Genomic DNA, 144,179 nt, shown 5'->3' with positions numbered 1-144,179 from the left:
ATCCTTTAAAAATAATACAGATTTGTATTTGTTGACACAGGAACAATTTTGTGTGATAAAGAGCAAGCTGTAAAGTGGTATATATAGTACAACTTCATTTTTCTTAATGCGCACATTGCTTGCATGTTTGTATGTAGATACATTTGTGCATAATATAGCTTTCCCTTCATATACATGACTGATACATGTTGGGGAAGAATTTATATCAAGTTACCAGTGGTCATAAATCTCTGAGTAGTAAGGATTTTTATTCCATGATCACATATTATTATATAATACAAGATTTTTAAAAAATAAATTAAAAATAAATTATCTGGATACAAAATATATTCTAAGGCTAATCTTGTCTATTAGGAATTTTAACATTAAAAAATTAGCAATATCAAAAAAAACCCAAAAAGTTTAGCAATACCAATTTTACGATACTTCTCCAGCATTTTATGCACAAAAGATTCCACACGTCATTTCTATTTTTCATACGAGTTCAATAGAATATTTGTTTCACTCCAATTAAACCAACCCATAAATTAACTTGTTAGGTGTAATAATAATTATATAGGAACTGTATTTTCTGAAGATGCAAACTAAAGAGTTGAGAAATGAAAAGTCATCATGTTTCTAATTCATTTTAAAATCATTCACAAAACGCCCCCCATACATATAAAAAAAGTAAATTTGACCAAGTGTTAACAACTGTTCAAGTATGTGATGAGCATATGGCATTGTTTTTGACAAAACATCCAAAAGTCCATTTACGGTAAAGTAATAGATCATTTCAGAAATTCGTGTACATTAGAAAACATGAACTTTTTATGCCATCAACTCTTTCATTTCTAAGGGAATGATGAGGATAATAAAGACTTTCTAGACACTGAAACAGAGTTTTCCTAAGTCCCTGATGAATCTTTCAAGACTTTTTCATTTGTATCGGATCTCTGTTCTCCTAAGTATGACTAGAAGAGCACTGTGCCACCACTCAAGCATCGCGTGTCTTACCGCTGCAGGATATGTGACAGGCATTCACTGCTCTGGGCGTTTTGCCATCATTACACCAGTAGCGGCTATTGATCTGAAATATCCCATAATCAGTGCTTTTGCTTCCGGGATTGTAGTTCGTAGCCCTTGTATTATAATTACTTTCCCATTTGGCCAAACACACCCCTGAAAAAAAACATTTTTTTAGTAAGAAACATCAGCACCACATGATGTATTTCACATAACCATAATCAGTTCTATTTGCTATTCAATTTTATTAATCATTTACCTTATAAATATAAAGGTGTATTTTCCTTGCAAAACCATGTATATGTGTACATATATATATGTTAAGATTTTATTTTTTTTAAGTAATCTCTACACCCAACATGCACTTGAACATACAACCCTGAGATCAAGAGTTGCATAATTCCACTGCCTGAGTCAGCCAGGCGCCCCCAAGTATACTTTAACACTTTTGTTAGTAAATCATTTTACAATACTAACGAACAAGATAACATACGTTTAAAATATTAAAATTCCTGTTTCTTCCATTGCAACTACCCTTCCCCTTAGGCAAGATTTATTCTACAAAGGAAAAATCAACAGAGCTGTTGAGTGGATTTTATTTATTTAAAAAAAAATTTTTTTTTTATTATTTATTTATGGTAGTCATATATATAGAGAGAGGCAGAGACAAGGCAGAGATAAAGGCAGAGGGAGAAGCAGGCTCCATGCACCGGGAGCCCGACGTGGGATTCGATCCGGGGTCTCCAGGATCGCGCCCTGGGCCAAAGGCAGGCGCCAAACCGCTGCGCCACCCAGGGATCCCTTGAGTGGATTTTATAAGTAACTTTTACTCAGACATTATCTTGAATTGTGGAAGACCGTGAAAAATAGTTAATCAACTATGGTGAGCAGGAGTAATAAAACAGTATTACAAGCTGCATTTCAGGGATCCTTATATAAACAATAATTGAGGGGAAATAAGTTCCTACTGCCCCTGCACTGAGAGTTCAACATAGGGTTTTAAAACTTTGCTGTTAAAAATCCCATGTCATGGCAGGGAAATTTAAAAAGAGAAAAATATTCATTGCTCTATGCTGATTACTCTCAGAACCAAGTTCCAAACAGGAAGTGCCTGGAGTCAAGTACCAAGGACTTGACACTCCAGGTTCTCAGATAGATGGTTCAGTCAGCCTAGGTGTGCCATTGAGTCTGAGGAGGCAACTGGCAAATTCAGCAGCACCAGAAGAGTGCAATGGGTGCTGGTTTACTTAGGATGGCATAGAATTTTGCTTTCCATGATATCTGATTCTAAGGAAACAAGTTGATATTTTTAACCATTATAAGTATACAGACCCTCAAAGAAATATAAGAAATCCATTCATTCAAAGCCTCTTTAATATTGTTCATCCTCTATCTGTACCTGTCGAACCATCTGGAAGTAAGAAGAAGACTTAACTTACAGTTTGCCAGGCTGACGCCCTTATAGCCAGCCAGCCCAAGATTTTTCAGAGTTCTGGCCAGCTCACACCTTTCAAAGATCTTGCCCTGGACGGTGATGGAAAGGAGGAGGAGCCCAAGGAAAAGGAGAGTCTTCATGTTGACTAGGAAGCCAGACCGCTAGGCTGACCTGGGAGAGCTGTCCTCAGTATTTAACATCTTTCAACTTCCTTCTTCTCCTACTGGTTTGGGGGCTCCACCCTTTGAGAGATGTGAAAAACAGGAACTGTTTATGGGTTCACTGACTTTAAAAGCTCTTTTTAAAAATATATATTTGAAAAGAGATATTCTGCTTTCCTAAGAATTAACCTACAGGAAAATGATGCAATGGCATTGTTTAAAGACCTGGCTCAGGAAGAATTGGGAAGTAGGATTGTTTCCAAACCAGGAACTGCCTCCTATTTTATATTGAATTTGAGCAACTATAAAGAAAAAAAAAAAAAAACCCTGAATGAACATTTTACACAATGAAAAAGAGCTCTAATTTTTTATTTCGCATTCACTATGTGGTCTTCATCTTTTTTCACTTAAAATTATTTTCTTTCTTTTTCTTTTTAAGGTTTTATTTATTTATTCATGAGAGACACACAGAGAGAGAGAGAGAGAGAGGGGCAGAGATGCGGGCAGACAGAGAAGCAGGGTCCATGCAGGGAGCCCGACGCAGGACTCGATCCTGGAACCCCGAGATCACAACCTGAGCCAAAGGCAGATGCTCAACCATTGAGTCCCTAAAACTATTTTCTATACACTTTCCCCAAAAGCATATGACATGTTACCCGTCATTTTAATGGGCCTATAGCATGATTCCATATTGCTCAGCCATATTCCCACTCTAAATTTTTTGTTGCTATTACACATTTTCTTGCTTTATAAATCAATATTTTACCATTATAAATAAGCCTCATGTGAACAATGTTTGTAACTTTTTGAGAATGCCTTATTTCACATTTTGATCTTAGAACATAAGGGGTCATTATAAAGGAGAGAATTTTATAATCAAACCTAAAGAAGAGGAACAGAATATACGTCACCTGAAAATCTTCTTGGCATAAGGATTATTTTGAACTGAAAGTAACTAAGAAGCAGGTCTAAGAAAGCTCTCTGCCCTTCCCCTATATGCCTGAAAACAGAACTTAAATTTGTACAGGAATTAATCACTGACTACCCTACATGCTTATCAGCCTTAAGACAGCACCAGAGGACCCCATGTAACAAATTTCACTGATTAGCTATTATCTTCTGGTAACTACTAAGTATTTATCTTCCCACAGTTTGCTGCCCTTGGAAGCCTAAAGCTCTTTCCTGCAGTCTTGTCACTCTTCTAAAAATGTATTGTTCTTTGGTTAAGATGCTATGTAAGCCCAAATTCTTGCCACGTCTTTGAATTACTCATCCTTGCGTTTCTCTCAAATACATATGAGATATCCATGTTAACTAAACTTACTTGTCATCTGTCTCTAGTTACAGAGCCCCCTCTGAAACCCTAAAATAGTAGAAGGAAAATAATTTTTTCTCCTCCTGTACAGTTTCTGGTGATGAGGGTGGGAGAGGAGAAGGCTAGAACACTTTCCCTGGAGACTGCATTTGACATATGGGGTAACCAATAACAGACCCGCAGCAGGTAAAAGTTCTGACCCCATCCGTGTCCCAGTCAAGAGAGGAGTATAAAACTTTCCACTTGTCCCTCCGTTTCCAAATCCATAATGTCAGAAGAATAACATTTGTGAAAAATAGATCTTGAATCATGACTCTTGTGACTTTAGTTCGGGCTACCCACACACAAGTTATTGATTCTTCGCCTCCCAGAAGTAGTCATGTTTTCCTTTGTCTGACTTCTGTATTGTTTATCATTAAATATGAAAATCATAAGATGAAACTCTTCTTTGGTCTTGTTTCAGGAACTGAGAACTTGACTTTGTAAGTAGTGAGAATATTCTCTGGTCTTTGCCACTTGAGGCGGGGGTTGGGGGGACAGGGATGCAGGTTGTCAGGCTTGCAGCAGGCAGTGGGCCAGTGGGCTAGGGGCGCTGTCTCTATTTTCCTTTCCTTGTTTGTGCTGGAAAAATTCCCATTCCGGTATCACCCTTCTGGTAACAACACAGCTTAGTGGATCTGTGAATTAAAGTGTCTCACTTTGTGGGAGATTAGAACCTCCTTTACCACCTGTGACAATGAAGGTCTTTGCTTTCTTACGCTATCTTTGGAGGGCTGCATCTTGGGAGGGCTGTATCGTTTGCACTCTCTCCATGTCCATGGTTAAGCCACAAAAAGTCTTATTGGTTTGGGGTCACGAGTGAAGTAGGTATACCTTGGAAGATTTGAACTTTTACATCTAAAAGGATTTTCAAGATATGCTCACCCTAAATAAATATCCTATCAGTACCTACAGGAAGATCAGATAAGGAAGGAAGGAAGGAAAGAAGGAAGGAAGGAAGGCAGGAAGAAAGAAAGAAAGAAAGAAAGAAAGAAAGAAAGAAAGAAAGAAAGGAAGGAAGGAAGGAAGGAAGGAAGGAAGGAATGGATCCCTGGGTGGCTCAGCGGTTTAGCCCATGCCTTCCGCCCAGAGCATGATCCTGGAGTCCTGGGATGGAGTCCCACAATGGGCTCCCTGCATGGAGCCTGCTTCTCCCTCTGCCTGTGTCTCTGCCTCTTTCTCTCAGTCTGTGCCTCTCATGAATAAATAAATAAAATCTAAAAAAAAAGAAAGAAAGAAAGAGCAAGGAAAGGAAAAGAAAGGATCAGATACAGATGAAAGCCTTCATTAGAATGAGGAGGAAAAACCCACACACTTCTTTAACTTGTTTAGGAGGCAGAGGTCAGACTCAGAAAACTGCAAATGGCCCTCAAGCAGGTGTGAAACATAAAAATACTGATATCCAGGAAATCGCTTTGACAAAAGCACAGATAATGCACAAGAAGCCTTGATTTATTCTCCCTCACTCTGTAAGCAGATCCACGAGGTCTAGGCTTTCCCGTATTTCTGGCCTCCACTGCAGGAAAAAAAAAATTCATCAGACTGTCCTATCCTTAATAAAAAAAGAAAAACTTCATAGTAATTATCCTTGGTTTTTGATAACAAATATACCCCTGAGTTTCTTCTTAGATAAACCCTATATTCTTTCTCAGTCCCTTGGAAATATTAATCTTACTATGTCTTTAAAATATAAGTATCCAAGGGGAAAATTGGCTGAAGCAACTCCCGAGCCTGGGAAAAAAATAGATTTCTAAAAAACAAACTGCTACTTGATATTTCTATAGACTCCTTGCCCAAAATTTAGTCCATTGCCTCCATAAGATTATATACTAAAGATAAAAATCTTAAAAATTTTATCCACAAATATTGCTAAAAGGTTTAGCTATCTAAGTGGGTAAACTTGCTCCATTCATCAGAAATACCATTTAGAGCTATTTTTTTTAATAAGACAGTGAGTTTTGTATTATTGTAATTGATATGTGGCTAAAATTTAAACAAAAGCAACAGATCACTGTTTGCATCTGCCTGGATGTTTATGTGTGGCAATGTATTTATGTTAATGTGCGATATTTTTCTCCCTCTGGATGGTAGTCCTCAAAACTAACTTGTGGAAGAGCTCTATTAATTGGCTTAAAGAAAAATATAAGCACTTATCTAGATTAATACTAGTCAAATTAGTGTAAGTCATCTCTACTAGATATTTGAGAGTATAAAATTCTAAATTCAACCTAAGAACAAAACATACAATAAAAATGATTTGCTTAATATATGTCAACATGGTAGAAAAAGCCATATATGTGTAACTTTTTAGGTTCTTTGAGAAACTGAAGATATTTGGGTCTGTTAATAACATGTTCTTTTGGGGCACCTGGGTTGGGGACTCAGGGGTTGAGCATCTGCCTTTGGCTTAGGTTGTGACCTTGGGGTCCTGGGTTCCCTGCAGGGAGCTTGCTTCTCCCTCTGCCTGTGTCTCTGCCTCTCTCTGTGTGTCTCTCATGAATAAATAAAATCTAAAAAAATAATAATAATGTGTTCTTTTTGCAACATCAAAAAAATGAGCTATGAAAATGCACGTGCAGCGGTGTTTAGGTTGGAGCCCGAGGAGGAGGCATTTCAGGCCATTCATATCCCTGGTCTTTGGGGCCTGGGAAGTCTGGTTTGTAAATTAACAGACTGAAAGAGTGATGGCGCCACTAGGATGAAGCTCGTAAGACTTTTGATGAAATTGAGTCACGAAACTGTAACCACTGAATTAAAGAATGGAACACAGGTTCATGGAACGATAGCAGGTGTAGATGTCAGCATGAATACAGTCTTAAAGCTGTGAAAAAGACTTTGAAGAACAGAGACTTGATACAGCTGGAAACACTGAGTATTTCAGAAAATAACATTCAATATTTCATTTTACCAGACAGCTTACCTCTGGATACATGACTTGGGGATGTTGAACCAAAGGTGAAATCTAAGAAAAAAGGGAAGCTGTTGCAGGAAGGGGCCGAGGTTGGGGAAGAGGAAGACGGAGGTCCCAGGCAATAATGTCTCTCAAGGTTACTATTTCAAAGTGATACATGATTGGGGATATTTTTTGTACAGGTTTTGTTTATGTCAGTTTTTATTCTTTATTTTTATTTTTTTAATTTGGAATTTTAATTATGTACATAAATAGCAACATGAGAAAGAGGAGTTCTACTGTCGGACATTATCTCTAGGTGAAAGGATTTCTGATTAGTCCACTGGTAGTATGGCATCACCCAAGATAACAAAGGAGCCTGGTATAGTTTTTCCTGAAGAAGAAAGCCAATTTACTACATTCAGCACTGACTTCTCTGCCATTCTTCTGTAGAAAATGCATGGAGTTTCCAACGTTTACCTATAACTGATTAAAATGGGCAGAGCATGGAGCATTCTGCTTATTTCCAGGTGAATTCTTCACATTTCCTGGCTTTTGAAAGTTCTCCTTCCACAAATCTTCCACGACTATGTATCCTCGTAAACCCCAGTCATATCATTTCTCCCCACTGACCTGGACAAATACAATGGCTTGTTGTGGATAATAAAGAGAGGCAGCTAGTCCCATGAACCCAGGTGGATACACCAGCTTCTTTATTGTTGACCCTCTAGCCAAAAGAAGTCCAACAATGCCAGCATAACCAGTAACACCAAGTCTTGGAAAAAATCCAGGAGGTGCATTTTGGAGATATTCATAGCTGTCTAACCCCACTGAACCAAGCTCTGCATCTTGGGCTTCGTTTGTGAGCACATTTCCTGACACCAACTTGTATATGGCTCGCAATAATGTCAGAGATGTGAAATACTTTCTTCAAGCTGGGTCCTTGGCTCCTCCACATATTTAGATTGACCCTCAGGAACCGAGTAGAGTGAAAGCTCATTAACCTTCACAGAAGTTTTGTGAGGTGAGTCCCTTTTAGGTGATGCATAGACTTTAAGGGGGAGCTGGCCCCACAGACCTCCGAATTACCTTGAACATGTTGCTGGTAGAGGTGGCTCCAGTGGGGTCCCTATGTCAGTTTTTAATAAACATAATTGTAGGACAGAAAAAAAAGAAAATGCATGTGTAGAAAATACAAAGTGGTGTATTCATAAATAGGTAACTTACTCACAATGTTAGGATGTTGCAGATAGTTCACAACTGCTTACTTCTTAACTTCTATTGGAAATTGACTTTACTAAACATTAAGAATTCCAATGAATATATGTAAATGAGGCCTACATATGGAAATAATAAGGGTAAAGAAAAAAACTGTAGGCAAAGTATACAGGGGTAATAAAGTGTGTTTTTGATAGTGAAAGGAATGAGGTATGAGAATGTATTTTTGTTTTGTTTGTTTTTTGTTTGTTTGTTTGTTTTTGAAGATTTTATTATTTATTCATGAGAATACACAGAAAGGAGACAAAGAGAGAGAGGCAGAGGCACAGGTGGAGGGAGAAGCAGGCTCCATGCAGGGAGCCCGAGGTGGAACACGATCCGGGGTCTCCAGGGTCACGCCCTGGGATGAAGGCAGACGCTCAACTGCTGAGCCACCTGGGCTGCCTGAGAATGTATTTTTGTTATGGGGAAAGTAGAGCAAATTGGCCTAATTTAGAGGTTATTTAAAGGTTATTTTAGACTAGAAAAAAAATAAAGGACAAAACTAAAATAGACATACAAATTTAGGAAAAGAGAGTGAGAGGCACTAGGAATGGAGGGAGGGAGAAGGGAGAGATTATTATCTTGTGTGGTCAAGCTAGTGAAAAATAAGTGAATTTATTATAAGGTTTTTAAAAGTGAGCTTTAATAGCATCAGGGTGTCTATGCAAAACTGGAATTTAATTTTCTCTCTGTTAAAACAAAGTTTTCTTGGATTATTGTAAAAGATTTTTTTTTACCAGATAAATAACTTGCCTGGAAAATAAAGATTCTGTGTCTTATTAGGATAACTGCCTGTACTTCATGTTCTTTATCAGGTCTTTGATTACTTAAAAAGACTGAGGCTTCTCAATATTAAAGAGAAAAGTGCTTTTTTCCTCAGATGCATTACTTTCTGTCTTTGCCTCTGAAATCTTTTATTGAAAGTTTGGTTAAATAAGTAAGTAAATATGTTTCATAGTAATCTGTCATCTTAATCACTGTTCAAACCTTTTGAAAATTTTTTACAACTTCCTTAAATCAAATTTTAAATAAAGTCTTTTTGACCTTAAACTGACTGAGATTTCCCCAAGGGTCCCTGAAAAATCTCAAAGATTTGTTCTTTGTCCCTATTAATAGAGAAATATTAAACCATTTAGGTTTATTTGCTATGTAAAATTACATGAGAAACATTGTCAAATGAAAAGGATGTACGCCTAATTTTGATTCTTTAATAATACATACTTTTCAGGACCCAAAGAGAGAGAAACCAGTTAAAAGAGGTAATCTTTGGTTCTCTTTATATTCTTCTCATGTCAGTGCTAAAGAACGTCTAGCTATTCGCCATGCTAGTTTCGACTTTCCACTATGAGATTAATTTATCTTTTCAGGTGTATCTGAACAGTTATAATTTGGTTGGTTATAATATGGAAATATTTGCTTATACCACATCCTGAACAAAACAGATTGCATGATATTGTGTGACCACTTCACAGGAAAGAGGTGTTTTGATCCTCTCTCTTAATTATTTCCCCTGGAGCAGATATTATGGGCAGTTATAACATTTAATCATAATCCTATCATATCATTTGAAGTAGGTCTAATGAGCAAGTTATTTAAAAATAAAACAGCAGAAAAAAATAAATAAAATAAAATAAAACAGCAGAGATTTTTTTTTCTCCTCAAAATTTTGTATGTACCACATACAAAATGCAACATGTGCATTTTATCATTTCGGGAAAATATTATGAATCCCAGATTATTTTGTTGGATTATAATGGACAATAGTCATAATTTATTCTTCCTAGTTGTTTCCCATGATAAAGAAAAAATAATTAATCATGTGTCCAACAGTCTGGTTTCTCAAACTTTTGACTATTTCCCCAAATTAAAATTATCCTTAAAAGGAAAAGATTTGCCAGAGTTTAAGATATTCTAAAGAATATGCTATAGGTGGGATGGACACACAGATATACCTTTGCTCCCTTCCCAAATCCCATTAAAATACCAACAAAACGAGTTTTAAAAGGTATAAACCAATAAGGGCAAAGTAAAAGAAAACTAGATTACAATATTACAATTTTGTAATACAGAGAGGAGGTGAGTGATAAGTAAGTTAGTGTGATGAAAAAAGCTAATTAGCGTGATGAAAAAAGCTAACACCTACATGCCTGCATAAAGGGAAATCAATGACAAGCAAGCTGACTCTTGCCCTAGAACCTGGAAAAGACTAGGTAACTGTGAAGGCAGGACCGCATGGCAATGCTATGAACAGGAAGATTGGTTGGGAGTCTATACAGAGAGCTGTAAACTTCCAGATCTTCTCTCCTAGGCCAGGAAATCAGATCACTGCCCTTTTACAATTCCAGAAAGAGAATGGGAGGACTCTCTTTGGGAGGATGAGCCAGAGAGACTGTACACTTAAGACTCAAGGCACAGCTAAAGGTAAGGGTACAATGTCATAATGAAAACAGGGAAATTGAGGGGCACCTGAGTGGCTCAGTCAGTTAAGCGTCTGTCTTCGGGTCAGGTCATGATCGGGGGCCCTGGGATCAAGTCCCACGTTGGGCTCCCTGCTCAGTGGGGAGCCTGCTTCTCCCTCTCTCTCTGCTCCTTCCCCCTGCTCGTGCTCTTTATCCCTCTCAAGTAAATAAATAAAATCTTTTTTAAAAAAAGATTTTTTTTCTCACTCTCCCTCCTCTCTCTTCTTCCCAGGGACTGATAATGATGTAATCCATTCCTGGACCCAGAGAATTGCCTCCCACTTCCCTTACGACACCTGGGGCCTTTCATTGGATTTTGGTTTGTTAAAAACAGTTCCCTTCTTATACTGCATTTTGTTTAATGTTCTCTTTTAATGTTCTTTTTTAAAAAGAGATTTTATTTATTTATTCATGAGAGACACAGATTGAGAAAGAGAGGCAGAGACACAGGCAGAGGGAGAAACAGGCCCCACGCAGGGAGCCTGATGTGGGGCTTGATCCCGGATGCAGGATCATGCCCTGGGCCAAAGGCAGACGCTTAACTGCTGAACCATCCAGGCATTCCAATAAATAAAATCTTAAAAATAAAGAAAGAAAGAAAACAGGGAAATTGAGTAAAAGTCTGGAGCAGTAAGCCGCCCCCTAGATCTCAACCTGTGCCAACTCAACTCTTCTCCTTTCCTCTCCTCTCCTCTCCTCTCCTCTCCTCTCCTCTCCTCTCCTCTCCTCTCTTCCTTTCCCTTCCCTCCCTTTCTCTTCTCTCCTCTCCTCTTTTCTTTCTTTCTTTCTTTCTTTCTTTCTTTCTTTCTTTCTTTCTTTCTTTCTTGTTTCCAGTGACTCAGGCTATTGAGATCTTTCTGTCTGTCTTTATAGTCTTGTCTCACTATAATTTATGCCACCACTATTTTTCTGTTGTTCCTGCAATCTTGTTTTCTCTATTAGTATTGAATAACTAAAAACTAATTGTCCCTCACTAGTACATGAGGGACATAAAAAACTGTATCAAAAGATTTAGCTTCAGAGATGCCTGGTTGGCTTAGTCGGTAGAGTGTGTAACTCTTAATCTCGGGGTTGTGGGTTTGAGTCTCACATTGGGTGCAGAGATTAGTTCCAAATAAAAGGTTAAAAAAAAAAAAAAAGATTTAACCTCAGGAAGTAACTGACATTGGTGAATCAAAACTGTACTGGAGTGCCTGGCTGGCTTACTCGGAAGAATATGCAGGTCTTGATCTCAAGGTCATGAGTTTGAGTCCCATGTTGGGGGTCGGAATTACTTAAATAAATAGATTAATTAAAATAAAAAAAATTCTGTTTGTATTAATGTAGGGAGGCACTGGTATGGGTTTGGTCAGAGTGTGTTGAGTAATTACTTGCCAATGAAGCACTGCCATTTCCTTGAAGCTGGTAAGGACCTTGGGAGACCATGATCAGAGTAGCTGTACTCACTTCCTTACTTGGCTGATGTGTCTGTGGAGTCTGGCCCAGGGGTGCAGAGGACCTAGTCTCATCTCTGCTGTGGCAGGCTGGCTCCTAGGAGAATACACAGGGGTGGGAGAGATTGGAGGAAAGCGGTTGGAGGTAGAGGGGGAACAACACCATGAGGTTCTCCAGGGGCAGGTGCTGAAAGGTTAGGATAAAGTAATTCCTCACTCAACTAATGGGGCTTCATCTATTGTGTAACAGCCTGAGAAACAGAGCCAGCATCCCTACCAGCTATTCCTTGCAAGTCCAGCAGCTGGGCCACAGGTCAGCATGGTTTCCTATGGGTACGCTTCCTGCCCCAGGAGCAGGACTTTACCCAATCCAAAGGTGGCATTTTGCTGGCCTCCGAATGTGTAGGTCCCTGGTAAATAATCTGGGTTTGCCTAATCCAGACGAGTGTATTTATTCCCCCATGGCTTGGTGATCACTTTCTGTTCTTTCAGTTCTCAGTATCCCCATACTTTAAGCTCCTGCTCTTCGCAAGGAGATCAAATAAGCAAGATAATTTCTTTCTTGGGTCTCCTGACACCATCCAAGCTCTAGAAATCATTTAACTTTGCATTTAATTAACTCTATGGCCTTGCTATTGCTATGTTTTGAGTGAGGTAACTGATACATACTGAAAGGAAATTTTTTTTTAAGATTTTTAAATTATTTATTCATGAGAGATACAGAGAGAGAGAGGAGGCAGAGACAGAGGCAGAGGGAGAAACAGGCTCCATGCAGGGAGCCCGACGTGGGACTCCATCCTGGGTCTCCAGGATCACGCCCTGGGAGCCACCTGGGCTGCCCAGGAAATATTATTTAACATACACTTTCTATTTCTACTGTAGTGCCAGTATTGTGCTATATGAGTCTCTAGTTCCTGGGCTCTATCACAGAGGCATGAGTTACTGATACTGAACCATCACTAAGTCTAATAAATAGGACTAGCCTCATAAGGTCTGCCATAGAGTCTACCTCCAGTTACAGAGGCAATTGTGCACTCACCCTCTTCTCTGCCTCCATGCCTGCTGTTTCGGAAATCTGCTATGCAGACGCTGAAAGAAGTGCCAGGATGTTTGGTGAAATACAGCAAAGAGCAATGAGGCTGGAGGGGTGAGCAGGGCCAGACTGGTACTTAATCCCAAAGACAGTTGAGACTTAGGACATAATCGCAAAAGACAAAGGGAGACTATTTGTTAGTATTAAACTGGGGAGTAACAGGATCAAAATCTTTTGTAAAAATCATGCTAGATTGGACTGTTGCTAGAGAACTGACAGGTGATCCTGACAATGGTGGGGAACGAAGACAATCGGGCTCAAGAGATATTTAGGAGGTTTGAAAAATCGCTTTATTTTTTTAAAGGTTTTATTTATTTATTCATGAGAGACACAGAGAGAGAGAGAGAGAGGCTGAGACACAGGCAGAGGGAGAAGCAGGCTCCATGCAGGGAGCCCGACGTGGGACTCAATCCCGGGACTCCGGGATCACGCCCTCGGCCAAAGGCAGGCTCTAAACTGCTCAGCCACCCAGGGATCCTGAATGATCACTCTAAATAAACATTACCCATAATTTTTTCTTACAGGGATCTTAGAAGTAGGTATTATTTCCACTTTACAGAAGAGAAAATATGTGTCCCACTTGCCCAAAGAAATAGAGCTGGTAAGTGACCAAGCTGGGAGTTAGACTCAGCTCATTTCCATGGCCTTTTTGGTGTACCACACTACCTTATAAAAATTCAAGTGGAAAGAGAAGAAACTAAATATTGAGACCCGATTCTCACCCCTTGACAAAGCTATAAATTCTTTGTCTCTCCCTTGTATAATTTTAGTTCCTGATATAGTTTTGCAAACCCATTTTATACATTTATTTTTAAAGTATGAGTTACCTCTAAGAGGTTGGTCTAACACCTCTTAAATGCCATTGAATAATTAGAGGATATTTTAAAAATCAGTATGCTTGGTATGTGAACAACTAATAGAATAATTCTGGATGGCTTTTGATTCTTTGTGAATACCTTCCGAGTACACTATCATTCCTGCCATCTTTAAGTTGCCGGTGCAAATACAGTTAGAACTTTGGCTGGATCTCACTTCCCTATTTCACATTATAAACAAGTATTTTCCTTCCCACTTTGGTCAAGTTACAAAAATCTTTTCTCAATTTACACAACAATTGGGGGTTCAACATTGAGAAATTATGGTGAAATACTGAACTGACTCTTCCAATGTATGATAAAATGTAGTCTTATTTGCAAAGAGATGAACATGTTCCCATTTTGATTTCCTCTTTCTAGAAGAGTATTCTGATTTCATTTCTTTATTGAGTATGATCTTTGGGTTTAAGATTCTGTACAAACTTTTCATTTATGCCAATGCCATTAAATTTTCTTTCATTAAATTCCTAGAAAACAGGGATTTCAATCTGTATATTAGTTCTGTAAAATCACAAGGAGAGAAAAAATTGTTGCAAATAGGAAAATGAGATCATATACTTGGGTTTTACTCTCCCCATCTCTTGGCAAACAGAGAGATGTTCAACTGACTGAGCCACCCAGGGGACTCCCTCAATGCTTTTTTTTTTTAAATTTTTTTTTAATTTTTATTTATTTATGATAGTCACACACAGAGAGAGAGAGGCAGAGACACAGGCAGAGGGAGAAGCAGGCTCCATGCACCGGGAGCCCGACGTGGGATTCGATCCCGGGTCTCCAGGATCGCACCCTGGGCCAAAGGCAGGCGCCAAACCGCTGCGCCACCCAGGAATCCCAATGCTTTTTTTTTTTTAACAGCTTTTTTGAGGTACAGCATACCTAAAGTAAACTTCACATATTTAATTTCCAAATTGGATTTTGACATACATATATACACCCACGAAACAATCACCATGAAGACAGTGTACCTACCCATCATCTCTAAAAGTTTTCTGTGCTCCTTTGTAATATCTTTTTCCTCATCCCCACCTTCCTATTTCTAAGCAACCGCTGATTTGTTTTCACTATAAATTTGCATTTTCTGGAGTTTTTTGATAAATAGAATCACACAGTATGTATATACTCTTTGTTGTCTAGCTTCTTTAAGTCAACATGCCTACTTTGACATTCATCCTTATCATTGCATGTATCAATAGTCAATTATTTTGATTGAAGAGCACTATTCCATTGTACGGCTCTATTATAATTTGCTATTCTGTTCAATTGTTGATGGACATTTGGGTTTTTCCCAATATTTTGTTATTTAAAAAAAGCTGTTATGAACACTCATGTCCAAGTCTTTGTGTGGACATATATTTTCTTTCTCTTGGGTAAATACCCAGGATTAGAAAGCCTGGATTACATAGTAGGTGTTTGTTTAACTTTTTTAAAAAATTTATTTATTTTTACTTGAGAGCAAGAGCAGGGGGAGGGTCAGAGGCAGAGAGAGAGAATCTTCTAGCAGACTAATGCCTAGTGATATAGAACATTTTTTCATGTGATTGTTTGCCATCTTTGGTACATGTACTTTGGTAGTGTTTGCTGAAATTTTTTGCTTATTTTAAAAAATGGGTTGTTTTCTTATTGCAGACTTTTGAGAGTTCTTTATATACTCTAGATACAAGTCTTTTTCAGGTATTTGCTTGGTAAATATTATCTCCTAGTCTGAGATCTAGGCTTGTCTTTTAGTCTCCTAACATGGTCTTTGAAGAAGAGCAGTTTTAAATTTTGATGATTTACCAATTTGTTCTTTTATGGATTGTGCTTTCGGTCTTATATCTGAGGTCCAAAGCTTTTCTTCTGTTTTCTTCTAGACAATTTTAGGTTTCACATTTAGGTCTATAATTCATTTTTGGATGATTTTTATATATGATGATACTGCACAGTGTGAACCCAAACTGATTTTTTTTTTTTGCATATGCACCCCCTCACACACACACACCCCTTACTAAAAAAACGAGAGATAAAAATGTAATCTCAAGGAAAATAGATTTCTTTCTGGGTAGTCATTGCCACTGAGAACTATTTCCGGATGCATCTCCTCTTTTCTGTCAGGCTATTGGAAATTAATTGATCTGTAGTTGAACTGTGTCTGGCTGTGTTATGATTTTTGTGTGATTCAGTTCACCACTGGCTTCAAATGTTGTTAAGGGTGGGATCAGGACTTTCTTTTCAGCAGAGCCGGGGATCTGAAAGCTAACAAGATCCTAGAGAACCACCTGGGCTTCATAACCATGTCGTCAGTTTTTAGAACTATGGAGTTATCTCCTTGACAGTCATTGGGTTGTTCTTTGTTTTTCAGGCTAGCTTCCTTCTTCTGTGCTCACAGATCTCTTTCAGTCCTGCTGCCTATCCCCTAGCATTTGGAGGGCAGCTGCCCTTCTCTCCATAAAGGCCTGGAACACCTCAGAGCGGTTTCTCCCAGCCCACCTGCTGAGTTTTCAGGTTTGGTAGTTGGAGATTTGGATTGCTTGTGAAGACTCCTGACTCATCTCCAGATTTTCATAGTTGGACACTGGAGTAGCTCCTGGGAATTTCTCTCCACTCTCCTGGCCTGTTCCTCTTGACTCCAGAAAGTGGCTACTTTGAACTTGCAGGAGACTTCATACACCTTAGGAGGGGACCTCTTTTAGCTTTCTTTCTCTCCTCCTAACTTTCTGCTTGCTGCCCCTGAGGAAAGACCCATAAGGGAGAGTGAACTGGGTGGATGCAGTCTTGCTCTTGTCTGGGTGTCCCTGGAATTTTGATCAGTCATGGCAGCCCATATGTGGCCATGGAATGTTGACTAAAACTTAGTCTGTTTCTCCTGACATCCATCTATGGCAGATTCTTTTTCCTGCTATTGCTCCAGTGATGGGAGTAGCTATTGGTTATCTTCCCTCCTAGGAAGGACTCATCACTTTCAGAGTTTCTTTGTGTTTCTTTTCTTTCTACATTCCTGTGTCTTCAGCTTTCTAAAACATTTTTAAAAACTATGTCTGGCTTGTTAACATGAGATTGACAGTCTTTCGTGACTGTCTACAACTAAGTAAGAAGCAGAACTGAGATACGTTCTTAATAATTTGAGAATTGTGCTTTTACAAATATTTAAGATTGGTGAAATAACCTTAAAAAAGAGATGGAGAATGGAGTAGTGATTGACAAGAGTTTGAGATGATAGGGAAGAGATGGGTGTAGCTATAAGTGGGTGACAGGAAGGAGTCTTGTGATGGGTACAATTGAAAATCTTGGTTGTGGTGGTGTCTGTGAGAAAAATAGCATCGAGCCACACACACAAACACAAGTACATGTATAATTGGTGAAATTTAAATAAGCTCTGTAGATTGTATGAGTATCCATATCTTGACTTTAGTGTTGTACTATAGTTGTGCAAAGTGTGAACACTGGAGGAGGCTATAGGAAGAGTGCACCAGTTTCCTCTGTACAATCCTTTGCAAGCCTCTATGCATTTATAATGATCTCAAAATAAAAAGTTTTTTTTAAAAAAGCTGCTATGAATCTTTAAAATAGATGTAATTTATCTATGATAAATAGGTTTAAATAAACCGAAAGAGCAGCAGAGGGAAAGGGAGAAGCTGGCTCCCCGCTGAGCAGGGAGCCAAACGTGGGGCTCGATCCCAGGACCCCAGGATTATGACCTAAGCTGAAGTCAGATGTTTAACCGACTGAGCCACCTAGGCGTCCTTATTTTATTTTATGACTGTAAAAAGAACACAGAAGTTGCAAAATGGTGATATAATTGTTTTTTTAAAAAGAAAATAAGTTCTGCTGCCTGCAAATCAAAATAGATTCTAAAGATTTATTTATTTATTTATTTATTTATTTATTTATTATAGACATAGAGAGAGAGGCAGAGACACAGGCAGAGGGAGAAGCAGGCCCCATGCCAGGAGCCCAATGAGGGACTCAATCCCAGGACTCCAGGATCGCGTCCTGGGCCAAAGGCAGACGCCAAACTGCTGAGCCACCCACCCAGGGATCCCTTAGATTCTAATAAAAATATTAATATTAACCATATTATTACTATATTATATCCATTAATATTAATTTTTGGAAAAAAGAAAAACTAATTCTAAGATTTTTTTTTTAAGATTTTATTTATTTATTCATGAGAGACACAGAGAGAGAGGCAGAGGCAGAGACACAGGCAGAGGGAGAAGCAGGCTCCATGCAGGGAGCCCGATGCAGGACTTGATCCTGGGTCTCCAGGATCACGCCCTGGGCCAAAGGCAGGAGCTAAACTGCTGAGCCACCCAGGGATCCCCCTAATTCTAAGATTTGTACAGAAAAATGAGTGGTTATTTTATTTTAATTTAATTTAATTTTATTTTATTTTATTTGGTTATTTTAAAATATGTCTACAAATTCTTTAAGAAGTGCAGCTTAACTCTCCTATCCTTACTTCTAAGTAACTATGATAAAGTGACAGTGTGCCTCTTTCTGAGACTGTCATTAAAGTTATGTGGCCTCCTTCTTGCTTTCTCTTTTTACATTGCTCAGGAGGAAATCAACCGCAGCACTGTGAGGATGTACTAAAAGGCCTATAGAGAGGTCCAGGTAATGAAAAACTGAGGCCTTTTGCCAAAACCCACTTGATAGTAAATCCTTCCGCCCCCATCAAGCCTTCAGATGATTCCAGCCTCAGCTAACATCTTGACTACAACCTCAGGAGACACCTTGCACCAGAAGAACTCAGCCAAGCTTCTGTGAAGGTCCTGACCCACAAAACTGGTGAGATTACTAACTGTTTATCATTTAAATCACTAGGTTCTGGGGGCAATCTATTATATGGCAATAGGTAACTCACCAATGAAAAAGTAATAGCCATGAAATTAAAAAAAAATAGAAGAAAGGGGAATTAACCTGATAATATAGTAGAATACATTCTAATATTTCAATAATTAAAACAATATTACTGGCCATATAGATCAAAGAAATATAATAGAAAGTTTATAAATATATATATATATCCATGTGAAAATCTAGTATATGGTAAAGGCGACATTTCAAATCAATGGGAGAAGAGATGGCATTTTAACAACTGAAGCACCATCTGGAAAAAATAAGTTGGATCCATACTCACACCTTATAATAAAATTAAGTTACAGATAGACTAAATACATAAATGTTAAATATGAAAAAAGGATTAAAATAAATTATGGGAAAATAAAAAACATTTCTAAGTGGAAACTAAAAAACCTTAAAAGAAAAGATTGATCAATTTGACCATGCACACACACTTTCTGCATGGCAAAAAACATTATGGACAAAGAAAAATGACAAACCAGAAAAATATTTGCTACTTACACCCTAGATAAAGCACTTATCTTCCCAATTTATAAAGAACTCTTATGAATCAGTAAAAAAAAGACCAACAATCCAATAAAAAATGAGCAAAAATTGTCAGAAAATGGAATATACATGGTTTTTAAACTATGGAAAGATGCTTAATGACACTATAAGAAATGTGAATTAAAACTAGAAGACGATACCACTTTTGATCACATTGCCAAAGGCAAAAAAAAAAATCTTGAAAAAACACGTATTTTGGCAATGGTGTGGACACTCCTGTGCATTACGGGTGGAAGAGTGAATTGATAAAATCTCTGTAAGATCATTTTGGCAATTTTGTTATTTGTTCAAACTATAAATATATTCTAGAGAGACTGGAACCTTCATATACTGCTGGTAGGAGTGTAGAATGGTGCATTCATTTTGGAAAATAGTCTAGCAGTTCCTTAAGGTTAAACACATAAGGTTACCTTATGACCCAGAAATTCAACTCTTGGGTTTTATTTCAGGAGAAATGAAAACACATGTTCACACAAAAACTTGTTCACAAATGCTCATTGCAGTATTATTCATAATAGGCAAAGCACGGAAACAACTCAAATGCCCATCATTTGATGCATTTTAAATCAGTGTATCACATGGAAATATTAATTGTGTCTCAGTGAAGCTGTTTTTTTTGTTTTGTTTTGTTTTGTTTTTAAGTAGCCAAATAAAAAGACTTGCTACAAACAGGGACAAGAGATGACATCAGAATTCTTGTCAGAAACAATACAAACAATGAAGACATTGGAGCAACATATTTAAACTACTAAAAGGCCAATCAGAGAAAGACAATTGTCATATGATCTCACTCATATGTGGAATTTAAGAAACAAAACAGAGGATCAGAAGGGAACAGAGAAAAAAATAAAACAAGATGAAATCAGAGAGGGAGACAAACCATGAGAGACTCTTTTTTTTTTTTTAAATATTTTATTTATTTATTCATGAGAGACACAGGGAGAGGCAGAGACATAAGCAGAGAGAGAAGCAGGCTCCCTGCAGGGAGGCTGATGTGGGACTTGATCCCAGGACCCCGGGATCATGACCTGAACCAAAGGCAGACACTCAAGTGCTGAGCCACCCAGGTGTCCCTCAAGACTCTTAATCATAGGAAACAAACTGAGCATTGCTGGAGGGGAAAGTGGTAGGGGAGGGGTAACTGGGTGATGGACTAAGGAGTGCATGTGGTATAATGAGCACTGGGTATTACATAAGACTGATGAATCACTGGCCTCTACCTCTGAAACTAATAATACATTATATGTTAATTGAATTTAAATTTTAAAAAAATTTAAAGTGTGAAAAAATAAAAAACAAACTACTAAAAGGCAAAAATTGTCAATCTAGTACATTCTACCCAGAAATATATCTTTCAAAAATGAATGTGAAGCATCACACTTCTAAATAACCCTCGAGTCAAAAAAGAAGTCTCACGAGAAATTTAAAAACAGTTTCAACTAAATGAAAATAAAAAATAACAGCTTACCAAATTTATGGGATGTAGTGAAAACAGTGTTTAGAGAAAAATTTATGGTATAATGTGCATATATATTAGTAGGGAAGATCTAAAATAAAATATCTAAGCTCCAACCTTAGGAAACGAGAGAAGGAGCAATTTAAGCCTAAAGCAAACAGAGGGAAAAATACATAAATTAGAGCAGAAATCAATGAAATTGAAAACAAGAACACCATAGAGAAAATCAACAAAATCAAAATCTGGTTCTTTGAAAAGATCGATAAAATTGATAAATCTCTACTAGACTAAGCAAGTAAAAGAGCCAGAAGATACAAATTACTAAATTCTTACACATGTGCTGATCAGTGTAAGTACTGATACAAGAGTGAACCTTGAAAACTTTATGCTAAGTGAAGGAAGCAAGTCACAGAACTGCATATTATATGATTTCATTCATATAAAATGCCCAGATCAGGGAAATACATTAAGAGATAAAAAGTAGAATAGTGGTTGTGAAGGAACGGGCAGGAAGAGATGTTAACAGATAGGTGCATGATAGCTACAGGGTATCTGATTTCTTTTTTTGAGGTGATGAAAATGTCCTGAAATCAACTTTGGTGATGGATATACCTATCTGAATATACTAAAAACCACTGAACCATACACTTTAAATGAATAAATTGTATGGTATGTGAATATATCTAATAAAACTTCTTTAAAAAAAGTAAGGTGCAAAACATTGTATGTAGTAGGTTAATATTTGTGTAAGAAAACATGGGGGCGGGGAGGTGATCAAATATTCAGCACTAAACACTTATCCATGCATAGTATTTCAAGGAGGACTCGGGAAACTGGATATATTTATTGCCACCAAGGAAGAGAATTAGCAGCTGAGAAATAGTTTGGAAAAAACTTTACATTGTATTATTCTTTTGCACCTTTCGACTTTTGTAGCATGTACAGCATTAATAGGCAGATTTACTATAAAGTTGATGAAGTTTAAGCTTTGGAAACCCTTCTTTTACCTGGGCCCTTCATAGGGACCCCAATAATGTGTTTACATTGTCATATGTTTTTATAAAATTTGCAAAAGTGAGATATGTTAAACTTCAAACAGTTCATCTTGCTGGTTCTTTCCACTTCAAATTCCCCTCCATTCACTTTCCCTTTTATGTGATGTGTGGGGGAGGGAAAGGGGGAATCTGGCTGTAAACATTTTTGGGATGTTGTTAAGAGAAAGTAGGCTGAAGAGATACTTGTAGTTGGGTTATGTTGATAGCCGTCACATCCTACAGTTAAATTGTTGCTAGTTAGGCAGCCCCGGTGGCGCAGCGGTTTAGCGCCGCCTGCAGCCCGGGGTGTGATCCTGGAGACCCGGGATCGAGTCCCACATCGGGCTTCCTGCATGGAGCCTGCTTCTCCCTCTGCCTGTGTCTCTGCCTCTCTCTCGCTCTCTCTGAATGAATAAATAAATAAATCTTAAAAAAAAAAAAAAAGGTTGTTACGGAACAAATATATACTATTAAAAAAAAAATTGTTGCTAGTTGACCTGGTGTTTGAAATGACTTCCAGAGAAATTGTTGCTAGTTGACCTGGTGTTTGAAATGACTTCCAGAGACACTCTTATTACTCACAGTGCCAATTCTTGCAATAAGAAGGTGCGGGGATGGAGGTTATATCGCACAATGAACTAGTCCTACTACATTTGGCACCATAAGTATATAGGTATAAGAAGAGAAACAAGGTTTGAAATGTGTAGTCACAAGACTATCTGGGAAAATTTTTTCTAGTTGTCAGAATACAGCTGAAACCAGAGGATTAGTCAAATGCATGTCAAAATAGCTCTTTCCCATCAGAAATGTACCTAATGCTGCCAATATCATTTGTAATTTAAAAATTTTTTAAAAAGTGATTTCTAGCCCTGGTGTTGAACTCAATAGCTGTCTTCACATGTAAAAGTTTAGATAAATTTGCCTAAACATTTTCATATCGCTTTCATAAGTAATTTCATTACATCTTTTTAATTTAGAAGTAAAATACCAAAAATGCCATTCTAATCGCATTTTTTAGCCTCACATTGGTATTGATCCACACTCCATCTTTCACTGCTCCCATCCCCAAAATAGCTCATATCACAGATATCTGTTATATTAAATGTTTGGTAGTAAAAACTAAGGTTTTAATATTGTGGCATAGAAGTGTCAAAATATTTATAATAACATCTTGCATTATTCCAGGCAAAGGAAACAGCACAAGGTGAATACATGAAGATTTTAAACAGCTCAGTTCATTTAATGAAATGCCAGTAGTTTATGTGGCTAGATAGAATACAGAACAAAAAGGGGTCACAGCCAGAGAAGATTCTGAAATATAGGAGGGTCAGATGATGAAGGGTCAGGTTAAAGAGTTTGTTTTGTCCTATAATGCTCTTAATTTTATATGAGCATCAGGAGTTCCAGGAACCTCTTTGAAACTCTGAAAAATATTATATGTGCATAACGTACATTTTTCTAGGGACAGAGTCCATAATTTTCATTCATTGTTTAGGATCTCCTAAAGGCTATTATTATTCTTACTGCCATGAGTAACCATGGAAGAGGAAGTTACATGATCTATTCACTTAAGAACTTTTGTGTGGGTTTACTACATGTCAGGTATGGTGCGCCCTTGGCTAAGTGTGGAGAATGATTTGGAAAAGACAAAGGGCTGGCATATAGTCATGGAAAGGCAATTCATAGACTTTGGTAAGTAAGACAAGCAATAAAAAGATGAAATAAGATCAAAAGAGATACCAGAAACTTTAAGAAGGTCAATGAAACAAGATGTGCTCTCCAGTTGGCCTTGGGAAACGAAAGAAAGGCAGATGTCACTCTTGGTTTTCTAACTTAGAGAAATGATTGCTTGTTGTCCAATGTCTCAAATAGTCATTTAAAGTATTTGTCCAATTTTCCAGTTTGTTATGGTACGAGGGTCAACCCATATCCTGTTATGTCATGGGCAAAACTGTATTGACTATTCTTACCTTAAAATCAAAGGACATAACCTCTCAGGCAAGGAAAACCAAAGCAAAAATAAACTATTGGGACTGTGTTAAAAAAACAAACTTTTCCACCGTTAAGGAAACCATCAACAAAATAAAAAGGCAACCTACTGAATGAAGGAATATATTTGCAAATGATATTTCTGATAAGGGGTTAATATCCAAAATACATAAAGAACTTCTACAACTCAACACAAAAAATTCCAAATAATCTGACTAAAATATGGGCAGAGGACTTAAAGGAGACATACAGATGGCCAAAAGACATATGAAAAGAGGCTCAACAGCACTAATCATCAGGGAAATGCAAATCAAAATCATGATGAGACATCCCCTTACACCCGTGAGAATGGGTAGTACCAAAACACAAGACAAGACACTGTTGGTAGTGCGCAAATAAACGAAAATCAGACTCTTAAATATAAAGAACAACCTGGGGGTTGACAGAAGAAAAGTGGGGCAGGGTGGAATTAGCTAAATAGATAAGGAAGATTAAGAGGTATAAATTTCCGGTTTCAAAATAAGTCACAGAGATGAAAAGTACAGCATAGAAACATAGTCAATAAAATTGTAATATCGTTGTTTGGTGACAGATGGTGGCTGCACTTATGATGAACACGGAGTAATGTGTAGAATTGTTGAATTATTATGTTGTGCACCTAAAACTAACATAACACCGTATGTTAAGTATACTTCAATAAAAAACTGAAGGATATAAGATCTTAACTATAAGGGGAACCATTTGAGAGTTATCAATGTAGAGGTAATAACTGAAAATGCTGAAGTAGATGAGATCATCCAGAGTGTATGTAGAATGTTAGAAGGAAAGACAGCCACAGTTGTGAAATGTGTCAGACAGTTAAAACAGGGGGCACCTGGGTGGCTCAGTTGGTTAAACATCTGACTCTTGGTTTTGGCTTGGGACGTGATATCAGGGTCATGAGATCGAGCCCCGCATTGGGCTCCATGCTCAGCGCAGACTCTGTTTCAGATTCTTTCCTTCTCCCCTCCCCGCTGCCCCTCCTCCTGCTCACACACACTCTCTCTCAGATAGATAGATAGATAGATAGATAGATAGATAGATAGATAGATAGATGATAGATAGATCGATCTATAGATCTTAAAAAAAAGAAAAGACAGTTAAAACAATAGCTAAAAGGTGCTTTAAGATTTGGGGTTTTATTTGCTTCTTTTAACATAAGAAGAAAAATTAGGCAGGTGCATTCGAAGACTGTTCTCAAAGCTTCAGAAGCTGGAATTAGTTTAAGAATGCATTATACATGAAAGGCACCAAGGCTCCATAAACAGGGCATCTTCTTCACACGAAAGCACAAGAAGACAAAGGAAGAACTAAACTAACACAGACCACAGAAAATATCACATGAAAGGAAATGATGTCTGGCCTAGCATACAACAGAAAAATCTCAAATAAACAGGCTTGGGTTTTGTGAACTTCCAAAAAGCAACACGTAGAAAAAGGAGAATCACAACCAATTTGAACATCTTGAAAGTGAGAGACAGTAGAATTTCAGCAATATTCCAAGTTATTAGGATTACTATGTTAACAAACAGAAGCAGAGGATCCAGGGCCACCCACCCTGCTGGTTGTGCATAGCTCAGCCCATTACCCACTCACTGCACTGCATAATTTACCTTCTGGGTCTCTCTCTATCTCTTCCTTCAGGGGCCAGAGATGGGAAGACGGCAGCTGACCCTTGAAAAACAAGGGTTGGAACTTTGCAGAGTCCACTTATACCCAAACTGTTTTCAATAAATGCAGTATTGTAAACATACTTTTTTCTTCCTTATATTAATAATATTTTCTTTTCTCTAGCTTACTTTATTCTAAGACTATCGTATACAATACATATAACACACATAATATGTTAACCAACTTTATGTTATTGGTAAGGTTTCCATTAAAGAACAGGTTACTAGTGACTAAGTTGTGGGGGAGTCAACGGTGCCCCTAACCTCCATGTTACCCAAGGGTCTACTGTATTTACATGGATATTCATTCATTCATTCATTCATTCATGTAGGCTCCACACCCAGCATGAATCCCAACGTGGGCCTTGAACTCCTGATTCTGAGATCAAGACCTGAGCTGAAATCACGTGTTGGATGTTTAACCAGCTTAGTCACCTAGACTGATTGCCCACATGGGTAATCATTTATTTTAACCAACATTTGTATTGTACTTACTATGTGCCAGACACTGTTCTAAATGCTTCACAAAACTCTGCCTTAATAAACGGTTATTGACTAAGTCACTTTAAATTTACTATGTAAATTTAAGGTCTTTGTGGAAATCATTAAGGATGTCTACAAATATTTCACTTTTTCTCTTCCCTCCGGGAAAGTGGCAGACTTGCACTTCCATCCACCTTGAATCTTGACTCATCACGTGGCCAGCAGAATAATGGGTCCCCAGAGATGTCTACGTCTTTATTCCTAGAACCCGTGAATATGCTATAACACATGGAAAGGGAGAATTAAGGTTGCACATAGAGTTAATGTCACTAATCAGATGACTTAGCATAAGGACATTATCCTGGATGATCTAGATGGGCCCAGTGCAGTAAAAGGATTCTTAAATATGGAAGAAGGGGTCAGAAGGGCCCATGTGAGCATGATGTGATGAGAGAATGATTCAACTGGCCATTGCTGGCTTTGAAGATGGAATAGGACCATAAGCCAAGGAATGTGGGCAACCTTTGGAAGCTGGAGGAGGGAAAACACAACAGACAAAAACCTAGAACTTCCAGGAAAGACACCTTGATTTTAACTAAGTGAGACTTATTTTGGTCTTTTGATCCCCAGAGCTATAAGATAATAAATTTGTTTTGTCCGAAGAGCTAAATTTGTAGTAACTTGTTACAGCAGCAACAGGAAACTAATACACCATGAAACTTCATGAAATACAAGAGCGACATGTAATTGCCAGTGTGAGACAACGCTGAGCCCCATTTGACTTGCCATTGTAAATTGTTTAGAGACGGGTGTTCATCCAATTTGAGTCCCTGAACAAGGAGCAGGGATATGGGCATAGAATATGAATAAGAAAAAAACCTTTTTTTTTCTTAAAGATTTTATTTATTTATTCATGAGAGACAGAGAGAGAGAGAGAGGCAGAGACACAGGCAGAGGGAGAAGCAGGCTCTATGAAGGGAGCCCGATGTGGGACTCGATCCCAGGTCTCCGGGATTACACCCTGGGATGAAGGCGGCGCTAAACTGCTGAGCCACTGGGGCTGCCTAAAACCTTTGTTTTTAAGCCAATGAGAACAGAGGATTTGTAACGACAGCATAACCTAACCTGTCCTAACTGACACAGACCTCTAAGGAAGGAGTCATATACCAAGTTGTTCCTCTTACTACATAAATGGTGGGCAGGTGTAGTTGTTTCATCTTCTGGTACTCACTGCATCCTCATGAAAAGGAGCAGTTGCATAATAAATGAAGTAATGAAAAATGTCCTTTCTTCACAATTAAAAGGGGGAGAGAAAACCCCTCAAAATCCTGAAGGCTTATGCAAACACACCTGATGCATTTTACTTTGTTTTGAATAGGTAATACTTGAGGATGTGTCCATGTTGGCTGAAAACTCTCACAAGACTCCCCCTCCTCCCTTACAGTTTCATAGTGTGTATTATGTGATTACCTCTTCGGATGATAGAGACTTTGTAATATATCCTGTGGGAAATGAAAGGAAGTCCAATCTTTGTTCTAAAGTGGTTGATCAAAATTTATTTTTGCTATAAAAGATATCAAAAAAGTTTCATCTTCACAATAATTTCAAGTAGATGGTTAGAAGGGTGTCCAGATTTGACATAACGTCTATCAAGGTTTTTTTTTTTTAATATATAAATGAGCTGTCAGATTTCAAGGCATATCAAGATTTTCTTGTGCAATGACTAATTTTAATAGTTTTTTCACTACTGTCCTTGTTGCATAAGTTTTGTGTTATCTTTGTAGATATCACTACTTTGTGTCAAATTAGGAAGAAATTTGTATTTTTTCCGTTGTGTTCTCATTCAAGTGCACTAGGCCAAAGCCTTATAACACAGATAAGAGGGAACCCTGGGTGGCGCAGCGGTTTAGCGCCTACCTTTGGCCCAGGGCGCGATCCTGGAGACCCGGGATCGAGTCCCACGTCGGGCTCCCGGTGCATGGAGCCTGCTTCTCCCTCTGCCTATGTCTCTGCCTCTCTCTCTCTCTGTGTGACTATCATAAATAAATAAAAAACTAAAAAAAAAAAAAAAACACAGATAAGAAAGAACATTAAGCATTGTTTTAAAGTGCTAATAGTTGTGGCTCTTAAAATTTAAAAGCAAATTAGAGAATTTCCCTTCAAAGCTCATAATGAACAGCGGCATTCTTAAATAACAAACATGTCATAAAAGTCACCAAAAATAATTGCTATTTTGGGGATCCCTGGGTGGTGCAGTGGTTTGGCGCCTGCCTTTGGCCCAGGGCGGGATCCTGGAGACCCAGGATCGAATCCCACGTCGGGCTCCTGGTGCATGGAGCCTGCTTCTCCCTCTGCCTGTGTCTCTGCCTCTCTCTCTCTTTCTGTGTGACTATCATAAATAAATAAAGAAAAAAATATTTAAAAAAAAATAATAATTGCTGTTTTTAATCCATAAGCATTTGAGAAAATATTAAAATGAGAAAAGCAACTTTAGTATTTATCCAAAAAGCCTTATTAAGAGTTAATTTAAAAATGGGAAAATATGTATAAAATTAGGTGGTTAAAAATGAATAAATTAGCAGGAGTTAATAGGCGATTATTGGAAATTTTCAGATATGATGACCCTGGTCAATTGCTGACTTTGTGTAATAGTTATGATAGAAAACCCTAGGTTTAATTTTTAACTACCTAGCTGTGGCTTCACTCAACAAAGTGAAGCAAGTTCTGGATGATTTGAACTTACTTTCGAATGACATTTGTGATCAGTTGTATAACAACACAGCTGTAATAACAGGTGTGAACAAAGTGTTCTTTAAAAACATGAATAAGCACACAATATGTGCTCTGTTTAGCTATTTTTAAAAATCTCATTGGAGAAAATATGGCTTCTAGGATTTGCTGACTTGGGTTCACTATTTTGCAACTATTATTTGTATTCTTTTCAGATTCTTCTCACAGATGAAGTATTTTAAAGATACCTGCCAACTAGATGATCTACCCATGATGAAGGTGTTCAAACTTTGCCACAGGGGTTCAAGGACATTTTTAAGGGCTCTAGAATATATTTTCAAAGATTTGAAGAGGAAACCGAATCATAAAGAGGATGAACATGTTTTTCTTCTAAAAGTTGATAAAGCTCAAATACACCATTAAATTCCTTTTAAATAATAATAAGGTTACAGGAAAATTGAAAAAATATTATAAAAACTGTTTCCCTGAATCATTTGAGAATAAATTGCTGAACTTATGTCCATCACTTTAGGTGTATTCTTACAAATAAGGACATTCTCCTTATATTACAACCAAAATCAGAAAGTTGAAGGTTACTACTATCTGATCCTCAGCTCCCATTCAAGTTTCACTAATTATCCCAAATATGTCTTTTAGAGCAAAAGAAACCAGTTTACAGTCACACTGACTTCAATTGTCACATCTTTTTAGTCCTTTTAGGCTAGAACAGTTCCTTAGTCCTTTTTTGACTTCACAATCTTAACAATTTTGAAATCTTGGTAACTTATTTTGTAGAAATGTCTCTCAATTTTGGTTTTCTGATTTTTCCTCATGACTAGATTCAGGTTATGTATCTTTGGCAGGAATATAACAGATATGAGGCTGTGTTCTTCTCAATGCATCCTCTCAGGTAGCACATGGTATCCATTTGTCCCATTACTAATAATATTCCCTTGATCATTTGATTATGGTGGTGTCCACAAGTGGTGTTCACTATAAAAAAATGTTTTCCCCTTTACAATTAGTAAGTAGTTTGTGAGAAGATATTGAAACCATGAAAATATCCCTTTCTTTATCAATTCACTCTCCAATTTATTTGTTTATATCTGTGTAGGCTTATTTTTTGCATTTTTATAATGTCTCAAAATCTTTTATCACTTTTTTTGCAGTTTAAAAAATGTGGTAAAATATATAATATAAAATTTAACTAAGTGTATGATTCAGTAAACTATACTCATGTTGTTGTGTAACAGATCTCTAAGATTCTTTTCTTTTTTTTTAAAGTAGGCTCCACACCCAACATGGGGCTTGAACTCACAACCCTGAGATCAAGGCTCACATGCTCCACCGACTGAGCCAGCCATGTGCTCCTCTAGAATTTTCTCATCTTGCAAAACTGAAAAACTAAAACTCCATACCCACAGAAAAACAACTCTCCATTTCTCTCTCTTCCAAGCCCGTGGCAACCACCATTCTACTGTTCCCACAACTGTAACGGGAAATTTGGAATCATGATTGTGACTGAGGGTTACTCTAGTATCTCCTATAAGTGGAATCATACCATATTTGTCCTTTGGTGACTTATTTCACTTGGTATAATGTCCTTCAGGTTCATCCATGTTGTAGCATGTGACATGATTTCCTTCTTTTTAAAATAAATAAAAAGAAGGTGTATTGACACCACACTTTATTCATCTGTTGATGGATGCTTGTGATGCTTCCACGTCTTTGATATTGTGAATACTGCTGCAATAAACATGGGTGTGCAAATATTTCTTCAAAATCCTTCTTTCATTTCTTTCAGATATATACTTAGAAGTGGGATCCTGGATCATACATTTCTATCTTCACTTTTTGAGGACTTCCACGCTGATTTTCAGAGTGGCTGCACCATTTTACATTCCTACCTGCAGTGTAGAAGGGCTCCAATTTCTCTACATCTTCACCAATACTTGTATTTTGGATTTTTTGATAGTGGCCATTCTAATGTGTATGAAGTGATAGTCCATTATTACTTTGATTTGCATTTCTCTAATGTTTGGTGATGCTGAGTATCTCTTCATATACTTGTTGGCCATTATTATATCTGCTTTGGAGAAATGTCTATTCAGGTCCCTTGCCCATGCTTTAATTGGGTTAATTGCTCTTTTGTGGTTGTTAGAATTATCTATTGTGGGTATTAACCTTTTATCACATATGTGATTTACCATTGTCTCCCATTTTATAGGTTGCCCTTTTACTCTATTTTTTCTTTCTTTTCTTTTCTTTTCTTTTTTTTTTTTTCTTTTCTTTTTTTCTTTTCTTTTCTTTTCTTTCTTTCTTTCTTTCTTCTTTCTTTCTTTCTTTCTTTCTTTCTTTCTTTCTTCTTTTCTTTCTTTCTTTCAAGATTTTATTTATTCATGAGAGACACACACAGAGAGAGGTAGAGACACAGGCAAAGGGAGAAGCAGGCTCCCTGGACCCTGGGATCAGGCCCTGAGCCAAAGGCAGAAGCTCAACCGCTGAGCTCAACTGCTGAGTCACCCAGGTGGCCCTCTATTGTTTTCTTTTATGTGCAGAAACTTTTGGGTTCAATGTGGTCCCATTAATACACTCTCGCTTTTGTTGCCTGTGCTTTTGGTGTCATGTCCAAGAAATCATTGCCAAATCCAATGCCATCAAATTTTTCTCATGTTTTCATCTAGGAGTTTTACAGTTTTAGGTCTTACAGTTAGGCCTTTAATCCATTTTAGGTTAAATTTTGTATATGGTGTAAGGTAAGGGTCCAACTCCATTCTTTTGCATGTGGATATCCAGTTTTCCCAATACCATTTGTTGAAGAGACTGTCCTTTGCCCACAGTCTCTAGGCACCCTTATAAAAAATCATTTGACCATATATGTGAGGGCTTATTTCTGAACATTTTCTGTTCTGTGTCATTGGTCTATGTGTCTGTACTATCATTTTTTTTGTTGTTGTTGCCAAATTGTTCCTGATTTGGCCAGGGGAGCACCCATTCTAGCTGGCTTCTGGGTGATTTTGATATGTTTCCATTTTCTGAGAACTTCATGCTTTCTGGCACAAGATGTTCTTTTATTTATTTATTCATTCATTCATTCGAGAGAGAGAGAGAGAGAGGGAGAGCACGTGTATGTGGGGAGGGGCAGGGGAGGGGAGAGAAAGAATCTTAAGGTTCCACACTCAGCTCGGAGCCCGACACATGGTTCAATCTCATGACCCTGAGACCATGACATGGGCTGAAAACAAGTCAGCCACTCAACTAACTGAGCCACCCACTCTTATTTATTCACTTTGCCTGTGACAGCCTCAAAAACAACCATTCTATAAGGAGCCCTAATTCCTTTTAGAGATATGACATTTAGAAGTCAAGATCTAGACACTAGATCCCTCATTGATATTAAAGTATCACTGTTCCCAGGCCCTCGGAGTGGAGAGATATAGGAAATATGTAAATATTTACATAATACATGATTATGTAAATATCTACATATGTAAAAATATATTTACATAAAACTCTAGTTTAAAAAAAAGAGTTCATTCTATTTTTTCATCTGTTCTATATTTTTAACTCCCTTCTCAGACAGTGAGAAGCTTATCTTCTATCTTCCTTTTTCTGCCTAATCAGTTCCCTCACATGTAATCAATCTGCCATCTCTATTACTACTCTCTCTCACACACACACGGGTATCTCCTCTCGCGGCTGAGGTTCTCCACTCTACACCAGGCCACACTCCTGCATGGATGCCCTCCTCATACCTGCTTAGCCTCTGACTCCCCATGTTGGGTTACTTCCCCACGTGGATGCCCTCCACCCTCCACCCTCCACCCTCCAGGCTATGGCAACACACAAGAGGCATTCCTCGCTTAACTCAGGATCTGACTCTCCATGCAGCCCATCATGAACCATTTCCTCATTTACTTTGGACTGTTAACATTCTAAAAGGCTATTCCACAATGTGGGCACTTTGGACTCTAAGCTTGCCTCCCCACACCCCCTGCCCTGTACGCCCCCCCCCCCCCCCCCCCCCCCCCGCCCCAGGCTACTCCATAGACCTCCAGCTCATTCCATCTGGGCTCCAAGAGACTATGAAAGGCTGCCCCCACGTGGGCGGCCTCATCACCCTGCTTGGTTTTGCACCACACACCAACCTGCCAACCTGCACGAACTCCCTCTTCTCTCTGCTTAGGTGAGGCCTGGATACCCTTTTCTATTCTCTGAAGTTTTTAGGTAATTGGTACGATTTCTTCCTTAAATGTTTGAAAGAATTCACCTGGTGGCTTCATTGTGGGAATTATGGAATTCAATTTATTTTTTTCTTAAAAGATATTTATTTATTTATTTATTTGAGAAAGCGTGTGAGTGGGGAGGGAGGAGCAGAGGGAGAAGTACCGACTCTGTGCTGAGTTCAGAGCGTTTATGGGGCTTGATCTCACAAGATCATGACCTGAGCCAAAATCAAGAGGGGGGAGCTTAACAGACTGAGCCACCCAGGGCCCCTCAATTTCTTTAATAGACAAGGGACTACTCACTTTTCTCATTACAGTTTTGATTAAGTTGGTTTTTGCCCGGCAGAAATTGTACTAATTTTCCCCTTTTCATTTCCTGACGCTGGTTAGTTTTTCCTTCTCTTTCTCAATCTCTCTCAATCTCATTAGGGGCTTAGCTTTTTAATTACCTTTTCAAAGTACCAATTGTTGACTATGTTGATTCTCTGTTTAGTATTTTACTAATTTCTGCATTTAACTTTATAATTTGTCTTTTTTTTAAAAATTTCCTGTTGTTTTGGTATCTTATCAAGGTAGCTTAGATTGGGAGCTAGCAAACTTCTGTAAATATTTTTGCTAACTACTTTAGGCTTTGTGAGTCAGAGAGTAGTTCTATGTTTAAAAGCAGCCACAAACATATGTGTATGAATGAGTGTAGATCTATTCCAACAAATCTTTATCTACAAAACAGGCAGGGGGCAGGATTTGACCTATGCGCCATATGCTGCTGACCCCTGCTTAGATCATTTGATCCCTGATAGGCCTGTTTCCACTGTGTCATTTCTCTTTTTTAAAAAGTTTATTTTATTATTTTTTGTGTGTCATTTCTCATTTTTGTTTAAATTCTATTTCTAATAGGTAAATCAGATTATTTTTGATTGAGTGACACAACTGCACTAAAAGATCCGTAGTTTGAAACTCTAGATGACATTACTCTTTCTCCAGATAACTCACTTTTGTTTCTGCCAAGAAGGTAGACTCACTTGGCAGTACCTTTAATCCAAATAAGGATTAAGAATAAGTTTGAAGCTGGAAAAACCTGAAGTGTTATACTTTTTCCTTGCAGCCCTCAACTCTATTTTGTGTCCCTTCAGCCCCATGCATGTTAAAAATTGTAGTTAGCCTCTAGACCTCTTGCCCTCTACTTTCAGAATCAAAATTTTAGAATATTTTTCAGAATCTCAAACGCCAGACTCTTATCTTCTTTCCTAGATTTTAACCCCGCAATTCTTCAGGCATGCCTGCTTTCGATGCTTTCAAACGGATATATAATTTCCCCAGCTTTCCCAGTTAGGTGAGAAAGTAGGCCTAAGTCATTCATTCTGCCATCAATGGAAACAGAACTGTCTTTGTACTAACCTAGTACACAGTGTGCCTTTTCAATGTAGAGATTTGAGTCTTCAGAAAATTATGTTGATTTTCTATTTAGAACTTCAATTATGAATGTTAGGGTTTTTGTTTTTTGTTTTTGGCCTGCCTTCCTCCTATTTCTGTAATTTTAAAATAGCAAGAATTCTTAAATCCTAAAAACAACTCCCCCCCCCCCACACACACTTATTGTGTTCTTTCTTAATTTTATTTTCATTTCCATGATGGGTTTTCTTTCCTCAGTCTGTCTTTTCATATATCATCTTCTTCTATCTGGGCATCTATATTTTTGTATTTGACAGTTTTCTCCTACCCTACAGTGATTTCTTCACAGTCCGCAGCTTTTATTTTTTTTTTATTTTTATTTATTTATTTTAGTCCGCAGCTTTTAATTCATGCCAAATGTTTGACCGGCTGACTCCTTTCATTTGCAGTCTGGGGCAAGAATAAACAGGAGCCCCTAATCATGTTTCAATTTAAAAGCTATTAGGTGAAACTTTAAAACCATGAAATGAAAAATATTCAGACCTTTACAGTAGTGACAGTGCTGCCTCCGTGTTCTTAACAAATACACCTTCAAAACAACAAAAGGTGTGTAAAGCTACGGTTTTTATGTGACTGAAACTCAGTAAATACCAGGTAACTAAATTTAATTATTACTGTACATGTCTAGATGTTCTCCTGAGGGACCAGCAATGCTTAAAATAAGCACGTATTTCATAAGCTGTATTACTTATCCCATGAATTTTATTTTTTGCCTTTATTTCAGCACAATCATTAATAATGTTATACTATTTTCACACGATTTGCATTCCATTGACAGTAACAGTCTTCAAGACTACAAATTTAAACATAATCTTATTCAAAGTATACCAAATTTGTACAAAGGTGTCTACATTTCGGTACACTTTGAACACGAAGAGAAGAAAATCAATGCTTGGCACTTAATGGGAAACAATGCTTAGTTATGCAGTAGTCTTCTGCTTTTGTGCTAAGGAAAGAACCTGACAATGTCTTTTCTACGTCCCCACACTTCGGACGCTCAAATCCTCCCTGTTCTATGAAGCAAGGTCAGTAGCAACACAACCCACAAACCTGCATGGTATTTGGACGCAGTTGTCTTTTGAAGACACGAGGCAGAGGATATGGAGAAGCATTTCCCTGGGGCCTGAATGCACTTATTCACAAGAGGAGTTTAGAGTTACTAATTGCACTGTGCGGGCACTGAGCATCAAGTCAAAGTGACAGTGCTGCCTCTGTGTTCTTTAATAAATTCGTGTGCTTGTGGTATAGAAGTCGCTCTAAAGTATGGGACCCAGAACAGGGGCTCTTTTTGTCTAGATCTAGGGTTGGAGTGGAATTTGGTTATAATTTTCATCTTCTGTACAAAATTTTTTTCTGGTTACTTTTTTTTTTTTGGTCTGATGCCAAGTTTTATTGGTCATTTTCTTTAGTATGTTTGTATCAGTGCAATACCAAATACTTCCCACCATATATTCTTGTGGGCTCTTTCTAAAAGCTGCTGTCTATCCCTCTTCTCCCACTACTCCAATAGTCTTCTGTCCATTCACATTTGTTTTCAATACCACTTACATAGTTTGTCATTTGTGGATTTTGATCTATAATCCAGTTTACAGGTCAAATTGTGTCCAACACCCACCCCCCCCGGGCCAAAAGGTAGGTCGAAGTCCTAACTTCTAGTAGCTCAGAATGTGTCCCTAGAAATAGGGTCATTACAAATGGAATCAGTTAAGACTGAATCATACTAGAGTAGGATGGGCCCCCTCCCCAATCCAACATAAGTGGTGTCCTTATAAATAGTCACGAAAAGTCAAACACACAGGAAGAATGCTGTAACGAAGGAAGAGACTGGAGTTATGCAAATGGAAGGCACAGAATGCCAGATTGTCAGCAAACCATCAGCAGCTAGGCAGAGACAAGGACTGCCCTACCGTTTTCAGAGGGAGCGTGACCGAACCAACACTTTGATTCTGAACTTCTAGTCCCCAGTACTGTGGGCCAATAAATTTGTTTTAAGTGCTGGTACTCTGTTTGAGCAGCACTGAGAAAATAATATGCAAGGTGCCCCTCCCGACTGCCTGTTGCTTTGGTTGGTGTCTAGGAAGTGGGAGGAACTTTGGATCTAAGTGATCACAAGTGTTACTACCCACCATTCTCCACATTTACTAAAGAATTGTCACTAGAATTCCCCACATGATTTCCCCATAAGGAATGGAGTCCTATTCCACATACTGACCTACAAAGGATCCTGAAAAAAAAAAATGAACATTTTCATACATGGAGGCAAACGAACTTCTCCATAGTATGAATATGACTACAACATGTAAGACTTAGGAGTTACTGTGAGCTTGTGTCCTTGCTAAGTGCTTGCATTACTAGGAACAAAGGCTCTCTGTAAGTAGCTGCACAGTAAGTTCTGGTAAAAGTCCATTATGCCCTCCAAGTCCCATATGAGACACAGACTTACTATGTGAGAGAAATGGGAAGCTCCATTGTTAGGACTATGGAAGCCTCAATGAAGTCACATCTCTAAAACTTTAGATACTTCTGCTACTCCCTGACCAGTAGTAGCTCACTGGAAAATAGCTATTTTGCAAAAGTTTGTACTTCTTGGGGGCTTTAAGCTTATACAAGACAACAAGTGCTGAGCACTTGGCCACTCTAAATAAATCAAGACACCTGGTTTGTGCAACACTCCAAACATTGATTAATAACATCCCTACCCAACTTCTTTTCCATTTATTTTCTCTTCACAGTATTCTTTCAAAGACTTGAAAAAAAAAAAAAAGACTATCTCCTTTTTCTCCTTCCATTCCCTTCTGGATTCACACCAACCTTTTTGTGCTCATCAATCCACTAAATCACACAAAGTCACCAAAGAATTCTGGGTTATCAAATCAAATGGTTGGCTTAGTCTTCATCTCACTGAACCCCTCAGTAGCATGTGACACACTCCACACCCTCTTTTGTGAAGCTTCCCTTGAGACACCCTCCTGTTTGTTCCTTCCTTCCTCTGTTCCTCCCTTCTTTATCTCCCCCTTCCCACCCTTTCTTTTTTTGGGCTCTCTCACCTCATGGGCTGCCCCGTCAGTACTCTTTGTTGTATCATTTCATTTTCCCCATTTCTAGCCATAGAAGCACCCTATAGTTGAGTGTGCTTTTTCTCTTTATCATCACCCTCCTGGTGATCTCACCTGGCTCCACTGCTGTAAAATTCTATTTAGACACTGTATCTCCCACAATTTTATCTCCAGCCCTGAAATTGTCCCTGAATTCCAGACAAGTAGATCCAAATGACTACCAGTTGATATCTCCACTTGGTGTTCTAGGTTTTCTCAAACTCCGCATAACAGGAACCTTTTGATTCCTGATGCCACCCCATTCTCCAGTCTTCATCTCAGTAGAAGACAACTCCATCTTGTTTCTTAGGTCAACAACTGGAAGATATCTTGATTTCTTTCTCTCACGTTCATTTCTTTTCCACCAATAAATGAAATTGGCTCTACCTTAAAAATATGCTCAAAATCTACTGCTTCCCCACTGCTATTACCCCAATCTAAACCATTGTAATTACCTACATTAAGGCAAAATCCTTCCAATTCGTTGGCCTGCTTCCACAATTGCTCCCCCCGCCTATTCTTCAGATAGCAACCAGTGATAAAATGTAAGATCGTTACATCTTTGCTCATACCCTGTCACACATGAGTAAAAACTAAAATCTTTACCATTCCCCATAAAGCCCTGCACAATCATGTCCCCAAATACCTTCCAAATCCATTTCCTACCATTCTTCCTCATTTCCTCATTTTACCAGCCTTTGCTGCTTCACTTACCTTTAAGGGCATTTGCACTGATTTCCTCTGCTAGCATGGTCTTCTCCTTGATATCTACATGACTGATTCCCTCACTATCTTCAGATCTGTCCAAACTGCACTTTGCAAGGGCCTTCCCTGATGAATCCATATAAAAATACCTTGCCTTATTTTACTTAATAACGTTAACACCAACTGGTATATTTGACCCCTATCTTTCCTTACTAAAAATAAACTTCAGAAGAGGAATGTTGTCTGTCACATTCAGTGCTATATTTCTAGCACCTACATCAGTGGCCAGAGTATTTAAGTGAACAAATGAATCCTACTAGAGAGAGATGCTAGCCATATAATGTGCTATTCAGACGCCGTATTTGACCTCACATAAATTCCTGTTCTAAGACTTCCTGAATATTGCAGCACATCTATTCTGGAGCTCATCTTGAAAAGTACACATATAAGCACCTAAAAAGTGAAACAGTCCTGAGCTGTACCTTCTTCAACCAGGTTATCTCCATCATATCCAACAAAAATTCAATCATGATATATCGGAAGCTCTCCAAATCGATGAAAATATGAAAATATACTACTACTTCATAGGAAAAAATACATTCTCAGCTCTTCACTAATTTTGAGATGAAGGCACTTTTTAATTTGGCCCTAGAACAGTGTCTGGCATCTAGTGGGCAACTCAGTAATTGCCGTAAAAATGAACAGAATAGAATCCATTGATAATTAAAACCTTTCAAGTACTGGAAGACCCTATTAACTACCACCCAATACCAGTTTCCCTAATCCAGCCTGGTCTGCCACCTAATGGTAGTTGCTCTTATTACTGTGCTAGGGCCCATTCTGTCCCATGAAGATTCTGGTTCTGATGACTTCCATCTCAGCCAATTTCTTCAGGAAACAGATTCCAATTGAGGTTACCATTCCAAGATTTGGGAGCAGTTAGCACAAGTGTCAGGCTGAGGTACAGGCTCACCAGAGTGGCTCTAGAAAGCATAAAATTCTAAACATTCTGCTGAATGAGAAAGGCTGGCTGTTTAGACTACATCTAAGTATACTGCGTTTTATCATTGCATCACATCTAAGTCATTGAATACATGCACTTTTGTGTAGCCTCACATGCACCTCAAAGTTTCAAAATGTTTATCTTGTTGCTGACCATCACTTTTGGGAGAATTGCACTTCTCCCAAAACCCACTCCAGTACCCAGGACACTGGTGACCAGACACTTGGCTTCCTCTACCCAGTATTGTGTGAAGTACCGAATTTTAGGCTGTTCCCAGAGAAATTTGTGTCATGGCTCACTTCTGATAATACAAACCTTATGCTCGCCTTTGATGGTATCTGAAATCTTAAAACATATCAAAGCAACCATTCTAATAGATGTACCTTAGGAGCCCCAGTGGAACACTTCCCTTGACTGTGATTCGTTTACCTGCCTGCCTCCAGAACTGCTATGCTGAGTATTAACGATTTCCTTGTATTACTTTTCTATTATTTCCCTAATACTCACACTCATAATTCTGTTTGGGAACTTTATATAAATGGAAGAACACTGTGTGAATTCCTCCATGACTTGCTTCTTCCAGTAAACATGATTTTAAGATTCATTTAATTTTGCTGCATATGGCTAGAGTTCTTGTATTTTTAGGCCAGAGTACTTCATTGTACAAATGTCCTATCTATTGTCAATGGGCATCTGAGCTGTTCCGTTTTTTGCTATTTAAAATGTTGCTATAAACATTCTTGTAAATGCTTCCTAATGCAGAGACACAAGCTTTCCTAGTTTATATGTGCATTTACTTTACAAATTAATGCTAAACTGATTTCCACAGTGGTTGTACCAATCTACACTCCTTCCAGTAGTATTTTTCACTGCATCACATCCTAGCCAATACTTATAACCAATTAAACATTTTCGCCAATCTTGTAGATATGAAATGGCACCTGTGATTTTATTATGCATTTCTTACTCATTTGCCTTTAACTTCCATATAAAGTTTAGAAACAGATTATCAAGTGTAATAACAAAAAGAAACAAACCTCTTGTAATTTTAATTGAATTTGCACTAATGCTAGATCAGTTTGAGGGAATGGTCATAATACTCTTTATTCATTAACATGGTATGTCCATTAACTTGGATCTGTATTGTCTTCCAATGAAGTTGTTTAAAACTTCCTCCAAAAGAGGGCTTGCACATCTTTTAGTAAATTTAATACTAGCTACTTTATACATGATTTCTATATTTTGTGTACACAGAGCTTGCTAACCTATTAATTCTAATAATTTAACTTCAGTCCTCCATATCATCTCCTATCATCTGTAAATAAAGACCACCAAGACCCACTATTACATTCTCTTGGGTGGCTCTTCTGACTCTATGGTAAAGTGGATTACTGCTTTGCTACTGAATCTTTCTTTCTTTTTTTTTTTAATTAATTTTTATTGGTGTTCAAACTACTGAATCTTTCTTAAGACTATTTGAGAGAGAGAGAGAGAGAGAGAGAGAGAGAGAATGCACAGACACCCAAGCAGGCTCCCCGCTGAGGGGGCTCAATCTCAGCACCCCGGGATCACAACCTGAGCCAAAGGCAGATGCTTAACCGACTGAGCCACCCAGACGCCCTGCTACTGAATCTAAATTTGTTTTCTCATCTGTAAAATGAGGAATCCCAATAATACTGTTTTGACACTTTTATGAAATAACACATCAGAAGTGACCAGCATATATTAGTCTCATCAACTCTGATTCCAGACAGCACATTGCTTTCTTCCTTTGTATGTTCAAGGTATTTTGCACATTACAATAATTCTGAGTATTCTCTAAGGGCCCCTGGGTAGCTCAGTCATTTAAGTCTCTGCCTTCGGCTCAGGTCATGATCCCAGGGTCCTGGGATCGAACCTCTGTGTCTGGGCTCCCTGCTCAGTGGGGAGTCTGCTTCTCCTTCTGCCCCTTCCCCGCTCCTGCTCTAAGTCTTCCCCTCTACCCACCAAAAAAAGAAAGAAAAGAAATACACAATTTTAAGTATTCATTGAATAGAAATTTTTCTTATTCCTGGCTCCCCCCAAACAAGGAATATTCCTTGGTCCATTCCTGTCCCATACTTAGCACAGACTAGGCACTCAAATGCTAAAAAAGATACGCTTTCACTTAGGGCTAAAAACAAATACAGATAACTAAATAAAATTAAGACCACTCATACCCACCTAAGAATTCTGTTCAGAATGACATTAGAGTATTATATACACCTCTTCAAAGAAACATTAAATATATTCTGTAATTAAAATAATGGTCTACCGGGATCGAATCCCACATCGGGCTCCCGGTGCATGGAGCCTGCTTCTCCCTCTGCCTATGTCTCTGCCTCTCTCTCTCTCTCTCTGTATGACTATCATAAATAAATAAAATTTTTTTTTTAAAAAAAGTAACAGTCTATGTATAGAAGTACAAAATCTGTAGGTACAAAGTAACTTCCCTTCAATGACTTATTGTGTGCATTGATCAAATTCAGAAATATTTTCAGTAGAAGGATGCAAATAAAGATATTAACCAACTAACTGGTTTTATTAACTGATTCCATGAGAAAAATCATTATTTTTACCTCATTCTGGTTGGACTATCCTGCTGGGACTTACCAGAGATATTAGATTAGAAAAGAATTTTTCAGATCTTTCTTGGATATTCGAACTTGGCTTGGACCCTTCAGTTTTCTGGTCTGCCCTTTATTGGTTTTATTAGTTTGGGCCAGAATGCTTACAAAATCAATTACTAAATCATGACTCACCATTTTCTTACATAAAGCTATCACTAGATGGCAGCATGCTAACCTTTTAAAATAAACTAAGTCATTGTAAAAGTCACAAAATATTTAAAAACACATTTTCACCTCCAAACTGGATGGAGATATATATCTATATATAAAGAAACCATTATTGAAAAGTATATGGAGAAATGTGACTTTTCACATACAGCTAAGGTGAAGGTAAAACAGAGGGTAATTTCAAGTATCAAAAAACCTCAAATATTCATATTTATTGAATCCAGCACTCTAAGAAATTACTTTTTGGAAAACAGAGATGAACATTTATTTATACATTCACTTTGTTATCCAAAATCGAGTGAAATAACCTGAATACTCCATAAGAACTGATTGGAAACTGTAAGTTCAAATATTAAGTAGCCATTAGAAGTTTAAAAAGTCAATTTGTTGATCTTTATGTTGCATAAGTCACTTGCATCTTGTCCAAAGGCATATTCTGATTCCTTAACTCTGGAATGGAGCCCTGGATTCAGCATTTGTAACAAGTTTCCCGCTCAGGTGATGCTCACATTGGTAGGCTAGAGGCCACGTTTTTAGTAGCGAGTTTTTCGAACATTTAATAAGGAAAATGTTGATACTGTATAAGCACTCGAGTGATCCCCATATAAGCTACCTATACATTTTCTCTATAAAACAGACTTATACATGTCCAAAACCAGCGGGCTTTTTTTTGTTTTTAAAGTTTATAGTTTTAATAATCTCTCCATCCAATGTAGGGCTCGAACCCACCATGATCCTGAGATCAAGAGTCACATATTCATCCAACTAAGCCAGTCAGGCACCCAAGAACTTCTGCTCTTACTAATTATGTTTACTATTCAGTTGCATTTGGTCTTAACTAGGTCAATAGTACCTTTTCCTTTGATTTCATGACTTTCTATTGCACAAACCAGTGAAGAAATGAATACAAACAGAATTGGTTCAATGAAAACTAAGCTTAGTATGTTGGAAAGACTCAATTATGATGAGTCACCAAAAATCACAGTGGACAATGACACACTTCAAACCCATGAAGATGGCTACTATCAGAAAAACGAAGTGTTTGTTGAGAATGTGGAGAAAGGGAAATTCTTACCCATTGCTGGTGGGAAGATTAAATGGTACACCTGCTGTGGAAGTTTTGGGGTTCCTCAAACATCGAATTACTGCGTATGATTCAGCAATTCCACTCCTAGGTATATATGTCCAAAAGAATTGCAAGAAGGGACTTGTACACAAATGTTCATAGCATTATTCACCATAGCCAAAAGGTGGAAAAACCCTAATACCCATCAACAGATGAATAGATAAATAAAAGGAAATTCTGATGAACATGGATGAACCTTGAAAACATTATGCTAAGTGAAATATGCCAGCCACACAGGACTCCACTTCTATGAGGTACCCAGGAGAGGCAAATTTGTAGACAGAAAGTATAGCAGTTTGTCAGGGGTTGGGGGCGAACTGGGAATGGGGAGTTATTGTTTAATGTGTACAGTGTTTGCCTGGGATGATGCAACAGTTCTGGAAAGGGATAGTGGCGAAGAGTTGCACATTGTGAACGTATTTACTGCCACTGAAATATATTTAAAAAGGGTTAAAAAGACATTTTAAAAACGTTTTACAATTTGAAAGATGCTAAATTAGCTCTTCCAACTAGTATTACAGATTTCCCTGTTAACCAAAAGTAGAGCTAACGTGGCATAAAGGATTTACCATTAATTTATGTAGAAAACTTTTTGAGTATTCCCAGGCCCAAAAAAATAACCTCTCAGACTTTTCTAATACCTTAGGACACCTTAGGGATATACAAAATAAATCAAGACAAAGCACAGATGCTCACAGTTCAAAGCTATGGTGGTTTGATGCGGAGTGGTTTCCAGGGAAGGAACTTGGTCCGTGGTGCCACTCAACTGCTCAGAGTACACACAACCTCTATAACAGCTGGCTGTAAAACAAGTGCTTAACACTGTTTTTACTTTTTGCCTTATTCCATAAAAGCAAAAACTCTCTTCAGATTTCCTTTGGTTAGTGAAAACAAGGCACTAAAGCTTTTCATGAAAGTGGCATAAATGTGAGCTACTTGTATAAGCTTAAGCTAACAATATAATGTAGTAGAGCTACATTTAAGACATTCATTCATTTATTAACATCTATGTAGCACACACATTCATGTAGGAACTTAGGATTTACAAAAACAGGATCCTTGTTTTCATGGGTCTGTGTATTCTATCAGACAACAAACAGACCGTATACTGTGGTAGTAACATATTATGTTAATAAGCTTTTGGGGAAAATAAAGCAGAGTAAGGGAGTTAGGTTCCATTCTTCCAACAGAAAGGTGAAAATAAACCACATGAAGATGACACTGTCATGCAGATATCCAAAGCATTCCAGGCAGGGGAAATGGTCCCTGCATAGGCTGAGAGGCAGGCACATGCCTGGCCTATTTGAAAACAAAACAAACAAACAAAAAAACAAAAAACAAAAAAACTAGGCCAGAGTGGCTGGAATGTAATGAGTTGGGAGGAAGTGGTATTGGGAGGTGTGGTCAGAGATGTAAAGGGCCAAATAATGGAAAAACCTTTTAAAGACTGGAGCTTTCATGATAGAAATGGGGAACCACTACAGGAGTTTGGAGAGACATGATAAAAAACTGACAGACATGCCGAGAAGATTGTAGACAGGCCAAGAGAAAATGGGGAGACTGTTAGGAGTTACTGCAGCAATTTAACAGGCAAATGATGAAAGCAGTGGAAGGAGTAAGTGGTCAGATTCTAGGTTATTTTCAGATAGACAAAAAGATTTTTGATGCATTTGATGTGAGGAATTGATAAGTGATTTCAAAGTTTGTATCTAAGCAATTAAAATGATGGTATTGGCTATTGAGAAAGATTGCAGGCTTAGCAGATGGTGGGGGAACGGGAAAGGGTAAAGAGTTCAGCCATGGCAGGTTGTTTGGTGTGCCTACTAGGTATTTAAGGAGACTAGGCAGTTTGGGGAAAAGGTCTGAATTGGAAATATAAATTTAGAAATTGACAGCATATTAACATCTAAAGCCAGGAGACAGGAAAAGAACAGCAAGGCTTGCAGGGAAGCTAAGCCTCCTCAGAGTACCCCAAAATTAGAAGTCTAGGGAAGAAAAACAGCAAAACTGATTAAGGATTTAGGGAATATTAAATTTAAATGAAAATCTTCATTTTAACTTCTTACTTTATCTGCCTGCTTATGGCTGATACGAGGGCATGTTCATGTTCCACTCTGTATTTGTGTAAGCAGGGTACACAATTGGTAGAAGGTAACTTTAGGTATATTACTGCCCAGGTATCCTCAATAAAGATGAGAGAAGTTGTGCCATTCATCTCCAAACTCCGTTTCGTGTCCATTCCTATACTCAGATCATTTATTAAGTCAGGGACCACAGACTGCTATAGAAGCTATTAGATAGGCAGTCTCTGTGTGCAGATACTCATAGCATGTTCACAAGTAATGGGAAATAGTTAAGAGCTTAAGTTCATTTTTCTTTTTTTTTACTTTTAAGTTTTATTATAGTTTTAATTACCCAGCTTTATGATTGTGGCTTTTCATTTTTTTTAAGGATTTAATTCAGTAACAATTAGCTCTAGTCTTCACGTTCAGCAAATCATCTTCTAATAAACCGAACGTGGGTCTTAGGATCAAGTAATATATTCCTAAACGCTTACAGTTCAGGTATCAATAAACCTTAAGTTAGCAGTTACAGCAGGGTGTCAGACGGTAGGGGCACTTAAGTTTGAGGACATTCAGCAAGTAACTGTGAACAGAGGATTTGGAATCATGAACACATTCTAACTTCGACTCACCATTCTGCTAGTAGTCATGTAACTCTTTGGAGCCTGTTGGCTCGCTTGGAAAAAAAAAAAAAAAGACTACTACCTTAATAAGGTGCTTTAAGAAGCTCTGAGACAACAGGTAGGACAGCAATTTTTTAAGATGCTGATGGCAACCCTCCCACCCCATCAAAACAACCAACTATCGAGAGGGCATAGGTGATGATTCTATAGGTGGGTTGACAACCATTAAACAGAAGGTTAATGGCAATTATTAAAACCTTCCCCATCCCAGAGCTTGATCTAACTACCCACCTGTTGGGTGACTGAATGTGTTAGTAAGTGGACTGCCACCACAAAACTGGAGCCTATTCTTAGCTAGGCTAACCAAGTCCCAACAAACCTATCAACAGTTTTTCTCCCAAACTTAAACCCCAAACCCTTGCACAATGCCCTTAACTGTCCTAAAGTCACTAGATATGAAGGTCTTAAAACTTCTACCCACCTTCAGCCCACAAACCTCCATATACTTTTATCTAACTACATCTTCCCTCGTGAGGAAGGAGTGTTTCTCTTCTAATCCAAAGCCACTTCCTCTCTGGGCACCTGGCTGGCTCATTCCAGAGCATACAACTCTTGATCACCAGGTCATGAGTGCAAGCCCCATGTTAGGCATAGAGCTTACTTTACTGATCTCAATGAGCACTGTTTCCCAAACCAGAAACCTGGAAGTTGTACCAGACTTCTCACCTGCCCCACCTTCCCATGTTTTGATGGTTTCTTCTCTATTTTAACTGTTACTATGAAGTTATAGCTTTCACACATATATTCAAAACTCCAAAGCCATATAACTAATTAGAACTATTTCTTGGATTCCAAAGGCACAAGATTCATATTACCTCCACAGCTTTTTCCAAACTTCCTGACTTGGGCAATGGTATATACCATTACATAAGCTCTAAAAGCCATCCTACTCTATCATATCCAAACATCCAGTTACGTATTATCAGTTTAGTTTCTTAAGTCTTTCATTAAATCAACTTTTCTATGTCTATGATCCTATCTCCGGGTAGTTGAAAACTTCTACTATAGTTTCACTGGTTTACCCTATTCTTTTCCTGATTTGATCTTATACCCAAAAAGTTTTGACACTTCACACCCTTTGAGGATTCCACATTATTCTTGGGGCAACCTTTAATGTGATTTATAAACCCCACAGTCTTGTTTTTTGCCTTTTTCTTGAAACCCAAACAAAGGCCACTGTTTTTCACTTCCCACTTTAGCTGAATTAGCATTCTTCCAATTCCTACTAATACACTCCCTCCTGACACAAAAGCCCTTTAGTGCAAAGGTCTTTCACTAGAAGGTACCTCCTTTCCCTCTTTACCATGGCTTATTTGTTCTTCAGGTCTCAGTGCTATCATTAAAAATTAATTCCTAAAGTTTTCCCATAAAGCTGAATATGCATTTTTGAAAGTTAAGATAATGTATATTTATCCCTCATTGGGCACAGACAACAGCATCTGATGGGAACGGACATAACAAAAATTCAACAGTTTTGTTAGTGAAAGATAAAAGGGAGACAAGATGGAAACAAGAAGCATTGGAAACCATTTCTAATAACATTTCTTGTTTCATGGTAATGGTTATAGGTAATAAAATCAGGTAAATTGTCTACCAATCCTTTTTTTAAGATTTTATTTATTTATTTATTCATGAGAGACACACACAGAGAGAGAGGCAGAGACACAGGCAAAGGGAGAAGCAGGCTCTGTGCAGGGAGCCCGACGTGGGACTCGATCCCGGGTCTCCAGGATCATGCCCTGGGCTGAAGACGGCACAAAAACCCTGAGCCACCGGGCTGCCCTATCAATTCCTTATTAAAAAAAAAAAAAAAAAAAAAAAGTCCATCTTCCACCGAATCAGGCCTTGATTGCTACGGAGTCTTGTGTTGCATCTGGTTAAAAAAAAAAATGTTCCTGATAATCTTTATTTCAAATACTCTCCAGTAAAAGTCTCAAGGAACTCAGGGAAAGGAGGATCAATGAATGTAACCTTCAAAATGTAAACATGTAACAGAGTAATAGGGAAACTAACAAAAACTGAACCACAATTTTAATGGGGCCTGGAAAGGATCCTAGAAATGGTAACTTACTATTTCTTATATGATTTTTACTGCATATAGACTTGTCACTTTCACCACACTCTGAAGCCTATTGGTGAGAATCTTGGACCTGATTATATCTGGCATACAAATCTGTACTGAAATCATAACTTGTCACTGTTTTAAAAGTACTCTATGTGGTTTCTAAGCTAGCTGGTGAAATATTTTTGCTGTAATCTAGAAACATTTTTTACTTGATTCAAGTCTAACAAGGTAAATAATCCCCTAAAACTAATGTTTTCTGAATCTTAGGTTTGAGAATAAAACAGCCTAGAACTGTTTTATGTTTCTAAAGCCTAATTTTAGCTAGGTATAATCTTCCTTCAAGACCACGAAAATGTCAATACAGAAGAAAATTACCACTTTAGGCTGCCTTCAAGACAAAATACAAAATACTGTAGTGTAACAACCCAATTTCTGTTATACTGTATATTGCCAATGGATACGAATTATTCAAACCATACACAATGGTTAAAATATGAACCAAATAAAAAGGACAAACTGTAAAGTATTATCAAAACTGTGTTTTATTTTTCAATACAAGATAAATACCATGCTTGTTACTAGTGCAGTTTAGGGCCAACAATGGCCATATAGCAAACTGCTGAACAGTCACCTAAATGCTAAAGAAAGAAAAGACAGAAAGTAAACATTAAACACAAAATTGCAATTACAAACATTTTAATAAAATGGAATGAGCTTTTTAAAGAAGCTAATATGGAAGCTAGTTCTCACGGACACCAAAAAGATGTCTATTTGATCAAATATAACCTTACCTTTTGCACAGAAATCTTATTGTGAAGTCACCAGAGTCAATAGCTAAAATTTTAAGACTTTCTTTGGCCTTCTGGTATTAGACAAATTATTTACAAACCGTGATTCAGTCAATTCATGGATACTGGTAATATGATACAATTTTTTGTTGTTGTTAAGGGCTTTCCATTAAAAATTGTAAAACAACTTTGTAAGGCTGTACAAGGCTGTAAACTACTTTGCTAATATACCATGGGATGAAGAGGAAGAAGAGTAAGAATAGACCTTTTTTTTAAGGCTAAAGTCGTCAATGTTATAGATGCATTCCTTAGAATACATTATGATTTACCCCAAGGATCCTTTCCCATTAAATACCACCTGAGTACTACAATTTTCAAAGTAAAAAAATAAACATGAATTTACCATTGTATTTTAAAATAATTTAACTTACAAAATGCTGCGAAGTGTTATGCAGTAACAGTGTGACAAGAAGAACACATCTTCAAAATGAAATGTTTTTACTAAATGCAGGGTCTATCTGTTCAATTATGAAATTAATGCAAAACATTTACACCCATGGCAGAATTTTAGGATGCTCGCGCATGAAAGACTTTCTGTAGTATTTACTATTTGCTGATACCATTTCAAGATTTGTGTGACTTCAATTAAATTCTACCTAATATTTTAAGACTCCTATTACAACATGTTAATAGAGCAGGAAGTCCCTGAAACATTAAAATCTGTCTACACCTAACAAAGTGTTTACATGTCCCATACAAAAACCACAGTAGCTGCATACTCAGAGTGAATGCCAACAACCTGAAATTTTAAAGAAACATTGGTTAAGACAAACCTAAATCAATCTAAACTGGATACAATTGCCTGAATATTTGTAAAAATTCATATTGCTTCTTTCTAATGCAAAGAAAGAAGAGTGTAAGAACTTCCTCCCAGAAGCCTAGACATTTTAACATATTTTCTATTTCAACTTACAGTGAAACTTTAATCCAGAATCTTTTGATTTCTCTAATCAAAAAATCTCACATTACAAACACAAGGAATGCTATATGTAAGGCCACATCTTAAGAAATTTATAATTTTTGGTTGAATATTTATTAAAAAATTAGTCTAAGGCTTCTAAGAGTCAAGTTGCTAAAAAAAAATGAAATAAATACTCCAGTGTTTAAACTGAAGGTTAATGTAAAAAAACAACAACACACACAGAGTAAGAACAGAAAAATAGAATGCTTTGCTACAAAAATCCCACTTAATATATTTTAGCACAAAAAATGTCTAGTTATGTACAATGGATAAGCGTGCATTTAAGTACATACAACTGCAGGAAACATTTACAGACGGCTATGGGATGCAAATGAACTTAATGAATAAAATTTAAAAGGCAGTTATCTGTAAAACAGTAAGACTCTCAATACTGTATTCTAGTAAGGAATCAGAACATAAACTTCCTCTTAAAATAACAGGCTGAAGCTTAAAACAAAATTGGAGCCATCTTATAAAATACAGAAAATGCAATGATCATTCAGGTATGAAAACCAAAATGTTGAGAGAACTCCAACAGAAAGTCTCATAATAGCATTTCATTGTATAAAACAGTATGTATTTAGGTTATTGGCACATTTAAATACATAAGGGAAAGAAAAAGTCTTTACCCTTCCAACAATTTCCCCCTTTCACTATAAAATGTTATACAACATTCATTAAAATCCTGTTGTTTATTTAAAGAACTGACCTTAAACTAGTAAAAAACAAAGCAGTATTCTCCACAGGAGAATTAAATGAAAATAACACCTTAAGCTACAATCCATAAGTTATCTGTGAACTCCAAATTGTAGTTAACTGCTTAAGAATATTCTGAGTAAAAGGGCCATTAAATGGGCTAAACTATGATAAACAGCCACTGCAACTTACTACAAATCTTGCTTATGAAAACTGACAAAATAAACACTTCCAAACTTACACTGGAATATCTCTTCCAAAACATGTGTCTTTTAGCTAAAAGTAGCACATCTGATTCAAAATGTTGCTTCAGAAGCAATACCACTGAGGTGCTGCATCACTCATTCATAACTACCGGCTGAGAGGAATGTGATTGCAGAGCACTAATAAATGCCTATGGCTTAAAGTTAAACTCAAAGTTGTTTTCATGTCACTACAATTATTAATAAGAAGAAATGAAAAGGTCTCTGAAACTCTCTTTCTCTCTCTTTTTTTTTTTTTTTGGTGTCTATTGTAATGATTTCTCTCTTTGGATTGTTTTTACACGTTAAAAAAAAAGAAAGTTTTCAAATAACATTAGCTCATAAACAACACAGGGATATGAAGAATTAAACAAGGCTTGCAATTTTCACCTTTACTGCTATACATTCATGTGTTATCAGATAGAAACTAAAAATGGGTCAAACCAAAAAGTTAATTTCTTTCTGACAACAGTTAAAAATAACGGACTAGCAGCAAACAATTCTAGTACACTCACATTGTCTGCAACAAAAGTCACGTAATGAGATCAGCCACGTAGTGATATAGAATAAGCAATAAAGGGTTCCACTGATAAAAAACAAAAAAGTAAATGAAGGATTTAATTAGCACAAAATTTCCAGTTTCATCTCAAGTTCAAGCAGTTAGATTTTTAGAATTCCATTTTAAAACTCTCAGAGTATCTTATTCTCATGGACATTTACTTACCTTTTTAAGCTCACTATTAACTAATTTCCCTTGTAATATATTTATGTCCATACTTCTTCACATTAGGGCATTAGAATTAAAATATAAAAAAAGCTAAGGAATGACAAAACAATACCTATACACAAAACAAGAAAACCGATTTTGATACAACTCTCAAATAACGTTAAAAAAAAAAAGCAACTGCATTTTCAACAAGATAGAACACTTGAAAAATTTCTGAGAGCAAACAGTTCTGATAAACACCAGTGATCCCATGCACAAGTCCTCTAATCATAAAATGTTTTAAAATAAAACTAGCAAGAATATGAATAATTTGAAACAGCTAATTTTGTAAGAACTAGCGTGATAGCGGACAAAAGGAAAGTGAAGAACTGCAGTGGCAAATCTTTGGAGGGCTTCTACAAGTTGCACATGACATAATATTTAGGGTACCTAAATACTTAAAGCATTGCCCTAAAATTTGGCTGTATTAAAAAAAAAACAAAACCAACGTGTATTACCAGATCTCTTAAAGATAATCAGATCTTAAAAACAAATTAACTTGCTTGGGATTTCAACTCAAATTTCTGAAGTAGTGATTCGGAAGGACCTTCCTATAAAAGTATCTAATCAAGTTGACATTCTGCCTATGCTAATTTTGCAATTAAGAACACATGCTAGCCAAGTTTTTTAAATGTCGGCCTATATGCAAGGCAGATATGAAAAAAATCTTTGATTAGTAAGTAACTCTAGCATGAATCAAAAGGTTGCATGAATACACACAAGATTCCTTAAACTGTGGTGACAGGGTACACCTATAATCACCCATTACACATACAGGAGAAAACAACTCGGTATTAGTAAGCATCACGCCCTTCTGAAATCTATAGTAACCAGAAAATAAAACTAATGCTCTCCTTACTCACATTTGTCTGCTGCACGGCTGTATTTACATTGCCTATGGCTTCAAAAATAAACCATAAGCACTATTAATATAAAACAGCAAATAACTGCCGCATCAAATCAGAATTGTCAAAATATTTCTTCAATGCTAGCAGTTTACAATTAAGCGTTTCAGTACATCTGTTGTAATTAAGCTGCATTACTGTAGCAAATAACGTATGGGTTTTTACTCAAATGTTAAAACCACAAAATTTTTTTTGACCCCTAACACATTGACTGGATTGCTATGTCTGTGAAATTTTACAAGTTTACATACCATTCAGCAAAATCACAAGCTAACTAGGTAAAAACAGCTAGAAAAGCAGAATATAGAAATATTAAATATCCATGTAATCACCTATTCTAATATCAAAATCAAGGGCAAGAGACACTTAATTAGTATGTTTAATTCACTGAACGCAAGATTAGATTGGTGCATATCCAAAAACGCTATTGCAATGCTTTTTTAAAGGACAGTATAAATGTCATAGTAACATTATCTTTAGATATTGCTGAACACAAGACTTTCCCTGAGGTGTAAACATCAAATAACTTGAACAGCTTTACACATCAGCCCCATTAAACAGTTTATTACAACACTACATCTATTGTAATCAAAGTGGTGCTGTTTACAGACATTATCATATGAACATTTTTAACAAGAACAAACTACTATAAAAACAAGCATTTACTTGACGGTTTTTTTCCAATTGCTTGCACATTATAATGGCCAAATGTATATAACCAGTAATAAAGTTGCAAAAGCTATAACTTTTTAAATCACACAGGTTTCCTTCAAATAAAACAGTTAAGCAACATAAAAAATAAAAGTAGAGCTACTGGTTACCATTTATGCAGATTTGCTTTATTCAGATCTATTCCTGTTCATTTTATCCATGAATCCTTACAGGTTCAGTTCAATCACAAGAAGCAAACTGCTGGACAAGCGTCATTTTTCCCCCATGAAGACTGTTTTGTCTTGGAAGGTGTTCCTCTTCCTTCAGCTGTAATGTGTCAAAATTTGTGATGTAGATTTTGCTATTCCCCATAATACACAGAAAAACGCTGGCTTAACTATACATACACAAGTCGTGCATCTACTTCACTGTTACGTATTCTAACACAATAAGCATTAACTGAAACAGTAGCTGCCTTTATGGTGGAGAAATGCTCCCAAATTTATGTACTGATTAAAAGTGAGACATTCTGATTTCATTCTTCTGTTTTTATGGCTTTATGTAACTGAAACAAATGAAAATATGGCAGCTGCTGTTTCTGTGATGATGGAAACATTTATAAGTCATTTTCTAAAGTATGCATACTACAAAAATAAATGGAAAAATGCTTGAATGATTTTAATGTAAATATTTTTCATTCACCCACATATCAATTCTAAAGAACTCATTAACAATTAAATGTGAACTGAATATAAAATGCAATAAACTATTTTACAAATTAGTTGTATTTATTTGACAGCATACAGGAACTTCTGCAAATGTTATAAATCAAATTGTTTCATGTTACAAAATGCATAAATAAAATTTATAAATATATAGCTCAGTATGCACATTTAAATAAATATGACATCCACATACAAATCTTTAGACATAATACAAGTTTAAAACATTTACTTTACTTTCACTCTATTCCACCTATATTGAAAATAACTAACGTAATATAGAAGCTAACCAAAAACAAGCTAAAATAAGAATCTACAATGATAAATTTCATTGAAAACTCACATAAAGAAAAAAAAAACATTAAATTTGATAAACTAAATTTTCAAGAATACAAAAATATGCAAACTTCAAGCAGAGGTTCACAAAAGAAACATTCAATTAACTTGCATGTAAGTGATCACTGAAACACCGTATTTAAAATATAAATTCCAAGAGAGCATTTCAATATGATGATGTAGTAAGAGGTAAAGGGCACAATATTTAGTGATATTCTTGCCATATAAGTAATCGGAAAATACTTTCTGCTTCATACTTAAGAGTCATTAATAGTGTCACAACTTTGAACGTTCCATTTTATGTTCCTTCCTCCCCTACTAGGCTGTAAGCAACTTAAGTGTATCAATACACATACGCATTCACGTTACCTAGCAATAAAGACCCAAATTTTACAACTGCAAAATAAACAAAACCCCTCCAAAGCCCACCCCAAATGTTATAATCCCGAACTGTCTCTTTTAAATAGTTCTATTTGCCTGTATTTTTCAATGAGATACTTAAGCCATTTCTAATGTTACCTTTTATTGTACCTTTATCTTATGTTGATGAAGCTTTAGGCAGAATTATTTCATGAAAAAAAAAATCTAGAAAGACAGCTTTCATAGGTTTTATTTTTATTCCTTGAAACATATCTAAAACCTGGTATTAAAGTATTAAATAAAGATAAGGAATATGTTCTAACCTGGAAAGATGCACTACTGGAAATTCCTAAGCTTTACTGCAAAAGTATGTTATCTCCCTAAAATTTTTGTTGTGATGTGAGAGATAAAGAGAGATCTGGTCATTAAAGAGGGAAAAATTGTTTAAAGTCACAGTGAACAAAACAAAAATACCCAATCCTTCCAAAAAACATATGGCATACACTGCAACTTATTCATTACTCCAAGGGAGAATTTTACTACTTTTTCTGTAGAGAATACTGTTTGTAAAATTATAATACACATCTTTATGCAGGAAAACGCACTCATCTTTTGCTTGATTATACTTCATAGGTCTTTACTATTAATAACTCTCTCATTTTCACCATATAGACATAAAATCTGGGGGTAGTCTGACAGGTTTTATTTCTATTTCTAAACACTTTACATTTATCCATTGGGAAATACAAATTTTACAATCTCAAACGGAAGCAAATTTGAAGGCAATACAACCCATTTTCAATAATCCAATCCCATATTATACTCTCAAATTTCTAGGTAGACATCTACATAAACAAAGATATCAAAAAAGCTTAAAAGTGACAAATACATTCAATGCTCATGTTTTCAGAATACCATTTAGTCAAATATGTTAATGTCAAAGTCACACAATTACTTGTTTTAGCTATCAGTTATATAAGGAAGATCTATGTAAAAGCTTGTTTAAAAAAAGTAAGACAAATGAAATCTACAGCTCTTTAATGAAGCCTATAAAGTACTAAGCAAAATTTCAATACAGAGAAAGAAGCACCTCTATCTTGAGATAATGTAAGATCAAGCCAATAGTAACATCTCAAATTACGAGCGTTTCTGTTAGAAACTTCAAAGTAAATTTGTTAGCATCAGTATTTCTAAGCTCATGGCCAATTCACCTTTCCAGTAAGATTCAAATATATATATTTGATATGGCTCTTTCATAGGTTTTTCACATTAATATTGAATTCAAAGAATTAACTGAATTAATACTGAATTGAAAGAATTCTAATATGCTTTTAGAGATGTGCATCTATTAATTCAGTGAAATAAAACTCACTTTTCTCTTTTCTGAAAATTTCTCCTTAATGAGAGGAATGGGGGGATGGAGTAGACAAGAAATAAAAGATTCTGAATATAAGCCAACTCTTATAAAATCAAAATTCCTTCTTGTGCTGACTAAAACATAGTACAGAAAATTTTGTTTACTGTAGATATTTACAAAAATTCCTTTACTACCACAACATTTGTTATTTCCTTCTTTCTACCTGTGGACATAGTACTTACCTTACCTCATTTTAACTAAAGTCTTTCATTACGCTAATAAAACACATATACAAGATGGTTGCTCTAGGCAGGTCACTATCAAAATAAACTTCACCATAGTCAAGGAAAACTCTTATTTGCCCCCCAAATTTCACAAAATGGACATTTCAAAATAAGCTGTTTAATGTGACTTAGAATTTCCTGTGAGGATTAAAACATGCTACCACAGAAGGCAAATTAGTAAATTTGGATAGCACATATGGCACACTTACCCCCTTTTGGTTATTAGGTTTTCTTTAAAACAATGCTAACTACTCATTCAAAACATTACTTATTCAAAATGATCTAATTTACAAACTAAAACAATGATAGTAAATTTCACACTGAGATGAAGGTGAGAGCAAGGTGACTCACATAGGCACTGAATTTTCTTTTAACAGGGAACATTAATCATTTGTAAACAAAACCCATTCTTAAACCACAGTGAGCAAAAAACACACTACACATCCATACAAGGGATTACTTCCTACCCTCCTGTCACTTAAGAGAGCTGTGTAGTCAGGTTTTACAAATATTAAAAGGAAACCTAGAGCAAAAGAAGTGAGAGCTAGCATATTCAGATGAAGCACAGCAGTTAAGATATATGGGAAAACACAAACACAAGGCCGGATAACATGAGGCAGATCTCAGATGACCTAGGAGTTGTAGAAATAATTTTTAAATATCACCACCATGAGTATCATAGTATCTATTCAGTGGAAAATTAAGAGAACTTAATTTTCACATTGGCCTCAAAGTGACACTATATCTTAAGGAGATGAAATATCTTAGCATGTAAAAAAAGAATTTTTTATTCTTTTGCCTTTTTTTGTTTTTCCCAAATTAATGAAAAACTAGAGAGTGCAAACCACCCTAAATCTTATGCAGTAACAACACAATCTAAGATTTTGATCTATGGTAAAAGAAGTCTTACAACGAAGCATACTTATTTAATACATATTCCATACAATATGCTTAAAAATTTTATCAGAGAAATGGACAATGATTTGAAAATATGCAAAACCTTGTATTTCAGGGAGAGGAAAAGCATGAATGAAGAATATTTAAAAACTAATTTGGACTCATTACTCTTTGTATACAAAGAAAAACTGAGTAACAGAAATTTGCTGTGGAGCATTGGTTTGAACAAGTAGTAAGAGGAATGCAATCTAAAAGAAAATAACTGTGAAAGTAAAATTATTTCTATAAGAAGTGTACAATCTTAAAACACTGAACTACTTTTGTTTTGCTCAGAGTGGTCTGAGAATAGAGGCAGAAATTACAGAATATGAAATACAATGTATGTACATACTGAAAATTTACAATACTGATATTCCCATTAAAATATTACCTACTTGAACTTAAATACTAAATGCTTTTAGAAAAATTAATACATATTTTAAATGAGAGAATGCAATTAACATTACCAACAGTTCAAACACAAAAAAAATTAAGATGGGACAGACATTAACAGCTTGCCAACATCATTAAGTTTCCAGTTAAATTAAGAACTTGCCCTTTTAGCCATTTATCACTTTAATAATAAATTACAGTATTTTTTTATATACACGCTTACTGACATTCACGTTAGCTTCCAAGTTATTTGTATTCCATTAGTCCACTTAAAATGTACATGAAAGCTCAAAAGGACTCATATTTTAAAACTTCTAAAAAGGTCAACAGACCCTATTATGATAATAATTAAATGTGCAGATAGTTTGTTTAAATGTTTTTCACTCGAATATATTTGATCCTAGCCCCCACCCCTATAAAGTCACATCTACAACCGCAATAAATACTGTTTGGTATAGCAAAGGTACAATATTCCAGGATAACAGAATTTTTTGCCCTCGGAATGCTTATGTAAAATTTTGCTTGGATGAAGGCACATAACAATATTACAACTCAATTCTGATTAATGTACAAACAAAACATGGGAATTTTGGTATGGTACACATCAGTGATTAAGAAAAAAAAAGCCAACAATAGTTTGCAAGTTAGGAATTCATAGTTAATGTCTGAATGTAATGAAACTCAAGCCATGATATAGTTAGGTGTACCCATTACTGGAATGTAATGTTAGTTAATTCAAAGTCTTTAAAATTCACAATGGACTTTTCAAGGAGTTTGAAAAGGAGCTGGCTAACTACGCTAGTTTAACTAAAACCAAGAAGAAACTCATGATATAGTTAGGTGTACCCATTACTGGAATGTAATGTTAGTTAATTCAAAGTCTTTAAAATTCACAATGGACTTTTCAAGGAGTTTGAAAAAGAGCTGGCTAACTACGCTAGTTTAACTAAAACCAAGAAGAAACTCATAGCTTCAGAAGCCCCTTGATGGGGCACATCCAATTTTGGAAATGATTAAAAATGTAGAGAAGCTTAATTATCATGCCTTCAGTAATTAGCAGCTTGTTGATAACTGACGAAGTCTAAATAAAAACATAACTTAAAGGACCTGTACCTTACTATAAATGAAATGGCTGATATAGTTAAACATTTCAAGTAATATGTTGGTCATAATTCACCTTAAGCAACTGACGGAGACGGAGAATTTTTTTTTCATAAAATGGGATTATGATCTAGTCAACCCAAGGGGAAAAAAACTACATCTTTAAAATTTAGCATTTAGATTTACATGACACATTTAATCCTTACTCATATCCAAGAGCAGAATTAATTTCAATAAGCTCAGCTTTAAAGTGAAAGATGTTTTGCTTCATACTAAAGAAATGTTTGAGATTTATATTAAGTTCTACAATACAAAAATAGCTTTTAAAGCTAAAGTTTTCATAAATATTTAAGATGCATATTCGAAATGCTAGGGAAGTATTAAAACTGGCCTTTTCACTTCAAAAAGCCCATAAAACTGTCAATAATGTAATAGCTAATCTACCATAAAAATCAGATTTACATGCTTGTTTTATAGATAGTATTATTCAAAAAGGATCTCATTTGCTAAAATATATCTATTATAGTTAAAGAAACTGCTATTCTGTCAAAGAATTGCATACACTTGATAGTCTCTGATTTTGCCCATAAAAATTTAAATACTAACAATTACCATGACTAAATTTTTAGTGTTTCCCACAATTATGGAAAATAACTGTGTAAAGAATGGTTACCTATAAGGGGTTTATTTTAGCCTAATTTACTTTGGATATGCCACCAACACATAAAGAAAAATTACTTGTTCACAGAAAAACCGTTGTGTCACATGCACAAGCCTCACAGTGCCCTCCCCCTACTTTTCACATGAATAAATGCTGTTCACAAATATAAAAATAAAATTACACGTGAAAATGAAGTATAAACAGACAACTTCCCGCTTTATGAAAAATGTACACAAGAAATAGTTTTAAAATACAGAAAAAAAGACACAATGATTATGGTTTATGAATGAAACATCAAAGAAAATTATTTCAAGGTTATTCTAACCTGGGGTGCATGATCTGATACAATTTAAAATTCTTAGATATGGAAAACCCTAAACCCATTTTAATTAAGTTTTGCATCTTCTTTGCAAATTAAAGGATATGGTTTCTTTTATTTTAAAACAAAAGCAGATGCCAGGAAAAGTATCTTCTAAAGAACATTTTAAGTACAAAAGCTCTTTCAATGCTGAGACCATCCTCCTATATTATAAACTATTACATTTTCTTTAAGTTTTAGGGACAGAATGAGTTCAAGGAAAGAAACTTTCAATCTAGCTTTTAAATATATACGAATTAACTTCCTGTATTTTGTATTTCAAATTACATGCAAACTATCTATACAATTAAGACAATTCCAATTTTTAGATTTTAGAAGTAGACATGAGTCCTCTTGATTATCTTCTTGCTTTCTTAAGACCATTAACAATCTAAAAGTTTTAATTCCACAATACAATATTCAAGGATAAAACGTCAAATTTTTTTTACCTGTCAATACTTACCTGTTATTTGTCTCAGATGTTTCCAGAAGATTTAATTCAGAACAAGTAGTTGGACCACTTAAAATGTAGGTATATACTGTATAAACAATAGCCTTGGAGTTATAATTACTGTTAATAACACATATGCTAAATATAACAGGAACAAGGAATACCCACCTTCTTCTAACGATGACGATACTCGCGCTCTCGGTCCCGTTCTCGGTCCCGGTCTCGGTCCCGATCCCGGTGTCTCTCTCGTTCTCTGCTTCTCTCTCTATAATAATCATCATGACGATCTCTACTACGGGATTTATGACGCCGACTCTTTTCTCGTGATCTACTATGGTCCCTCTCTCTTGATCGTTCACGTCTTCTAAAAGAAATTACTGGATTAATGCTCTCTGTAAGTGGAGAGCAGTGTTTAAAAGTATCTAAGGCAAAAAGTTCTTTACAAATCTAGTTTAGACTTAGGATATCCTGAACTTCCAATAATGATTTACCAACTCATCTAACAAGCATGAACTAGAAGTTCCTTTTTTAAAAATATTCACCCCCAAACTGGGAACCAGACACACAGGGGCAATACATCTTATCATCTATTACATCTAATAGCCTAAAACAAACACATAGTGTTTACTGAACAAAAAACAGAAAGGTCAAAGAGAAAAAATTTCAAAGGACATGTTGTTTCAAACTAAAGAATGTACAGAAGGTAGTTTTTTAGACATAAAATTCATGAGATTATGAGACTTAAAATACATAAATATTACCACCCATTAACAGGTTTCGTAAACCTATGTGTAAGTATCAATTTTACTTTTATAACTAACCCAAATATGATTAATCATGAGTGCTACTCCCTTAAGAAATTTTCTAATAATATGTATGTTTGCTACAGGGGTGTGCGATGGAGAGCTGAGGTACATGATGGGAAGCAAAGTTCAAAACTTAGCACTTATGACCACTAGAAAATACTACAATACTATTCACATTGTTATTCAATAAAAAGCAATGTCTCATTTAGCTGCTTTCAAACACAAAACAAAAAAACAGGTAACTTGACCAAACTAAACTGCTTAAAATACTTTTCTGAAATTCACAGTAAGTAACTGTAAGTTGAAATATCCATTTTGTATTTTTGCACCAGATAGCTAGACTTAGCAAACATCATTAGATGCTAAGCTCCTTGATCAAGGAAGTTCTTATTAAGTAGGGCTTAAAAAACTAAAAAGGAGACTACGTAAAGGTATGGTCTTCAGCTATGACAATTTTGTTCAGCTATGGAGATTCTTATTTACACTGGGTCAGAAAGGTACTCATTAGGAAATTAGGGATCATGACAAAGAAAAGCTCCTTTCCCTTATCTTAATGAATACTCTACACCAGATAAAAAACACTAAGGACAGATCTATGAATATCTCGTAGAGATTAAGGATCTACTACCTTTCAAATATATGTAAAATTTCAAAGGTAGCTACAATGCTTTAAAAAAAAAAAAAAAAAGGAATTACCTAATTAGAAAAGAACAGATCATTAATTCCTTTGTTCAAAGAAATATTTATTTGGCACCTATTCTGTACCAAACATTGTCTAGAGGATTCCTGGGTGGCTCAGCAGTTTAGTGCCTGCCTTCGTCCCAGGGTGTGATCCTGGAGGCCCGGGATCAAGTCCCACATCAGGGTCCCTGCATAGACCCTGCTTCTCTCTCTGCCTGTGTCTCTGCTTTTGTGTGTGTGTGTCTCTCATGAATAAATAAATAAAATCTTAAAAAACAACAACAATAAAATACTGTTTAGTCATTAGAAATATTGTAGTGAACAAGACGGGTAAGGCCCCTTCCATCTTTCAACATATGTTCTAGTGAAAAAAAAAAAAAAAAGAAATGTGCAATAATAATAAAGAACAGGGTTGCCTGCTGAGTGGCTCAATCAGTGGAGGGTCCAACTCTTGGTTTTGGCTTAGATCATGATCTAAGGATTATGAGATTATGCCCTGCGTCAGGATCTGTGCTCAACGCAGAGTCTAGAGTCTGCCTTGGATTCTTTCCCTCTTTCTCTCCCTCCCCCTCAAATAAATAAATAAAATCTTAAAAAAAAAAAAAAAAAGATTATGGTGTACTATGAAAGAAATAAAAAGAATAACCTGGGAGAAGACCTCTCCTAGAAGTCAGGTTGAGTTGAGGCATGAAGAGTAAGAAGACAGCTATATGAAGAGCCAGGGAAAAGGACTCCCAGCAGAAGGAATATCAAGTATAAAGGCAGTGAGGTGATTAAGTGTTGATGTATCAAGAGGAAGAGAAGGGAGACCACTGTGACAAGAGAATAGTGAGCAAGGGGTAAGGTACACAACAAGGCTGGAAAGACAGGAAGGTATCATACAGTGTCTCAATGTTTACAGTCTTATTCTAAGAGTAACCAGAAACCTTTGAAGGGTTTTAGAAGCAAGCAAACACCTGGCATTTGATTCAATGTTTAAAACAAAAACAAAAACAAAAAACACTCTATCTGTTGCATAAACAGTAATAAGTAAAATCAAAGTCCTACTTTAAAGTCCCAGACACATTATTTTTTGTTATTTTAAAAGTAACAGTTTTAAATAAGACATGAGACAGGAAAGTTTTACCTTGATCCAGAACCATAAGACTTGGATTCAATTCCATGAAGGCAATCTTGCAAAGAGCTAATAAGAACTTTGCAACGATCATCAGCAGATACTTTGGATTGTTTAATTAAAGAAATTGCAGTTACCAATGTCTCAATAGCACTCCCATAATCACCTATGAGGGAAAGGAGAGGGGTTAAAATCAAATAAATTATTTCCAAAATACCACCAAACCACTTGGGATAAGAGTGATAAAGTGTTTTTATAAAAGAGCACTAAAATAACTACAGAAGCTGTCTTAATTTTTTTAGTGTTTCACCATGTGGAAACAGCTTTATGCATTAAATTAGCATGATTTGTTATTATTATAGCTGTATAAGACAAGTTATTTGTAAATACAAGAATCAAACTTAAGCCATTAAATGTCAGGACTAAAATTTAAATCTACATTTAAAAAATTTAAATTATGGATCTTTTCATTACACTGTGACATACAGCTTCCTTCAATGTCTTTTAAATAAGTATAGGTATATGTTCATTTGGGAATATGAACATAGTAATTACTAAATGTAAATGACCAATCTTTAAGAATGCACATAGTTTTAGGTCTTTTCTAATAACACAAATAAGAAATATTAATATAGGAAGAAATATACAAACCAGCACTGGCATCAGATACAGCTCTTGAAATAGCACTGCTTGAGATTGCCCTATTTCTATTCATGATTTCTTCAAACTCAGCTTCACTCAATGGCGTTCTTGCAGTATCCATTTCCCTGTAAAATAAAAATAAACCTTAAATTGTACTCAACAAATTTTCTAAGTTAGTCATAACAGTATAAAACAATTCATAGTAGTTGCTTTTGACAAGTGCCTCAGAGCTAGTAGTTACTTTCCCAGAGCGAAGCATACTATTTATCCTATAAAGAGAAAAAGTCTAAGCAAAATTCTCTTACACTACCATCTTTCAGCTGAAATAAAGTAGCAACTTAGAAATCTTGTCTTTCTGGAAGCCTGAAATAATGTATTTACATATGCACAATATTCTTCAGGTACCCAAAAACAGAAATAATAAATTATTTTGATGTATATAAGATAGTTACATGTTATTATATCTTTCATTTACATATATGCTTTTAAACGTTGACAATAAAAAATACAGCCCTATACAATTAAGGAATCTGGTTACAATCATGTTTGGATCCTTTAGGCACAGGGCCCAACTCACAATAGAAGGATAACAAACGTCTGATTAATTAATAGAACTTCAGGCAGGGACAAGATCTTAGACCATTTTGTTTGTCACTGAATTTCCAGAAAAGCATCTGGCAAATAAAAGATTAATATCAGTATAAACAACTGTTGAAAAAAATGAATTAAATGCTAAAATTTTCTATAGCTGCTTGACAACTTTAAAAATTGTACATGTACACTGTGTCAACTATACTTAAATTAAAAAAGAAAAAGTGTACATGTACAGTATAGGAAAAGGAAAGCTTTTTGCCATCTGAGCTACTAGTTAGGACACTGAGTTAAGGGAGGCAGTAGTTCATTCCATTGAAATGAGGAAATAGCTAATCTAATCTTTTACATGCTTTTAAGGTATTACTATTACTCCCCAAATTATAAACATCCTAAGCAAATTACAAGTTGTTCAAAATACATGTTTTTCAACCAAATGCTGTGACTTGTGCCCATCCTATCACCCTTAAAAGTTCTCATGTAAGATGAGTTTTCTCTAATTTTTTAAAAAAAGATTAGTCATTAATAACCACCTTCCCATTCTTGAAAATTTAATACTGCACAAATTCTATTAGGTGAGGAAAAGGGTATGAAACTCAAATTTTAAAGAGTCAAACTAAGTCATCTAACCCATTCTTACATACTAAAGGTGAACACTTAATAATATGAAATCACTCACTGGAATTGAACACAGAAAGTTTTACTATTATAGTTCAGCAGTTTTAACCGTTTTCTAGAGGAAACAGTATTTTCTTTTTTAAAAAGATTTATTTGAAGAAGAGAGTGAGAAAACACGCACACAAGCAAGGGGGTAGGGAGGCAGATGGTAAAGGGAGAAGCAGACTCCCAGATGAGCAGGGAGCCCAACATGGGGCTCAAACCAAGGACCCTGACGATATGACCTGAGCCAAAGGCAGATGCTTAACCAACTGAGCCACCCAGGCGCCCCTAAACAGTATTTTTAATAGTTATAATGATGCAACCTCTACAAACAGATAATGGTTAATGGGCGTTGTTTACAACATCAAATTTACTGCCATGTGCCTGTGCAATTGCATGGAATTAGGCAGACTCTCAAATCCATTCCTTCAGGACATTATCAGACAAAATGAAATACAAGGTAGTTTAACAGTGATAGTTTAAAAATATAAACTCAGAGGAAATTAAAGGGGCCAAATTCAAATAGTTCTTAGAGATTACAAACCTAGCTCTCTAAATTATGTTTCGAGTATGGATAGTTTTTAAATTACCTTTGAAAGGGGGCTAAGAGATCACTTACTTGAACAGCGAGTTCCACCTAGCTCTTCTCCAAGGATCACCATTATTTTAATTTCCATAAAAACTGTGTTTTATAGGCCTTTATCTACCCAAATATACTTGTAAATTATCGAATGTTCCCATTTTAATTAAACGTTAGTAATTTGCCACTCAGGACTCCTAATCACCATGAGATAATCATTAGTACTCACATAATAAACTGATCTAATTCTTAAAATGAAGAAACTTTAGTGCTCTGTGTAGTATCACCAATGGTAAATGAGATTCACTTTAAAACCTTAAAAGTAGCTTAAGAATCCCACTTGCTCATTTAAATTATCTTTATTAACCTCTTTTAACTTAAAAAATAATGGAAATGAATCCCTAGGATTTAGTGACTTGCTCTAAATCATGCGTCTTTATTAAGTGGCAGAGGTGGTTTATTCCCAACGCTGTTTAGTATGTCTTTCACCAGATGACACTGTCTCTTCAAACAAGAGAAAACAATATAGAAAATTTAATATCTGGGGAAAAGGTCATAATTTAAAAAAACAGCCAAACAAAAACCTTAGTGATGAGAGCATGGAATATCTTTTGCCAATCAAATCCACTGTCCTAAATACACACTAACTTACCTCCCAGGAGGCCCATAGTCACCCCTGTCATAGGGTGGGGGTCGGCCATACGGATCTGTTGGTGGTGGGCCCCGGCTATCTGATGTAGGCATGCCGCTGTTAGTCGGTGGAGGAAAGAAAGCCGGGTTCACATGTGGAGCTGGTGGTGGGGCACCTGGAGGTGGTCCAGGAAGATGCGGAGGAGGAGCAAGTGTAAGGGGCGGCCCAAGAGGGCCGGGTGGGCGAGGTGGAAAGGGGCCTGGAGGTGGAGGTGGTCCCTGTTGTGGAGGTGGTGGGCCAGGAGGGGGGCCGTAGCCTGGAACTGGAGGTGGAGGGCCGGGAGGAAGCGGGCCCAGCGGAGGCTGCCCAAAAGGCTGTCCAGGAAAAAGAACTGGTGGTGGAGGGCGATCTCCTCGATTAGGAGGCCCAGCTAAAGGGGGAGGCAGAACCTGACCCGGAGGTGGAGGACCCGGTGGACCAGGTGGGCCTGGGGGGCCCAAGGGTGGACGTGGCGGAGTCTGTCCAGCTACAGAACAGAGGAGAGAGGAGAGAAAGAGAGAAAACACTTCAGTAAGGGATTACAACCGGTATGCCAAGATCATACTTTTAAAGCACAACTCAGACCAAGATTCTTTCTCTTTAAATGAAACCCGTATGGTAAATGCTACACTAACAACTACAAAAGTGAAGTATATCTTTACAAATGTAACTAGCTCAATTTATGCTTAAGAAAAACTATTGAAACAAAAAACGTTAATAAAGAAGATTACAATGCTTAGAGAGTTTCCATCTTTCAGCGTACACACATTTCTTACAGTGAAATCACCCACCTTATATTCTACTCTGATGCCAAGCTAGAAAGTGAAACAAGGAAAAATGGTCTTGAAAGGATTTTTTAAGAGGTAAGAAAATAAGACGGATGTAAATATTCTATATATAAGTCAAGCAAGTTTGGAGAAAAATAAAGACCTTTTAGGCCAAAAATGGGTATTTCCTCTATGCTGTGCCCCATATGCCATGGAATCCTAGTTTCCAGGAACAAAGGCCGAGTTCCTTTAACAAGATGCTTGATCAAATTTCCTGGATTCCAAAAATAGCATAACAAGGAGAGTAAGTCACATTAATAATGCATTACTTGAAAAAGAGAGAAAAGGAAAAGAGGTAAGGTAGACACATTTTATCCATGATAATTTAAGAAAAATTTTACCTGGAAAAGGTGGGGGTGGCCCTCCTGGTCCTGCTGGTCCAGGAAATCTGTCCCCACCGGGAACAGCCCCTGGAAAACGGCCCCGTCCTCTACCACCTTGTGGAAATGCTGCACGTGAACTGCCTCCTGGAGGACCAGCTTTACCTTCCCCAGACATTTGTCCTGATTGTGTAGCTGCAAACATCCAAATACTCATAAATAGCATTTATTAAAATAGTCCTCTGAAATGTAACCACTGCTATTAGAAACATCTATTTCAAAGTTCAAGTATGCTATATACTAAATTGCAGATGCCTCAGGTCTGTCCACACTACATGAGAAGTACTGGTTAGAAAATGTTCACATCTAGTTAAGTTCTTTTGAAGTCTCAAAATATCCAGACTTAAGTGTATTTCCACGGAGTAAATATGAGTTACTTTTGAAATACCAGTACTCTGCAGCAACCAAGACTGAAATTCTCCCAACAGAAATACGAATTTCGGTAAGCAAAAATTATTTAAATTTTATAACATATTCTTCACTTAAGTCTTATGTGCTAATAAGAAAAACAACCACTTGAATTTCTGTTAATTACATGATCATCTACCTTATCCTCTTTAAGTGATAGCATTCCTAACTGTGTAATGGCAAATCTTTTCTATATTCACTTTACCAAGTGGTGAAAGATCTTGGTGCCACGCAGAAAATCAACAAGTATATTCTGGTTACCAGTGGTTTCTCCCCACCACAACACACATCCACATAACTGTCCTTCAATCTAAGGATTAGAATGTAGTTTCTTCCTTGCTCTAGGATGGGAATGACAGGACAAGAATGGCAGGGCTATAGAACTTGCAAATTGTTGTATAATATGGGTCTGAGACATGTAGAGAAAAATGGAAATGGGTTTTCAGTACACAGGACCACAGTCATAAACCAGATTTAATTCAAAGGATGGACTTTCTAAAATGGATTCTCCAATGAACTAAGTATCATGATGACTTCTCTAGTGTAATATCTAACAAATACTAACAACATTGCTTAAAATGCACATCTTTTAATAAAGGCCTCTGAGGGATTGCTTACTTTTCCTGGACTGCATTTCAAATTGACTCAGGAACTGTTTATTGCATGGAGTTACAACAGGATTCTGACCATGAAGTTCTCTTTTAGGCAACAGATCCATTAACTTTTTTGAGGATGCTTCAGATCCAACACCAACAAGGGCAAACCTAAAAGACGTTTAAAGGGGTAAGGGTAGAAGGTGAGGAGGGATTAACAAAACAACTGTTATTGAAGAGGAAATGGTGTGAATTTACCTTTATGTAAGAAAAATGAAAATATTTCTTAAATTTATTCAAGTTCACATTTTCATCTTTAACTTTTTCAAAATAAAAACATACCATACACTTGACTTATTTAAAGTGTACAATCCAGTGTCTTTTAGTATATTCAGAGTTTTACAACCATCACCACAATCAATTTTGGAGCATTTTCATCATCTCAAAATGAAACACCATATTCATGAGCTGTCACTCCATTTCCTCCCATCTTTCCCCAACCCTAGGAAACTACTAATTCACTTTCTGTATTTATGAATTTGCCTATTCTGGACATTTCATATATATGAAATTATATAATATTGGTCCTTTGTGACTAGCTTCTTACACTTAGCAGTTGTTTTCAGGGTTTATGTATGTTGTAGCATGTATCATTCTTAATGTCTTTTTATGGCTGTATAATATTTCATGATATGAATACAGCACAATTAAAAAAATCCATTCATAAAAAAATTCATTCATCAGTTGACGGACTTTTGGGTTGTTTCCATTTCTTGGTTATTATGAATAATGCCACTGTAAAAAGATGCTCAACATCACTAACAGGGCAACGTAAATCAAAACTATAATGAGATTCTGTTTCACACCCACTAGGATGACTATAATCAAAAAGATGGAAAGTTTTGGTGAGGATGTGGAGAAATTGAAAATTTCATACACTGCTGATGGGAATGTAAAATGGTGCAGTTACTTTGACGAATCATCTAGTAATTCCTTCAAAGATTAAATATAGAATTAACATATAATCCAATAATTCCACTATTTTGTGTGTGTGTGTGTATACCTACCTACATTATGGAACTGAATATATGGGCATACAAAACTGGTACAAGAATAGTCATGGGGCATTATTCATAATAGCAAAAGTGGAAAACAACCCTAATGTCCAACAAATGATGGAATAAAAATGTGGTACTTCCATATAATGGAACAGTATTCAGCTATTAAAAGAATTAAGTATGACACATGCTACAAAATGGCTGAATCTTGAAAACACTATGCTATGTGAAAGAAGTCAGTCACAAAGGACCACATACTGTACGATTTTATTTTCGTGAAATGTTCAGAATAAGCAAATCCACAGAGATAAAGTGTTTAACAGGTATGGGATTTCTTCTGGGGGTGATGAAATGTTCTGGAATTAGTGATAATATATCAAAAACCATCAGACTGAACATTTTTAATAAAAGGTCAATTTAAAAAATAAAAATAAAAGGTCAATTTTATGGATGTGATTATATGTATCTCAATTAAGAAAAATAAATTTTAAAAAGTGGAAAAAGAAAAAGTATAAAAACAAGAAAAGAAAGGAATGACAACCAATTTCATACAGTTATAGGATATTCTAGATTATTCTCAGAGAGGCTCTTAGGAGCTTAAAAATTCTCTCCAATGTTCAAAATGGTCCCTTAACCAGATCCCTTATTCTAGTCAATGAAAAATTCTGGTGTGTGACAGAAGATTATCTTGGGTCACAACACTTAGAAACAACCCACCACCACCTACATGCCAGACATAATCCAGGGTTAGGGACGCAAGAGTGAACAAAACAAAATCCTTCCTCTCATGGAGCTTACAACCTAATGGAGAGAAGACAGTAAGTAAAATATACTATAATAAAGAAAAAAGAAAGGAAACAGTGAAAGGAGTAGAAGGTAATATTTTGCATAGGATGATGGATGAGGAAAGAGAACTCTTTCAAGAGTCCTGAATGAATTGAAAGAGATCCATGTGGATATTTGGGAGGAAAAACAAACTAAGAATAAGAAACTACTAGCATAAAAATCCCAGGTAGGGAATGTGTTTGAGGAACAGCAGAGATAAATGTGGCTGAAACAGCATAAGGAAGGTGAAGAGTGGTAGTATATAAGGTCAGACAGGTGGTAGGGAACAGATCACAAAGTGCCTTGTAGGCCACAGTAAGATTCTGGCTTTTACTCTAAGTGACAGGAGCCCAACAGAAGAAGATCTGAGCAGACAAATATTGATGTCACTTTTTTCCAATGTTTACACTGTGTAGTAACATAAGCTGTAGGGGATTTAGGGTGAAAGCAAGAACACCAGGTAGGCTATTACAAAAGTTCAAGTAAGAGATAACAGTGGCTTGGACCAGGTAAAAGAGAAGTGAAGTTCTTGAGAAGTGGTTGGATTCCAAATATATTTCAAAAATATTCTTTACACTAATAATTACTAATAATTACTGCAGCATATAAGCTAAGATGGAAAGAATTAAGACATTAGAGAGGATGTGGTATTTATGGGTAAATATGTTTTTACTCATGTCCTAAAACATGTGAATTGTAATCCTGTTCTTAATTTTTTTGCACTTAAAATACAATAGAAGCACAAGGAAAAAACCTAAAAGTATAGTCACTAAATATTAAGAGTGACTATGTATAGACAGTGAGCTTGTGGCTTTTTATATTCCTGTTTCTGGGTGTCTGTATTTAAAATGTTGCTATTAATGATCCTATCTCATTTATATAATTTAACAGTTAAAATAAATTAAACCAAACATTCATGCTACATTATTCTTCAGTTGCCCATCTTTGCCCATCCCTAATCACAGGAGAATAATGCTTCTTCAAACTGTCATTTCAATAATCATTTCAACCACAGCGGGAGGGACAGAAAAATTAAATAGGCCTAATCAGTCTACACTTCTGGCTTCACTAGTTTTAGTAAGTTAGGGCAAGTGCCCATATCTCTGCCCAAGAACCTTCTGCCAATGTGAATAAAGCATATGTATAGTTAGCATTAAGAACAGTTGCTCTCAAAATTATAATCACTAGCTACTAACATGTTAGGGAAAAAATGAAATTAAAATTCTTACCCCTTTGACTGGCCATTTGCCCGATTTTCAAAAAATTTTATCTCCAAAATATCATTCACTCCCAAAGAATGAACTGCTTCAGTTAAGTCTTCATCTGTTGTCCACTGCAAAACATTTCCTCCTCATTAACTATCAAAACATCCTAGATTTTTACTGTTCCAATTTAGTTCTTTTTTAGATTTTTTAGATTTTTTACTGTTCCAATTTAGTTCTTAAGGGAGAAACAAACAGGAGACAGTCAATGCTCAGTGCAAATCTAAGTAGAGATACTGCCAATTAGTCTTTTTTTTTCTTTAAAGATTTTATTTATTTATTCATGAGAGACAGAGAGAGAGGCAGGCTCCATGCAGGGACCCCAGGACTTGATCCCGGAACTCCAGGATCACGCCCTGAGAGGAAGGCAGCCACTTAACTGCTGAATCACCCAAGCATCCCTAGTCTTTAATTTTTAAATGGCATAAAAGCACCTGAAGACCTAACTTCATCCCTTGATAAGAGTTTCAGAAATTAGAAGGTATATATCCTTAGAGATAAAGAGATTTTTTTTTTAACTCAAAAAATTTCTGGTCTCTCCCAACTAAACTGCTACAATGTTAAATTTTTAATAAAACCAATCTCACTTATCATTTCTCTCCTTAAAGCAAATTATTTAGGGAAATAAATTCCACCTTATGTTTGAGTATAAGATATAATTTTTTTTAAAGACTTTATTTATTTATTTATTTATTTATTTATTTATTTATTTATTTATTTTTAATTTTTATTTATTTATGATAGTCACAGAGAGAGAGAGAGAGGCAGAGACACAGGCAGAGGGAGAAGCAGGCTCCATGCACTGGGAGCCCGACGTGGGATTCGATCCCGGGTCTCCAGGATCGCGCCCTGGGCCAAAGGCCGGCGCCAAACCGCTGCACCACCCAGGGATCCCTGTTTGAGTATAAGATAAAAAAGAAACCGAAAACCACTAACATGCACTGAGTACCTATCATGTACTTTATATCAAATATTTAACGCTTAAAACAATATTATACGTCCTATTATTATTCCCATTTCATATATGGTGCAATGGAGAAGTTAAAAAGCTTGTCCAAGATCACAAAAGCAATACAAAGAAGAACTAAGATCGAGTCTTATTTAGCAATTGCACTCCTCACAACTACCCTTACACTGTCTCCAGTATTATAAAACTGCTCAGACTGAGTGGTTGGGGATGTAGTTAGTTTTTTAAAATTGTAAACATTTTAAAATAAAATGCTGCTAAGGAAGACGAGTGATAAATTTTGATTTCTAGACAATTTTTAAACTTTCAAATGTATGTACTAAACGTTTCTGAGGGCAGCCTGTGTGGCTCAGCAGTTTAGCGCCGCCTTCAGCCCAGGGCGTGATGAGGACCCGGGATCGAGTCCCGCATTGAGCTCCCTGAATGGAGCCTGCTTCTCCCTCTGCCTGTGTTTCTGCTCTGCCTCTCTCTGTCTCTCATGAATAAATAAATAAAAATCTTAAAAATAAATAAATATATGTTTTTGAGTAGACATGTAGACTCCATAGGAACATTTCTTTTTTTTTTTAATTTTTATTTATTTATGATAGTCACAGAGAGAGAGAGAGAGGCAGAGACACAGGCAGAGAGAGAAGCAGGCTCCATGCACCGGGAGCCCGATATGGGATTCGATCCCGGGTCTCCAGGATCGCGCCCTGGGCCAAAGGCAGGCGCCAAACCGCTGCGCCACCCAGGGATCCCCATAGGAACATTTCAATGAATATTTAGGAGTTATACTAATAAAATAATATACACTGAACACCCAGGTAATAAAATTCCCAATCATAAAAAAACCAAATTAAAAACAATGTATACAGCAGTAGTTCCATAAATTAGATTTCAAATTTAAAAGCAAAAATGAAGTTCAAGTTTGTAATATCAATTAGTTAATGAAAACTTACTTTTTTAAAGATTTTATTTTTTAAGTAATCTACACACCCAACATGGGGCTAAAACTCACAACCCCAAGATCAAGAGTCACAGTTCTGGGGATCCCTGGGGGGCTCAGCGGTTCAGCGCCTGCCTTTGGCCCAGGACATGATCCTGGAGTCCTGGGATCGAGTCCCACGTCAGGCTCCCGGCATGGAGCCTGCTTCTCCCTCTGCCTGTGTCTCTGCACCTTTCTCTCTCTCTCTCTAGGTCTATCATGAATAAATAAATAAGTAAATCTTAAAAAAAAAAAAAAAAAAGAGTCACAATTCTTCCAGACGGAGCCAGCCAGGAGCCCTAATCATCAAAACTTTAAAAAATCCCAGGTCAGTAGTGACAGCTGGGTGGCTCTGTCGGCTAAGCATCTGCCTTCAGTTCAGGTCATGATCCTCAAATCCCAGATCAAGCTGAGTGTCAGGCTCTCTGCTCAGCAGAGAGTTTGCTTCTCCCTCTCCTTTTGCCCCTCCTCACTCGTGTCAAATTTATTTATTTGTTTATTTATAAACAAAATCTTAAAAAAAAAAAATTCCCAGGCCATATTATTATTTCTGAATTCTGGTTTCAAACCTCATGTATTTTTCTGCGTCAAACTAGGATAGCGGACATGTAGAAGTACTAAAGTAAAAAGGATATCTAATTTAAACTCAAAATATTATTTAACTGGAATCTCTACCTAAACAAGCTGAATGACCACAAAATCCAAAACTAGATTTGGAATTTATAACGTTTAAACATACTTGAATTTTTCTCCTCATTGCATAAACAAGCATACAGAACAATTCTTCAAATTTTTATTTTATAAAACAAAAAAATTAACTACTTGATCAGTTCAAAACCAACTACTAATAATTTAATTCATATGTTGAAAGTTTACTTACCCATGTTAGATTTCCAATATACAATGCAATTCTCTTTCCAGTATACGTATAGACAACATTTGGTGCTGCTCCTTTACCCACATCATCACCAACAGTTGGTGGGAGAGTGTCCATGTAATCACGGTCTTCTGGGGCATCTCCATTATTTGCAGATGGAGAGATGACATCATCATACAAATCTATCTGATCATGCCCACCATATTCAGCTTCCTGAGGCACAGAAATAATACTCTAAATTATACAACAGTCAGACAACCACTAAATAGATTTGAATACAAATTCATTCAACTATTTTGTTTTAAAAATCTGGTAGAAGATAAAGCCCCAAAGATCTCAGTATAAATCTTCTCTTACTTAACACCATATATGTATTCTTGAGTGGTACCTATAAAGTGAATTTCTAAACAGTAAATTCTATTTTCCCATTTATATATATTATAGGAAATAATGTTTCTTGGTAAAAAGAATGGTGTGGAGACGAAATAATAATATAAAATTTTTCTTGGAAGTACAATACTCTTAAAGTAGAAGTAATAATACATGAATATAAATAGATGGGCTTCAAAAAAAAAGGACAGAAAATAGCAAACAAAACTCAAGAGTCATTATAAATCTTTAATATTTAACTGCAGAAAAATACAACTATTATTTTCTATGGTATTCAGGATCTTGTTGTCCAACTCTGTGAAAGGTATTAGTTTTAGAAAAAAGCACCATGAGCTAAGCCAAAGGAAAGGGGTGAAGAAATCTGAGTACATAAATAATTCCAAATGTCATAATAAATGAACAAGGAAAAGAAAAATAAATGAGTTAAACTATCCAAATTAGTATCTAGCAATAGTTTCATTATTCTCAGTCAACAAAGAATTAATGCTTACCTGACTTATTAGTTTTCTAGTCAATTTAGCAAGAGATACCTAGTCAATTTGCAAGAGAAAAGTGGTATGAACAAGAATTTAGTAAAGCTCTTCCACTGAGTGTCACCAGCAGAATTAAAAAATGCTAGTGGATGCCACTTACATGCCTGAATGGTGAGCAGGGAAAGAAGGAAAGCAAAAAACAGAAATGTACACAGGAGAAAAATTTAAAAAGGAGGGTCCTAGCATCAATAATGAAAGAAAAACAAAATGCAGACATTGGCAAGACAGAAATAATACTGCCCTTCATTTAAACTGCCCTTAGTAAGGGCCACAGGCTTCACTAGCCAGAAGAGGAAGTACTTTTATCTTCCTTTCTTTCCATCACTAAGTATCTAAACAAATGTGAATTATTTCATTTTCCTTATGAGGTAGAGTATTTGAGATAATAAAAGAGAAGCAATTACAATTACAAAACAACAAACTTGAGAATTTGGATATAACTTATAACCCCTCAATAACAGAATTTATTAAAGACAAATTACTATATAAATGGCACATAAGGAGAGCTATAAGTTCCAATAGTTTTAAGGACTCTTACAAAGATAAAGAAATGAGGCAGAGAAAGCATTTGTAACATGACTATAAAGAGATCAACAAAAATATTGTTATTACAGGCCCCAGGAGAACACAGCTATTGTTTTGTTATCCAGAAGAACGGCAGAGTTAAGAATTTTTTTTCAAAAGATAAAAACCTAAAAAGGGAAATACCAATTATACACACAGCCAAAGGAATCTGAAATTTACAAAGTCATTTTCAGGTAATCTTCTGCATAACTGAGTTAACCAATTTACTAATTATATAACACCATCTTTACATAACATTTTGTTATGAGGCAGAAGGTCTGTAAGGCTTATTATCTAATAAGGAATCCGAGATGTCTAGGTAAGTCATAGAACAAAGCCATCTTTAGCAATGGGCAGAAATAAGACAAGTGACTAAATTATGCCTGGATTTTGTTTGTACAGCATCAAAATAATCTTCTAGAACTGAGTTTTTGTTAAAGTAGCATGCTCAAATTGCAGTGACAATAAAAATTAAAAGGAAAAGGAGTTTTGTTACGAAGTTTCAGTGTAGCTAAAGCTTCAGGTGGCATGACTGCACAGTGGTGCCATACATTTAAGATACTAAAAAGATTCCCACAAGGGGTAGTGGGCACTTTAAGCTCTTGCAAGCTAGTTCTGAACATCAACTGCAATTACTTCTACTACTACTACTACTACTACTACTACTACTACTACTACTACTATTATTCAAAGGGAGTTGTGTTTCCCTCCTCCTCAGCAGACTATAGTCACAATACATGGTCTGAGGGAGAGTAAAAAAGAAGCAAGGGTTATTTAAATTTACACTTTCAAGTAACAGGTTAACACATTATTTGATGTTTCATTACTTGTAAATCTAGGAAAATGTTTACATAAGTAGACAATAATTTATAAGCATAAATGCAGCTACACTAACCTGGTGAATCATAATCACTTACTATTTTTGTCCATCCACGAATTCCTATGTTGACACCAACCAATTTTCTGTATTGATATGATTCTACCAATATTTAGGATCAGCCATTTTGTCTGGTAGTTGGACTGCTTCCAACTGGTTGAAGTATGATGCTAATTGAGACCATGGTCCTGGGGTTTGATATCCATGTGGACTAGTTAGCTTCACTCTGTTCCAAGGCCACAGCCTGTACTTCTAGCCCCAACGGTATGCATTTGGATGTGGTGAAAAAATATTAACGAATCTGAATACATTTGCTGCCATTACTAAAAATGCAACTCAAAGTACATACTCTTGAAGTATCAGTAATCTTTCTTTTCAGCTTCAGCATATCACATCTATCCTCCACATTAAAAAAAAGAGAGAGAGAGATACAGGACTCCTCTACTTTCTGTTCCCACTTTAAAAAGGAGGGAAACACACATACTCTGAAATTATGCAAAATATGTATCATAGGTCATATACAAGGAATGTGACCTCTGAATGTCCAGTTACTGAACATTAGCTTCTACTTTGTCAAAGAGAAATGGTCAACAGTGTCAAGTTCTATTATGGAAAAATCTTTTCAATTATTATCTTTAGAAAATTCTAATGGCATTCGAAAACAAAACAAAAATCAATTATTGTCCCTCTAAATATTTTAGATGACAAATGCTGCCCAGTCCAACTATCTATTTTTCATAGTAACTAACCTGATAGAGCTGCACATTATATATAACTTCCAATAAAAAGCAGTTCTCAGGGTTTGTTAAAAAAAAAAAGAAATCCAGTGTTACTTTTCATTCCTTACACTCTAAATCACTACAATCGCTCTAACAACAAGGCATCCTTTCAAGATTTTACCCTTCAAGATTATGTTCTACATGATATACAAGTAGCTGCTGCCACATCAGAGAAAAGACTTTCCTCCAAGGACTTATTTTTAGGCATATTTTCCTTAATCATGTCCCATAAAATCTTAGTATCAGACATCCTGTGTATACATTCTGTATACCCTTACTGGGTGGGCTGACCATGGAATAACTGTACTACACTCTGTGTTCTCCCTGACACGCCCAACATGGCTTTGGGTGATCCTAAATAACAGTATTCTTGCATTATATGAATACTAGTAACGGTATAGCAAGAGCCACTGGTTTCAAAGCCCCTCTACTGAAGGAGGAGAAAGAAGAAGAAAAAGAAAAGAATGAAACGAAGGAAGAATGAGGTGAAAAAAAAAAAAGAGGAATTTAACAGCCATTTCCATTTGGAGAAATATAAAGGGGGGAGGTTTTACATTTTGCATTTACAAAATGTATTCTATACCGAGGAAGAGAAATACTAGCGTGCAAAATCCAGTAGATCATCTAATTCATATCTATCTTTATAGAAAAATACCATTTTTTGCATCTACTTATGTTCTAGTAGATTTGAAAATTAGTTTGTAATCCCTGTGAAAAGGTCAACTAATGTAAAGAAGCCAATGTGATACTAAAAATATGCCACACAAACCACAAAGTGGACAATTCATAGGCAGTTGAATAAACTACGCTCATAAATCATAAAACTGAGTGGGAAGAGTTCCAGATCCGCTTAATATTTTTACCAGTTTCTGACTCAATCTCTACCTACCTTATTCTCAACTTTACAGCCTTATCTCAAGATTTTCTATTAAACATAAATTTATCAGAAATAAGGTTTCAGTAACACTTGTACAATATTTTCCAGAATTGGCTAGACGACTGGCTAGAGTAGATACATAATGATTAAATATAAAGTATAGTGATTCATGAAATAAAGGCAAGTTGACTTATGAGGATGTCTGGGTCTCTAACTTCTAAGTGAACTTTTTCCCAGCCACAAACTATACACATTTTCATTTTAAAAGTCATCAAATTACTAAATCAGCACAGCTACCAGTGACCTACCACCAGACGAATCGATAACTAAATTCTATATTAAGAGCTTTTGATCTCCAAACAAGCAAAATATACAGTTCAATGTATACAGTGTAAACTTTCCTAAGGTTCCTAGAATTGACTTTCCCCATCAATAAAAAACATACAGGAGTGTTATAAACACATGACCTATCAGTGTTACAATTAAGTAGAGGCTTCTCATCCGCACTACAGTGCATTGTCAGAGTAGACTATCCGAACGTTGAACGTTGTATCTCTCCTTGTTGGCATATAACGCATACTCAAGAAATGTATTTTGAACAACTGAGCTTTAAAATTTTTTATTTAGTCTTAGTCAAAATAAAAGTCTGTAGTTATTAAATATTAGGCTAGTAACTACCACATTAGAGTACAAATCCCAGTTCAAACTGGACTGACACATACTATAGAGGCTGAAACAGAACTGCTTTCTTCTCAACTCCAAGTTCAAGTAATGTAGAGGTTTGGAAGTAGTTCAAATTCTCCTTCCACTGGAGCAACTAACTGTTCTCTTTGGTTACATCCAAAGACCTTCAATTTGAAAACTAAAGAGCACCCATGAAGAACAGCCAAATCTCTTATGCCTTCTCCCTTTCTTCAACCTTATTCTCCATTCTTCAATTCCATCTGGTGAAGAAAGGAACTCTATAGTTTCACTAAACTTAATCTCACCCCACCCCCAAATGAAAATTTCTTCTAAGACAGTTGACGGTCTCATACATTTTGAAACAGGTTTATACTGTGCTTAACCAAAATACACACCTGAAGAAAAAACTTCATAAAATACCATTTGAAATAAAACAAAATGGAAAATACAGTCTACAGAGAATGTCAAAGTATACAAATGCAATTAAAACTGCAGCTCACAGTGAAAAAGGACTTTTTTTTTTTGAAGGTTTACAGCAGTTCAGAAGCCAAAATAAGTCAAGGTTGGTTATACTTAGTAAAACAGTTTACTTAACGACAGTTAAGAGTCATAGTTTCCTACAGCAACCAGTAGGAGTAAGAGCACCAGCTCACAATAAAGGGAAAATTAAATCAATCAGTAAGTAGTAATTCTGTAGTTGCCTTTAACTCTGATCAAATTTTGGAAAAATATTTCTGTGACAGTAACTTTTTAAAAAAGAGGATGAACCTTGAAAACGGCCAACTATCCTTTTGGGGCCATATTTTGTATAAGAATTACGACAGCAAGCAGATTACGAAGACTGAAAATATGCAAAATAATAACAAAAACAAAGCCTCTATTTAATCCCATTTATCTGTTCAAAAGTATGAAGACGTTACTGGTAAAATTCTACAACTGTGTGTGAGATAAGATGCTGTAAGTTCAAGTCAACAAATAGCTACGTTTTTAAGAGAACCCTACAAAATAGCTCATCATCAGGGCCACAAAATTTTAATCTCTTGTCCTGCTCCATTAGCACTAGTTACAGCACAGGGAGAAAGTAAGCATCACTGCTTCTAGCTATATGTATTAGAGAAATGGCCATCCCAAATTAAGGATGGGAACATCTTTCATGAAAAGGTCCTGAAAAACGCTCAATTTCTAAAACTGTACCCAAATTCTTCTTTCATCAAACTAAAAAAGGCAAAGCAAATGTATTACCTCCTAAGGAAAGCTAATGAAGGCCGCCTTGAACGTTTAATTGCTCCTCTACTTTCCGGTATTGGCCCTCTTTTGGATGGAATGTTATACCCATTTGATTAAAAAAAAAAAAAATTCCTAGAGGTCTTTGTCTACTGAACCTTCAAAAGCAGTAGAATCTGATTGTAGAGCCCAAGACCATTTTCTAACTTGTCATCGACACAACTCAGGCATCACGTACCCAAAATATAAACGCGGTAACAAGACGTTAAGGCTTTTTTAAAGCTTAACGTTTGATTACAATACCCAGCCTGCGACGAGTAACAACCGTTTCAAGTTAATTGGGAAATATCTTTCTTTTCACCCCCGGGGGAGGAGGGGGAGGGGCACAGTCATTCCTGAAAACGAGAACAGTTAAGGATTTCTAGCTTTCCCTATTTTTTCTTTTCTTTTTAAAATCTTGAGGCCCTAGAGACAAATAAAAGTCCTGAATGGGACGGAGGGCAGGGGGTGGAACCCCCCCCCCCAAAAAAACAACAAAAAACACCTTAACCAGCAGAACTGTAGTCATAAGCTTCTCTTACAGATCTGGAATATAAAAATAAATAAATAAATAAACTTTTCGGTGCACTGTCGTCAGGCACCATTTAATTCTGAAAAAAATGTGTTTCTAGGATGGGGACAGCGGGCTTGGCTTCCACGCCACTCCCGTCGCAGCAGCGAGACCTTCGGCGGGGCCGCCCAGCTCCGCGGCGGGTGTTCGAGCCCCCGGGGCGGACCTTCCCTCCTCACCTTCTCCGACCTGAGGCAGAGCCCCTCGGAGGGCGTCTCGCATTGGCTTCTAGAAATCAGGTCTAGTTTGCAAACCCTTTAGGGTCAGCTACAAAGGATTTTGGGGCAACGTCCTTTATTGCCATCCTGATCTCCCGCGGAGAGAGCCACCAGCCTTTTTTTTTTTTTTTTTTTTGAATTTTCCTTTTTTTTTTTCTTTGAATCTTTTTTTTCAATGTTTCCCGATTCCTCCCCGCCCCCCGCCGGCCCCCCGGAGCAGCGCGCCTCCAGGTCCTCCAGGCCGCGGCCACCCCTCTCCACAGGTGTCTTCGCCGCGAGGGCCGCGACCCCCGGGGTTGGAGGCGGCCGCGAGGCCCCGGCGGCCGCGCCGACTTGCACACGCCCGAGTCTGAGGAGGACTTGTTGCGAGCGTGCCGGCGCCCGGGCCGCCCTCGGAGAGCGCGAGGCGGCGGGCGGCGGGCGGCGGGGGGCGGGGAGGGCGCCGAAAGCCGGTGGCGGCGGCGGCGGGGCCCAGGAAGCGGGGCGCGCGGGATACAAAGGGCCGTGAGCGCGGCCTTCCTCGAGGCGGCCGGGCGCAGGGGGGCGCGGCGGGAGGAACGGGAGCCCGGGCCGAGGCGAGGGCCGGGGAGGACGCGGTGGCCGGCGCGCGCCCCGCCGGGCTGCGCCCCCGGCCCCGCGGCGGCCCGTTCTCCCCGCGGCGCACACGCGGCCTAGCGCGGCGGGAAGCGCCCGCCGGCCGCCGCCAACAATGGGGAGGGCGGGGGAGCGGCGGCTGCACGCGGGCCGCCTCCGCGCTCCGGGCCCCCGGCCCCGCGGCCCCGCGGCCCCGCAACGACGCGGCGGGGCGAGGGGCGGGGGGCGCCGCGGCGGGGGCTGCGGGGGCGGCCGGCGCGGCCTCGGCGGCCGGGGGGCGCACGGGCTGCAGCCGCGGCGGGGCCCCGCGGCGGGGGCGGCGGCGTCCGGCCCGCAGCGCCGCGGGCCCGGGCCTCACCCACCTGGTTGAACTCCTCGCCCACATCCGCGTAGATGTCTATGTGGTCCACGCCGTCCGCCATCTTCTCTCGGCCGAGGCCGCCGCCGCCTCCTGCAGGTCCGCCCGCCGCGGCAGCAGCAGCCGATCTGGCGGCGGGGGCGGGGCGCGCTGCGTCACTTCCGAGGCCCGAGGGACGAGGCGGGGGCGGCCGGGGGCGGCGCGGGGGGCGCGCTCCGCTCCGCTCGGCTCGGCGGGGCCGCTGGCTGCGGGCTGCGGGCTGCGGGCTGCGGGCTGGGGGCGCCCGGCTCTCGGCGGCCCCCGCAGCCGGCGCTCAGGTTCCCGCCTCCCGGCTCTTCCCCAACGACTCTCGGAGCCGGGGCTTCCGGGCGGAGGGCGGTGGAAGGCCCCTGGCCGCGACCCGCCGGCGGCGGGAACCCCGCATTCGGAGAGCGAGCGCCCCGAAAGCCCAAGTCAACGTTGTTGCCCGCGGCGCCGGGCGGTCGTTCGGGCTCCCGTTTGCAAAGCTACTTCGGCTTGCAAGCGACGTCGGCTCCTTGCCTGCGATTCAGCTTTGCACCTCGAGCTGCAGACGCCGACCGCTCTCACCGCCTCCTCTCCTCCCCCCCTGCCCGCTCGCTGCCCTTCGCCTTTCCCCTGCTTAGGCCTCAGGTGGTTGTCTCTGGAGCAGTGCAAAGCGCTCTAACTTTGCAGGCATCCTAGAGCCCACCCGACAGGGTGCAGGCACCTTGAGCAAGGTGGGTGGGCAGGTGGGGGGGGCGGGGGGCTTCTCTCTTGGAACCATAGAATGTCCGAGCCAGGAGGGAACTGCACAAGGTGTCACTGGGCCCAATCACACGGCTGTTGTCCAAACCAAGGAACCCAGGCCGCACGGAAGGTGATGAGTTAAACTGGGACCACGTGGTCAATAGAGAAGGCTTTGGGCCAGTACCTGGGGCCCAGATGTCCCCCCCCCCCCCCCGGTTAGAAACCGTACCCCCGTCCTTTAGGTCTGTCTCCTCCGCCCCCCCCCCCTTAAAACCCCACCAAGTCAGAGTGTTTGCTCAGGTATACAGGGAGCTTTCACACCATGAGAAGCCAAGGAGTGTCCACCTGTACGGGGCAGGTTGGGGAAAGCGTCCTTGGAGACTTAGAGACCAATGTGGTGATGTGGACCCCAATTACTAGTTTACCAGCTCCACGGCCTCAGTCCGGGTACCCACCCTCTCTGTCTCATGTTCAATGTCAGAGACCTTTAGGTCCGAGGTCATAGTATCTGCTTCACCAAGATTGAAGGTGGGTGGTGGATGTTTAAATAAGATAATACACGGGCAACCCGGGTGGCTCAGTGGTTTAGCGCCATGCTCCACCCAGGGTGTGATCCTGGGGTCCCGGGATCGAGTCCCACATCGGGCTCCCTGCATGGAGCCTGCTTCTCCCTCTGCCTGTGTCTCTGCCTCTCTCTGTCTCTCATGAATAAAATAAAATCTTTAAAAAAATAAATAAATAAGGTAATACACAAACCCCCATCCTCTTCTATTTCTTTCCATGGGATTTATAGAAGAAAAGAGCCACTTGTGATAAAGGGTGAGACCTTTTTGAGATTGGTAAGGGGGTAGGCACCACAGGCCAGTCGTAAATGTCCATATCCCAACCCCTGGAACCTGTGACTCTCTTACTTTATGTTGGAAGAAGGACTTCCCAGGTACGATTAGATTAAGGGTCTTGGCTTGTCCTGGATTTCCTGGTAGGTCCTAGGTAATCACAAAAGTCCTTCTGAATGAAAGAGGAAGACAGGAGAGGGGAGATTTGGTGATAGAAGCAGTTGATGTTCTTTTACTTAAAATTCACTCCAGGCTTCTGACTTCTACCTTTGCCTTCAAAAAGTCAGCAGTGCGACTGTTTTTTTGAAGGTCATTACCCCCTCCCCCAGCTGCTTTTTAAATTTCTTTTTTTCTCTTAGACTTTGGTATTCTGCTCTTTTACTATGTATGTCTGAAAGTGCATTTCTTTTTATTTATGATGCTTGGGATTCACTGGGCCTCTTGAAGACGTTCATTGATGCCATTCATGAATTCTGGAAGATTCTCAGCCTTTACTTTTTCAAATATTGCTTCTGCCCCATTCTTCTCCTCTTCTGTAACTCCAATAAATATATATTAAATCTTTTCTATCCACTATTTCTCTTGCCTTCTCTCTTTTTTTTTTAATCTTTCCATGCTTCATTTTGAATAGCTTTTTTTTCTTATATATTTGCTAGATGACAAATTCTCAAATAGAAATAAAAATAAATAAATAAAAAATAATGGGGGTATCTGGCTAGCTCAGTTCATACAGCGTGCAATTCTTGATCTTGAGGTCATGAGTTCCAGCCCCACATGGGTATAGAGATTATGTTAAATAAATAGAAACAAAAAAATAGATTACTAATTTTCTGTCCTATGTTGTCAAACTTACCTATTTAGCTATTAATTCTGGTTTGGGGTTTTTCTGGTAATTTTGAGGTTTAGAATTTCTTTCTTTTTTTTTTTTCTTTTTTAAGATTGTATTTATTTAGTTGAGAGAGAGAGCACAGGCAGGGGGAGTGGCAAGCAGAGAGAGGGAGAAGCAGGTTCCCCACTGAGCAGGGAGCCCAATGCGGGGCTTCATCCTAGGTCCCCAAGATCATGACCCGAGCCAAAGGCAGACACTTACCTGAGCCACACAAGTGCCCCAAGTTTTGGAATTTCTATTTGATTATTTTAACATCTGTTATGTTCATTTTTATAGCATCCTATTCTTTGCCAAAATTATGAATCTTGGCTTTCATCTCTTTGAGTGTAGTAGGCATCATTGGTATACAATCTGGGTCTCTGCTAATTCCAATATCTGGAGTGCCATTGAGTGTATTGTTGGTTTTTTGTTTTAGTTATTAGTTGTGTTCTTTCTTTCTTTCTTTCTTTCTTTCTTTCTTTCTTTCTTTCTTTTTTAAAGGGAGAGAGGGGTGGGGGTGGACAGAGCAGGGCAGAGGGGAGGGAGAGAAAATCTTAAGCAGGTTCCACGTCCAGCCCAACACAGGGTTCTGTCTTACAACCCAGAGATTATGACCTCAGCTGAAATCAAGAGTTGGATGCTTAACCACCTGAGCCACCAAGGTGCCCCTGTTTCTTGTGTTCCTTGTGCTATTTCTCACTCATGTTGTCTTATTACCTGTCTTTGTGCGCTGGACATCATAATTGAAATACTTGAAGAAATAATGTGAGTCCTAGGATATTTTTTTTCCATAGAGGATTTTCATTATTTTCTGCAAAGCATCTCAGGACACTAATAAACAAGATTACCCTAATCTAGGTGACCTCTCAGCCATCTCTTTTGAATCTGAAGTGCAAAAGCACTCTGAAGATATAGGCCTTATCCCTTCTACATCTTGACCAGGTAATTCCTCACTCCCTGGCTAGCTTTCTCAAGGTTTTAAAATGTTACAGGGGCACCCGGGTGGCTCAGTCAGCTAAGCGTCTGACTCTTGATTTCAGCTCAGGTCATGATCTCAGGGTTATGAGGTTGAGCCATGTGTTGGGCTGGGCGTGGAGCCTGCTTAAGATTCTCTTTCATCCTCTGCCCCTCCCACCCCTGCCCTTGTCTGCTCGCACTCTCTCTCTCTCTCTCCCCACCTTTCTCACTCTTTCTAAAAAAATAATAATAATTAAAATGTTTTTACAGGACACCTGCTTACTTAGTAATGTTCAAGAAATGAAATATTATTATAGATTACAAAAGAAAATGGATAATAATACTAATAAAAACAACAAGCAAAATATCTACTACTTTTTGAGTACTTCTATAAGCCACCCTTTTTCTTTCTTTTTTTTTTTTTTAAATTTTTTTTTTTTTATTTATTTATGATAGGCACACAGTGAGAGAGAGAGAGAGAGGCAGAGACACAGGCAGAGGGAGAAGCAGGCTCCATGCACGGGGAGCCTGATGTGGGATTCGATCCCGGGTCTCCAGGATCGCGCCCTGGGCCAAAGGCAGGCGCTAAACCGCTGCGCCACCCAGGGATCCCCTAGCCACCCTTTTTCTTAGGCACCTTATAGTTATTAATGTACGTAGATGAAAGTTTGGAGACTTGATTTCTCCTAACTTTACAATAGACCATCCAGGTGACCTTAGACAAGTCCTTGACTTCAATTCCCCCATGAAGGTCCCTCTCAGTTTTGAAATTCTGTTATTCAAATCTACACAGAATTCAACGTCCAGAGTGCCTCAAGAGGAATTTGACAATGGTAGTACCAGAAAGTAGTGGCTTAAAACAACACAAATTCATTATCCTATAGTTCTAGAGATCAGAATCCAGAATGGATCTCATTGGGCCAAAATCAAGGTGTTACCCGGTCTGTCTTCCTTCTGGAAGCTCTAGAGGTGGGTACATTTGTTGCCTTTTCCATCTTCTAGAAGCTGCCCACATTCTTATGGGCAGTGACCCCCTCGATCACATCACTCCAACCATATAAATGATATAAAAATCAAAATATTTAAGAAGAATAACAAAGAGGTTTGAAGGAGGTAAATATTCTAAGGTTCTTTGTACATGTCTTTTTTCTCTATGTAGAAAAACTTTCTCTCCTTTTCCACACACAAGTCTATGCAACAATGGCAGTATCAGTTCCAGAGTTCAAATAAGCACCATTTAGGAAGATGGCTTTCTTAGTTTCAGTCACAAATCTAAAGAGAAAGCAACTGATTCGCTCAATTTTTGTAGAAGTCTACTTTTGGTCCAATCAAGTTTGTCTAAGGACATGGAGTCATGGAGTAAAAACACAGCTTACAAAATCTACTCTGTGAGTTAGGAAAGGGTGAATTGTCCGTGAAAGGCAGTTGCTTTGAGCTAAGCAGATACCCCAAAGCTTGTCTAACACATTCCACCTATTGGATGACAACACGTAGACAGAGCTGATGGTTGGAGAAGGGAAACCCAAATCCATAAATATTTAGCACATATTATCATTCTGACTTACTTCAAGTCAATGCCGTAATATCCATAGGAATATGATTTTGATCCTAGTATACTGTGGGTCATATTTTAGCTCTATGCTTGCCAAACTTTAATTTTTTAAAAAAGGTTTATTTATTTGAGAGAGAAGCGCAAGCTGAGGGAGGGGCAGAGGGAGAGGCAGAGTGAATCTCAAGCAGACTCTGTGCTGAGCGGGGAGCCCAACTCAGGACTCAATCCCATTATCCTGAGATCACGACCTGAACTGAAACCAATAGTTGGACGCCCAACCAATCGCACCACCAAATTTTTAAAAATACCCCTATCATGTTAAACATGCACCCATAATATATGTAAATGTAAATATTACTTCTTAAATATTTTATTTATTTATTCATGAGAGACAGAGAGAGAGGCCGAGACATAGGCAGAGGGAGAAGCAGGCTCCCTGTGGGGGCCCCATGTGGGAGTTGATCCCAGGACCCTGGGGTCACGCCCCGAGCCGAAGGCAGACACTTAACCACTGAGTCACCCAGGCGTCCCCTTAAGGCATTTTATATTAACATTTTTATACCATGAACACCCATACAAATGTATAATTTTGAGGAATGAAATGAACATGATTTTTAAAAAGATCTCAAGCAAACTCCATGCTGAGCATGGAGTCTGATGCGGAGCTCGATCCCATGACCCTGGGATCATGACCTGAGACAAAATCAAGAGTCAGATGCTTAAGTAACTGAGCCACCTAGGCACTCCAATACATGAGATTTTTTAAACGTCTGGCTATTATAATGGCCCCATATCATTAGTGGATAGAAATCCATGTTTCAAATAGTCTTAAAATTCTTGGTCCTGCTCTTGTCAAATCTGATTATATCATCCTTGTTTTCATCTCCTTATGGAGCTGACAAAAATTCATTCATACTAGAAGTAGGTGTTGGCTCTGACACTTTCTTATCTTTCACTTATACTTTCATTATTAGTATTAGCTGTGAACCATGGTTTCTTAGGATTCTTTTTTAAGACACTTGGGCGTTTTGTGATGGTTAACTTAGTTACAGCGAGAAAAGAAAATCTGTCAGTCTCTGTAACTGGGCTCTCATAAACTGCAATATATCATACTACACAGCAAGTAAAGTGTATTAAGTGTCTGTATGAAGGAATCCCTTAGAATCCTCTGCGTTGAGGAGGAAGTCCCCCTCTTTCCTCAAGATTGCCCCCAACAGAAGCAATTATGTGGGAAGTGAAAAAAGTTAATGATTTAAAGTCCCTTATTGTTGGGCACCTTGTGGCTTAGTGGCTGAGCATCTGCCTTTGGCTCAGGTCATGATCCTGGGGTCCTGGGATCGAGTCCTGCATCAGGTTCCCTATGGGGAGCCTGCTTCTCCCTCTGCCTTCGTCTCTGCCTCTCTGTGCGTCTCTCGTGAATAAATAAATAAAATCTTCTTAAAAATTTTTTTTTAAAATTCCCTTACTTTCATGGACTCCTTCCATAATTTGTCTAACACTACTATTCTTCTCTGTCATACATGCTCCCCTTTGTGTTGGGTAGGGGTTGGAGTGGCAGCAGCCATATTTTTGCATCTAAGTGGAAGTTGAATGAGGGTTTATTTACATTTAGTTGGGATTTAATGGAAAATATTTATGAATATTTTTAACCATCCTGACATAAGAATGCTTTCCAGAAATATTTTTACTATCACTGTGCCACCTCATCCAGCTTCTGTGATATGAAAATGCAAAGCGAGAGGTCACGTGGTGATCTGAGCACGTCCAACCATGCTAGGGGCTGGAAGTATGTGGGTGCTGGAGGAGAAACAAAGTTCGAAATGTATGGAATCAGATACTGTTCTTTGGAAAATTAGTCTAACGAGACATGCAAAATTACAAGTGAAAGATTTGGTTCTCATTAATACTTAGTCAAAATGGAACTCTCCACTGGCAAGAATATACTACATAATGAGGCATATAAAATTATCAACTTGCCATATATTCTTTTTATGAGAAAATCATATGAAATTGAAATTCCTATGTTTCTTTTCTTCTTCTAAATAGCAATTTGCTTTCATACCTTATTTTGTATTCATAATTTTTTGTTATTTTTCTTTACAAAAGCTCCCAAAACATGGATATATCAACCCCCAGGAAACCTGAATTTGTACCTTAGTAACATGAAATCATTTGACAGATGAATTGAGGACACTATTCCTATATTAAATATTAGTTAATCTTAATTTTTCAGCTTTTTAAATAAAAAATAAATGTATGCTCTATTATCTTTCCATATCCCAATGAATATATATGCATACTCTGGAAATAATTAGTTAAACCGATTGCTATGGCTAAATAAGAAAGACTTACTGCAATGCCAGAGAAGTGGTGCATCACACCCTCGACTGCCCCTCCTTGGGCTTGAACTCATGACTCTGAGATCCAGAGTCACATGTCCTGTGGCTGAGCCAGCCAGATGCCCCAGTTCAAACACTGCACTTTCTGTTAACCAAATTCTGTCAGACTGAACCACATAAAAGAGCAGATTTTATAGGTCATAAGTGATCTAACATTGGAAAATTCATAGATTCACCCAAATATATCATTTAGAATGCATTTGGCTGCAAGTAAAAGAAACAAAACTCAAATTGACCTAAACAATAAGGAAATGTATTGTGAGGGTATCAGTGAACTCATAAAATTGACTACGGGAGTGAGAACCACTTCTGAAAACTTATAGCACGTGGTCATGCACACACTGCCAGGGTGACTAGCTATTGGCCAAAAAAGAAAAGTTCATCTCAATTATGTACAGAGAAAATACTGCACAGAAACATGTTCAAATGTTAATATTATTTTTGAGCAGTGGGATTATGAGTATTTTTAGTTTCTTATTTATGCATTTCTATGTTTTTAATATCACTGCAACATGTATTCATTAACTTTATAATCAAAACAGAATTTCAACTTTATTTTTTAAAATAGAAAAGCATAGAGGCACCTGGCTTGCTCAGTAGGTAGAGCGTGACTCTTGATCTTAAGGTTGTGAGTTCAAGTTCCATATTGGGTATAGCAGTTACTTTAAAATGAAATCAAAATGGGGTGCTTAGGTGGGTTAGTTAGTTGAGTGGTGGACTCTTGATCTCAGCTTGGGTCTCAATCTCAGGTGGTGAGTTCAGGCCCCACCTTGGACTCCATGCTGGGCGTGAACCCTACTTAAAAAGAATAATTAATAAATAAAATGTTTTTAAAAATAGAAAAGCATAAAATTAAGATTTTTAAATGCAAGGGCACCTAGATGGCTCAGTGGTTGAGCGTCTGCCTTTGGCTCAGGTCATGATCCTGGGGTCCTGGGATTGAGTCCCGCATTGGGCTCCCCACAGAGAGCCTGCTTCTTCCTCTGCCTGTGTCTCTGCCTCCATCTGTGTCTCTCATGAATAAATAAATAAAATCTTTAAAAAAAAGATTTTTTTAATGCAGTATAGCCATACCTTGGACTCAAGATGGAGCTTGGCATTTAGAAACCTATAATAATAATGAATCACACACCCGATTGAAAAATTAAAATATGTGAAGTCTACACTGTAGTTTACCAGAAACTATTTTTCAGCACTTGTGTGAGAATGTGTTTAAAAACAGATATTTCGGGATCCCTGGGTGGCGCAGCGGTTTGGCGCCTGCCTTTGGCCCAGGGCACGATCCTGGAGACCTGGGATCGAATCCCACATCGGGCTCCCGGTGCATGGAGCCTGCTTCTCCCTCTGCCTGTGTCTCTGCCTCTCTCTCTCTCTCTCTGTGACTATAATACATAAATAAAAATAAAAAAAATTAAAAAAAAATAAAAACAGATATTTCTCACCATAGTTTTATTTTTTAATTTTTTAAAACATTTTTTAAAATTTTTATTTATTTATGATTGTCACAGAGAGAGAAAGAGAGAGAGGCAGAGACATAGGCAGAGGGAGGAGCAGGCTCCATGCACCGGGGAGCCCGATGTGGGATTCAATCCCGGGTCTCCAGGATCGTGCCCTGGGCCAAAGGCAGGTGCCAAACCATTGTGCCACCCAGGGATCCCTCTCACCATAGTTTTAAAGTGCATTGTTTGCTACAAGTGGTCTTCTTTTGTGCTATTTGTAAAATGCATTCATCTTTCTGTTTTGCATGATTTATTTCTGGAAATTACTGAAGATGTGAAGAGCTGGACTTCAGCAACATACAATAACATTAATATGAGTGAAAGTATTTTTCAATATTAAAAACTGTTTGTTTTTTAAAGTAGGCTCCATGCCTGGCGTGAAGCCCAGTCTGCAGCTTGAACTCAGGACTCTGAAATCAAGACCTGAGCTGAGACCAAAAGCCAGATGCTTAGCTGACTGAGTCAAGCATCCCCAAAACTGATTTTATGGAGCTAATAGAACTCCAAATTAGTAATCTTACCATTTTTAATACAATTTATACAGCAACTAAATAGATTCTGTATGAGAGAATTTATTCGTCCTACAATCTAACAAATATATATTTTTAAAAGATTTTATTTATTTATTAGAGAGAGAGAGAACACAAACAGGGGAGCAGCAGAGGGAGAGGGAGAAGCAGGTTCTCTGCTGAGCCGGGAGTCCAATGTGGAGCTCGATCCTAGAACTCTGGGATCATGACCTGAGCCAGAGGCAGATGCTTAACTGACTGAGCCACCCAGATGCCCCCCAACAAATATTTTTAATGAAACTACTGCATGGGGGCCACTGTAGTAGATAGGAATGAGTAATGCAAATGTAGCGAGAAGACTTCAATATCATGCAGCGAGAAGTGGCATGGTAAGGTGTAATGTGACAAATCTTGGTATGAGACCCAACTCGGTCATTTGATATTCAGCTGTGCCATTTTGGACAAGAGTTACTGAACTTCAATGGGACCTGTTAAAAAAAAATAGAAATCATATATCTACTTCAAATAGAGGAATGGAAAGCAGCTAACAATTTTTGAGCAGTTAGTATTATGTACCAGCCTCTGAGATATATGCTTTATAAGCATCAACTCAAATTACAAAACATATGTACAGTGTGAGAGATGAGAGAGCTGGTAAATCCTTAGAAGTACAAATATCACATTGGAATCTCTGGCAATATGTGTCAGTCAGAAACTGGCAGGAAAAAGATGGTATACTCGATGGGGAAATGGAGTAGAATGTGATGGAATAACTATCTATGGGGGTTTGGACAGGGTTAAGAGAAACTAATAGAGGATGATGAAGCACTGAAGGGCAATCCTGAAGGGATAAAGGGAGCAATCAATTACTAAAACTCAGAGGGGAGAGAGAGAGAGAGAGAGAGATCTGTAGCTGTTGGCTACAGCTACAGAAGGCTGCCTAAATCAGCTGTAGCCTTCAGGCCTACAGTGGAGAGAGCCTAGAAAATAAATCTTGATATTACTTTTCCTTTGACCTTAGGTCTTCTGGTAGGGTCTTCCATTGGTTGAACCTAACTGAAGTCAGAGGGGAAGAGGTACCATTGGTATGGTCAATAAAGGTCACCCACTAGAACAGAGAGCAGCATGGAAAGGATGGGATGTAGATCTGGAGAAGCAAAGGAGAATAGTATCTAGCACAGAAAGTATAGAAATGAGCAAATGTTGCCTCATATGTATGTTCTCCTGTGGTGTCAAAAAGCCGCAATCCACATTTTTGGAGATTCTGCTCAAAAGTGATGAGATTTAAAATGTATTAGTCATCTCTGGTTAAGCTTTTCTCATGACCAGTTCAGTGATGAAACTGTCCAGTAGTGAGCATAACCATTCTTTAAAAATGCCTCCTTTTCACTCAAAGTCAGGAAGCAGTGTTTCATCTCACCAGCTAGGTAAGCTATTATGGAGCATGGGTTCTGAGTAGGAAGCTACTGAATCCCCAGCTCCATCTCATTTTCATAGACCCTCCTAAAATGAAGCTAATTCTGCCTTTTTCTGTATGCTGTCTCCCTTTATCGAGAAACAACCCCAATTACATGGAATCCAGGAACAGAAATACCTGGGGTGAAGTTCTAAACTACCTCCGCACTAGGCTCCGATAATGGTAAGATTGGTCTTGGAAGAAGCAGGCCTGAAGAAAATGAACATAGGTGATGGGGAAGGGAGTAGTGATGATAATGATGATAAATGATATATAAAGACATCACACTTCTTATACTGTGAATTCCTTGAGGTCAAGGAATACATTTTTCTCATCTTTATATTCCCATAGCCTCTGGAAGAATGCTTTACTTGAATAAGATATTTAATGAATGTTGGTTGAATTGAATTGTTAAAATGAGTCCACAAATTTCAGAGATAAGAAGGACCTATGAACCCAAGTCCCCCAATCCCTGTTATTTTGTTTTTGTTTTTTAACAAAAGAGGAAACCTAATACTAAACAGATTGATGGTAAAACAGTGCTGGTCCCACCATAAAAATCTCTGAATAAACAAGTGAAAGAAATTAGAACTGAGATACAGGTGTTTATTAGATAGCATTGAAAACAAATGAGACGGGAAAAATTGTAAATTGTTGAAAAACGTAGGTTCGTTCAATCTCAGATCTGTAGAATTTTCGTTTAAATATTTCTCTTTTATTAAGAGAATAGATTTATTTATTTATTTATTTATTTATTTATTTATTTATAGGAAAGTGTGAGCAGGGGAGTCCTCTCCAAAGGGAGAGGGAGAAAGAGAACCTCAAGCCGACTCTGCACTGAGCATGCTTGATTTCATGACCCTGAGATCACAACCTGAGCTGAAATCAAGAACCAGATGCCCAACTGACTGAATCACCCAGGTGCTCCCTCCTTTAAATATTTCTCAAATACTTTCTATTCTGCTGTTATTATCCTGACCCAGACCTTCATCACTACAAATATCCAGTACAGATCATCTAAGTCCAATGTGCTAATTTTACAATGGAGAAAAGTGACTTGCTCCAGAATGTGGTAGAAGGAATGCATTTTCTTTCCTCTTGAAGAGCCATTTTCAAGGTTTGTCTAAAGTGAGAATAGAACCCTCATCTGTTGGCAAACACTTTGTTGCCTTAGTTTCCCTAACTTCCTTTGCAGCTAGGGTATCATCGACTTGGTTCTGGCCAACGTACATTACATCTTCAGTACTTACTATCTTATAACTGGAAATTTGTACCTAGTGATAGGTCTTCTTTAAAGTAGAGTTGGAATGTGTAAAAAAAGTAAAAGGTAAAAGAAAAATCACTGTGTAGAGGCAACCACTATTAATATATTGGGTAATTTTCTTTGCGTATTTTCCTTTGCTTCTTTCCCTGACTGGAAGTAACTGTGTATTTTGTTACATGCCATAGAAAACTGACATAATGATAGAAAAATGTAGACAATGCTGAAAAATAAGAAGGGAAAAGTAAAAATTAGCGTTATAACTTAGAGACCATCCTATTACTATTTCGTGTATATCTTTCCAGATACTTTGATGCGTAACTGACTTAGCTATTGTTCTCTTGTTGAAGTTTAAGTTGTTCACAGTAGTAAGTTGTTTCACTTATAGATGCTGCAACAATAATCACATTTCAGAATAATTTTCTAAAGTTTGTGGCTTTGAGGCATTTTATTATAAAAGCTGGCACTCATATATACAACTAACAGGAACTTAAAATTCATCATGTAATTACTTCATTTTTTAGCTTGACCATCTAGTAAATCTTTAGCTTCATTGATTTTGGCTGAAATAAGGAGATCCTCTCCTGTCTGGGTGATTTAAAAGCATAATTCCTTGATGAGCACCTCTTATTTTCCCTTATTGGCATAGTCTATTAATGCTACTTCTGTTTCATCCTTTTGGGTTCAAACTCACCTTTGTAATAATGACCACGGAAGATGAATTTTGACAGGTTTTGAAAAACCTGTTTTACCTGAGGCTTCATATGTTTCATGGCTTGCAAAATATAAAGGCCTGCAAACCCTGCAGCAGCAATGGTCAGTCCAACTGCTATCATTGTATTGGCCGTGGCTCTGGTTCAGCTCCCAGGTCTCCGCTGAGAGCACAGTTCATCCCAGCCCAAAGGTCACAGCCGCCAATCCCATGCCTCTCCAGAATAATTTTTTTTTCCAGAATAATTTTTAATGACACATGGAGCCCCTAGATTTTCTGTCAAAGTTATTATAAATACAAGGAAGTCATCACCAAGGCATTAATTGAATGTCTAATTAGTTATTAACATGTTATTAAATTAGCATATTTTCTTGGGGTAAGTCAAATGTATGATTTAATAATGTTGAATTTATTTATTTATTTTTAAGATTTTATTTCTTTATTTGAGAGAGAGAGAGAGAGAGAGCCAGAGAGCTTAAACAGGGGGAGCAGCAGAGACAGAGGGAGTTCACTTAACCAAATGAACCACCCAGGTGCCCCAATAATGTTGAATTTAATGTGCTGATTATATTCTTCATAGTATAGAAGTCTTCTTAGGAAATCTATGCAGATAGGACATTTATTACTCTTTTGTAAGAAGTGAGCAGCTTATCACAATTTTTAGCTATTACAGACTTTTCTAGTTGTTTATATGTGGGGTTTTTTTTGATATTTAATCAGTCAAATTTGTGATTTATTTGATGCAAAGTCTTTCATAACATGATCCCCCAATCACAACATTGTTCTTCCCTGAATCCCTGCTTCCCTAAATCATAAGGACCAGCTGGGCTGGTGCGGGAGGTCTGTTGTCTGAAACTCTAAATGTCACAGGAATCAAGGGAGCATGCCAAGTGCAGAGTTATATGGATTGCTGAGCTGAGTGAGCTGCAAAAGAGAATTCTTGATCTTCAGACTGAGGGTGCAGGTCAGAGACAGATATTAGACGTCAGAGAATTGTGCCAGGAATTAAAAAGCCAGGGACCGAAGAGTGGAGAAAAAAAGATCTGACAAAGAGTCTGCAGTCTGAGCCTGTCTAATATACCCAGTTGGAAGCTGTTACTTCTGGATTTATTGCACTTACCTCCATGTGGCCCAAGAGGGTGTGTTCAAAGAGTCAGGAGCAGAGGTGTCACCAACATGTCCCTCCTTGCCCCTCTAGCTCACATCCCTCCTTAGGTTCAGTAGTATCACAGCTTCCCTATGTTAACAGGTCGAAGGCTCATGTATTAGTTTCTATGGCTGCTGTAACAAATTAACACAAACCTAGTGGCTTAAAACAACACAGATGTATTATCTTATAGTTTTGGAAATCAGAAGTCTGCACTGGCTCTGCCTGGCCTAAAATCAGGGTGTTGGTGAGGCAGGGTTTCTTTCTGGAAGCTTTAGGAAAGAGTCTATTTCCAAGCCTGTTCCATAAAAGACCAGTCTTCAGACTTAAACAAATGTCTAGAGGACATTGGCTGTTTGATTACTGCACAAAGGCCCCCTCGCCTGCACACAGAAATCCCTTTTGAAAACCAAGCAGCCCTAAGTAGGGCACATTCTGCAAAACCTGCTTCAGATGTGGCCATGGAGACAAATGGACAAGAACTTCCCATAGGACAAAAACTGGGGTCATGGAGAGGAAGGGACAAGAATTCAGGAGAGAGGTCTCTATTGTCCCAACCCCCTACTCATCCCCAGGCCACAAGAATACCAACTGCCAGATGGGATAACCTAGGAACTTACCCCATCACCAGGTCAGGGAGTCTTTGCAATTATTGCTCTGCGAGATTTGATGATTGCTACGAACTAGAGCCTGTTGTTTTCTTCCTATTCTTCCTTTTTTCAAATAGATTTAAAGTATATGGGTATATTGGCTACCCTATTCCTGCTCCACAATTTATAACAGGAAGATTGGAGGACAGATCACTTGTCTTTTAGTTTATAGGCTACCAGACCATGAGGAATTATATATGGACATTATAAATAGGACTGAGAATTACCCAGATATTGTGAACTCTGAGCTGGATGCAGAAAGAGGGAGAGCATGGGGAGGGGCAGAGGGAAATGGAGAGAAGCAGGCTCTGCCCTGAGCGTGGAGCCTGACGTGGGCCCAATGTGGGGCTCCATCTCGTGACTCTGAGATTATGACCTGAGCCAAAATCAAGAATTGGAGACTTACCCAACCACCGAGCCCCGCACGTGCCCCATCTGGGTCTCACTCTTAAAGGAGTGGCGTGCTCTCTCTTTTCTCTTTTCCTTTTCGCTGTTCAAAATGTGATGACATTGAGCCTCCTGGGACCCTGGAAACCAAAAGAACACCATAAAGATGGATAGCGGAGCAATAAGATGGAAGGAACTTGGGCCCCAGACACTATGGGGTGATATGTCAGATTTTTACATGAAAGAGAGATACCCTTTCACCTGTAGAGCCAGTATTATTTTCCATCTCTGTTTGTGTGGCTGAATCTATAGCTTAACTTTCACAAACAGGTTGAGTCTGAGGTACCCCTAGAAAGTTTCTAATGAAACATATCAAACATATGCAAAAGCAGAAAGAACAGTATAATAATGTCATGCATACTCACCTTTGGCTTCAGCAACTACCATTTCATGTTATTTCATCTCCACCTGCACGTCCTCCTCTCTCCACTGGAGGACTTGGACGCAAATCCCAAATGTCATATAATTTCTTCTGTAACTATTTTAGTATGTATCTCTAAAAGATAAGGATTATTTTTTTTTAAAAAAATAAGAGTTTGAAATGTTTTTAAGCAAAACAAATATTGATATCCAGTTGAGTTGAACATATCTCTTTAACATTCAGGAGAAAGTTCCTGGCCTGAAGGTACTGCTTTGAGAGGCAACTCTTATGTGGAAGCTATTTAAGGCCTTGGCAGCAGATGAGATAACCCAGGGAGAGTGGTCAGCTGAGTCGAAAAGAAAATTTATATCAGTTTAGGATGACCAAAATTTTCTTTCTCGGTATCAAGTAGTATGAGGAATAATGGAAGACAGGGTAAATACACATTGTAGGAAGTTTTTATGGACATTGTTTCCATTATCCCCAAAGCCAGTTCTCATCTTGTTCTTTTTTCTCAGCTCTAATCTCATTTTCTAGAAACGTTGTTTGTTCAGGGTTGGTCATGTATTTTAGTCATAGCTGACGAGACCCAAGGAATGTTTGCTGAGACTTCTAGGAAAGCCTCTTATTCTTCAGGAACTACTTGCATCTGCCAGGATGCTGTAGTGTGATGGAATGTGCTGGAACTGCTGCAGTCATTTTGTTATCATGAGAGGATTCTAGAACTACCCCAGGGCCCTGGCATAGAGACAGAATGAAGTGAACACCGAGTGGAGATGTGGAGAGAAACCCAGTCCTTAGTGACATGGTTTGAACTGCAGCTTCAAACTTCTTCAAGCCAGCCTCGCTCTGGACCTCTGAGTTACCTGAGTTATGAGCTAATTTGCCTTTGCTGTTTAAATCATTTACGTCAGTTTAAATGTTTAAATAAAAAAAATAAATGTTTAAATCATCTTAAATCATTTAAATCATTTTCTGGCACTCGCAATACAAAGCAGTCTGTTAAGAGTAGGTCATGTGGTTGATGTTTTTCAAGACGTTGAGGAACCCCAGTGCTGGTCACGTCAGTTTTACCTGAGCAGGTGATATATTTGCATAAGAAAAGTAAATAGATGCTGTCCTCCCCTTAATATATTTCCTTGGTATTCACTAGCAGTAAACAAATATTGCTTTTGGACAGATTGGTAGATTTTCTGCAAGCTTCTCTTGCAGCTTCTACAGGTACTGGCCAGTTGCCCATGGTGGGGGGGTAGTGGATGGTGCTGAGGTGGGGTGGTGGTGATGGTGGTGCTTAAAGCTATGGGTAAATAGTAAATGTGGAACCCTTTGCTGTGAAGGAATGTGTTCTAGGCTGAGAAATGCAGTGAGCTGCCTATAAAATATGCTTCGGTTATGAGGTAGACCTGGTTATTCTCTGCAGAAGCACGGCATGGAGGTCTTCCTCTAAGACTTAATGTACACAATCAGGTGGACAGGAGAATGTAAAACATTGTCTTTTCAAACCATATCCTTCACAACAGCAGCCATGCTGGTATGAATGATTCTCACAGGTAGATATTTCTTTGACAAAACTCTAGATGGAGGGAGGGTAGATGATGTTAAAGGAGGCCTAGAGCAGGATAAAATGTACCATATTGACGAGGGATGTCTTCAACCTTCAGGTTTTGTGTTGAAGTCATGGGATCATCATCACCTAAATGTGGTTTCATTCTGCAGCTGTCTTTTCAAGCAATCATTAAGCCAAGAGTGCTCAGTGGCCAATGATACGGACAATTACTAATGTCACCCCTTAATGATTTCTTCATATGTGGAAGGGGAAATCTTTTTTCCATTTTCCATTCTGCTGAAAAAAAAAAAATGGCAGCCACGAAGACTCTTTGCCAGGAAGAGCACTCATGCTTTTTGACAAGCAATTTGGCTGGGAAATTAGCTGAAGTTACATAGCTCTTATTAAGTAAATGGAAGACAGCATATGAATATTTCAAAAAAGCAAATTTGAACCTGTTTAAATTTAGTTCAGAGTACTACAGTTTGTTCAAACTCCGTCGATGAGGGCTTATAGAAAAACAGGCTTATTTTCATTTTTTAAGTACCGGAACTGGAAGTTTCATGAAGCCAGAAGGAATTTATTATTTAATTATAAACTATTTATAAATATTTGCATTAGCAAACCAAGCATCTTCTTTGGAATCTAGATTTTAGAGTAATGGGATTAGTAGCCACACTTGCCAATGTTGGGATAGGGAAAGGCAGCTCTCTTAGAGGGCAAAATATCCCAAGGTGTGGGAAGGCTCCTGGACACGAGAGTACAGAGCCCCCTGCTGGCTAGGAAGGATAGAGACCAAAATAAATAATTCAGGTAAAGCTGTCAGAAAGAATGAGGGGTCAACAAGTGAAGGTTTAAGGCTGACAAGGTGGATCAGATTTATTGCCATCCTTGGCCCGAGAAGCTGAGAATTTGCCAAGGTGGAGGATCTTGGTGTGTCTTGAGAGACAGGTGTAAACGTTTACCCAACTGGTGCAAAGATAGATGACCGGAGTAGGCGTCAGAGAATCTGCCAGAAGTGCAACTAGCAGCCGAGTCACAAACCAGAGTTACAAGTGTTGATCTCAGAGAGGATAAATGAATTGGTTAGTGTAAAAGTGGCCACCAGGGTCTGAGGGGCCAACCATTTCTCCAGAGCTGGAAGGAGTTTTTGAGATGGTGGTGTCCTCAAGTTTCTGGCCAGGTTCTTAAAGGTGAATATTCATTTATTTACCTTCCTAAATCCTTTCCTTCCTCCCCTCAGCTTCCTCCCCTGGACTTATTTACCAAAAGAGCTTAGGGGCTCTGGCTTTATGATGATGACTAATGGAACCTCTAAGAGGTCACTATTTCAAATTGTTGCCTTCTACTACTGGGCCCCAAATTTCTGAATCCCTTAGGCACTCTAGTTCCCTGAAGTCAAGCACTGTAGTTTTTGTTTGTTTGTTTGTTTGTTTGTTTGTTTGTTTTAATCATTTCAGGGGCACGTGGGTGGCACAGTTGGTTAAGTGACCAACTCTCCGTTTCAGCTCAGGTCATGATCTCAAGGTCTTGGGGTTGAGTCCCATGTAGGGCTCTGTGCTCAGTGCTCAGCACAAAGTCGGCTTGGAACTCTCTCTCCCTCTGCCCCTTCCTGCTGCTCTCTCTCTCTCAAATAAATAAATCTTTAAAAAAATTTTTTTAATTAAAAATCTTTTCAGTTCTGACCCTCCCTAATACAATGCCTGGCTCATAGTCGATGCTTGATCCATATTTGTGAAGTAAATGGATGAATCATTAAGCCAGACCTGTGGGAGGTTTATAACTTGGTGATGTCTCAGAAGAGTAATTTACTTATATATTCATTTACTTCTCGCTTTATTTCTATTATGTCTTGTTCCACAGGGATTTGAAAAAGCTTGTAAGAATACATACGATCAAATAGAAAAATATAAATAATAGATAAAGCCAGGATCATTAGAAACAGCATTAGGCAAAGACAAGTCAGTGGAGTAGAATGAGTTATGCAAGCAATAGGGCTCCGCGTAATTATCTGAGCCACAGATTCACAGATCTGAGTTTTCTGCTGAAGAAAAATGAAGGCCAAAAAGGATTCTCTTGACAGAACATTCTAGTTTCTCAAGCTTTTCTGGGAACTTAGCTCTAAAATAAATTTCTGGAATGGAGGATTATGTCTGAGACATTGAGTGAGGTAGTAAATGGTGTCCTCAATGATATTCTTACAGCAAACCTATAAGACCTTTTTAAAGTTGTGTCTTATAGCGCGAAACCTCCGTCTTGTCCTGTAGCACAACTCCCAGAAGTAATTTTATAGGAGACCAGGGAAACATGGTTTAAGATGAAACTTTCTAAAATTTTAGCTAAATAATAATAATAAACATCTGGGAAACCCAGAGGATTGCAAGCCCTTCAAACACTTCAAGCCCATTGAGATCGCCTCTCTGAACCAAACCTTTCATAAGGGTTGGGAGCCAATTACTGGAGTTTGTATCTTCTCTCAAGGTCTGAAAGGTCCCTGTTCATTTAGAGGAGCAACATATACCATTGTTACTGGATGAGATTTTTTCCAAGCTTTTATGACAATGGAGGCATCTAATCAAAACCTTCGGGACAGATAGCTAGCTACCCTCTGTTCTGGTTGTCTATTGCTGCCTAGCAAACTATCTTCAAACTTAGTGGTTTAGAACAACAATGGCCATTATTATCATCTTTCATGGTTATAGGGATGGACTGGGCTCAACTAGGCAGTTCTTGCACAGCTTTCCTCATGCAGTTATAGACAGTGACTGGTGCTGGAATGATTTGAAGACCTGCTCACTCACATGTCTGGTACCAGGTTAAGAAGGCTTGATCAGCTGAGGGCTGGAACAGCTAGCTCCTTGGGCAACTCTATGTAGTCTCAGTACATGTTTTCCCCTGCAGCATGGGTTCAGGATAGCTGGACTTCTTACACAAGGAAGAGGGAGAGAGAGAGAGAGACAAAGAGAGAGAGAGAGAGAGAGAGAGAGAGAGAACGAGAACCAGATGGAAGTCATATTATCTTTTTTGGACCTAGCCTTGGAGGTCGGTCATGCACTGTCTGTTCTACAACATTCTATTCATTGAGGCATGCACAAAAATCTGGCCAGTTTCAAAAAGAGGGGAAATAGACTCCAGGAGACATTGATGGGGAAGTGACAGGGTTCGGAAGAGCATGTAAGACCAGAAATATTGTTGCAACCATTTTTATAAAATGCAATCTGCCAACCCTTCTCATTTCAAAGGTCCACCTAGGGAGTACCTATAACCAAGACAGGATTTTTCTTAAGGACCACATTCTGAGCCTTCAATAAATGAATCAATTTGAATCTTTCAAGTTTTTTTTTTTTTTTTTTAAATCATAGAATGTAGACAAAGTGACCTAGCATGGAAGATTTTCAAAGAAGCTTTTGCCAATCACTCATCACAGACATAGAAAAACTGCATAATGCTCCCATGGCAAGCCCAGTTTTGAACATGAAAGTCATTCCTAGTTCAAGTCTCCAGATGACCCAATGGTTTCCTGTCAATCAAAGAGCAGTTAAAAGGAAAGTGTGGGGGAGGGGAGTCCTGCTTTAGGCTCTTCAATATAGTTATCTGGTTTTCCAGGAGCTAGATCTATCTGAAGTCAGATAATGACTCTTGCTAAGATGTTAAAATGCATCTTTTGTCTAAGAACCAATAACTAGGAATTTTTTTTTAAGATTTTATTTATTTATTCACGATAGACACACACACACAGAGGCAGAAACATAGGCAGAGGGAGGAGAAGCAGGCTGCATGCAGGGAGCCTGGAGTGGGACTCGATCCCAGAATTCTGGGATCATGCCCTGAGCTGAAAGCAGACGTTCAACCCCTGAGTCCCCCAGGTACCCCAATAACTAGGAATTAATACTGTGTTTAGGAAGCTTTACCTAGAGTAAAAGAGTAAAGGCAGAGGAGAGGTAAGTTAAAAACAAACAGGAAAAATCAACTCTATAATTCATTTATTTAAGTTTTAAAGCCATACCCATTTAATTTCAAGAACCTGAGGTCACTAATAGTCTGTTTTATATATATATATAATATATATATAATATATATATAAATAATTCAAGTATAATTAACATATGGTATTATATTTCATTCAGATGTGCAATATGATTCAATAATTCTATACATTACTCAGTGCCCATCATAGTGAGTGTACTCTTAATCCCCTTTACCTATTATTTTTGATAATTCTTTCCAATAAGTAATAGTAGAGTATTTTTGCTTGCAACTCCATTGAATCTTGTGTAAAGTATCAATCCAGAAATCCTTAGTCTGACATATTTTAAGGAAGAAATAGGCATAAAGTTTAAATGGAATGTTTAACAAACAGATGGCTCTATATTTTGGAGGAAGTAATTTAGAACAGGCTTTGCATAATTTTGATAGCAGAAAGTCTTTACCTGCTGCTTTATTTAAATTAAGCCTTCCAGCCAAACGGAATACATGAGGAGATGTTCCTGGGTACCAACCTTAGAAACTGTACATTTCAATGTAGTCTTAGGATGATACTAGCAGGAAGAAAGGGAGGCCTCCCAGTTATCAACTGAGATTTGTGCATATTTGTGCTGACCATAAATAATTATGTCTCTAGATCTTTCCTCTTTATTGTTTCTGACAGTAAAAACCCAGGCCTCCCACAATGTTCATGAGATTGAGTTTTAGGAACTGGTTTAAATGTGAAGAAAATCCATCTGATCCTTTTGCATTCCTTTTATACACCACTGCACCAACCCAAGTAACAATCAGAGGAATAGTAACTAGAATTCTGACCTCCCAGAACTCTAACTCCACCAGCCTCCCGGAAGGATGTCCTAAGAGGGTGCTCCTGAAACCCTCCTTTGGAAGCTCAGCAGGATTGCACTTGAGGTATTATTGTAGGAAGAGCAGGAACCTCTGTTCTCAGACCACTAAGAGCACCAATCCTAAGTGCATATCTTGGTGAATTATTGCACACACATACACCTGTGTCACCAGCACACAGATCAAGATGTAGAAAATGCCCAGCACCTCAAAAGATTCCCTCTTACTTCTTCCCAGTTTGTACCCCAAACCATGGGGAGATAATCACTATTCTCATTTCTATCATTATCAACTAGTTTTGACTGTTCTTAACCTTTGTATGAGTTTCTTTACTTTCTCCTTTACTTAAAGGAGAATACAGTCTGTATTCTCTTAAATTTGACTTCTTTCACTCCGTTTAATATTTATGAGATTCTTCGTGTTGTTTCATATACTAGTAGTCTGTTCTCTTTTTTTTTGTTCTCTCTTTTTTTAATCGCTGTGTAGTATTTTATTTATTTTTATTTTATTTCACGCACACGCCACAACGTATTCATCTCTTCTTCTGTTGATTGGCAGTGAGTTGCTTCCACTTTGGCTAACACAAATAAAGCTGTGATGGACATTCTTATGCCCCTTCTTTGTGGGCATAGGTACTCATTTCTCTTGAGTAAATTTCTAGAACTGAATTGCTGTCATAGGGTTGGCAGTGTTTAGCTTTAGCAGAAACTGTCAAGTTGGCTTAGGAAGTAGTTATAACATTTTACACTTCCATCAGCAATGTAAAGAATCTCAGTTCTTCCTCATATTTGCCATCACTTGGCACTGTAAATCCTCTTAACCTAGTCCTTGTGGTTGGTGTCTGGTGATATTTCATTATGGTTTTAGATTTACACTTTTAAAAAATATTTTATTTATTTTTAGAGAGAGAGAAAGTGTGAGCGGGAGGAGGGAGTCGGGGGAGGGGCAGAGGAGAGGGAGAGAGAGAATCTTTTTTTTTTTTAAGATATTAATTATTTGAGAGATAGAGAGCATGAGCAGGGGGGAGAGGCAGAGGGAGAGGGAGAAGCAGACTCTCCATTGAGCAGGGAGCCCAAAACGGGGCTGCTTCCCAGGACCCTGGGATCATGACCTGAGCTGAAGGCAGACACTTAACCGACTGAGCCACCTGGGTGCCCCTTAAATTTACATTTTCCTAATGATTAATATTGCTGAGCACTTTTGCATATGCATATTGGATGTTTGGTTATCTTATTTTGTGAAATGCCTATTGGAGTTGTATGTCGACTTTTAGTTAGGTTGTTCATTTTTTTCTTTTCTCTTTCTTTGTTTTATTTTGGGAGGGTGGTGGGCAGAGGGAGAGAGTCTTAAGCAAGCTCCACACACCCGTGCAGATCCCAACACAGGGCTCCATCTCACAATCCTGAGATTGTGACCTGAACCAAAATCAAGAGTCAGGCGCTTAACTGACTGAGCCACCCAGGCACCCCTCTTTTTTTTCTTTTTTCTTATTGCTTTGTAGGAGGTATTTACATATTCTGAACATAAGTCTCTTGTTAGAAATATGTGTTGTAAATATCTTCTCTCAGTGTAGGGCTTGTCTTTTTATTCTAAAAGAATAAATGGCATCCTTTTAAAATTTTTTTTAAATTATTTTTTTAATGGCATCTTTTAATGAAATGCAATTTATCAAGTTTTTCCTTTATAATCATGCCTTTTGAGTCCTGGCTAAGAAATCTGTGCTTATCCCTATGTCATGGTATCAGTTGGGTTTCAAGCAGAGCAGTAGAACCACTAGGGATATATATTGAGCACTTTATTGTAAGGAATTGTCTCAAGTGCTATAGGGACTTTCCAGGTAAGTTCAAAATCCATAGAGCGTGAAGCTGTATGTATTTTTCTCCTTCATCAGAGCAAGTCTGAGCTCTGCTTTGAAGGCCTTCCACCGACTGAATCAGGTCCGTCCACATGATCTAGGATATCTCCTTTACTTAAAGCCAACTGATTTTGAACTTTAATCACATCTATAAAATGCCACTATCTAGATTAGTGTCTGATTCAATGACTGGGGACCACAGGTTAGTCAAGTTGACACACCAGAAGATCATTGTAGTCATTAACATATTTTTCTGTGTTTTCTTCTAGAAGTTTTATTGCTTTATCTTTTTATTTAGTTCAACAATCCACCTTAGAGTGATTTTTGTGCATGGTGTGAAACAGGGGTCAAAGCCAAGTGGGGGGACAGCCCCAGTGGCCCAGTGGTTTAGCGCCGCCTTCGGCCCAGGGCGTGATCCTGGAGAACCGGGATCGAGTCCCACGTCGGGCTCCCTGCATGGAGCCTGCTTCTCTCTCTGCCTGTGTCTCTGCCCCTCTCTCTCTCTGTGTCTCTCATGAATAAATAAATAAATAAATTTATATTAAAAAAAATCCAAGTGGGGGTATAGTTATGGGGCAGAGCGCGCTAAGGGAAGATGTGCCCCAGCCCCACGAGATGAATTACAGATTGATTCAATCCAGTCATGGTAATCTATTCATTCAGCAAATATTTTTTGAGCCCTTAAATTTACCAAACATATCCTCAGTTCTGAGATGCAACAATGAACAAAACGAGTAAAGTCCCTGCTGTTGTGAAATTTTCCTTTGCAAGTAATTGACTAGAAATTCAGTTCGTGACCCCATTCTAGGCAGTGGTGCCTGAAGAGACATATGCTATAGACATCTGGGAAAAGTGCTGCTTCTTGATAAAAGGGAGGCTTTCAAAGAAAAACTCTGCCGTGCACATGGGAGGATGTGATAGTTGGTATTTCGGCAGTCTTACCCAGAGAATGACAGAGAAGCCAACCCAGAGCCCTGACATCATCAAGCTCCTTTATGATCCAGTTCTGGAACAGCCCATCTCCAGGACTCTGATGTGACATAATCACATTTTCTTATTGTTTAAGCCGCACTTGGGCATTTTACCACTCGTAGCTGTAGATACATGTACTTCTCGGAGTGGCCCTGCAGCTCTCCAACACTTGCGCTATACCTCACCTTGGTTCCTTTCATTGTCCAGCTCTAGCCTTCATTTCGCCTTCCACCTTAGATATTTACACTCAGATCTTCTCTAGCTCCCTAACTTGCTTTGGCCTTTAATGAAGAAAATTGATCCCTTCCACTGAGGTCACTCTGCCCCAGTTTCACCCCAAAACTATATCTGTCTTAATTTCCCTGCCACAACCCTCTTATTTTTCTAGTTTGACTTCCATCTCTCCAACCCTACATACACCAAGCCCCAGCTGCAGAGATAGACACTTGATTATGGTTATGCTCTGTTTGAGCTATGATTGGTGCCTTTTTTAATGCAAAGCCACACGAAATAAGATGCCATGGGGGTGCCTGGGTGGCTCAGTCAGTTGAGCATCTGGCTCTTAGTTTCTGCTCAGGTCATGGTCTCAGGGTTGTAGGACTGAGCCCTGCCTCAGGCTCTGTGCTCAGCGAGGAGTCTGCTTCCCTCTCTCCCTCTGCCCTGCCCCTCCTCACCCACCTCCATGTATGTGTGTGTGTGTATGTGTCTATGTGTGTGTGAGCACACGTGCATGCATGCTCTCTCTCTCTCTAATAAATAATTAAATCTTTAAAAAGTATGATGCTATGGAGGAGCAGAAACTAAAAGCCTTGCCCAGAAGCCAGACTTCAGAGACTGAAGTGAACATCCAGCAGAGTTGAGAGAACATGCTGTCCCAGAAAGACCGAGAACAGCTCCTCCACGATTTCCGGTCACCATAAGGCCCCACTGTGCTTCCTGCATGGAGTTCCCTGGAAGTCCCTTGATTCTTATAATGAAACTCTTTCCTTAAGCCACCTTGAAAGGGTTTCTGTGTCTTGCGAACAAATCGCCTTGACGGTGGCTCTCGCAGTCCCCAAAGGGGCCTTATTCTGTCAAGAGGACAAGGCCCGCTGTGAGAGCAGGTCACCAAGTGTCTGGGGGAAGCCTGGAGCTGGTGCGGAGGCTTCCAGGCTGCACCAGCAATACCCTCTACAGATTCTCTAAAATAGAGAACACATCCTCCCCTGTCCTTCCTCAGGATGGGTTCTTCAATTCCCAGTTTCTTTTCTTTTTCTTCTTTTTTTAAAGATTTTTTTCCCTTTTATTAGAGAGAGAGGGCCCGAGAGCATGAACAGGGGGAGAGGCAGACAGAGGCACAGAGGGAGAAGCAGACTCCTCGCTGAGCATGGAGTCGGATGTGGGGCTCGATCCCAGGACCCTGGGGTCATGACCTGAGCCCCAGGCACACGCTTAACTGACTGAGCCACACAGGCACCCCTGGAGTTCCCTTTCTTGAGAGGCCAGGAGAAGCATCTGTTTTATTTTATTTTATTTTTTTTGAAGCATCTATTTTAATCATCTGTCTTAATCTGGGTCGTTCTTGCCCAAAGCAGAGCCTTGGATCTGGACTTGAGTTCAGTTAGTCTATTTGGACGGTGACTCGAGGAAGCAGGAATGAGGAGCAAGCAGAGAGTGTCACAGGCCAGGAGGACAGGTCCGTACGTGGCTCAGTACTGGGCTGGTTACCACCAAGTGACGGGGCTCAACTGCAGTGGAGACTTTTTGAAAATCCGTGTGATATGTGCCTTGGAACCCACCCACTTGGCCCCCATTGACTGAGGATTGTGCCCACGGTGGTCATTCCTCGTACTTTTGGGCTACTCTGCATAGGGCTGAAGGAACTCTGGTGGCTTCTGAAAAACCCCAGAGGCAGAAGAGCTGAGAGTTATAGGGGACTCGATGTGGGTCACTGCGGTGAGCATGGAACAGTAGTTGGAACTGTTCAACGTCAGCTGAAATCAGAAGTGGGCTGAGGAGCCGGGCCCGAGCATCTTCTACATCCTCTCTTTGGGGGGAAGGCTTTTATCCGAGAATCAGTAGACCTGACTGTGGGTGCCCAGAAGCAGGAAGCCTAGAAGTAAGTATAGTTATCTTCTGTGACAGAGCTGATACCTGCTAACCAGAAATCCATATTCTCTTCTTCCTGGATGCTCTGCTGGCCCATATTTCCCAGCCTCCCTTGCAGTTAGGTGTGGCCAACTGGCTGAGTTCCAACCAACAGAGTGTGAGCAGAAGTAAGGTGTACACTACCAGGCCTGGCCCATAAATATCCTCCCAGGCATATGTCTCCACATTCTTTTCCCTTCTGTTGGCTTGATGTTGATCCTCAGGTCACCTTAGAAACCATATGTTACAGACAGCAGAGGCGGGCCAGGTCCCTGGATGACTGTGTGCAACACGCCGCCTCTCCCTCCCTCTCCTCCCATTCATTCCTCCAGCCCCACCTCACTCCCCTGGAACTGTGTTGCTCTGAGATAAGCTTCTATGATGTTGGGCCGTTATACATGCGGGGGTTAATTTATGGTAGCAGCTAGTTTACCTTAACTTATAGACCTACCACAACACCTTACCATTCTCTGGGCTCAGAAATTATTCTCCAGGTGTCTCTGAACTACAGTATTAATGAAAAACTTAAAAATTTAGAAAGATAATTATAAAACTGATACATACACAGGTACAAATATTAAGCAGTACAAGAGAGTCTAAAATCATAGTAAGGGGCACTTGGGTGTCTTGGTTAAGCGTCTGCCTTTGGCTCAGGTCATGATCTCGGGGTCCTGGGATCGAGCCTCACATTGGGCTCTCCACTCAGCGGTGAGTCTGCTTCTCTCCCCCCCCCCCATTTTTTTTTAAAGATTTTATTTATTTATTCATGACAGACACACACACACACACACACACACACACACACACACAGAGGCAGAGACACAGGCAGAGGGAGAAGCAGGCTCCATGCAGGGAGCCTGACGTGGGACTTGATCCCGGGTCTCCAGGATCAGGCCCTGGGCCGAAGGCAGTGCTAAACCACTGAGCCACCCGGGCTGCCTACTTCTCCCTTTCCTTCTCCCTCTTGCTCAATTTAATGAATAAATTCTTAAAAAAAAAAAATCAAAGTAAAAGCTCTTATCTCCCCTCTTGCCCCATTTCCAGCCCTACTCCATTAGATGACCACTTTTAACTATTCTTCCCTTTATCTTCCTGATTGTTACTTCTATATAGTCTCCTATTTGTAGTTTTACCAGTGTTAAAAAAATTATTTAGTGGCGTTCCACTGTGAAAGATGAATAGTTATCAAAGTTGTTTCTTTAACCCAGGAATATGAAAGAGCTCCAGGCGGAAGAAATAATGTGGTGCCAGAAAGACCCCACACTGGCTTTGATTATATGAAGGAGAAGCAGCATGGTGACGCAGGACAAAAACAAACTTTGAATTCAGATTTGCATGAAGTTGAGCTTCTACTCTTTATATTTGCAAGATCGGGAGTTTGTGGAATGAAATGATGCATCTGCAGGTGTTGCTCTGGGTTCATCCTTAAGAAATATTTTCGGAGTTTTCACACACTACCACGTTCTGTGGTAGGTGCCAGTTCATCTTAGTGTCCACTCTTAAGACCAAGCTGTTCTGGAGGGTAACCCGCCTGAAGTGCTTGACACTTAGATTACTAGAAATAGATGCCTGGTCCCTGAATCAACAATTCCACTCAAGTCAGCACATCTTGCTCCAGCCGACAGAGGGCAGTAAGAGACACAGAGTGCATTTGCCTTTCTAGCAAGGGACGTTGCTTAGCAACCACATCAAAGTAGGATTTCAATGGTTGTCAGCCTATCAATGTTGGCCAGAGCCCAGAAGTGTATAAAATCATCCTTCTCAAATGATATATCCACCAAAAATGACTTCAAGAAAACACCCACCAGCTTTCTTGAAACATCAAATAAAAAGTTCACAGTTACATCAAAAATAAAATAACATAATAAACATAATAATAATAACATTACATATTCATTTAGAAATAATCAATCTACATATTTAGATACATTGGTCAACTGTTAGGTATCAGCCATGAGAAGATTATGGTCCTGTTTCTACAGGGTCCCTTTATGGAGAAAATAGCTCCTTTTCTGTTCTCTATACTATACCCAAAGTGATTCTTGTGCTTATTCATGTTACTAAACAAATGACATCATCTAAAATCTGCCACAGAGGTCAGTGAATCTCTTCTCCTTCAGTGTGTTTAAATATTCTACTATGGAATTTTATTTTTAGATTGTAAAAGTAACAAACTCCTAACTGACTACTCGGTAATGGGAATTTGTAGGAATCCTTAAATTACGTAAATAAATCATGGAGGGAGTCTGTCTTGGACCAGATGTGCTTCTGTGGATGGACAGATAAACGTCAGGCTTTCCGATGTGGAAAAATAAGTCATTTTTTCCGTTGCTATTTGATCTTAGAATTTAGATACATTTTGATTAATTCCAACTTCAAGTGGGAGGATAATACAGGGGAGTGGGTGTACGAGAAGAAGAAAGATGAGGATATGCTTCAATATCATACTTGAATTTCTTTGTCAGTAGTTGGGAGCCTCATCTTACGTGGGCATCAGTTGCCAGAACAATAAAACATCTCACACACAAATGAATTTCAATTTTATTTTATTTAGTTTTTTTGAATTTCAATTTTAAAATAAAAATAATTAATATATATTTTAAACATTCTATATAATAATAAAAAACTAATGTTTATTGGAAATTTTCTTAGGTAAATGCACAATTCATTTTCAATTTTTCTGCATGTATCACTAGACTCTTTCTTGAGAATTCTCACTGACCGTATGGGTTTGCATACTTCAGTAAAAAAGGAAAACATCATCCTTCGAATATTCAGTTTAAGTATTCAGTTTGATATAAGTGTTAGAAAAGTTGCCTTTTTAAAGGAAAACTCGTCAGGGGGCACCTGGATGGCTCAGTCAGTTAAGAAACAGACTCTTGGGATGCCCAGGAGGCTCAGTGGTTGAGCACCTGCCCCTGGCTCAGGGCGTGATCCTGGGGTCCCGGGATCGAGTCCCACATTAGGCTCCCTGTCTGGAGCCTGCTTCTCCTTCTGCCTACGTCTCTGCCTCTCTCTCTCTGTGTGTCTTTCACGAATAAATAAAATCTTAAAAAAAAAAAAAAAAAGAATCAGACTCTTGGTCTGCTTAAGACTTTCTCTCTGCCCCTGCCTCTCCCTCTCTCTCTCTCAAATAAATAAATAAATTTTAAAAGATTTTATCTATTCACGAGACACACAGAGAGAGGCAGAGACACAGGCAGAGGGAAAAGCAGGCTCCCTGCGGGACTTGATCCCAGGACCCCAGGGTCATGCCCTGAGCGGGAGGCAGATAGATGCTCAATCACTGAGTCACCCAGGTACCCTAAATAAATAAATCTCTAAAGTAAAACTCATTAGGAGGTAACAGACAGGACTCTGTGTTAGACAGACTGCTCTCCTATTTCAGCTCTACTACGGACTGTCCGTTTAACCACAGGCAAATTATTTAGCCTCTCTTTGACTTAGTTTCCTCATCTGAAGCATACAAATAATGATAAAATGCCCAACTCATGGGGTTGTAGTTGGAACATGGTAAGTGCTGAGTAAATACTAAAGTTTTTTTTTTTTTTAGTGTCAGAAATTATTTTTGAGTAAATAATAAACGTTGCCTGTTGTCATCGCTACCTTGGGCCATAACTTCAGCAAATATCAGTTACTTCAGAAAAAAAAAAAGAAAACAGTTCTTTTTTCCCCGTTACTACTTGCTTTGGGAAACCTAGGACTGTCTGTATTCTGATGCTTGTTCTTACTCTAAAAAGAATTTTACAGCATCTGTCATAATTATGGCCTTTGATAAGGACAATCAGTGTAGACTGGAGGCCAGGACCAGAATGTAAGCAGATTCACAGTTAAGCCTGCAAGTCTGAACAGAGGACCCAGGGCAGGACACATGTGTTCAAGACTGAATTTGGAACATTGGCTTACACGGGAGAAGAGGGTAAAAAGGATGGGAGGGGAGAGAGCAGTATCGAAATACCATTAGCCAATTGTTTATACTGAATCTAGAATCCCAGGTATCTAGGACTCAAGACAGGTAATCAGTGGGACTTAAATAACCAATACCTGGAAGGTTTTTATTTACAGCTGACATTCAAGATAATTGTCAGGTGATATTAGTGGGGATTTAGAGGCAAGAAATTGAGACTCTGCAGAGAATGAGGTGCCAGAAGGAATTTAGTTTGGGGGAAACTGGGGAAAGAAGGAACTGTGTAAGGAACTTGGGAAGATACAAAGATGTACTTCGAGGGAATGAGTTAAGATTCTCTTGGGCGGGACCACTCCTGGGTGTATGGCCCAACTTGAGTTACTTGGTGTCAGTGTGTCAGCACCATTCTGGTGGCCAATTTCACATGATTGCGAGGGGGAAAGATGCCTGCTGGCCAGGGCCATATGTTTACTATCTGTAAACATGGACTGTGAAACTGGAGCCATTCACAGGCTTCCAAGGTGACTCCAAAGGTACAGATACCAGAGCTCTTCCAGGCACCTGGCCAACTCCTCTGGTTGAGGGCTTTGGAGGGGGGGGTATAGTGTTGGAAAATGCCCCAAATTATAGAAATGGGGACTGAGATCCACATAAATCCTGGTCTAGCCTTGGGTCCCATGCACTGGATGGGGACTAGAAAATTTGAGGAAGGTGGTGCTGCGAAGAAAGAGGAAGTATGGGGCCCAGCTTTAGGGCTCTGCTTGCGCAGATGATACTTAGGTCAGAGTGGAGTCAACAGGGCCTGTATATTAACTTATTTTGTTCGAGTACCTGTCTGGGGGAAGGGATTGGTCTAGAGAAGGGATGACCCCAGTTATAGCAGTTAAACACTCGTAGCTATGACGGTTAAGCATGTTAGTTCTTAGGAGTGGCAACTGACCTTGACCAGTGGTTCTCGATGCTGGCACCCGGTAAAATTAACTGAGAAACTTTAAAACAGAACAACCTGTGCATACGTGTGCACGCACATGCACAAGTGCTTCGGCTCTCAGACCAATTAAATCAGACTCTAAGGGGGTGAGGGACTGATATCATGGTTTAAAAAAAATCTTCCCAGGTAGTTCATTGTCCAGTCAGCATTGGGAGCCCCAGCTGTGGATGTGCCTCACCCATCACCCATTTCTCCGGTGACGGCATTCTTTATTGCCACTTGATCCCTGAGAATTCACTCGGTAGTTTCTGAGCACAGCTAAGTGCTCTCTCTAGCCAAGTCCGGATTTTCTCCTATGAGGGAACCCTCATTATCCTTGACTTCTATCAGCCACAGATACTGTAGATCTTAGCTCACTCCTTCCCAAAACTCCAGGTGCTTCCCCAAACTGCTTTCTGTTACCTGGTGTTTCTGTTTTGCATCCACTCTGTTGCACACCTTTATTCAGTCCATATTGAGCTGTAATCCTCAGTATTCTTGGAATCAGACAAGTGCATTGTTTGACTCTGAGGCCCTTCAATCTCACCCATTTGCTAAAAATACTCTGTGAGCTCTACTTATTTTTTAACTGTAAAGTAAATAAAAAGTAATTGGTTTAGAGATTTTGGAGATGCCTTAGAATATCATAAACTAGAATGAAAACCATCGCTATAAAAAATATCTTATCCCTTTAAAATAACAATGAAAACCCTAGCAGAAGACCTATTATCAACTGTTTCTAAAAGCTTATGTATGAACTTAGGCAAATGTTCCAGGTGTTCATGGGTATTCCTCCTCAGGACAAGGGAAGTCTACTATAAGCAAAAAGATCTGGCTTATGTCCTTCCTTCCTCCCTTCGGTCGTTTAAGACCTCAGATGGCTTCCAGGTGCTCCTGCTGAAGGAAAGTAGATTAGCCCCACATGTCTGATTTTTATTAGCTGCTTCATTAGGAGCAACTATTTTACAAAATCCTTTCTCTACAAAATATCCATATCCCAGCTTTCAAAGTTTTCTTCTAAAGATGCTAGCCTGGGAAGCCAACAGCACTCATGTGCGGCCTTCCTGTGATATTTGTAAAAGTCACTCAGAGAAGCTGACAAGATCTTTTTTTTTTTTTTTTTAATTTTTATTTATTTATGATAGTCACAGAGAGAGAGAGAGAGGCAGAGACACAGGCAGAGGGAGAAGCAGGCTCCATGCACCGGGAGCCTGACGTGGGATTCGATCCCGGGTCTCCAGGATCGCGCCCTGGGCGAAAGGCAGGCGCCAAACCGCTGCGCCACCCAGGGATCCCCTGACAAGATCTTAATAGTATTTTTTATGTGTAAAATACCTTTATATCCCTTATGTCTTGGAGTCTGATGTCAACTTGGTAAGGTTGTAAAGCATGTATGTCTAGTCCCATTTCCTTTTTCTTTCTTTTTTTAAAATTTCAAACTCTCATTTATTATTGTACCACTCAATCTTTTTTTAAGATTTTATTTGAGAGAGAGAGAGAGAGAGAGAGAGAGAGAGAGAGCAGGGGGAGGGGAGGCAGATTCCCCACTGAACACAGACCCAGACTCGAGGCTGGATCCCACGACCCTGAGATCATAACCTGATGGGAAGGCAGATGTTTAACCAACTGAGCCACCCGGGCGCCCCAACCACTCAATCTTAAAGAAAAAAAAAAGGCAGCTCCAAGGATAAGTCTTCTACCATTTTTTTTTAAAAAAGGAAACTGTTTCTTTTAACTTTACATCTACCCCACACTTCATTTTCAAAACCTGTCACTTAACTGTCTTGGTCATGGACATTTCCTAGATGAGATTTTATATTTTGCTCCCATAGGTTGAGGCTATCAGGAAAACCATGTTTTCCTTTTTTTTTTTTTTTAAATTTTACTTACCCATTCCTGAGAGACACAGAGACCCAGGTAGAGGGAGAAGCAGGCTCCATGCAGGGAGCCCGACATGGGACTCGATCCCAGGTCCCCAGGATCATGCCCTGGGCTGAAGTTGGCGCTAAACCACTGAGCCACCGGGGCTGCCCCATGCTTTCCTTTATTGAAGGGGTCTGGCCTTGCTGATGTTCGTGTATCCCTTCCAATAGTCTTCATATCTTTCCTTCTGGAGGCATTTCTTCTGGTTCACTCTCTTCATCTTCATTAGAAGCTGCTGCTACTGACAGGGTTTTTGGAGCAAGAGTTGGAACAGTTTCCTTAGGCTGACTTGATGCAAGTTTGATGGCCATGGCTGAGGCTTTGTCGTGTGACTACCTATGACAGATCCAAACTTGGAGATCTTTGTAGGCTTTGTTGGGAGGTCTGCAGCTTCCTCTTCAGCAGATCACCTCTCAGCGCTGCAACTGGAACTTTCCCCTCTATTACTCTGGGGGCTCCGGCTCACTGCAGCTTCTCAGGCTTCTCCTCTCCCACGATTTTATGCACCGTGACCTCCCCCGCAGCCACACCAAGCTCCATTTCCTTTTTCTGTTTTACAACTGAAGGACTGCGATTCAGATGGCTTGCATGGCTCTGTGGAAAACATATGAGTCAGAATCAGGACTCAATTCCAGGATGCTGGGATTCACGCATCTGGTGCCTCCCGGCTACTGAACTGTGGAGATGTCATTCCTCCACATTACCAAGTACTGTATTAGTCTGGATTCTCCAGAGAGAAACAGAACCAACAGGAGATTATATATATGATTTGTTTTAAGGAATTGGGTCATGTGGTTATGAAGGCTGAGAGTTCCCCAGACGGCAGCTGGCAAGCTCAAGATCCAGGAGAGCCAATGGTGCAGCTCTAGCCTGAATCCAAAGGCCTGAGAAGACAGGAGGTTGATGGTACCAGTTCACCTCTGAAGTCAGGAGAAGACCAACAGCCCAGCCTGAAGACAGGCAGGAAGAGGATAAATTCTTCCTTGTTTTACCTTCTGTTCTATTCAGGCCCTCAACAGAGTGGATAAGACCCACTCCCACTGGGGAGGGCAAGTTGCTTCGCTCATTCTACCAATTCAGATGTGAATCTCATCCAGAAACACCCTTGCAGACATACCCAGAATAATATTTAACCAGACTATCTGGGCAGCCCAGTCAAGCTGACACATTCAATTAACCATCACAAGTACACACTTAATTGTGTGTATGTCTCCGTGCTAGACATTCCTGGAACTGTCCCCTTGTGTCACTGCCTAGAAGTCAGAAACCCAACTTGCCCTTCTGGATCTCACCTAAACTGGTGCTGGTGGACAAGTCATTTCATCTCTCTCTATGATTCTCAGTTTTCTCAACTGTAAAATAACAGGGCTTAAGATTTAGAGCACTTTTTAGGGCACTTACTGCTTGAAAATGGTATTTCTGTGATTCTATAATTTAATTCTAGGAAAGATTTTGAAACTGATTTGACTTTTGTTTCATTCAAAGCTGTGTTCTGGGTCCCACGAAAGCATGTGTGTTGAAGGTACTTACTCATCAAGTAAAATCAACATGAAGGTGATAATACTGTATCTGTCACAGGATTTTTTTTTTCCATTGGTGCCTGTGATTCTTGGTCACACCACTCTGAAGAATGAAGAGGTAGACAGACGAGTGGTGGGCAGTGAAGCAAGGTTTATTGAATGACAGCAAGGTGATAGCACAAAGCTCCCAGGGAGGGAGGGGACCCGAGAGGGTTGCCACTGGGGTTTCTAAATGATTAGCACACAAAAAATTCTGGTATGACTTAGGGTGAAGTATAGCCTACACGTGCCCTTACCAAAGAGAATGGGAGGTCAATGAGTCAGGCTTCCCCTAAAGAAGCAATTAGGACTTAGGGGGATCCCTGGGTGGCGCAGCGGTTTGGCGCCTGCCTTTGGCCCAGGGCGCGATCCTGGAGACCCGGGATCGAATCCCATATCAGGCTCCCAGTGCATGGAGCTTGCTTCTCCCTCCGCCTGTGTCTCTGCTTCTCTCTCTCTCTGTGACTATCATAAATAAATAAAAATTAAAAAAAAAATAAAGTGGATTTTCCTTTAAAAAAAAAATTAGGACTTAGGCTGGGTTTAAAGAACAAAACAAAAGAAAACAAATAAAAACATGGGAACAATTTGGATAAACAGAGGCAAGGGAGGAGGACTTTCCAGGTGGGGAAAACCCAGGCAAGGCTAAGCCAGGATCATTTGTATGAGAGTGAATGGACCAGGCAGCCATGTTTGGAATGGAGACTGCCAACAGAAAAAGGCAAAATAAAAATAGTATTTGGGGAAGGTATCATCCGACAGCAATGGGAGGATGGATTGAAGGGTTCTCAGAAACTAGCTACCTCTTACTGAGTGCCTACTATGTGCCAGGCTCCGTGATCGAATTTTATATATGTTATCTGGAACCTTTGCAGCAGTCTACAAAGTAGGCTTCCTTATCTCTTCATTTTACGGATAAGGACACTCAAGATCAAAGAGATTAAGAAAGAGTCCAAGGCAATCCAGCTGAGAGGAGGCTCAGTAAAAATCCCAACCCAGCCTGAGTTGACTCCATAACCCCTTTCTCCACATCCCACACTGCCTCTCCCCAAACCAGCAATGTTGCCAGTTTCAACAAATCAACCAAAGTGTGGCCATTTGCTGGGCCTGCCACCGTGGCAGCTGGCTGCCGAACAATTGATGACCTTGCCTGGCAGTGATCTCGTTCAGGTGCTATGAATGTTTAACTCAGCCAGAAACTCGTTGGTCCGTCTTGGGGACAGACTCTGATCCAGCGTGTGGCCGGCGATGTGACTGAGGGCAGAGGAGGCCACCAGACTGGTAAGTGCCCTCCTTGCTGACTCCCGAAGGCAAACTACAGAGGCAGGCCCCTTGAAGAGCTGCCGTAACCACAAGCCAGAGGGCAGCCCTTTTTTTGTGCTCAGCGTGGAAAAATTGTTAGTCACGCACCAGTCATTTCAGTAACACCTGCACGTTCCCGGCCTTTGAGCACAAATTAAAGACCGACTTTGAATTCAGACATTGAAGTTATTCACATGGACTGCTCTACAATCTACAGAAGTGAGAGGGAGAGCCAGAAGTAGAAGCTATAGGTTATGATCCCTGCATGTCTTTTGTTAGTTCCCTGAAGAAATCAGAAGGGAGATAGTAGTACGTCTGGTGGGGGAGGCAGGGATCCCAGGGGTGCACAACAATATCCAATTATTTTATAAAGATAAATCATGACATCAATCTTAGCTCAAAAATACCTGCCTGGCTTTCCTCTCTTTTAAAAAGAGAGATTCCGGGCAGCCTGGGGAAGCTCAGCGGTTTAGAGCCGCCTTCGGCCTAGGGTGTGATCCTAGACACCCGGGATGGAGTCCCACGTCGGGCTCCCTGCATGGAGCCCGCTTCTCCCTCTGCCTGTGTCTCTGCCTCTTTCTTTGTGTGTCTCTCATGAATGAATAAATAAAATCTTAAAAAAATAATAAAAAATAAAAAGAGATTCCATACCTTTTGACCCACATCATTGATGCACTTCAACCCAGACATAACCAGTCTGATGACATCACTGCTGCACACCCCGCTAGCTTCTCTACTGAGACCTTCCAAGGTGTTAATCGCCGTTGCGAATTAATCATTATTCTGAGTCAGACTCTTCCTCTCCTCCTGAAGCTTGTGGTTATTAACTTTGCTTGAATTGGTTAATGCGCCATCAGTGCAAATTATCATTCTACAATACACTACTAACCACGTGCAATTGTTGTTATTATGCAGGGAGTTTTATATGTAGAAAAGTCATAATTCACTGCTTATTCTAAAATTCTGTTTTTGTGCCTTTGTGGCAGTTCATCTTCATGCGGTCAGGATTTTTATTAGGATCTCATTTTCTTTCACACTTTGAAATCTAAAATGAAAGCCACAGTGGTTTTTCAGTCTTTTCAGAAAATGACCTACATCAGAAAAGAGTCTCAGTAAATACTATGTAGGAGTGCTTTTCAAATGTAATATCTCTTTTCTGCTTTTATGTACATTAACAACATTTCTATAACATTCTCGTGATAAAAAATAGTTCAGCAAAATTATTCATTAATCTGTCAGGATGACCATGTAAAATGTCCCTGTTTTCCAAAAGCTTCCATTGCTGGAAGTAAGGTTTTGTTTTGTTTTGTTTTAATGGAACTAAGGGCTTTTGATGAAAGTCCCTCATCAAGAATAGCTAGAGGAGAGCTGCTCCTTTTTTGGGAACCAGTGGGACTCTAAGGGTCTAAGCAGGAGAAGATCTGGCATTTTACACAGACTCCCTCCCTGGGATGGTTCAGACACTGGGGATACTGATCTGGTCACACTTGCTGATACTGGAGATCCTCACTGGCAAGCTTGGGTGTTCTGAAGGTCCTAGTCTGGATCTGGGGTTGGAAAGGGGCGGGGGGGACCAAGTTACAGAGATTGGAACCAATTTGATGCTTAGCAGGTGTCTGCTTTTTCAAAGAGGTAAATTCCAAAAAGTCAGAAATCCAGGCATGAGACAGCAACTAGCTGATTTATCAATGAGCCACCAACTTGGGATCCAAGGATGATTATGCTCTGTCCTTGGAAGAGCTGTCTTAAAGCCAGGCTCCAGGCCAGGAGGGGATAGAGTACCAGCAGAGTATTCTAGAACCTCTGCTCAGCGCCCCTGTAGAACTCTGTCACCCTATTGTACTCACTCCCACTATGAATACTAGTTTAATGCCTTCCCCATAGGCTCCATGAAGGGAGAGGCTCAGCCTGTAGCGTTCACCCCAGCATCTAGCCCCGGGTTGGGGTCGTTACCCCTACGGGCCAGGCCATTACCAGTTCTGACTCAGACCATGGCAACAGCGTCCAGCCTAGCTTGTCCACTTCTTTCACCCGCCCCACAGATGCTTCACACAGCACCCAGTGGGGTTTTCAAAATGCGGATCTGGTTTTGCTATCAGCCTTCCTAGAAGCCTTGGGTGATTCCCCGAAGTCCTCAGGTTAGACCCAAATCCCAAACAGGGGCCATGCCAACCAGCCACCCTGGCTTCTCCCAGTTCTTCCCGCACACTCTGCCCCCTTCTCCACGGGTGCCCCCTTGTCTACCCGATTCCCTCTGGTCCTCCATGCTCTGCCTAGCGGTCACTTCCCGGAGAAATCCCCCCTGAGACCCTAGTCTCCCCTGTGTTCTCTGCAGTGGCATGTCTTTCTTGTAGGCACATTCCCAAGCTTCTGACTTATTCATTGGGATCATTTTGGGATTCAGGTCTTTTCTTCTGATTTGACTTATAAAGTCCACAGGTGCAGGGCGTGTACCCACTCGGCTCAGCCCCAACATAGCAGGACACTGGGCTTGTGCGGAGCTAACCCATGGGGGCTTGAGGTGCTCGGGCCCGGAATGGGCCCTGGGAGAACGGGGGGCTGAGGACGGGAGGGCCCTGGGGTGGAATGGAGACAGCCTCACACTGGGCCCCCGAGGGGGACTAGCTGGCACAGCCCCCGCCTCAGCTCCAGGGACTCCCTGGGGCTCCCTGAACCTCCCCACACAGCTTGGGTGTAGATGATGAATCCTGCCTGCCAGGTCACAGAGCGGGTCTGCGGGAGCCCCAAGACCCCCGCCGGGTGTCCCCCTGTCACGCCAAGGAGCTACTTTTCTCTTAACGTAAGAACGATCGGAAGGCAGATACACCCTTACCAGGGTGTCCGCCAGGGCTCCTGTCTCGCCTGTCGCCTGTCTCGATGTCCCAGCATCGCCTTGCCCACCTGCTCTTTGGTCGCCGCCTGCTTCGGGCCAGTGCTGGAGGTCTGCGGCCAGCGCCCGAATCCTGGGCTTTGCTGGTGGCCAGTGTGTCTGCGGCTCCCTGGGGGCTCCGTGGTGGCCCATCACTGGCAGGAGCTCCGTGGTTCTGCGGCGACAGGTGGCAGTGGCGGCCACGGGCCACGGGGGCTCTGGACGGGCCTTGGGACGGGCCTGGGGCGCCGGCAGCACAAGGCGCACCCCCCCTCTTCACACTTGCTTCAGCCTGAGAGCCTGGTGTTAGAGGCGGCCTGTGCCGCTCTGGCCTGCGAGAGGCATGATGCGCGTGCAAAGCCCTGCCTGTGTGCCACCCGGCCTGCGAGAGGCATCCCTCAAGTGCAAACATGCCCCCTGCGTGCAACCTGGCCTGCGAGAGGTATCCTGCAAGTGCAAAAATGCCACCTGTGTGCAACCCGAGCTGTGAGAGGCACTCTGTCAGTGCAAAGCCCCGCCTGCGTGCAACCCGGCCTGCGAGAGGTGTTCCCCAAGTGCAAAGCCCCACGCCTGCGTGCAACCTGGCCTACGAGAGGCATCCTGCGAGCGCAAACACACCGCCTCCCTGCTCTTGGTATAGTCGTGTTTCAGTTGATGAGAAGACATGACCCTGGTGTCCCTCCTGGTTTGCTTCACGGATTCACAACCTTGTTTTCAGATCCTTGAATTTGTGCCTACCGAGAAAACGCTTTCTTTTTGGAAGCAATTTTTCTTGAGCCAATTGGAAATAGTAAAATCCCATCTCTGCTTCAGTTCCATGACATCAAAAGTACAGTTTGTGGGATGAAGGTCTCGGAAAAGGATGCTGCTTTCTACCTTTACCAGATTCACCTGGGATTCTCGCTTCTGTTTGCACAAAAATGACTTTCTGTACCTTCATCCCTTTTCAAACAATTGCAAAAGCTTTATTTCAAATCGCTTTGCTGATTCCTTCCCTTATGTACAAGATTTTATACCAAAGGACCGCACTCAAACGGACGTCTTAAACGAGAAAGCAAATGGCTCTAGGAAGATTAAGACAAACTGTCCCTTACTTTACAGACGGGGGATGTACTTCGTGCGTCCTTGGCAATCTCTAGTGAGTTCGGTTTTTATATCCTGATGGGCAGGAGCTGCAGCCATATGTGAATGTGGTTAGAATCAACCTTTCAAATGTTGAACTGTTTAAATACTAAGTCAGTCAGAGGTCTGAGTCACTTTAAAAATGAAAGTTACATAACACACTTATATTTCCATACAATATTTTTGGAAGCGATTATGAACTTAAGATCTGCTTTAAATAAAGCATGATATTTGTTCTTAATCTCAAGTCCTCTTTCCCCTTAGTTATGCACATGCTTGAAGCGAGGAACCTACAAACATAAATCACTTCACCGATTTGGGGTTTTTATTCATGAAAGAAAAGGTTGCACTTTCATAGTCGTTCCAATTTTTTGACCTGACCGGTACCTTTTATTGTTATTATTTTTAAAGATTTTATTTATTTATTTGAGAGAGAGAGACAGTGTGTGCCTAAGTGTCGGGAAGGGCATGAGGGAGAGGGAGAAGCAGACTTCCTGCTGAGCAGGGCCTGACCCTGCGACCCTGGGATCATGACCTGATCCTAAGGTAGCTGCTTAAGCAACTGAGCCACCCAGGCACCCCTGACAGATACTGTTTAAATAAATGCCATTGGGTCTCAGGGCTCACAGGTCCCTTTGATATTTGGCCGGACAGCATAGGTGCCCTTAATTCTCGGGAATTTGGCCTTGGGCACCAACAAAAGGCTCTCAGGCCTGGAGATGGGAGCTCTTCACATCTCCCTCTGAACTCGCTTCCTGTGTCATTTTGCAAACCTCAGACGTCTATTGTTCTCATTATTGTCTCTAGGATTTGAAGCTTTAGGCCAGTCCTGGCCTCCTAGCACCCCTCTTGGGAATGTGTATTCTGTTCCTCTTTGCTTCGCCCAGCTTCAGCCTGATGCCAGATTGGGGCTCCCTTCGGCTCCAGTGTCTCCCTTCAGGCCAGTCCCACCTACCTGGGGAAGGAAGAGACGGAATGTATTCCCAGTGTGAAACCTGCCCATCCTCTGACCTCTAAGTGTCTCGGTCCTGTTTTGTTCATTCAGCAGATATTAATTGAGCAGCTACGCTGTGCCAGGCCAGTGCTGGGAGCTCAACAAAGCGCAGAAAGCTGGCAGGGTCCCTGTCCTCATCCGGCGCACTGACCGGTGGGGGAGACAGGTATTAATGGAAGAGTCACACAAATACATACAGAAATAATCAGAGACCCGCAGAAAGGATGGTATAGGCCTTGAAGCCGTGTCAGGGTGACTTGACCTGCGAAGGAGCAGAGAGAGGAAAAGGCAATGGAATGATTTATTTTTTTAGACACGAGATTTATTTTTTTAGACACGATCGGGCTATGCAGCTTAACCCAGATGTTTGTAGAATCTTCTGTGTAACTTTAATAAATACCCAAGCTTGGGCTTCACTCCTAAGAGATTCTCTCTCTCTCTCTCAATTTAAGATTTTATTTATTTATTTATTCATGAGAGACACACAGAGAGAGGCAGAGACACAGGCAGAGGGAGAAGCAGGCTCCATGCAGGGAACCCGACGTGGGACTCGATCCCAGGTCTCCAGGATCATGCCCTGGACCGAAAGTAGGCACTAAACCACTGAGCCACCGGGGCTGCTCAGCATCAGTATTTCCTGCAGAGCTTTCAGTGTGATTCCAAGATGCAGCAGGGTTAAGAGCTTACTCTTTAAACCTGCATGCTGGTGGTTTCAGTGGTCCTGCACTTGTTCTCTGATGTTCCAATGCAAATCATAATCATATATATTAAATTAGTCCTAACTTGGGGCACCTTGGGGTTCAGTTGGTTAGGTGTCCAGCTCTTGGTATCGGCTCAGGTCATGATATCGGGGTCCTGAGACTGAGCCCCAAGTCAGGCTCTGCAACCAGTGGGGAGTAATGCTTGAGATTCTCTCTCCCTCTGCCCCTCCCCTGCTCACTCTCTCTCTAAAATGAATAAATAAATCTTAAAAAAGTAAACTCACAATCCTACTGCAAGCACTGTGAGAATTGGGGTGTGTTTCCTTCTCCCCTACCCCATGTATCTGTGTAGACATTATTTTTTAAAGTAGGCTCCATGCCCAATGTGGCCTTGAACTCACAACCCTGAGGTCAAGAGTCGCATGCTCTATGAAATAAGCCAGCCAGGCACCCCTATATTAGACAATAAAGTAAATGATGACTTAAAACCTACAAATAGTTTCAATATAAATTATATTTTATATAATACAGATAACATAAATAATGTTTTTTTGGACTGAGGAAAATTACTCAATCTTGTGACTCCCTCCTCTAGCCACCTCAACTTAGATTCCTATCCTCACCTCTTGGTCCAGCATTGCTCTCTGGCTTGAAGGAATAAGACTTGGTTTAGCCAATGTCACAGCAAGCTCCTAACTGCCAAACCCATAGGACTAATCCTCAGCCCTATTTAACAGCTCCCTCCATCGTTTGGCTTGCTGGGACGCTTCCCTACTTGAAACCTTTGTCCCCTTGACTTGTAGAACACCATTTCCACCACCTCCCCTGCCCTCCCCATTTTTCTTCCTGTTTCTCTCAATAAATGATGATTATCTTAGTTTCCTTTATGGTTCTTCTTTCTGATCCTAGATGTCAGGGTTCCCCAGGGTTCCATCTCTGGTCCCTTCTTTTCTCATTCTGTCCTTCCTGGGATTTCCTCCAAGCCCAAAGCCTTGGCTACCATTTATGTGCTGACAACTCCCTGGAGGAAGCCTGATGTACTGAGACCTCCAATAGGCCCATGGTGTGGCGAGAAATCAGATGCTGAAGTCTGCTGTGAGGGTGCAGCGAGAGATTCCTTACGTGGAGACAAGCTGGACATATGAAAGAGGACCTGCTTCCCCCTCTCTTTGCCATCCCCTACTCCAAGCCCTACCTAAAATAGAATAAAAGACAGCAGACAGAGCCCCAAGATTCTGCTTCTCTTGACCCACAGAGTCCTCACACCTAGGGACGATGGGACCAGAACTCTGCCTAGGGGGCCGTGTCCACTCGCTGGTCCGTGTAACCTCAATGGGTATACATCCTTCACAGGGTTTGTTTGGACATAAATGAGAGTAAGAAGCAGCCTTTGTTGAGTCCCCAGTGATCATTCTCATAAATTCTGGAGATTGGACTGACTCCTGTGGCTTGGCTAGCTCGCTCTCAATCTACGGTTCCCATCCAAGCCTCTCATGGGGTGGGCTCACACCACGGCCTACTGACCACATTGAGCCAGTGGGCCACGTGCCCCAAATGGGATCCCCATCTTTTTGCAAAAGCCTCCCCATGTTAGATGCCTTAACTCAGTGGTTGGCAGGGCCAACCACTCTTCTACCCACTTGTTCCCTCCTCTCCACACCTGTATCCACTCACAGGTGATTCCATGTCATAAATACCTTCATGTCTACACTCCTTTTTTGTGCCTGCTGTCACGGCTTGATCCAGGCTTCCACGATCTGTTAAGGCCCAGGATTACAGTTTAAGTGTGGAGCCAGTAACCCTCTTTGCTTTGAAAAATTACAAATAAAACTAGAAAATGAGATAATTTCATTCCATTATTAAGGAAATTAACTTAGTTTTAAATATTACAGTTATGTTTCTGAAATTGGAAGATGTTATATAAAAAAGTTGCCATTGATTTTTACTGACTTACTATAGATTTATTATTTTTTAAGTGATGATTATCTAACTTTTCCCAAATAATCAAGAAATTGAAGAATTGTTTTGTTGGCCCATTTTCCTTTTCATAACTAGGTCTTTACTACCTACAACTTAAACTATGTCAATCATTTATTCTCCAACAACTGTTTTCCTTCTTTGAGTCTCCCAGAGGACTAGAGACCAAGGAAGCAAGTTCAGTTGTCTTACATAGGAACACAATGAACCGAAAGGTAGAGGTATATTATGGGGGCGGGATGGTACACGTTGGGGGCTAGGAATGTAAAGCAACTGTCCCTACAACATGCAAAGCTAGTACCAATGTTTAAACAGCATTAGGTGGATTGAAAAGCTCTCCTAAATATCATTTGCCTTTATTTTCTCATATTTCTAAATATAAATTATCATTAGCAAGTAATTATGGAGAATAATAACACTGTCACTTAATTTCCTGCCAGCTAAGGCCTGGCACAATCGAAGCATGCTGAACTCGAGAGGGTGCAATTTTAGCAATGAACAATTAAACTCGGAGAAGATGGGAGCAGAGGTTACCGTGGCAACCTGATTCCACAACCCTGTGTGTGGCCATATTGTTCCAGTGTTTTGAGCCACAAAGGCTGGTTATTATGATTTATAATAGAGGCAATGTTTAGGAGTTTCCTTTGTGCGAGTGTAGAAAGGACAGGTACTTTGGAATCTGCAGAAGAGGATTATATGATTTTCTACGAAGTGACACTGAATTAATGAAAATAATTAGTGGTTGTTAATGACAGTGTGTAGTTTTAAACTATGCCATAAAAATAATGGAATTACTGGCTCTGCAAAAATAATTGCATTGAAATTTAATAATTAAGTATAATTGTGTAACTAGTATAACTAATCCATTCAATAATACTGATTAAACCCTAGTATTTGCCAACCCTGCTGTAGGTGCTGGCATTCAGTGAACAAAATAGGGGAAACAATATACAGTAAACATTTTATGGTATCAAGTGTGTTAGAATGTGCTAAGGCGTATAAGGACAAAATAAAGCGGGGCAGGAGGATTGGGAATGCTGGGGAGAGTGGGGGTGTGGTATGACAGTTTTAATTTAGGTTCTCAGGACCCCTGGATGGCTCAGTGGTTGAGCATCTACCTTCGGCTCAGGGCGTGATCCCGGGGTCCTGGGATCGAGTCCTGCATCAGACTCCCCGCAGGGAGCCTGCTTCTCCCTCTGCCTGTGTCTCTGCCTCTCTCTGTGTGTCTCTTGTGAATAAATAAATAAAATATTTTAAAAACCAATCAATAAATTGGGTTCTCAGGGAAGGCCTCAGGGAGAAGATGCCATTTGAAGAGACTCAAAAAGGTTGAGGGGGTGAGCCATGCAGAATATAACATGCATAACATGCTTGCTATGTTCAAGGAGCAATAAAAATATTGGAATAGAGTTAATGAAATGGAGAAAAATAAAAGGTGAGATCAGTAGTAACTCGGCAAGATCCTATAGAGCTTGGTAGGTCACTGAAAATATTTTGGCCTTTATTGATGGAGAAATAGGCAACCACTAAAATATTTTGAGCAGAGGAGTGACACGACTAGTTAGGAGCCAATAGCAACAAACTAAAGGAGGAAATTATGATGACCAAGGAGTTAGTAATGAAAGTGGGAAGAAGCAGTCAGATTCTGGGTATATTTTTAAAGTAGATACAATAGGATTTCCTGATGGATTAGGTAAGCATGAAAGAAAGGAGAGTCAAAGATGACTACCAGTTTTGGGGCCTACGCGACTAGGAATAATAGAATTGCCATCATTTGAAATGGGGAAGACTGAGGATGGAATGGGTTTGGTGGTGGAGATGGGCTGGAGTGGGAGAGTAGGACAAAGATATCTATTAGACATAGGAGTAGGGAAAGAGGAGTTGGGTATACAAGTCCAGAGTCGAGGGGAGAGACCTGGCTGGAGGTACACAATTGGGAGTCACAGGGCAAGATCAAATGAGACAACCAAGGGGCGGAGAAGAGACAGATGGAAGCCCAGGGCACCGTAACAGTGAGATATTGAGAAGAAAAGATGGGACCAGCAAGAGACTAGGGGGAAACCAGAGAGATAAAAGCAAACCAAGAGAGTTCAGGGTCCTAGAAACCAGATGAAGAAAGCATTTCCAGAAAGAGGTCGTTGGTACCCTTGATTCATCAGAGTGATGAAAGTGCAGCCTGACTGGAAAGGATACAAGAGAATAGCAGGCAAGGAACCAGAGGTGATGGGTAGACAGCTCTTCTGAGGAGTGTTTTTTGGAATGTCAGATAGAGGGAAAGTGGGCTCATGAGAAGATTTTTAATTTAATTTAATTTTTTTAAATTTTAGATAGGAGATTTAAGATGGATCAAAGCAGGGGCGCCTGGGTGGCTCAGTCTGTTGAGTGTCCGACTCTTGATTCCGGTTCGGGTCCTGATCTCAGGGTGGTGAACTCAAGCCCCACATCGGGGCTTTGTGCTCAGCAGGGAGTCTGTTCGTCCCTCTCTCTCTCTGCTCCTCCGTCCCCACTGTCCTTCTCTCTCTAAAATAAAATAATTTTTAAAAAGATGGATAGAGGGACACCTGGGTGGCTCAGTGGTTGAGCGTGTGGCTTTGGCTCTGGTCATGATCCCAGGGTCCTGGGATCGAGTCCCACATTGAGCTCCCCGCATGGAGCCTGCTTCTCCAACTGCCTGTATCTCTGCCTCTCTCTCTGTGTCTCTCATGAATAAGTAAATAAAATCTTTTTAAAAAACGGATAAAAACACAGTGTGCTTTTATACTTTGTGTATATGAAGTTGCTTTCTATTGAGATTTAGCTTCCAGGCACTGTAGACCCTACCCCAGGACCTCCACGTAGTCAAGCCTTTGCCCTTCACTCGGGATATTGATGCTCTCCTGAATACATGAGTGTTTTAAGCAGCTTGGATAACACGGGCAGTCTTTCAATCCGGAATTTCTCACCAGCATGGAGTCCGAACGTCCCCAGGCTTTCTCATATGCCCAGTGAGTCACTCCAACACGAGTCCATCCGTAATACTCTCAGTCTCTGTTGCTCATCTCAAGTCTGATGCTGATGGAAGACACAAAAATGCGGGTGTGAGCAGCCGTTCGCCCATCCCCTCCAGCCCACCCAGGCCTTGCACGGGCCCCCATCTCCTGTATCTCTTGTTAGGTACCCATTGAATCGATCCCAGGAACTACCAGGCCAAATGGGAGCGGTGGCAGGCCATGTGCCATGGGAAGCTCTTCCCTCCTGGCCATGGGGCACAGGATGGTTGTAGAACCCTGCAGCATGCCTGCAGCCCAAGCAGAAGCAGAGCTCACGGGCAAGCAAAGAGGGGTGTGCCCTTGACACAACAGCAGCAGCAGCTGGCGTTTGCAGGAAGACACGGAGGAGTGATGCAGATCTCTTTAGAAATCTGGTCAGTGTGATGATGCTCTTGAAGGGTGAGCTCTGAGAAATAAGAGGCAGCAACTGAGAATCCCGTTGTGTGTGCACAAAGCTCCTGTTGCTCAAGCTGGCCGTTCAGAAGCTGAGCGGGAGAGAAGGAGGTGCAGGAGGCTGCTCAGCCTAGTTAAAGAGAGAAGAGGAGCCACACCGCCTAGGGACCAGAGGCTTTCCTTTCCCTGGCATGGACCTTAGGTGCAGAGTTGAGTTCTCGCTCCCGGCTTGTGGGAGAGCTCCACGCCCAGCCCCACCTAAGCATCCCCCCAGTGCCCCCCCCAGTGGGGCTATTCATAGTTCTGACAACACACACACACTCATATTTTAAAGTCAGCTCATATTCATAAAACTGTGCCAGAATATTGCTCTTATTCCATTGTGAGGGTTCGGTTGTTAATAATTTTGCTACGTTCATAAAGTTCATAAAGTCATGAGTTAAAGAATCCTCCTCGGGTGTAGGCAGATTGAAACCGGGTGGCACCAACTAACAACTATGGTCAAGATTCTGGTGCCGAGGGTGAGCACTTCTCTCATTCAAGAAGTATTTATTGAATGTCCACTATGTGTTAGGACTGCTTTTATTTTTCTTTGTCTTACAGAACTGCTGCATTTATCACGTATTCACCCAGTGTGCTTTCTGACAACCAATCCATTCCCCAAGTCCAACGGGGTGTCCTATAGTTTGAGTCAGTTCTGACAGTGACCACTCAGAGTCAGTGCAGACCACCCTGGGTAGGACTCGGTCCTGCCACATTGTCTCCACGTCCGTTACCAGTTGCAAATTGAAGGCCACCTGCACATCTGACGAACTGGCTATAAACCAGGGGTTCTCATGATCCCCTCCTCAGGTTCCACGAACTGCTAGGATGGCTCACAGAACTCACTTTACTTTTATAAAGGTTACCACTTAGGGACAACCAATGGCAGAGATGCGTAGGCAAAAGATGCATGTGGGGTGAGGGATGGGGGAACACAGGGCTTCTAGGACCTCTGCAGGCACCCCACTCTCCCAGCACTTCAAGATATTCACCAACTTCATTCAAACATGTGTAGAGAGCTCAATCTCTACCCCCATCTTCTTTGGGGGTGTGGGGGGTTGGTGGGTGGGGCTCAACCTTGCAATTTTCCAATCACTTGGTCTTTCTGGTGACCATCGAGTTGACTTAGGGGGGTCCCACCCTCAGTTGCCTTGTTAGCATAAACTCAGGTGCGATCAAAAGGTTTGTTGTGAATAATGAAAGACCTCTTATCACTCAGGAAATTCCAAGAACTTGAAGAGCTCTGTGCCAGGAAGCAGAGGCAAAGACCACACGCATTGTTGACTCTACCACAACACTACCTGTCGGTCCCTCTGTTCCACTGCCCCGATCCCCGACTCAGAGCTGAGCCTCACAACCTCAACTGTGTTGTTGGCAGTTGACAGCTTTCAGCCTCTGGGAATTGCCCTCAGCTGAGGACAGTCACCTCATCCAAGGTCACGTAATGTCCCTGGGGGTTGTCAACTGGCCCGTAAGGTGCGAGGCAGAGCCACTCTGAAGGACTTTCCCAGCTCCAGGCCTTACTGTGACCATGTTATCGTACAAGGTTCTTCTCTGCCCACTCCTAGTGCTTACCTCCCCGACATTGATCCCAAGGGCATTCCTCAACAAATCTCCGGCACGCACACCTCCCTCTTGGAACCAGTTTCTCCGTTCCCATTATGCCTGGTACTTTCCAGGGAACATATATTTTAATTTTCCTAACAACCCAATAAGGTAGATCTGATGGCCACTTTAGAGACTGGAAACTAGTCAAGTAGGATACATTTCCCAAAGTCACAGAGCTAAGAAAGTGGTGGAGGTAGGATTTGGCATGAGTCCACTTAACTCCAAAGCTTTGCTCTTGTCACTGTGACACCTCAACCTACTTCTTCAGGTGCCATCCAGAGCCTGGGCCAATCCCATGGGAGGCAGGGGAAAGGGAGGCACCAAGGTCAGGGCAGGAGGGTGTTAAGAATGGTTGAGCTGGGGGCACCTGGGTGGCTCACTTGGTTAAGTGTCTGCCTTTGGCTCAGGTTGTGATCCCAGGGTCCTGGGGTGGAGCCTTGAGATGTGGGGTGCTCTCGGCTCAGTGGGGAGCCTGCCTCGCCCTCTGCCCCCCCCCCCCATTGCTCTCGATCTCAAATAAATAAATAAAATCTTAAAAAGAAAAAAATATGGCAGAGCTGTTGAGGAAGCAATGGAAACAAGGAGGGAGTCAAATTGGGAGGCTGGAGAAATCAACTCTTCCGCCAGGCTGGGGAGGCTGACACTGAGACCCCGTAGGTAGGAAGAGTCAGAAAGAATGAGTTGAGGGAGTGACACGTGGAGTGGTTTGGTCCCAATTTGCAACCCCAGGATTACTTCTGTGTGGGCCCTGGAGCGTCACCGGTGGACACGTCTTTCAAGGAGCTAAATTAAGTGTGGCTTTGGCAGTTTCCCATAATTATTGTGTATTTTTGTCATTTAAGAAAAATCTACTCTTATGTTCTAGAGTCACCACCAACTAGAGTGATTTGTTACCCAGATGTTAGGAAATAACCATGTATATTTAAAAAGAGGGCTCACCTACCTTCTCTGCCCCCTAGCTGCTAATTCTACATTATTAAATGTATGATCGTGGTCAGCAGTCTAAAAATATTTCTGTGTCACATGAAGAAGCATTATGCATCTAGAAGGTGTGGGTTTCAAGTACATTTATATTTTTATTTCTTCTTGCCTTCCTGCCGGTTCACCTTTCCATTAAGCCTCCAAGGAACACTTAATATGTTAAACTGCAGGCAAACAAAAATCAATAAAACACAATTCTTGTCGAGGCATTAATGGTCTAGTGGGAGAAACAGATATTTAAACAATAACACCAATGACAAAAAGGTATATATAGCAAGCTCCGAGCGCCCACTGAAGGGAGTCAGTCACTCTGATGGGGGTAATAGTCCCAGAGGGCTTAAGAGAAACGTCCTCAAGATTGGAAATCAAGTAATACTGAGAGAACAACCAGTGTTAAAAAAAAAAAAAAAAAAAAAAAAAAAAACTCAACCAAGTAAATGTGAAGATCTAACTGGCTTCATTAAGGGATTCATGACGTGGGCAGCGTCCCATCTGGCAAGTAGAGGGGAGCTCCCAAGGGCTACAGAAAGGGAAAGGTTTTTAAAGGCAGGATAAGGAAGTCATACACAGGTTATTTTGGGGAGGTCACCTTCCTTTGGGGACAGAAGGGTCTTATTAGGTGAATGACCTCATCTACCTTTGGGGGACAGAGAGAGCCCATGTGACCTCACTGGTGCTGACCAGGAAGTTCCTGTCCAGCCAGTTAAAAGACCACATTTCTGGGGGAGATTGAAAGTGCCATTAAGTTAGGTATTAAGCTCTGGTTTGGTGATGTGGCCTAACATAAGGAACTCCATATGGGAGTTGTTTTTTTTTGTTTTTTTGTTTTTTTTGGATGCCAGTAAGAATCAATTTACAGTGGGGGTGCCTTGGTGGCTCAGTTGGTGGGGCATTCAATTCTTGGTTTTGGCTCAGGTCATGATCTCATGGGTCGTGGGATAGAGCCCTGCTTAGGGCTCAGCAGAGAGTCCTTTTGGGAGTCTCTCTTCCTCTCTCTCTGCTCTCCCTTTCTCTCTCTCAAATAAATAGATAAATATTAAAAAAAAGAGAGAGAGAGAGAATCAATTCACAATGGATAAGATTAGCCATCAGGAAAAATTATCCAGCATGTTGTCTCCTGTGTTTACACTCCCCAGTGGTCCTTTGTTGTCCTTGGAGTAAGTTCCAACATTTTACCGTGACCTTCCCTTATCTCTGCTTGCTTTTCCAACTCCATCTCAGATTCCCAGCGATTTGTAAGCACTTCAAAGTTTGAGAATCACCTGGGATCACACATGAGAGCTTGGCATTTGTGCCAGTTAGAGCCTTTCAGCCCCAAATGACCTAGATCAGCCTTGTGAAGCGGAGACCTGGGTTGGCAAACCAATCTGGGCTTTGCCAGCTGGCTTGCTGCTGGGCTCTGCCTTCAGGGGAATGACAGGGGGATGGCTGGGCTGGGAGAAAAAAAATGTGGCTTGCCCTCCTGTCATCCCTCCTGCTCCAGGGAGCCTCACACCCCGGAGCTGCTGTACGGCTGTGGTCCTTCCTCCGGCAGCAGTCGGATCCAATTGGCAGGTTTTCCAACATCTGCAGAACGGGCCCCATCAGGCTTCCTCAGAGACACCAGCACCAGCACCAGCAGAGGTCTGGGGGGTTAAATGTCACCTTTTCTATATTCTTAAGTTTTTTTTTCTTTTTAAGATTATTTATTTGTTTGTTTATTTGAGAGAAAGAGAGGGCACAAGCAGGGGGACAGGGAGAAGCAGACTCCCCACTGAGCAGGGAGCCTGACCCAGGACCCTGGGATCATGACCTGAGCTGAAGGAAGACACTTAACCGACTGAGCCACTCAGGTACCCCCACATTTTTAAGTTGTAATGATTCCACCTTATTCTTTTCGTTCCTCCAGCCTCAGTGGTGGTAGATGCCCGAGGGCAGTGGTTCTCAAGCAGGAGAAAGTTTGCCCCCCAGGAGACGTTTGGCAATGTCTGGAGAGACTTCTGGTTGTCACAATCCAGCAGAAATGGGGGCAGTGCAACCAGCATCTCGTGAAGAGTGGCCAGAGAGCCAGAGGGACTGCTCAGCGCCCTGTGTGCACAGGACAGCCCATGCAACCCAGGATCATTTGGCCTAAAATGTCAACAGTGTCAAAGCTCAGAAACTCTGTTAACTCTTCAATTCATTTTGTATGTGAAGAGTCTTTATATTAGATTCCTTCTGGCCAAATAATTGCATGATTTCTAACCGAATCCTGACCGACTCAGCTATCAAGAGTGTTAAAGAAAGAAATCGGAAGACTAAGGGAGAGTTGGAGGTATCCATAGTTGAATCTAAAAAACATGGTTAAGTGTACATGACCTTAATCTTCACGTATCATGATATGAATTAAATACATGACATCTAACATGTCTAAAGTGGATAAATCAAGAGATTGTGGCGCCTAAGAGAGTTGGAGCAGAGGATTGCAGCTTTTTGTTGTCAGCAATGTTATGCTATTTTGATAAACCCATGCTCCTGTATTATTTTGAATAGAATATTTTAAGGAAGAACATTCCAGGGGGCCTGGGTGGCTCAATGGTTGAGTGTCTGCCTTTGGCTCAGGTCATGATCCCAAGATGGATCCCCCCGGGATCCCACGGGGAGCCTGCTTATCCCTCTGCCTATGTCTCTGCCTCTCTCTGTGCATCTCTCATGAATAAATAAATAAAATCTTTTTTTATTTTAAGAATGTTCTGTGACTTATGTACTGCTATAAAAATACAACTGAAGCCTCAAGCTGGTGGTTATCACCATCGACAGATGTGTTCTGTTTGGCCTTCACTGTATTTTTTTTTTTAATGGCCAATATTGCAATCATGTAATATTTTGCATGAAAACTCACTTAAAAATTTTTCCTGAAAGATCAGAAAATTTGGCAGTTACAAGCCCTCATTTGCATATGGTAACAATGAGCTGTGCTTGAGCACTTCAGACAAAGTCTGTGTTTTCAATTTTACCACAATCCCCACCACTCCCTGCTTCCCTCCTAAGCATTCTTGCCTGGGGCTGGCTTTTCTTCTTTCTTCTTTCTACTGGCCTCTGGAGTTTGCAACCCTAGATGTACAGTAATAAATAATCTCCATTGTCTTGTATCATGGTACCATTGGCAGGCGAAGCAACACAGCGAATCTACATGAGTCACCGGTTCAGGATCGGCGTGGCCCGGTACCATTGATTTTAAGCGAAGGAAGACAAAGCCTCCTCTTTGCACCAATTTATAATAATTTGATGTGCCAGCATGGTTCGAAGTGATTCACATGTACTAACTCAGTTAATCCTCACAACAGTTCAATGAAATAGGTAATAGTATCCATTTTACAGGTGAAGAAACCAAGGCCCAGAGAGGTTGAGCCCCTTCTACAACACCATATAAGTACCCGCCACAAGTCATCTATTTTGAACCAATATTTTTTAAAAAACAGCCCATGCAGTTAGTTCAGTTGGTCTTTGTATTAGTGGGGACTCTTTCTGCCCCAAATATCGGAAGCCAGCTCAGACCAGCTTGAAAGCAAAAATGTCAAATGCAGATTAATTGATGCACACAGTCAAAGTGCTCTGGCCCCTGAGTGACAGCAGCCGGCCAGTCCTCTTATTCTCTCCCCAGTTTAGATTCTCTTTATCTGTCATCTTCATTCTTTCAAGTTCCTCGATGTCCTAAGTGTTGCAGGCTGGACAGAAGACCCTGACGTGGAGTGTAATCCTCAGGATTAATGCAGAGGGAAGGGAAAGCAGGGTGCAGGACTGGGCGGAGGGAGAACTCATGCTGTGGTGCGGACTCAGTGCCAGCCGAGCTGACCCCAGGGACAGTGGAGCTCAAATGACCTGTCAGAATCGTCCCACGATTGAGATGGCCTGACTCCTGGGTCACTCGGGCTTTGGAGGCCGGCGGCCCAGGGATGCCCCCGAGCAAGGCAGTTCTCTGTAGCTGAGAACATTCCCGAAGGCTGGCAGCCAAAGCTGTGTGCCAACACCGCCTCCTGCAGCTGGGGCAAGTCCATCACTGGAGCAGAGCCCTGGCCAACCGTGGGACCGCCAGCCACTCCGGGGTCACATTCTTACAACTTTCCATGCAAGGCAACAGAGCTTCTGTGAAGCCCAACAAATTCGAGAAGGACTCTGGTCTGCCTTGAGCCATAGGCCTACTCCTTGGGCCGGTCACTGGGCCAGGGGATGGGTGCGGTGAGGGGCACGTTCTTGGTCGTGCCCACTTCTGTGGGCAGCGGGGTGTGCAGCAGCAGGTTGAGGTTGGCTGTCCCACAAAGCCCCCTAGAGTTGGGGAACCACGTTTCCCCAGCAGGAGAGGCCACCATACTGTAGCCAGGAAGGGGGAGGGACCCTGTGGACTGAAGCAACAGCTATTCAGCCTCTGGCCGTGACCTGCTCCTCGGTGCTAGTGCGGGCCTACCTCCCCTCCGCTGGCGACCCACTAGGGCCCACCGCTCTCCCCCTGGGGGCCTAAAGGGCACTGCCCCCTCCAGGCCCGCGGGAGGGGAAGGTGGGTCACCTGCCAGTTTCTGGCCTCAACCTCCCCCAGAACAGAGCCTCTTACTCGGTTGCCAGCTTTGGCAGAGCATTGGCTCCCGGGCCCCCATCGGCCAATGAGGAAGACCGTGAGCGGTCAGGACCCCCAGAGTCCGGCCTGACCTCAGAGCAGCAAGCTGGCTCCCTACGTCCTCCAACGCCTGCCCGCTTCCAAGGTAAGGAGCAAAAATCCTCTGTATCAACGGATCATCATCCCAGCTCCTCTTCATCAGCCCCTGGCCTGCCTCCCCTTCATACTCCTCTTAGTCCCATTCTCGAATTCTGTCTCTGTCTTGTGATCCTCTTCCTTTCCTTGGCGGTGCTGTTTGCTTTGGGTCTCTCTGAGGCTGACTTTCGGCTCCGGCCACCTTGGGGTCCTTGCCCACAGCCGCCCAGTCAATGCTGGGTGGCCACTGACGCGATAGCCACTCTCCTGTCTGCCCCTTCCCTTCCAGGAGGCCACAGAGGGTCTCAGGATGCTGCGCTCTGAACATCTATGTGGCTCAAATTGGCCTTCAAAAGCCTTGAATGGAAAAGCCCGGGTGGCTCAGCGGTTGAGCATCTGCCTTGGGCCCAGGGCCTGATCCTAGAGACCTGGAATCGAGTCCCACATTGGGCTCCCTGTATGGAGTCTGCTTCTCCCTCTGCCTGGGTCTCTGCCTCTCTCTCTCTCTCTCTCTCTCTCTGTGTGTGACTCTCATGAATAAATTAAATAAATAAACTAAAAAAAATAAAAATAAAAAGCCTTGAATGGAAAAGCCCACAGTGATTAAAACAACAGAGCCTTGCAAATAGGAAAAGCCAGAAATCTGCCAAGGGACAGAGTAACGGTTACCTGCTGGGCTTCCCCTGGTCCAGGGTCACCTCGGAGGTGACTGTGTATGGTCTTGTCAGTTGGTTATAGTTAGACCGGGTCACTTCTACTGCGGAAACTTTATAAGAGGTGGGAATTTATAAATAAGAACAATAATCTATTATTTTATAGAGGAAAGGTAGCTACTAAAGGGACTCGATACTTGGGCCTTCGTGCCAGCATATCCTCTCCCTTCTGGCAAGTTCCAATTTTGACTCATTTTATGAGGTAATTGGGACAAAAGGCAAGAAGGTATGTACAGGATTTCAGGAATGTGCAGAGGAACCAGGTTGCCACCAGTGGACCTAATGCCGGGTGGCAGGCAGTGCCACCTTGTGGCAGCTCCAGGTGCCCACGGGCCACGGGCGCTCAGGGTCTTGGGGACAGTCTGGCGGGGTGGCCCGTGCAGGGAGGCCAGGCCCGCCTCTGCTTTTTGCGCTGTGTTGGTAAGTGCTGTGGCCTCGTAACGCCCTCACCCAGGTCAAGCTTCTGGGCTGCGTGACCCTGAGCAGTTAGTGCACCGTGTTCACCTGTCAGGGGACGTTTATTCTCAAGCACTTGGGGGGACAGTTTAGTCCCCCTGTGTCTAGGCCACGTGGCTTCTGCTGTTACTGAAGCCCTGGCGGTGGCCAGGCCAGCACTGCAGTGATACTGTTGGGGTCCCTACACCCTGTGCACCCCTCTCCTCCTGGGTCTCTTGAATCACCGTGCGCTCCTGCTCTGCCGCCTTCTGTCCCCCGACGGCCCCCGGGGACAGCCAGAGCCCTGCTTCTCTCCAGGAGGTATTTCCAGCCCTCGTTGCCCTTGTGGCCTTTTGGATCCTCGAAGGGCCGGGCTCGTCCCCATCTGAGTCTTCAGCAGGTGCCTGGTTTCCTGCTGCGTGTCCTCTGGCCTGGCATCTGTCCAGAGTTTGTCCCTGGCAGGTCTGTGACAGGACCAGTTCTTTTGCCCGGGTCTGGCCTTTGATCTGGCCTTTGTCCCAACCTCCTCTGTGTCCCTGCCCACACCTTTCCATCTCCCTCTGGGCCCCTGTCCAGGCAGGCTGCTACACGTGGAAGACTCCAAGCCCTTGCCTCAAAAAAAAAAAATTGCTCTTCTAGCCAATCCGACCTAGAATCCCTGCTTATTGATTTTTTAAAAATTTTTAAAAAAAGATTTTCTTTATTTATTTGAGAGAGGCAGAGGGGGGGAGGGGGAGGGAACAGGGGGACTCGAGCTCGGGGCCCCAGCATCACGACCCGAGCTGAAGGCAGACCCTTAACAGACTGAGGCGTCCAGGGGCCCCTGGAATCCCTGGTTGCATGCAGCCTCCTCCCACAGCGTAATGCTCCAGTGTCATAGTCACTGTCACCGTCGGGGTCACATGCATCGCCCTGTCACAATTAAACGGGATGCGGAAGTGCCATTCTTCCCAGAATCATTAGGAGATGTAATGCACTTAATTTATTCTTTAGCTTAATAGTTTTTGCTCCATTATTGAATAAATGAGCAAGATAAATACAGGAGAAGACAAAGAGTACGGTGCATTTAGGGCATTATGCAGGAGTATCAGGGAAAATTATGCTGAGTTGTAATATATTCAAATTCCACATGAATTTGCCAATTCTATCCTTTGGGTGCTTTTGCATGCTCTATTTATTTTCCCTAGATGTATTCGGTAGTGCAGGAGATTTGGATAGAGGTTCTCCTGCATTATGTGACTCCTCTAGCACATGCCTCACCAATGCCCCCAAATCCCCTGCCTGAGCAGTACCAGACGCCCTGGCAAACGCGCCCTGCTCTTTTCCACATCGGATTCTTCTGTCCTGCTGGAAATAGTGCCTGTACTTCCAACCTCTAACTGTTGGTCTGGTCATTTCTATCAAGCCTTTACATTTCCATCCAGCAATGTGGAAAAATGTCCCTAAACCTATGTCCGGGTAGGGGTGCTCCTCTTGTGTGCTCTTGTAACCAGAGCTTCCCAGGATGCCCACCTAAGAGTGTGCTAAAACATCACTGGAAACTCAGCTGTTACATGTGTGGGGAGATGTAAATTTGGTCTCACATCTACTATAGTAAACATTTTTGAGTGGAACATTAAAAATAAAATAACTGTCCTCTTCGGCACAGACCTATTTCTGTTAAACTTTTTTTTTTCCCCCTGTTAAACATTTTTATAGTAAGTATTACCCGGTAGCTGTCAAGACAGCAGGAATTCTGAAACTGAATAACATATAGTGATATTTACAATGAATGAGTGATTTATCCTATTTGCTAAATTTTTAAAAAAATATCATCCGCCTCCAACCACCACATGTGTAGGATTTAGAAACCCAAAGGCAAACTTGGGAAATAACTATAGAAACGTGAAAAATAAAAATCTTTGCAAAATCTCTCAGAAGTTTGATCTGCTTTGACTTTCAGCTGGAGAAAGTAAGTCAAGTAAATGTCCCTAAACATAGATTTTATTAATATTTGTTTCACAAAAAAATTACATATATCAGATATACAGCATATATACCTATACCTATGTAGTAAAAGTATAAAAATGTGAATGGGACAGGAAGGGATACATATTTCAATTGTATTTCTGAGTTGTTTTTCTTTCTTTCTTTCTTTCTTTCTTTCTTTCTTTCTTTCTTTTTTTTGATGGACAGCAAAACAAAGTTTACTGAGTGAGAGTACAAAGCTCCCAAAGAGGAAGGGGACCCAAGAGGGTTGCCTTCTAGTGGGTTGTTTTCTGATTTTTTTTCCAGTTTTATTGAAATATAATTGACATATAATATTGTATTAGTTTAAGGTAAACAGCATAATGATTTGATAGAATTAATATATTATAAAATGATCACAATAAGTTTAGTTAACATGCATCACCTCCTGTAGTTATAATTTTTTTCTTGTGATGAGAACTTTAAAGATATATCCTCTTAGAAATTTTCAAATATGTAGTATGATAATGTTAACTACTGTCACCATGCTGTACATTATATCTGATTTATCTTCTTTATTTGTCTTATAACTGGAAGTTTGTATCTTTTGACCACCTTTACCCATTTCCCCCATTCCACTGTATTTTATTTAAGTGGTGTAACAGATGCACCACTGTTTATTATATTACTCTTTTAAAAATATTTATTTATTTAAAGATTTTGTTTATTTATTCATGAGAGACCCAGAGAGAGAGGCAGAGGGAGAAGCAGGCTCCCTGCAGGGACCCCTATGCAGGACTCAATCCTTGGACCCCAGGATCACCACCTGAGCCAAAGACAGATGCTCAACCATTGAGCCACCCAGGTGCCCCTATTTTCTTATTTTTTAGAAAGATTTTACTTATTTGAGAGAGGCCTGAGCAGGCCTGGGGTGGGATGAAGGGAGAGGGAGAGAGAATCTTAAGCAGGCTCTCTGCTGAGCATGAGCCCAAGGACCCTGAGATCTTGACCTGAGCTGAAATCAAGAGTCAGCTGCTCAACTGACTGAGCCACCCAGGTGCCCCATTATTATATTATTCTTTTAAAAAACAGTTTAAAAATGGACTTTCCCTACCCTTCACTGAATAAATTTAAAGTAGTGTCAAGTTAACAGCCTCCGGGAAGCACATGTCTCATTCTTGCCATGCCCACGGCATTTTGTATTTCCCCTCTCTTGGCTCTGATGACACCAGACTGCGTGGGAATTGCCTGTGTTCCCCTTCTCCATCTCTCCCAGGGGACAGTGGACTCTGGAGGGCAGGGCTCGCTGATTCTCTACTGCCCGCTGCCAGGCGCAGATGTAATGCTAACACGGAGCTGCTCAATAAATTTTGTAGAATGAGTAGGTGGCTAGATGGATATAGGGTCGGGTGATTTCCTGAAAGCAGCCACTAAGCACTGCCAAAATTCCAGCCCATAGGTTTCTGTTATTGGCTTCTCTCCTCCTTCTTCTTCCTCCCAAAACCTCAAGGGGCTGCTTAAGTAATAGCTTGCATGGAGAATATGCTCAAATGGCAAAGCCTCATCCATTGCTATCGTTCCTAAGGAAGAACTCTCTGGGAGATTCATGGAGACTTGGGTCACCCTGCTGGGTGACTTTGGACAGGAAGGGTAGCAGAACTCTCATTTATTCATTATTTACCATGTGCTTAGAACCATGGTAGGCATTTGCACATATAATATTCTCACTCTGTTCCTACAACCAACCATACTGTAAGGCAGGTATTACTACACCCATGGGTACAGGTGAAAAGCACGGAGCTTCCAAGAGATGACCAAGTTACAGGCAGCAAGAGGTGGCGCCCAGGCTCACCCTTAGGTCTGTCTGGCACCAATGCCCAAGCACATTCCTTCTACCATATAGCCCATGCTTAGAATACGGTGACCTGAAGGGAACTCTAGAGGTTGTCCACGTGATCCACTTTTTGTAATTAAAATAATTTTCTTAAAAAAAAGAACTTTGGAACACTTCTCTTGCCAAATAGGATTTTGCAAATCATGATTTTGCCAAGAGAAACAAAGAATGCTCAATTATCCTTTAAGTCTATAACTGATTGAGCAACTCTTAAACTTAGCCAGGAACCTTCTTGGCCCTAATGGATGAGTGTGTCAGCCCCTGCCACTTTCCATATCTAGGGCATGCACTCGGGCTCCGCTCTCCATAGCATAGGGATTACTTTTCTTTGTCTCCAAGGACAACTCACTGACCTGCTCCACCAGTACTTCAGTGCTGAGTCATCTCAGTTAATCCTAACTGTGACCCTATGAAGAATGTAATATGATTAACCGCATCTGATCTTCAGGAAAACAATAATTTCTTCACAGAGGCCATGACTGGTGAAACTGGATTGGGATCCAGATCGTGTGAATCCAGTGTTTTGAGCTGACCCCACAGGCAACCCTGCAGTCACGTTGTGATGACACAGGAGGCATTGCGCTCTGAACAGCCTACATTATTGCCTCCCGCTGGTCACCATTTCCTCTTGGCCTGAGATACATGTGGCAGAGCTGTGACTAGCAGGCACATCTCCAGAGTCATAAATCCCTTTCGTAAGTAGAAAAGATTTCCTTTGTCTGGTTTTTTTTAAAGACACTTTCCTTGGAAAGATCCCTTTGTTGAGCGAATGCAGGAAATTCTTTGTTTTCAGTATGGGCACTTGAAAACAAAAACAAAAAACAACAAAAAAAAAACAAGTCCTGTAATGTTAGTGGCTGTTACCAAATGATTCTATAGTATAAACAGAATGGTTGAGGTTGAAGCCATTTTTGTGAGTTCTCAGTGAACAAGGTCAATTTGGTGAGATTTGTGTCATGCCTAGAACTTCGCCACCACACACTGTTTGCTTTCAAATTAAGAGGATTTCTTTCTTAGGTAACACAAATAGGAACAGACAGCAGAAAACACCCCCAGGACTGAACTAGAGTAGTAGTGACCTAATGCCAACAACTGCGAGAGAAATTTCTTGAAATTCTGTTTGTGACCACCTCCTTTAGGGAGATGAAGAAAGGAAAGCAGATGTTAGCTTGTGGAATATTTTACAGAGAATTGTTTATGATTATGTCACCCTGAGTAGAAGAAGAGTCAAAGAGATACTTAATGTTTTGTTTGGAATGTAGGATGAAGGGAGGATAATTTTGGCATTGGTGAGCAAGACCAGACCACACAGATTGCTGGACCAATACCAATTAGAGGAGGGGGATTAGTAACAGACTGGCCTTGCTCATATTGATAGGAGTGTGTGTGTGTGTGTGTGTGTGTGTGTGTGTTGGTGCACTGAGCCCTAAATAAAGACTGTCCCCTTTGGAGGCAGGTGTTCTGCAGTGACATCTACCAAGTTCTGACTTGACCCTTAACAACTTTCCACATAGAAAAAGCAACCAAGAATTGGGACTCAGCATCAGTCCAGGCTGCCTGGAAAGGGTCACTAATAGCACATCCCTCCCAAGGAAGAAGAGCCAGGCCGGAAGGGCATCCTTGCAGCCAAAGGTCATGGAATGTGTGTGAGGGGAGTGGATGGGAGTGAGCAGGGCATGGTGCCAAGTACCTCCTATTACACCTCTTAGCCTGTCACTTTTCTCTTTTTAAACAGTCTGTTGTACTTGATTAGATCTTACTCTATGAGTGGACTTGAGAAGGATTTTTTGTTTTCTATTTCCTTCTACAAAAACATCTCCAGCTACTTCAGAGATGCCATCTGCAATGTAGCCCTAGAGGAATCGGGAGACTGAAGGCCTTCTGCCTCTGCCACTAACTAGCTCTGCGACCTTGAGCAAGTCACTTCAGCTCTGGGCTTCAGATGTATTATCAGTAAAAGGAATGGGCTGGTAAAAAGGTGATTTCTAAGGTCCTTGTCAATGCTAAAATTTACAGAGCCAAATTCTCTATACAATTCAAGGTTTTTTGGTGTCTGTTCATATGTTGTATTTTAAAAATTTAATATCTCTTTAATATAGAAGAAACACATGGGACGCAAAGAAAACCCAAGAAAGCACTCAGTCCCCGAATTGGTAGTTTAGGGGGAGTCGAAGACAACGAGACTTTCTAGTGTTCCAGGGAAAGAAGGGGTTGAGAGGACACAATATCACGAGGCCCCTGGTGAGCCCAGTGTTGGGCCTATGAACGGCCTCCTAGTTCTCCACCAAGTTTGGAAAGTGCTAGGGGCACTTGGGTGGGTCAGTCGGGTAAGCATCTGCCTTTGGCTCAGGTCATGATCCCAGGGTGCTGGGATTGAGCGTTCAGCGGAGTCGGGCTCCCTGCTCAGAGGGGAGCCCGCTTCTCCCTCTCCCGCTCCTGCTCTCTCTCTCTTTCTGCCTCTCTGTCAATAAATAAATAAAATCTTTAAAAAAGAAGAAGAAAAGGAAAGTGCTGATTTTCTTAGTCCTGGTCCTGGTCCTGCTCCCATATGTGGCCTCCAGTTTTCAAGTCATCCAGGTCCCAGAATGGCCACTTCCTTTCATTCCCCAGCATTCTCCCTTGGCGGGGAGGGGCGGGGAAGGCTGCTTACCCAGCTGTGGTGTCAGATTTATGAGAGACACAGGGAGAGACAGAGACACAGGCAGAGGGAGAAGCAGGCTCCATGCAGGGAGCCCGAGGTGGGAC

The 144,179-nt window shown here is 40.1% G+C and overlaps 2 protein-coding genes and 2 pseudogenes across 12 annotated transcripts in view; all 4 read right to left on the bottom strand.

The window, feature by feature from the left end:
* Nucleotides 1-2,677, bottom strand: part of LYZ (lysozyme) — a 5,367-nt gene extending 2,690 nt beyond the window's left edge. The window contains exons 1-2 of the mRNA XM_026001743.2: nt 2,445-2,677; nt 997-1,161 (exon numbers count right to left, since the gene is read on the bottom strand). Coding sequence (XP_025857528.1) covers nt 997-1,161; nt 2,445-2,580 — 301 coding nt within the window. The 5' untranslated portion in view covers nt 2,581-2,677. The remainder of the gene's footprint in view (nt 1-996; nt 1,162-2,444) is intronic.
* A 4,624-nt stretch (nt 2,678-7,301) lies between these two features.
* On the bottom strand, nt 7,302-7,943 carry LOC112922192 (MICOS complex subunit MIC26 pseudogene; annotated as a pseudogene).
* A 17,048-nt stretch (nt 7,944-24,991) lies between these two features.
* Nucleotides 24,992-81,787, bottom strand: CPSF6 (cleavage and polyadenylation specific factor 6). 11 transcript variants are annotated; one of them, XM_072741894.1, is made up of 11 exons: nt 81,637-81,770; nt 73,928-74,137; nt 71,081-71,184; nt 67,994-68,139; nt 66,929-67,102; nt 66,691-66,801; nt 65,743-66,247; nt 63,269-63,384; nt 62,630-62,783; nt 60,185-60,377; nt 24,992-26,303 (listed from the first exon to the last, which is right to left on the bottom strand). In XM_072741894.1, the coding sequence occupies exons 1-10, from the start codon at nt 81,694-81,696 to the stop codon at nt 60,191-60,193; spliced, it is 1,767 nt and encodes a 588-aa protein (XP_072597995.1). In that variant the 5' UTR covers nt 81,697-81,770; the 3' UTR covers nt 24,992-26,303; nt 60,185-60,190. The 11 variants fall into 11 exon arrangements, with proteins under 11 accessions (XP_072597995.1, XP_072598001.1, XP_072597992.1 ...); XM_072741891.1 differs by having other exon boundaries at nt 26,280-26,303; nt 60,185-60,380; XM_072741892.1 differs by lacking the exon at nt 24,992-26,303 and adding an exon at nt 48,513-53,384 and having other exon boundaries at nt 81,637-81,784.
* A 12,442-nt stretch (nt 81,788-94,229) lies between these two features.
* Nucleotides 94,230-94,489, bottom strand: LOC112922193 (mitochondrial import inner membrane translocase subunit TIM14 pseudogene; annotated as a pseudogene).
* Between the last annotated feature and the right edge of the window lie 49,690 nt (nt 94,490-144,179).

This window comes from Vulpes vulpes, chromosome 16 (genome assembly GCF_048418805.1).
Source record: "Vulpes vulpes isolate BD-2025 chromosome 16, VulVul3, whole genome shotgun sequence".
Classification (NCBI taxonomy): domain Eukaryota; kingdom Metazoa; phylum Chordata; class Mammalia; order Carnivora; family Canidae; genus Vulpes; species Vulpes vulpes.
Note: the sequence above shows the minus strand (reverse complement) of the source record. Positions and strands in the feature narration are given on the sequence as shown.

Bases quoted from the DNA above. Each gene is read 5' to 3' on its own strand.
- CPSF6 (XM_072741901.1), bottom strand. From the start codon at position 81,696: ATGGCGGACGGCGTGGACCACATAGACATCTACGCGGATGTGGGCGAG. The intron at 66,248-66,690 runs GTCTTTATTTTT...TCTGTTCTGTAG, and splicing joins ACCCATTTTTGGCCTAAAAG to CTGGACAGACTCCGCCACGT. The intron at 60,381-62,629 runs GTAAAACTTTCC...AATTTCTTTTAG, and splicing joins TCTTATGGTTCTGGATCAAG to AAGACGTGAACGATCAAGAG.